Below are 129,605 nucleotides of genomic sequence, written 5' to 3' on the forward strand. Positions count from 1 at the left end.
CCTAAAAAACAAATAACCCTAGATAATTTTTCCTAAAAAAACTAGATTAATTAGGTCGTTTTCAACATGTTAGCTGAAGAAAAACCAAATATAACACTGTCGTTTATTGATGTGGTTAATTAACTACTTATAACGTAAAATTAATCACTATTATAGACATTTTAATAATTTTATGGAATTATTAATCACTTACAAAGTAAAGTTAACCATTATTGGACACTTTAATAACCTTATGTCACAATTAATCCATGTTAATAATTGTATATATAATCACATTTATTTACTATTAAACATTTGTGATGCAAAATTAACCAGTTTTACACATATAACATTTAAGACTTCATAGCATTAATTATATTAACATTACTTTTTTGATAACATTATAATTATATTAACGACTTGTGAATCGAAGTTAACCTATATTTGACATTTTAATAACTTAATGACACTATTAATCACGTATTAATTTTTATATATAATTATTTTCATTTATTTTAACTATATATAAAAAATAAAATTAACCATATTTGCTAGATGAATGTGGGTCTACAAAAATGGGATGCAGATAGTTTTTTCCTTTTATTGAGAGAGTAAAAGAAGGAAATAAATGAAGAGAACAAAAGGAAAATCGAGGATATCTAAATTCAGGTTGGTTTAGCCAGGCTAACACTTTTGTGGTGTAATGATATGGCATATGTAGTTGTCCCTCTACAAGACAAACTAATGGTTTGTGTCCTAATTCTTACATCATATCCTTCAATTTAAAGCTCCTACATACAGGAATTGTTCGAAACTGGTCTAGTCCTTCACCTTGTAATATAAAATCTATAAATTTCAAAACGTAGAAATATAATAAGGACCAAACAGAAATTTTAAAATTTTTTAAAGCTGCACATAAGTTTCTGAACTTGAAACACATATGCAAGAGAAAGCTAAAAGAAGTTGGAATTTGTACAAAACTCAAATGTATATATAATTGCACACCAGTAGGTACGATTATAAATTTTTCATATTTCTTTCGTACTGTCTTTCACTGTGATTAAGAACTATTTTGATCTAAGAGATTAAATTAAAATTGTTGATTTATATATGATTAGTTATATCCTAACAAAAACCACATGCTAATACCTGTATATAATGGTACTGACAGATCTCTACCTTTTTTTTTTTAGTACTTTGATTCTTATGAATAGAGCTAGCTGCAAATGTGATTTGCATATGATTCGGAACACATTATTGTCTAAAAGTTGGGATAAAAATTAACACAAAAGTGAGGGAGAAGGTATCGAAATTTGGCATAGAGCCAAAATCATAGTTTACCGGGGCCGGGGAAGGGACTATACATATTTGAAGTCAATTCGTATAAAATTAAAATATTTTGTTGTGTGGCAACTACCGAATACCATTTAATGAAAAAAAAATCACTTTTCATCATATAATTTCGTAATTGTGCAATTTTAATTTTCTAAAAATTTTATTAAATTTTTGTTTTTCATAATTTTCAAAATGGTTCACCCATTAAATAATATTGTTTTTTTAATAAAAATTAAGAGACTAAATTTACAATTAAAAAAATTTAGGAATGAAAGTTACACATTTACAAAATAATATAATAGAACGTGGAATTAAGAACAAAATTAATTAGAATAATATGTCTCATAATAGATGAATTAATCGGTTGTGTTATCAGAACAATTTAAAACACTGGTCTCTAATTGATCCAAAACTGATAATAATAGAATAAAACCCTTCAAATTGTCATGTTGTTTCACGTACATGTCCATGTTTTGTAATCTCAGATTTATTGTTAATTGTCACAACTGCAACCAAATAAGCTAGTGGACTTGTGTACAAAGTGAAAGGACGCCATCTCACAAATCAGAGAGATTAACGTATCGTTTTTACCATACTCGTTAGTTGGGATAATGATATTCACTAGTTAATTATATACAATACAAATTTAAGTTTTATTTATTTTTGATGATTTTTATTTTTATATCTAAGAACTAATCATCCAATATATCAAGATTTATTTAAGGGATTAATCTCTTTCAACAAATATTTCTCTAAACACACTGATCAGAGATGAAATTCCTTACCTCATATTTAAGAGGTAAATTATCTATCAACTATATTATACTTTATTTATTATACTACAACAAATGAACTTTTAATAGTATTTAATATTATTTTTAATGATAACAAAAATAGCTGCAAAATATCTTATTAATATTTGTACATTAATTATTATATGTGGTGTCGATAAAATATTTATTGTTAATTATTTTTTGCATGTTGGTAAAAAATCATTATAATAATTCAGAAAAATATATAAATTATTGTAACATTTTTTTACTGGTATTTTATATTTTTTACTATTATCTAAAAATTTAAGAAATAATATAATTTATATACTTTTTAATTATTTTATCTTTAGTTGATGTAAGATCTGAAATTTTTCTAATATTTAGCTTGATATGTGAATAAATGGTGGGTGTTGTGATACTATCTTAAAATAGTGAGTTATCAGTCTAATTCATTCTTACAAAATCAACTTATAATGTAAGAGTTGTCCTTCATTTATATATTTTTTTATTATTTTATCTTTGGTTGACGTAAGATTTAAAATTTTTTCAATAAAATGAATTAAAAGCTATTCTTACTTTTTATCGACTATTTTTGATAATTATTTTTATAAATATATTTTTAATAATTATTATAAATCTATTACGGTCAAATAATTTTTACTAGTGTTATTATAAATTCTTTTTTTAATGTAGGATAATTTAACATTAATTTCATTTGATTAATTTAATATTGAACTACTTTTTAATAAACTATACACTCTACCACATCTTCAGAACCTGCAGACACTTTGCACAACTTAGTCTTACTCATTTAATAGTAGAAACAATATAAGAAAAAAATGTTATTCTCTTCTTTAATTGGTACACATACTACCTTTTTTCACTAGTATATATTATATATACAAGTATTTAATTTATTCTAATAATAATTTTAAAACGTAAATAAAGGAAGTATAGGTTTAATAAATTTGGGCTTTTTTCATTAGAAAAATATGAATTTTTTTTTTTTCTTTATGTCATTTAATTAGTTTGATTGATCTTTAATTTTTTCATTCGAACTTCAAGTTTTTTCTTCATTAATCAAATAGACATATAACTAATCATTTTTTTAATACATGTCCTCTGTCATTTTCAACTTAAATAAGATTGTCTTCAATTATTAAAAAAAAACTTTTTTTTACAAGGACTTGTTGCATATGACTTTCTTCTCTCTCTTTTTTCGCCTTGTTATCCTTTTCACTTTCATACACCCTAAATTAAGTAATACTTTTTTCATTTTTCATAATTATGATAGAAACCTAAATTGGGTAATACCTTTCTCAGTTTTCATCATTATGATAGATAGAAGAACTATAAAGGAGAACGTGGTCCTGACTTCAAGAAATACATAAGTTAAAAGAAAACTATTTTTTTCGAAAAGACAACAATATTGCCACCTACCGCTAATTTATTATCATCTTTATTAATGTTACACACCATCTTGTGGAAGCAGTTTTATTTTCTTGAAATAGCTTAGCTTCACAAGCTATTTTTTTATTAATTTTAAACTGAAAACATTATTTTCTTACACTCATTAAACAATTAAAAATACTAAATTAGTAAATTTAAAAAAGTTTTTTTTGTTAAGGTTGAGCAGATGTTTTATTTCTTGTTAGTTACTGCTACATTAATTATTACGTTCAATGTCTTTTTTTATTAATTTCATTATTTTTATCTCTTTTTTATACATATTTTTTAATCTTTGACTTTCTCTCACTGCACAGCTAGAAGAAAAAAAGGGTATAGAATTATAATTTTCCTTTACGACTAATAATATACGTAATTGCATATGTAATATGTAACATGTCGTGAAACAAAGAGAAAGAGGGGTCCCCAATAGATTTTTGTTTTGATGGCGATGTTTTGATTCAGATGCAAAGGCTTAAAATTTGTTTTAGTAACTAAAAAGAGAAAAGAGAAGTGTGAGGGCGGCGGCATCAGCTTGCTCCTAATTCCTAAATTCTAATTGCTCTAGTCTACCCTCTTAACTGGAATCTAGCTAAACTAGGTATGCAATGCAATTCTTTTCTGTCATCCACATGTGCATGAGGTGTGACATTTCCTCGGAAATTCTCGGTAAGTGATTTACCAGAAACTAACAGATGGGAGCAAAAGGTAATTAATTAAAGTAATATACAAACACAAGTGCCCGTCACCTATTTCTATTACTATTACTAATATCATTTGTGACATCAAGCAGGCACATATTAAGTCTCTTTTATCTCATTATTTTGGGTATGAAATATATTTCCTAGCCTCCATTACTTTCTCTTTCTTATTGAATGGGTTCCGACTAGCTAGTGAATTACCTAGGGTTTCAATCGCTTTCCATTGCATGCCTACTTCTCCGTCAATTAATGAATGAAGGAAATGAGACCCGTCCTTCACGTTGCTCTTTCAATTGCAATATTATTACATTCTCTCTGTTATCTAACAAATCCCATTTGTGGAAATTAAAGATGGGATTCCAATGTTATTTCCGGAACAAGAACGCTAACTAATTAATTAATGTTTTTATGTTTTGTTTGGTTCGAAGGTTAGAAGAAGATCAAAGAGATTAAATTAATGGAAGAAACAAGTTACAAATTTTGTTTAGTTGAAAAAAAAAATGGATGTAACTCTCTCTCTCTCTTTATAAAGTGTTTTAAAATTCCTTTCATCTCTTGCAAAGTTTCAAATATTGGAGTGGAACTAAAATTTAGATAAGGTTGGATTTTGCTTGGGTGATCTCTTTCATTCCCCTCCCATTCTCTCTTATAAATTAAATCAAACAAAAAAAAATTATATAAACTTCTCCTTCCTCCATTTTCCTACAACTAAACATGGTTAACATTAAAGAAATCCGTTAAGTTATTTTAATATATATATATATATATATATATATATATATATATATATATATATATTACTTTTACATGAAATTAAACAGTGTAAAAGTGAGTTATATAACTAACAAAAAGATTGATATATTAAATTTCTTATTTTTTTAGTTAGTGAATTTCACTTTTATGTGATTTTCATTATATATTTATGACTTTTTGTTTGTTTGAACATTAATTGAGTTTCAAGTGAATATAATGAAAGAAGTTTCATATCTTAAATTTGTTTAAAAACAATATTCCTTAGAATTGAAAATGATCACAATATTGAAAGAACAATATTAACTCGAATTTATGAATTAAAAATTAAATTAAATATTTTAAAGGATAAAAAATTAAAAAAAAAATAGTAAAAAGATAATGGATATATATATTTTAGCGTACATTTATATAATAATTACTAATGAAATAATTTGTTTTTTAATTTATTAATCAAGGGCTTTCATCAGGCAACTTATTAATTAAAGAACAATGATAAATATACAATCCAAAATGGGGTTTATATTTTTTTTAGAGACCACCCATCCTTCTTCGGAGGTAATTTATTGAGTTAAGTTGAATTACTATGAGGAATTTTTTAAAAAAATATTTAATATGCAGTTGCATTCTCTAATTAAGCTGAAAATAACAATATACCAGTTGATCCATGTACTTTATTGGTAAAAAAAAATGACGTGTATGAAAAGAATTTGATAAATAGAAAATTAAATAAAAGATAGGAAGAGAAATTGACAAATGTCGCTACAAGAAAAATGAGACATATACCTACAAATATTTTGCCCTTACATACATGATGACTATTGGTAAAACAAAAATTTATTTATACCTATAAATAATGAATGTAAATTAAAGTCAAATATTTGTATTTGTAAATATTTGTTGTAAATAAAACTTAAAAAAGTTGTTGTTATACAAAAAGCATAATAAATACTCAGATTGCTTATGAATCAATGTTAGAAAACATTTACCTATAATTGTGTTTAGTGACAATTTTATTTATTGTTATTAAACAGCTCGATATCATGATTTATTAAACAGCCCTCTGACATACTAAAAGCTCTTTAATATAATTCTGCACTCTCTCTCTCTCTCTCTTTAACCTAGAGTATTTCCTTCTAAAATTGTATGACTTGAAGTACTAAAATTTGTTTAAGAGTCCTTCAAAAACAAAAATTGTTATTTAAGAGATTGAGGTTTTTTAATAGATATTTATTCATACGTACTCATAAATTATGAGTATAGATAAAAGAGAAAAAATAAACACGCATAAACAATATAAAACAATCATTTGAGAGATTAATAATTTATTATATAACCATCTTATATATTGGTTCTTAACGTCGCATCATTTTCACTTGCTATTATTTAAGTAAACAAGCTTTTTTATTCTAACTTTAAAAGCCTATTGAATGAAACTTCTGAATTACTCTATACTAATTATACAATTATTAAAAAGAATATTATATATAATGACATATAAAGAATATTACTATAATATTAATATATATATATATATATATAAATCTAATATACAATTATATATAATTTAATATTAATTTTGAATGAGATTCAATAATATATATTATACATGTTATAATTTATATTTATATTTATATTTTTTAATAATATATTTTATAATATAGATAAAAATAAATTTAATGATAAATATTGTATCATTTTTAGTAAATAATTAAAAATTGGTGTAACAAGAAAAAAAGAGAGTAGAGTTATTAGTTTTCATGCAATTAATCTTGGGTAGGAAAATAAAAGACGTAATTGTCTCTCTTTAATTACCTTGAGAGTTCCAAAAGAGACAATAAAGGTAGTCACAGTTATATATATGAGCTGCCACCTGCCAGTGCATAAGAATTGTAATTGGAATGTGACTAGACAGCATTCCTCTTGCTAAGGCCAAGGCAACTTGTTTGATCCTCTTTTGCTTCTACAACTTGAGTATGACAATGTTAATCTTTTCGCTTGTCTATATCATAGATGCAAATAAGAAATTTATGGTGTTTGGAGGCTCCATCCAACCCAAGAAAATATAGGCACACTGGACCACTTCATTCTATTGGCTGCTCATAATTTAAACATAGCCAACTATCATGTGCACGTAGAGCTACATTATTTATATCAGCAATTTCTCGTACGGTGACCAACTATATGCAAGCAACCATCAAAGACACATGAATATTTTTTATTTTTTATTTTTTATTTTCAGAACCTTAACGATTCAAATTAAGGGTTAATTTGTTTCACTAGCTGTTACTTCTCTGCATAATGAAATGCTAAATAATAATATTATATACATATACATATACATAATTTCTCTCTGCTGTACATATTATATACATATACATAATTAATCATTTCAAACACGTCTCCCGAATAATGTATTTATGACGCTATGTTTTTCTTGATTGTTATATGTTGTATAGTATGTTTTTTCACCTGGTCGTGTCTCTATATGTAAGAGGACAACCGACTGTATATTAATTGTGCTCAATAATGTGCTTGACTGATAACCTCTTTGCCTGACCACGCTCACAGTTGACTAAATACGCAGTCCATATCATGATTATAACCTAAGGAATTGAAATTACTGTTAGTAATTATAAATAGGCCAACAAACAACCTGTCAATGCCGCTGCAACGTATTTATAAAATGACTATTACTTAACATGGCCGTAGATATACACCCTAATCTTAATATATATTCATAAAAATATATTATACCATAAATTTAAATTTATGTAATAAAATATATATTTTTTGTTCTAAATTATAAATAAATATATTATTTATAAATTTAATTATATTATTTTTATTATAAAAATAAATTTAAATATATATTATTTTTATTAATTATAAAAATAATAATAATCAAATTTAAAATTATTCAGGAATAAATTCTTTTAAAATTTTAATTTATTGTTAACTTTAATTTTTCATAAGTTCACTTATTTCCTATACAATATATGCCTAGTAATTGAATAATGATATTTTTGGAATAAAATTTCAACTTATGGTAGAAATAACTACAATTAATTAATTAATTTTTATATTGATGATTTATTTTATGTTACTTATAATTAAAAGCAAAAGTAATATTAAATTATCAAATTTTTTCAAAAATTTATAAACTTAATCTATCTATCCAATAAAAAAATTTAATTTAGCAATTGAATCATTTAAATTTAATATATATTATACACTATTATATACATATAAATTAACGTGCTTAGAGAGGGTTTATCAATCAATTTAGAGATTTTCATCAATTGAATTTTAAACAAGAATATTGAAGAATTTATAAAACTATTCATAGTCTTGATGACTATTACTTGCAGCTAGAGACCAAAGTTCAATGTGTACGGGAGCAATCTTCCAATATAACTATGCTTAAATGTGTTGAAGGTATACTGTTCTTTCTTAATGATTTAAACACGATCTACATGATCAAAGAGAAAAATGTTGGCCATGCATGTAATATCTGACATAAGTGTGTCTGTGTCAAGCTAGGTGAATGAGTTAATTCTACATTAAATATCTGGCTTGTATCATATAACATCAAACACGCACGCTATAATAGTAAATAGATCATACATAGTACCTGGCGAAAAACCACGTGAAGAGCTTAATGATTAGTAGTTTATATATAACGGATATACCCTCTTACTAAATTTATAATAGTAGTAAATAGATCATACATAGTACCTGGCGAAAAACCACGTGAAGAGCTTAATGATTAGTTTATATATAACGGATATATCCTCTTACTAATTTTTTTTAAGTAGATAATAATTTATATTTTATATTAAATTTTAAGAAATCTATCATTAAATAAATTTTTTTAATACATAATTAAATCTGTAATTTTTCATAAAAATTTACGGTTTTTTTGAATATTTCATTTCATTAATATATAAAGTAATATTTTTGATAGTACTAGCTTATTCTCTTTTCTATGTGTAATTAATCCAATAAAGTGTAATGATTATTTATTGTCTATTTACATGATATTGTGTGATATTATATTTAAGATCATGTATATCAAATTTAACATAATTTTAAAATTATATAATAATTTATTATATTATTTTAACATATAATATGATATTTAAAATGTATATAAATACCAATTTTTGAGTAATATATTTAGAAAAGTTTAAATAATGTGAAATTTGATATACATAATCTTAAGTATAATATTACATAATTCAACCGTTGAATTAATTCAATTTGGATCATTCAAAAAGTTATTGATGATATAACATTTGCTGTAAATTTTTAGACTTACACCTAGTGTTAACTTATTCTAACTCTTTATATATAATAGAAATGGGATCTGATGACATCATATATGGTATTGAATTAAAAATAATACTTTCAATAATTTTCTATACAACGCATTCAATTAATAACTAATATTTTACATTGAATTTTAACGATCTAACCGTTAAATTAGAAGTTCTTAGTATATAGATCAAATATGTAAAATTTTGTAAAGTTTATAAATCATATGATATTTCACAATATAAATTCAAATTAATGTAAAAAATATTTTTATAATATTTGCCAATTTGAATTAATAAAACAAAATATCAAATAATTTTCAATTTTGTTAAAAAAAATTATAAACTTAATTTATATATATATTAAAAAAAATTTAATTTAACAGTTAAATAATTGAAATTTAGTTTAAACTGTATTATTGTGTGAAATAACTTTTCTAAGAGTTACTCTTAAAATAAGTCAATCCTTTCTCAAATACACACACATATGTGCGTGTGTGAATTAAATTACACTAATATCATTACTACTAACTATTACACAATTCAATAATTTTTAATTGATTGATTATTTTTCAAAATTCACAATTAGATTAAAAGTTCTTTTCACCTAAATCATATATATAAAATTTTATATTAATTTAAAATTATTTTATATCTCATTTATATATGTCAAAATTGACATAATGTGGCTATTTATGAATATAGTAAAATTTGAATAATTTATTTTATTATTCAATTTTAACAAAATTTGATATAAATACTAACTTCCCCTGCCATTCTTAAGTCAAATGTTCATTATGTGTTTGGGGGTAATGCATAGAACATATTCAAAGCTTAATTGTCTAATTAAACCGACTAAATCCAATGTTGATTGGTTTGGGTATTAAATTTATGCATTTAAAATTCGAATCAACCTGAATCAAAATAATTAATGAATATATTATTTATATTTAGTTAAGAATTAACATGTATATGTCATTTTTGATTATTTTGAATTTTATGTTACAATATATTTTTTTTTTCCTTCCATTTTTCAAATACTTAAAGAAACCAAGAAGAATATTATTGCAAAATATTGAGTGTTATTTTAAAATATTATAGTGCATTTAAAATCTTTAAGTAAATAAAAAAATCAAGAGAAACTATATTGTGAATCTATCAATTTAGTTATTTTTTAAAAATATATCAATTTAGTTAATATTAGAAAATTTATTTATTTTGAAAAAAAAAATTTTTAATTTGTGTTTTTTAAACAAATTCATTAAATATTCGATGATTTGAAGCGAATCAATCCAATTAACATTAGATTAGTTCGACTTGAAATAAAAAAAATTCTAAAATCTGAACCAATCAAAATCAATTAAATTTAATTGGTTTAGATTGAATTTTCATTCAAACCTATATCAATCCAACCTGTGAAGATCCTACTTAAATTCTTGGTCCGGAAACTTTTGCAATATTAATTTGAAGCTTCAAAAGTTGCTTAAAATATTTACGAAGGAAGAATAATCTCAATATTCTAATTATTAATGATTAATACAAAACGTGCAAAATTAACCAACAAAATTTAGCATGGTTATTGGAAAATAGTTTTGTCTTTAATTATGTGAAACCAATCATCATTACTGATTTTTATATATGAAAATGTTTTACTTTTTAATAAAACAATTATGTTAGTGAAATATGGAATAAAATGGATTTTCTAACCCAAATACATTTTACGGAATATTGAACTACATCATTGAGATATTGCAACTCAAATACATGAATTAAGTACATGTTGCTGTCCCAAGTGCATCAATGAATTAACTAGTCATTATTTGAGGATGATGATATCCAAATTTATACTTGTTTAAACTTAAAAGGTATTATAGGCAAATGTTACGGTGATAAGTTTTTCATATTAACAGATGATCATTTTGAAGATGATGAGATCCAAATTTATATTTATCTAAATCAATGAGTTTGGATGATAAATTTAAATGAAATAATTTATATTTTTAGGAATTTAAAATGTCTTGAGATAAAATATTTTGTTTGGATGAAGAATTTACAAAGAATTTAAAATTCAAACACTTGTAAAATTCTTTAAAATAATAAAATTTTAAATTCTTTAAAAAAAAGTAAGAATTTGAAATCCTTCATATTTTTTCTTATTTCACTTATATATCTTTTATCTCTCTCCTATTTCTTAATTATTAAATATTTAAAATATGTTTAAATTATTAAATATTATCTAATATTAATTTTTAAAACTATTAAATATTTTAAAATTTTAATAATATTTATTCTTATAATATTTAATCTTAATATATATATATATATATATATATATATATATATATATTCAATTTTACCCATAATAAAAATCAAAAAGTAAGAATTTAAAATCAAAATAATTCAAGTTTTAAAAATTTTAAATTCCTTAAATTTTTAAAATTTTTGGTCCAAACACACGAAAGTATTTTAGGGTAATGTTATGGTGGAGAAGTTTTTCATATGATCTAGTGATCAAACTTAAAATATCCAATAAAAATTCAATATTTAATTATTCTTTTTTAATTTAACAAAATTATAATTAAGTCCCTATTATATTTTTTGCCCCTTTCAAATAATGAGCATTGTTTCACACAATATTCTACCCTTCATCCTATGCTCAAACCTTTGACCATTTATTTTTCCCCCCCTTTTCTGTTCTATTTTTAAAATACTTTTCTATCTATCTGTTTCACGCAATACCCTTTGAGGCCATGATGGATATATAGCAGTCAAATTCTATCTTATCCATGTAAATTTGATGGGTTTTGAAATTGTGAATTTTTAAATTAATAGTCATTAATTTTTATTTAATTTTTTGTCATGATATAATTTTGTACTTGCGTTAAATAGTTGATTAGAGGTGTTATGACATTTAAAATCGGTGAACAAACAAAATAAAAGTTAGACCTCTCACCTTTTATTGGATCAAACTAGTATTATGAATATTTTTTTACTCCACAACTAGTATTATGAATATTTTTTTACTACACATTTCATAGGTCTTTAAATTTGTATTTCTACACTTCTATTGAATAACTAATATGACATAAAAAGTGGTTAAAATATGAAGAGAAAACCTATATAAATGTGAAGCATGTAACTTAATGACTAAAATAATATACCAAAACACCTCAATTCATGAGGATACTGTAGTAATATTGAGATGAAGATATATGATTAGCTAAATTATAGGTTTGCATATTTGTACAAAATATTTTATAATTAGGACTTTCTTAATTTTGTTCGTGATTGGTAAACCTCCTTATTTATCCCTTGATTTGTAGGAGTAAAATATTATAAGAATAGAGTATTTTTATACCAAAAGTATGAATAAAAGTCATTAAATTTATTATTTTCTAATTTGGTATCAGAGTTTAGGCTCTTTTTTTTCCTAAATCCTTGAAGATCTTCATTTGAGAGATGGTAGAAAAAATACCAATTCTGGTGGCAGTTCAATCTAAAGCTATCTTCAACGCAGGCATCATCCTAAACGAGTCCAACTATGATGTGTGGTCACAACTAATGGAGATGCACATTGTAGAAAGAGGAAAAAAATTTCCAACATCCACAAGAAAGTGAAGCCTCCAACAAAAAAATGAGGGTATGAAAAATGGTATGTTGAAAACTAAAAGGTGAAAAAATGACTATTGATGTCCATGAAGTAAAAAATAAGGTTTCATTGATTACCCACTGCCCTTGATATTTGAAATACTTTGTCAAAGATATTTTATGATGGAAGTAACTGTTTGTCCTAAATCAAAGGACATTCACTGTAAAACAAAATAATAAAATACTAACAAAATATTATGGGGAATTGGTTGAGATTTTTACGGAATTAGATCATCGTGACAAAATAGTCATGGATGATCTTGATGATGTGAAATTATATTAAAAGTCAATTGAGTGATTGATGGTACATATATTCCTTATTGGACTAGATGATGATTTTGAGTAAGTTTGTGGAGAAATCTTATGCAAGGAAGTAACACTAGATATGAAACAAATATAATTTCTAGCAATGTACTCACATAATAAACTAGAAAAAAATTTAAAAATTTCTTTATATTTTCTAATGAGGATTGTCCTTAAGTTTGAGTGAAAATGTGTTTACCCATCACATGACATTGTGGATATTTGTCTCCATCAACCTATATGAAACATTATACGTTAAATAATTTAAGTCTTAATTTAACCCTTAACCATTCATCCTTTTGGTTTGCATGCTTGCATCCTATTTTACCTAAGCAAATTTTTTCTCGACCCTCACCCTACTAATTTTAAAAGAAATCTCATTGAATCTGTTTGAAGGAAAAAGATAAAAAAAAATTCTAGAGCTTTGTAAAAAGAGAGGAGGTACACCAATAAGTTAGAGAAGACAAAGTTAAGCAAAAGGATATGCTTACCAAATGAGATGTGCTTACTCTTCCATGTAGATAATCAAACTTGCATTTATCTATTAACAATTTCCAAGAGCTTTCATTTTTTTTTTCTGGGCAAACCAAGGCATCCCCTAATCAAGAACGAACTACTAATTCAAAAACTTTCATACATGCTATTAATAACAATAGGAATAATAACAAGGTGTGATTTAAAGGTAATCATCAATTTTCAATTGAAATAATTTGAATAAAAATCAGAGCAATATTTTGATTCTTTGTTATTAAAAAATAATATGTACATATTATATTTTTCTCTTGTATAAATTTTTATTGATATATTTTTCTCTTGTATAAATTTTGATAATAAGTATAAATTAAAATATTAATAATTTCGAATTATATAAACTTAGTCGTGTTAATTAAATTGTCATTTTTAAAATAAAACTACATGTACATTTTCTTTACTTATTTAATATATTATATATCTATTATTCGAATTTAGTAATATCGGTAATTTTAGTTTAACAATAATCAAATGTTTTTACTCAAACAACTAAATATATTATATGGATAAGATTAGTTGATACTAGATATCAAATGTAGTAAAATAATATTTAAAAATCATTAAACTTTATGAATTTAATTATTAAATTATCTGATTTTATTCTTATATTTATGTATATCAAAATTTTAGTTAATTCAAGCATTAAATATATAAATTAACGATATAAGTTTATTAATATTTTAAATAATATATTATGCATTAAACTAAAGTGATGTAATATGTCCTCCAACACAGTGTTATAGCTAGGGGACATATGGTTTCAAGCACAGAAAAATACCTCTGCACCCCTATCGTCCCCAACCCTTTTTCTCCTCCCTTAACCAACAGAAAATAAAAATAAAGTAGTCATTAATTTTATAATTATATTAAATTTTGTAAACTTAATCAATTTCATGAGAATTATAATATTATTGATTGAATTAATAAAATTTAACATTTATATAAAGTTATTAAAAGTGTCATTTTTTTAAATTTAACATTTAATATTAATTGATTATATCCTGTGCAAAAAAGATTTTAGTCCATGTATATTGATGTTGCCATCAAATTTAAAGTTGTAAAACAATTAATAACCATTTTATTATTCAATATTTTTTTATATATCAAAAATAAACATTTCTTTGAGAAATAAGTAATGAGTCTATGTATATATTACGTACTAAGTATTAATTAACAGCTTAATTACAATGTTTAACCAATAAAAATCAGATTAATTTTTAATTATGAGTTTTTAAATATTGGATGAATCATATTCATAAAAGAAAAACAATTATTAACCTACAATGGTTAGGCTTATCCCATATCTATATTTGTAGATGTTATTAATGGAAATAAATTTGGTCGAACAAGACATAGCGCTTGATCAATTTATAAAACTAAAAATTTAAGCTTGACATGTGGTCTAATATCATAGGTTTTTTGTTTAGGTGTAACCTAACCTTTTCAAAGTCTAACTTGGTTTGCTAACCTACTTAAATGCTCATTTCATACAGATTTTTATATAGGCATGACATTCCTAAATAAGCTAAAATTCATTTAATATATTAATGTGAATAAATTCTATGAAAAAATATAAATTATGAAAAATAAAGCGACCTCTATTCAAGGTATAGACAAGAATAGAAACATGTTGGCTGAATTTATAAAAAAAAAAAAATGAGTCTAAGTTATATATTTATAGGAAATAAACATATTTTTAAAGTATAATTAAACATTTATGATAATTTATTTTAAAATGTACTTTACAATATACACTTGACTCATATATGAGATAACATGTTTAATATATAAAAGGTAACTTAATAGATAATTTAATATTTATAAAAGTTGATGTAGTAATACAAAAAATTTATTATTATATTTATTTTAATAGCTCGGCTTGTAATTGAAGCCTATTTATATTAATGACTAAAAGTGTGACATTTCTAATTAAATATATATTAAAATTTGACTTAACCTATCTTAAAAAAGTCTTTTTTGATTAACTTGGATTTGTTGTCGGACAATCTAGTCCGTTTTCACCCAATATAGTTGGAAAAAAAAAAATACAAATGCCTAAAAATTTCATTATCTCATCAATCATTTGTTTTAATATATATAAATATCCATATATAACTTAACAAATTATATATGCATATAAAGTTAAGAAAGTGAAAATAAATGCCGTAATAAGTAAACAAAAGAAAGTGAGTAATATGATTATTAAATTATGAATATATGTCTTTTTTACGCATTATAAGAATATTTAAATTTGTGTCCCATTAAATTTTTTAATTCAAAATAGTGGTATTTTTATTTTAAGACAAGATTTAAATCATTTTTTTTTTATATTTACTTCCAATGGGAAACTTTCTCATTAGATTTACCTCAAAGTTATTGAACCTAACTAATATTCAATAGGGCAAAAAGAAAATTTTTAAAAAAAGCGTGTGCACTGGTGAGTAGGAAGTTGAAAGCTAGGGCAAAAAGGTGACAATTAGTTTAGAGTTATAGGAAGGGTTGGATGAGTGAGAATTAATATTGATAATGGATAGAAATGAAAGAGGAAAAGATAGGTTATATTATATAGGGAGAAGCAGTGGCAGGAGAGAGGGTGCAGGGCAGGGTGGTCTGTGTCCATTTTCTCTTAGTTTAGCCATTGGCTTTTCCTTTTCTTACCTTACGCCCGGGGACCATCCACAACACAATCAATCGCACTAAAAGTCAAAACTCTACTATGCCATTGCCATTTCCTACCTAGAGCTAAGAGTAAGAGCTATAAAATTAAATTAATGAATATGTATGGTTTTATGCCAAGGGTGCAAGGTAAATTTAAGAGGGTTAGTTAAGTTAATAAGCTCCTTGTTTCTGGAACAACTGGGCCTTTAGCCTCAACCCGGAAGCATATGTACTGTACAGATTATACCAAATATGATGAAAACGACAAGTTGCTCACATGACCACAATAGGCACATTATTCATGGCCCCCACGTAAGTGTAGTAATCCTCTCTATCTACCTTTCTCTCTCTCCCACGAATAAAACCCGATGGCTTGCAACAATTTTTTTTTTGCTTCTTTTCCTACTTGTAAAGAACCTTCCAGTGAGCGAGGTAACTATACTTATAGCTAAACTCCACACTCCACACCACTTCTCCCTCTCGCCATCTAAATTCTCCTATATTATGCTTTCTAGGTCAACAATAACAATAACATCCACACACTCGCTCGCTTCATGCCTTGTCTTTCTTTAGGGTTTGGAGTTATGTGGTCAAATACGAAGCTACCCACTGTTATAATGTTTGTGTACTAAGAACCTGTTTTTGTTTTTCTCTAGCAATCTGGGTAAAATATCTTCCTCGCGCTATAGCTATGTGTTGTGTTGGCAACAACGTTTAAATTATTTGACCTTGTAATCTAATTAATTCTTTTTAATTCACACCCACTTTTCCTCACGCTTTTCCATTTCTTGTCAAATTTCATTTTATTATTTATTTTTCACTTTCCTGCCCTCTTCCTCCCTTGGATCGCTTTATTCTAATCATTTCATTTTATTTTTTTAATTCTTTATGTCTTTCCCATTGTTTTTGCTGAGATCCAGAGGTTATTATTGACAGAATTGAAGGTAGGTCAGCCATAACTCCATGGAGTTGATACAACAAGTTAAAGGCAATTATTCTGATAGCAGGGAGGAAGAGGAGGAAGAGGAAGCCACAAGAGAAGCTGAAAGCAGCAGCAGTAAGCTCGCTCTTTCTCTTACCCCTTTTAATTTCTAATTCTTCTCCATCCACGATCAATTAATTATCACATCATCATCATCATCTTCTTGTTCAATTCTTCCCCACGCCGTTGGGGACATGCATGATGAATCTGTAGATGTGACTAACAATTGAGGCACTGGGCATGTGGTTAGGGTTACACCAGCACAAATTCGGAAAGCAGCTAGAGTTGATGGAGCTGAGACTTGGGAGCAACAAAGAAGAGGGAGAAGAAGGGAATTCGCAACAAGGAGAAGGAGGAAGTTGTTCGAAGACAAAGGAAGGGGTGGTGGTGGAGAAAGAGCACATGTTTGACAAAGTGGTGACACCGAGCGATGTGGGGAAGCTGAACAGGCTGGTGATACCGAAGCAGCACGCGGAGAAGTACTTCCCTCTCGACTCTTCATCCAACGAGAAGGGGCTTCTCCTCAACTTCGAGGACCGGAACGGGAAGCTGTGGAGGTTCAGGTATTCGTACTGGAACAGCAGCCAGAGCTATGTGATGACAAAGGGGTGGAGCCGTTTTGTGAAGGAGAAGAAGCTCGACGCCGGCGACATTGTCTCCTTCCAGCGTGGCCTCGGAGACTTGAATAGACAAAGGTTGTACATAGATTGGAAGAGGAGGACTGATCACCCTCATCCTCATGCCCCTGACCCTTCGGCCTCCCCTTTCTTCCTTCCCAATAATATCAGATGGTACTCTCTCCCTCACACCATGCCACCACCTCGCTACAACGATCATCACTTTCACCACAACAACTTCGCTTTTCACCACCCCTACCTTTCTTCCGCCGGTAGGGGTGCCACTGCCACTGCCACTGCCACTGCCACTGCCACTTCCACTGCCACTTCCGGTCTTCACGGCAACTACTTTGAGCAGAATTCCGGATCTGGGTCACTCTATTACCTCAGGAACTCCATGGCAATGGGCGGTGATATTCAAAACTTGCAAGGGAGAGGCTTGATCATTGATTCTGTGCCGGTTAACGTTGCTCATCATTGCCATGGCTTTGCACAAGGAAGCATTGTCAGGAGTGGAGCAGGTGGTGGTGATGCTAATACTAGTAGCGGAAAACGGCTGAGGCTATTTGGGGTGAACATGGAATGTGCCTCTTCGGCCGAAGATTCCAAAGCCTTGTCCTCGGGTTCGGCAGCAGCACATGTGACAACAGTAGTGAGTAATTCACTTCTTCCTCCTCCTCCTCCTCCTCCTTCTTCTCTTCAGCGCTTGAGGATGCCACTGCCACCACATGAAGACCCGCTTTCCTTGTCAGCTGCAAGGTTTGGAGATCATCATAAAAGGGGGACTTCCGTGCTCTTTGATTTGGAACCCTCTTTCCAGTTTCGCAAGTGATCCATCCAATAAACCCACTCGATCAACCACAACCACAAATAATGAATGAATGAATGGAGAAGATTTAGTTTCAGAGATAGTTGGGCTAGCTACCTTCTCCTTTGCACCATTTTCAAACATTTACTTTTTCTTTCTCTTACCACCTGCAAAGGAATACGGAGCTCCCAGACTTTCTTTCTAATCTTCTTCTTCTTCTTCTAATCCGCAATTAGTATAAGTTAGCATTTCTACTTACGTTAATTTGCTGGGGATTCGAGTCTTGAAGAAATGAAAAATAAATCCTTTGATGACCACGAGACCATTAGTTCTTTCAATTGTGTATAATAGTAGTACAATACATATATATTATTATGTTATATCATAATTAAATATATGGTATATGGTTTGTGTCCCCTTTTCTTATTGCATTGGTATATACTGTAAACTGTACTCTCTCTTTCCGTTCACTGCATTAAATGATACACAGAAAAGCTTGTTGCTTTCTTCTATCCTCAAATGTTTCTGTTAGCGTTGTTGGGTTGATGTTGTTCGCAACGCTACTGCTGCTTAGTTAGGCATTTTCGCTTTGCAGAGATAAGGAGCAGAAAGTTGTACAGCTGGAAAATGGTGAATATTTTCTATTCTTGTTCAATCTCCATCCATTTCTATTATTTATTAACTAATTGCTATTATATTACATAGTAGTAATGAGTAGTTACCCCTTCCGACTATTCATCCTCTTCATATATTTTCTCTTCTTTCTTATTCACCAGTCGCATTCTTCTCTGGATCAGCACCGCTTACCAACGCGTTTTGGATAAATAGAAGTGCATATCTCGGGACATTTCCTTCTCTCCAGGGTTAAAAGAGTAAGTATCCCGATCTTCTGAAACTATATTTTCACGGTAATTATTACTTGCAGGGATTCAATGACTTGTTTCTGATCTCTGATGCTTTATCATAATTGTAGAGATGTAATTTATTTGTCCGAGAGACTTCGGTTATATATTACTCTCTCTGCTTTCTTATTCTTCTTTGGATATTTAATTGGCTACTCTTCGGCACTGACAGATTATTTGTATTTTGTTTAGTAATTGGCAATATATTGTTGTCACTTTTGGATAGACATGCATGAAAACTTTCTTTAGAGAATTCATCTTATGTTAATAGTGAAAATATGATAATAATAAAAATATAGTAATTTTTTCCCTTCTGTGAAACCTGTGATTATATATGTTATATACATATCTTTAAAAATTTTATGTGAATTAGTAATCTGGTTAGAAATTGTTGTTTGCCTAGTTGAAATAGTAAATTGATGCATTTTTCTTTTAAGTCATTGGTAAGATATATATACATATATGTCTTTCATGATTTGTATATATGTGATTCATTCATTTATGTGTATATGTTTTTTAAGGGTTTAAAAGATTCTTGGATATTAGTAAAAGTCATATAGGTGTGAATTCTAATCTATTGATCATTTATTACAAATAGACTGTTCTTGGCATAAAAAGGAGAGATTAAACGGAATGTTAGGTTTCACAGTGTGAAAATTGAAAGCAAAAGCAGTATAGAAGAATGTAAGGATTAAGACTTTTCTTTTGCTACACAATTAAATTTGTGCTAATTTTCTGTACAAATTGTAAGAGTATCTCAGATTTTCAGTAGTGTAAATATCCATGGATTCATCAAAACAGCTAGAAAATAAAGTTTAAAAGAGATTAAAAATTTATACTTTTTGGAATAATCGAATTTAACGTGCTTCAACTCTATTGAACAATAAAAATCAGATAAAAGATCATCATATATGAAAAGATCTGATCCTTTCATTCCATTTATTTATTTTACGTACTTTTCTATTGTCCTATAGTATGCAATATATATCTGTAATTAGATTAAGAAATTCAAAATGAAATTCAAGAACAATGACAAACTGATTTTTTCAAGTCAAACCATATATAATTTATGAAGACATTGAATAAGGTGAATATACATAATTTATTGTTCATGTAGCCTATTTTCAAATGGATTTGTTAGTTATTGTCTTTAAAATAATATATAGTTAAATAATCAACAAATATTTTATTATTATTAAAAGTTAAGATGAAAATGCATTAATAAAATTAATTATTTCCTTTATCAAAACTTTAATTTTAACTTCATAACCATTATTATTATGATGGTGGTTAACATAACTGCCTTTTGAAATATAATTAAGGTTGTTGTTAACTATAAACTTGTAAAAACATAAATGGATAGGAAGTGATAATAATATCTTCATAATTCATTAAAAAGTTGTTAGTATACCCTTATGTTTTTTAATTAAGGACTGAACTGTTTTTGATAACTTTTTTATTTATTGAAAATAACGAATTATTTTAATAAAAAGTTTCAAAAATATTTTGAAGTTTATATTTAAGTAAACTCTTAAACAAAGAGTCATAATTAGAGATACATTATATTTCTATAATTAGTTAATCCAGTAAAACAAAGTTAAACCAAAAAGAAAATATTCACATTACATAATTAAGTAATATAATTTTTTTTGTCAAACATTAAGCAAGGAATAACAAATTTATTCCGTTAATCATGATTTAAGAGTATATACAGTGAGACTCGTTAATCTATTAAAAAAATAAATTTGATTAATGAATAAGGTTAATACCAAAATAACATTAATTTGAATACAATAACATAGTTTAAATCTTTTAAGTAAGATTTTAAGTTTGAAGATTGTATAGATAAAAAAAATATAATTAGAGAAAAGATATACTAAGGATGATTCAACAAAATTCTCTAATAAATTTTATAAACAAATTAAAAAATACTTTGGGCATATAACATGATAAAAAAAAACTGTAAGTATTATGCTTCCCCTCTGCATTGTTGATTATAAAAAAATGGGATTTTGTATGCATATATAGAATTAATGGTGTATATTAAAATTATTTGCTAGCAATGAAGGTTGTGGTTGCCTTTTACCGAGATTCTGTGCATGAATGGAAGCAATGTTTGAAACATATATATACCATGTTACACCTATGTTAATTAGGTCCATCTACCTATTAATGTTTCATAGCTGTGGCTGTGGATGATTTATGCAGAAGCTAACGGAAAAAATAAAAGCACCATCCAACCACACCTGCTTAACCCATGATAAATTAAAGATCTGTCGCTCCTCATTTCATCAGTGCGATTTAGGAATATTTAGCCAAACAGGTATGATTTTTAAATCTGTATGTAAAGTCTATAAAAACTTTAAAAAACCTCTCTATTTGAAATAAAGGGTATATTTTTTAATAAAAAAATTCTTTTAAATTTATATTTAAATATATTTATTTTAGTATTGTGCTCGGTCTAAAATCCGGTATAGCAAAATGGATATTGACTCCCTTATATCTATATATCTATCACTACCCGGGAGTTCGAATTCATTTTCTGAATAGGTTAATATTGAAAGTTGGTGATTGATAACAGTAATATTTTTTTATGAATACTTGCCATGCTCATGTATATTGAGCATTATGTGTTGGTGTTGTACTTACACATGAATCTTATATGTCCTAGTTTGAAAGTGCATTCCAAGATAGTTGGTTTACATTATGAATAAAAGATCTTATCATGAATTTTTTTCACTTGCTAATCCAATTTTTATTAGTTAATTAGGCTCTATATAATGGCAGAATTGGTGCCTTTCAAAAGCTACAATTAGTTACTAGATTCGTAACCCCCATCCCCAATCATGTTTCGTTTTTCTTTTCTTATATATACAAAATGACATTTTTAAATGTAAACTATGTTTTTCATTTTCAAAGAGAGAATATTAAAGCAAAAAATTTTAGATAGTAAGAGCATATATGTAAATAAATACCATTTTAACATATTTATTTAGTATGAGCATATTTATTTTAGTGAACTTCATTAAATTTTGTCACCACTATTACTAACTTTTGGAAACTGACTTTTTGGTAAAGTCCAAGCAATACGAAATTGAAACTTAATAAACTGTTAAAGCTTACCTACAATTTATTATAGAGATTGATCCTTGAAGTTTAAAATTTAATGAATGGATCACAATTCAAATTAATACAAGACTGATATATTTAATTTGCCTTTGAATAATATTTACTTACGTGTATAAACAAGTTGATTGAAGATAAACATGGTGAAAGTAAAATATTAACATTACTATAACTAGTGGGTATCTCTAAATACATACACATTGTTGGAGGTAGTAATAGTGGATAATTATCAAGAAATTCAAATAAAAAACTTATTTATTAAAAAGCTTTTAATATCTTTTTTAATTATTATCATGCAGTTTTTTAAATGGTTAAAATTATCAAAATAATGTAGATACAAAAATAAAGAATTATCTTTATATATAAGTATAGATACACACTCTCTCACTTTCTCTATAGAGAATGAGAGAGTATTTTTTGAAGTAACACTTTTTTAAATAATTTTCTTTCTTAACGTCATATATAATTTTTTAATTATTTATAGATGTCATTTTATAATTTTAATGTTTTAGTTGAATTTATATAATTTTATCTAAAATAATTATATATACTAGGGTGAGAGTGACACTTTGTATATATGACTGTGTAGCTATATATTTGTTTAAAATTAAAAAAATAATATGTTATAAAACGGTGAGTAATAAAACATGGAAGTTAATGAGCCGGCCATTAGTTTTGCAACAATATATAACTGTAATTGTCTCTGGCAACAATAATGGCTATAGTCATAGTTAACCATACAAATTGTTGTGGCTCAATAGGATTAAATAAACAGATAACATAATTACATTAATACTATCTTATTTCATATTTTAATTTCAGAATTTTTTATTAAAATTAATCCACCATCATAACACATTTCAAATTAATTTGTCCTATAAAAGAAAAACCATTTCAAATCCGAGCAGATACAACTTTATTACTTTATAAATTTTCTCAAATTCGATAAAAAAAAATTGACTGGAAAACAGTGAATTTGCCAGAAAACATGCCCAAGAAGCAAATAAAAAAATAACTTAAACGTGTTTTATCTTTTTTCTCTCGCGCAATTTATGCTGAAAATCTTCGGTATTGAAGTTTCCGATACTTTTATATCATATCTGTCTATTTCGTCAATAAAATATATATAGCTACACTTCGTTTTTAGTGACTGAATAGGTTATTTAGGTTCAATGTTCACCTGTAACTTGTCACTGTAAATTTATTCTAATTCATACTTTGTACCCTCTGTTAACAATGTTCAATTAATTTCACATGTTTTGTTATATATATACTTTTAACCCGACTTTGTTGATTAAGTGCGGTACAAATATTAATAAATATGATGATTGTAAAAGAAAATTGTTTTTTTTACTCTCTCTCTTGTTTATAATATATACCCTTATTATAAATCAATATTTTAGTGAATAGAAGAGTATGATATACGAGTATTTCGCCCTTGCCCTCTTTTCATGGCCGGATAGAAATCATTTTTCAACTCTCCAGTTTAATATTTTCATGTTCGCTAATCTTTATGAAACAATTGGAAATAAATGATAATTGAACTCGCAATTTCATTGAATCTCAAATTCATAATTGTTTCAAACTTCTTAACTAGTTTCTGTCACCTCCCATTACATGTAAGAGTCATTGTAAGAGTCAGAACTATACATAGTTAATTATATGCTCGGAGGAGGGGCTGGGGGGATAGAGGAGAGAACATTACTATATATTTTTTTATACTATATATATATCCCCATTCAATTCATTTCAAAATAAAATTAAATTGCATTCAGAAGTCAAACAAATAAGTTAAGGAGTGATTTTATAAGTAGTATATGCAAATTAGGATACCGATATAGTTTTCATTCCTGACATTGTGTATGTATATAACAAATTATCAAACTGTTTGAGAAGTCACCATTAGATCATGCATGGATCGTTTACCGACGAAATTAAATGTTTCCTATGAAGATGCGAGTTTTTTAGGTGGAAGAAGAATGAAATATATAGGAAAAAAAAGAGAAAAAGAGAAACATATGACAAGCAATATGATTGAAATAGAAAGAGAAAAAAAAAAGACGTGTATATATTACAAACATATATAGTTAATAAGCATATGTGGGGGGAGACATATATAGTTATATACTCATATTGCTCCAAAAATTTAAAATATTTAACGTGATTAAATGATTCAGAAATATTTTTTTTCATGATTTCATGCCAGTGAGTTGTTCAATATTTTTTATTTAATATTTATAATAACTAATAGGCATAAATATACAAATGCATGAACTAATTATTTTGTACTATAAGGTTATACTTTCGGTCAATGGTCGTAAAAATTACGCGCAAAAATTAATTTATAATTGATATATATGTTTAAAAGAGTTAATTACCTATACCTCAGACCTCAGTGTATCACTGTAACTTAAGCTTAACACTTAATACTATAAGGTGTATTAATTAATTGTATAAAAAATTGCCGGTTACCGCATCTCAGTGTAGCTAAAGCGTAATTATTAGCTGTTTTCCTGTGTGTCTCACTATCTCAATACAGTAGTTATTTGGGTTTTGTTGCCTTTCCTTTTTTGTTTTTAGAAAAAGAAATAAAACATTGTGACGCGGTTCTATTTATTGATCTTTTTCTTAAAAGAAAAAAAAAAAGAATGTTGGATATGATCATGAAGAGGTAAATTAATTACTGTATTTTGTAGTTGTTTATGAGGGATTACATATATAACATATTTTAATGAACTAGAGTAGGTAGCACATCGATGGGTAGCTAGGTAACATTCTTCCTTTCTAAAACTTTCTCTTATTCCGACTGGTAAGCCATAATTCATCAGATGAGAGATTCGATGATGTCCTCACATGCCATTTTTCCTTCCCTTTAAATATATATCAACAAGACTTTTTTTTTTTATAACATAAAAACAATCTTATAAGGAAGATATTAATATATGAAAATTCTCGTACCTGTATAGTTAAAAAAGAATTATGAATCTGATGAATTAAAATGTTGAGAGACATTTGCAACGAAATTAAAAAATAATCGAAATAAAAGAATTGTTATATAATTAGGCTAATGGATATATATATGGGTAAGATGAGGTAGTAGTGGTAGATCTAGAATTGCTTTCCAATTTCCATGAAGGGTCCCCCACCCTATAAAAGTAGACGTTAGCTAGGGCTAATTAAGAGGAGGAGGGGGGTTGCATTATTATTTTTATTTACGATGAACATAAAGCAGATCATTGTACCGTAAAGGCCTCCCCTTTACTTCTCATGTGAGCCTTCCATTAATTAACCGGAAATTTTATCATTGGACGCATGCTGTGTCCATCAGTGATCAATCCAAATCATTGTATAATTGTACTAAAACTCAATATGGACCACTTCCCATTTCACCATATATCATACATTAACTTTTATTTAGTTTCTTTGTCACCATAACCCTACTTAAATGGAAATTTTTTGAATGAGAAACCACTATTGGAGGACTTGCCAATATGAGCTGTTCGTGATAATCATCACCTCCCATCCTATTATTAAAACCTTTTCTTTTTTATTTCCTGCTAGTTTTACATTTATTTATTTATAGTATTTCTTACATGGATTCACTGCGCTAAAGTCATTATTTATTATTATGATGGTGAAAATTTTGATACAAGTTCGAGGACTTCTATTCTTAACCTCTGAAATTAATTGACATATAATATAATAAGTCTCCTATCTATATATCTATATCTACATACAGGTAATTGAAAACTGAGTCATCTTATAAAATCAAACTGAATTAAAATAGGAGTTTTAAATTTTACATGCTCTTTAATCTTAAAATGAGATAACATACTCAGAAAATCTTATATTAAAAAAAGAGACAAATCTATAAAGGTTGAAATCTACCTCCTTTAAATACTAAACACTGTTTTTGAGACTAATATACGATGAACTCGTCAGACTGAGATTTTAAGGGATGTTAAAAGTTTACAGAAAAAGTAAAATTTTAAGCGACCAAACATAACAGTATTTGATGAACAATATTTAACATAACTATATCATTTATACATATTTACATGAAAAAAAAGCACGCATCGTGGACCATCTCAAGTTGAAGAAGGGGAGAGTTACAGAAGTAATCCCAAAAATGACAGATCTTCTCTGTAAGTTTTTCTGGTTTTCTATGTTTTTTAAAATGATGAGATAACGATGAGGTGCATGCACATTAATTGCAGTTGAGGACCATGCATGAGGAGGACCATGCATGATGCAGCCTGAAAGTCATTTGTGATATGGTGGCCCCGGTAATAATAAGTGACCACTAACATAAATACACATAAATAGATAAGAGAGATGTAAAACTTTTGTATATTGGTTGGTTGGCTAACATTCCTAGTGAAGAAACTACCTAGGTGCTGCCCTCCCAAATGCCAAACTCAAACTAGTTTCAAAGTTACATGAAGATTTGTCTATCTAGTTACCTATCTTCTACACCATCCACATGTCTTGTATATATCTTCCTCTTCTTTTGTCTGTTTTGGATTTATTGTAACAAATTTGAAAGGAACAAGAGAATGTAATCTGTACGAAGCTTCTCTAGTGGTACCCATGTCGTTACTTTGGGACGTACATGGAACGTGGTGGTCCGTGTCCACGTGAGTTAACTTGTCATGATTTTGGCTTCAAATTTAATGACAACTACACTGTTTATGTATGTAACACATGGAAATTTTACTGCTAGCTGTAAATTCATTTCTGATACTGCAAACAGATTCATTGCGGTGTAGATAAGCCCTAATAAGAATACAAAATGTTAATGAAGGACTAGTTTGTCTTTAAAAATAGGAAAAAGAAAAAGTACTTGCTTTACTCTAACAAACTATAATTTCTGTTTTTATTTCTAAACTATGTCATAAAGATTTTAAAATAGAAAGTGCACCCGCGTTTGCTTCTACTAAAAAAAGTTTTAATTTCTGATTTTATTTCTAAATTATTTTCTATAGCATACTTATCATTAAAATTTCAATAAAAATAAGGTATATGACGATTTGAATAAAAAACACTTTAATAAATTAAATTCTACTTTAATTTGAGAACACTTTTTATTGTAAAAAAAATGAAAACAATAAATATAATTTTGATTAAGAAACAAACATGAACACAAATTTTTTTTAAGTGATCGTGTCATTATTAACTCATTTTCAATTTTAATCATTAAATCATACATTAAATTATATATTTATATACATGTGTCATATATAATTATATATTAGTAACTATTAATTCAAGTATTAAAATATATATAGTCTTGAATCCGTATCATTTGTTGTTATTTAATAATAATAATAATAATAATAATGAGTTGTCACTTTTTAAAATTTTAGTAATCACATGATTACTTTAAATTACATTACATATAATTAATAAAATTTACTATTTTTTTTAAATAATAACAATGATAGTTGTAATAGTTTATTTAAAAAATAAGATCATCAAGTTACTGTATCTCAAGACAAATTATTGAGTTAATATGCTTATTATAAGTGTCACTATTTTGTTATTTAATTTTAAATAAGTAATATTACTAGCCAAGACAAAAAAAATGTTAAAGAATAGTAATAATAATTATAAGAGAAAGAGTAAATAAAACATACAGAGAATTTTTTTAAAAAAACCATATATCCATAAATAAATAAATAAATATGATATTTACGTGTTATATAAAAAGAATGAAAAAAAATTAACCTATATCACAAATCATATGTTTTGTATAGTAGGCCCACATGATTCATTCATCAGACCTCCGTGTGATCTACCCCTGTAGTGTTTGATAGTCTTCTTTTTATATAGGTAAATGAAATAATGTAATAGAATAGTTTATCTAAGATGGGACTTCCCAGGTGAAATTAAGAGAGAACTTCTCAAACTTACAACTTCTTAAGCCTCATAACGTAACCTGCAGATACTCAACTTATAACAAACCTATGACCCAAAGTGATATTAGATAACTTCTAAAGCCCGTAATTTATCTCTTTTCTTAATATATATATATATATATATATATATATATATATAATATTTTAAGTTTACCCTCATATACTAATAACTAGGTTTGTACGTGCATTACGTAATGTGGGTATGTCTGCCTCTAATTTGATGATAAAGCCATACAAAGTATCTTAGAGCATTTTAATAGCACTTATTATGTGACTCACTAAAGTCACACAGAACATATTCTATACATGTGTGTTTTGAAATAAATTTAGAAGGACTCCTGATTTTTTATTTTTTTTCTAAAAATAAAATGTTTTCATTAATAATAATAATAAAAAAAAGTCTCGAACTATTTTAAATTGTATTCAAACAAACTAATTAGTTTCTACTTTCACACGATAATAAATTGTGATTTTTTGGACAAGCAAAACTCAGATTACCAATTACGAAGGCACTTGTTCTTCTATACTATTACTTGCCAATATAAAGCGCAAGTCTATAAAGCCCCAACCTTGGTTTCATTACAAACTCAAAATACAACCCAAGAAAAGAGAAATGTGCCCACTCATATACCAGACAAAGTAATCGATATTAACAGCTAGCTCTAAGCTATTAATCGTTTTTGCAATATGCAGAAACCATGACAAATCGATACTTGTTATTTAACAGCTTCTCATGCACCTGTATTTAACCAAAAATAATGTTGTAGTAGAATTGCTTTCCACTATTAACCATAATCAGAAGGAGTAGCATTCCATTATATATGAACCGGAATCAAGATTGACAATCATACGAGTTTAGAACGAGATAATGTTCTAAACCTTATTTTTCTCTTTTTCCCCTCGCCGTATACCAGAATGTAACATGATATGTTTTTTCTGTAGGACCACTGAGGACCCCAGTCAGGAATAGCAGCTTAGCCAAATTTCATATGCTAAATTACATGAGAACAAGATATGATTCAGTGATCTACAGATTCGCCCAATATGTTAAAAAATACCAGGTTGTCATATTTACAATTAAGAACACTCCTTTCTAAACATGCTTTTCATGTAAATGGCACCATTTTTGGTGGAGCCTTGGGATTCTTTATTTAAGATTTTTCCCATTCGAAAGGAGCTCTCCGCCACCTAAAATTCCATCTAAATATTCCTTGATGCCATTCTCCAAACTACTCGACTTTTCCTTCTTTTCCCGCGGATAGAAGATAAAGCCTATTGGAATAAAAATAAAATCTCACATTATTAAAATAAATGAATTTACAAACACACATGTTTGTTAAATATGAACATAGGTTTATAAGTATAAATAATAAGTTGTTTAAATGATGATTAAAAATAAATTTACGATAATTTAAGTATAAAATAGATAATATTATATTAATATCAAGATTTGAACAATATCATATATCACGAAAGATATCATGATCCTTAAAATATATATATATATATATTAAAAAAACACAAAACAACCAAAAACTTGTTTCCTTTCTATTCCCTACTTTTTTCCTAATCCCCCTTTTTGAACCCACCGTCTCTCCTCACCTTACAATTTTCCAAGACCCTCAAGTTTTTCCACCCTTTGGACACTTTATTGGAAGTATCTCCTATATCTTCCAATTATCCCAGCCCCATATATTGAAAGCACCTGATACCATAATGATTTTTGTTTTTCCCTTTTATTTAACATTCTCAATGGTACCATAACGCCAACTTAAAACCATTTTTCTCTTTAATAGATTCGCATACTGTTTCTCATTTAACCCAAGGAATTTCTTTATATTACCAGTATTCAAAGCCTACCCATAAAAAAATATGTCTGAATTTCTGAGACTAGCAATCACTTTCTTTGGTGCTTTATAGAAAGAAAGAAGATACAAACGCTAATTTTTGCCATATATTGGGTATGCCAATCAGTATTAAAAGGGATTATTCTCCAACCTTGCAATTTAAGAACTCAAATATCCACTCTTAATTTCTTATTATTCAAAGGTTCATGCCAATAATCTTACACTTGTATGGAAAATTCACTTTTAGTCGAGAAGATACTCTTGATAGATTTCATGTTATTTTTACGAGCTCTCCAATTCACTTTTTTTAATATGGATCAAATCAATTATGGATATATTTGAATTTTTTTACACACCCGTAAATAGGAAAAACAATAAAAAATGATGGAAGAAAAATACAATTATTATTTCAACATGAAAAATAGTACTCATCGTGAAATTATATTAATTTAAATAAAAATAATAATATTAATTGCATATTCTTTAACCTCGTTTGAACAGAACAAAATTTATTAAAATTAGATAAATTTAAGGTCTTATTACTTCTTTTTTAAATAAGTTATGTTTAAGGATTTTATAAATTTTATCCGATAATAAAAAATGTGATAGTCAACATATTGTCTAACAAATTTTTTATTAACTAAAGTTTATTAAAAATCACTTAAACTTTGTATGTCTTGTTTTATTTAATGAGTTTCATTTGAGATTTTATAAGTTTTAATAAATTTTGACCAATAATAAAAAGTATGTCAGCAAAAATGTATTATGATAAAATTTGTCTTTACCCATAATCAGCACTCTTTTTACTTAGAGGAATACATTGGATTATGATTTTAAAATATTTAAAAGACTTTTTTGTTATAAAATTTTTCTTGTATATGTTAAAAAATTTAAAATTTTCTTTTCAAAAGGTGTGTATGATGTATATTTTTTTTTACGAGTTAAATGCATGATAATAAAAAAAAAAAATTATGCTTGGAATTCAAACTTATTTAGAAGTCATTCAAGTAAGCCAAGAAACTAAAAAACAAGAAGTAATTCGAGTTGATAAATTTTTTTAGAAGTATATACTGTTATATATCAATTCATTTAGCCTAATAATAACTACAGACAAAGTGACAGATGGTTACAATTCATCTGTGTTGCTAGATAACGATATCAATTCAAGGAGTGCTGAATTGAGGCTTGTACATTGCTTATTTTAGATTGTAGCAATAATAATGAGAGAAAAAAAATGATAAATGCTTGTGTCTGAATTTCTTGTACTGTTACACAGGTTGTATTGATAGGATATTTCTTGTAACTTTTATCTTTGTTCTTAATAATATTATATTTTGCTAATAAAAAAAAAAAAAGAAAAGTGACAGACCTTTTTCTTATTAGCAGATAAAATGCCTTTTCGTTGTTTAGTATAAGTAATACTGCTTAAAATTTTAAGTCCTTATTGTTAATCTGATGCGATTTCCATCGTGATCGACACTTACCAAAACACAACCTTAATACTGAATATATTTAGCAAGTCAATGATGAACGTTAGAGAGTTAAATCATAATTTTTATTAGTAGCCTTTAATGTAAAAGAAAAGTATAAATAATAAAGAAATTAAACATGACCATTTTTGTGAGATTATGCCGTGAAAGATGAAATATACTCGACGTCATCCACAAACGTGATTATTACCTGAACTTACATTCATGGCACATCTAAAACTTAATTAGGTGTCGGCAAGTTGGATTATGGTTCTGTGCATATATGACATAGAAGTAATAATAAGCATGCATAATACAAGATTTCTAGAGACATAAAGACATTTGAGCTGATCTATTACTTGGGTCAAATTAAACATGTTCTCCCACGCAGGCAAGGTCACTTGGGGGTGAAGGCCTGTAAAATAAAGATAAAGTGAGGAAAAAGAAATTCATAATAAATGAAGTGACAGTGAGAGTGTTGAACTTACAGCAAAAATGGTAGCATGGCCAGGATCAGCAAGGTGGGCAAAGAGGTTGTCAATAGGACCAGTGCCGGTGTATATGTGCTGGAACCAAGCACCCATCACAGCCAACATGGCCAATCTCCCATTCTTTATCTCCTTAGTTCTCAACTCCTTTATCTTCTCGGGAGAACCACTTCCCCATCCGAGTGGGTCAAACCAAAGCCCACCTGGGTACCCAACATCGGTTCCTGTGAGCTTGTTGTTGGGAAAGATGGGGTCAGTGTTCACACACCCGGGCTTTATTATGTCGGCCCATCTTCTGCCCTCGGCCCACCCAATGAAAAAGAGCTCAACTACGAAGAGGGTTGTGGTGTCTGTGAAGTACTCAAGTTCTCCAGCTGTGTACCATGAGGGGGTGTTCAAGATGCCTATCTTTGTTAGGAATTCTGGAATGAAAATCCCTGCAGCCCCCAACATTGCCCATCTGCAGTGCACTAGCTCTGCTTGAACATTCCATCTCAGACTCTCCGGATCAGATCCTATCAATCAAAATCCACTTTTTCATGTCTCATTTGTGCAATTCCAAACATGTTATTCTTCCTAAATGAAACTCACTTCTTATGCGATCTAATAACAGAGAATGTGTTAAACAAATGGATGATTGAAAATACTGAGCACTTACCAAGGCCAAGAGGGTCAAAGCCAAAGTCTCCAGGGAGAGTGCCATCAAGCCATGGAGGAGGGGTGCTGCCTGGGAACCAGAGAGGCCTGTCAGGGTCAGCTACTGCACACACTGTAGTGCTGGATCGTCCTCCAACTGCTGTTGTGTATTTGTTCATCCTCAATTTCCTCCCACTAAGAAAAGAAGCTTTTGGGGTTCCCAAGCTTGATCCATTCTTCTGGGAGCTGTACACATTCATTAATTTAATTTCATCAATTAATGCTTGAATCAAGTTTCATTAATGTACTATTTACATTACTTAGAGACACAGATATTAAATAAATTTGCAAATAATGGGATATACAGTCGATCGACAAACTTGCCTTGGTGTAGAGATGGCAGCAGATGCAATGGCGGAGGAAGCACAGGCGGAAGCCATGGGAGGCTGCTCTCTCTGATTTGATGATTAGTTGGTAAGAAATGAAAATAAGTTGATGTATTGAGGATCTTCTTATCTTGAAAGGATAGAGTGTGAATGGTGGGTTGCCATGTGGCATGCGGAATCTAATTGGATAGCTTTACCTCAAAAAAATCAAAATCTGGTGGCTCACAACAACAAGGGGACATACATGCAGATTCTTATATTTTATGATCAATCAAACATTTTGCGGGACCTATTCATCTTAGCTGGATATAAACAAATAAAACCATTTACATTTACTTCAATTTCTCACCCAAAACTACAGTATGCTCCCAATCAAATTCACATTTTGGTGGGATATGTTTCACAGGAATCTTTTATTCACAATAAAACGATTTATATAAGAATAAGATTTTTAAGAATATTTTTAAATATAAAATTTATTTTCTATCATTTAATTATTATAAAAAAATAGTTTAATAGTTTTATATTTAATTACTATAAGAAAGTTTTATTTTCGTGTATTCAGTTAAAAATGTTTCATTATTTATTAATAAATTAACATTTAAAAGATTCCCTCAATTTATTTTTATTCTCTTCTATTAAATATGAAAACACTTTATCCTCATTTTACTTCGATCAGAATTAGGAAAAGTTTTTTTTTTTTTTAAAGATTAGTCTGCACATGAACTAAATCTGCCTACATTCTAATACATCTCCTTGATAGTAATTACCCTAAACTAATGGTGAATATTTACATGAACCTTTTTAAAAATAATAAAATTATATGAAAAGAGACATATTATAAAATATAATTTTGTAGTTATATTTTGTTGCTTAAATTTTAATTTTTAAAAAATTAAAATAATTATTTAAAAAATCCATAAGTGCACAAAGAGTCAAATTAGCTCAGGGTTACTTAATAATCCTCAATGATACAAGTGATAATGCAGACAATTGTTATTAGTCATCTTAAACAAATTATTACAAGAAAAATCAATAAATCGTTTTTTAAACCAAATTCCTGTTCCTTGATATCGATGCTGCTCAATTTTTTATTTTTAAATAACTCATCTTCGATAAAATTCAAAAAAAAATTGTAACAAAAAAACTTCAAATAATTTAACCTTATCATTCCATATTCATTGGCACCTTCAAATGTAAATTTGTGGCATAAATAAGATACCTCATCAGTCATCTTTCCATCAATTTTGTTCCCTATTTTTTTTTATGTCTTCCATTTCCTTTTTATTTATTTATATATATATATATATATATATATATATATATATATATATATATATTTATTTTATTTTTTTCTTCCCGTTTTTGTTATTATTTCAGTCAAAATGGAAAATTCAAAATAGGCCAAGTTTTGTGAGTGTGATCTTCGCTTACAGGATAGGTGTGTGAACTTTGCTTAAACTATCCCGCTAGAAGCACCTTGCGACTTGTTCCATATTTTTAACTAAGCACCTTAGTCAAGCTGACTGAGGTCATACAACAACAACAAAAAATTCTAGAGTTGTGTTTCCATGCAAAACCTTGTTCTAAGTTTTTAGTGATAGAAAATGGAATGTGTTTCAAGACACCACTCATTAATCCTAAATATTTTCTGTAAACAACAGTAGTATAGCATACTAATAATATAAAATGGATGGAAAAAAAAGATAGAGATGGAAAGAGACGAGAAAAGGGAGCAAAAGTAAAAGATGCAATAAAAAGGAAAAGAGATATAATAAGAAAAACAAGATGTAAAATGAATATAAGAGGGTGCGAAAAAAATTAAATCCATTGCATAAATACCTTAAATCTTTACAAGACAACTAAGAACACGAGCTTTTTTTTAATGAAATGTCATGATTTTTTTCCTCAACAAGATTAATTTCATATTTAAAATGTTTAGGATACTTGAAATTTCTAAATTATCTAACTAAATAATGTATTTTCACCATGCGCTTGATGTATTGTGTTTTGTTCACTATTACACAAATATGGTTCAATAGTTGTAAGTTGCAGCAACTTTGCACCACTGTTGATCATACTTGACCACCAGTAACTAAGTTCACGTTGAACAACTTTAAGCACTAAACCTACCAAGATCATGCTAAGCAACAACTCAGATAGCAAACCAGATTCCAATTTCAGGGGAGGCAGCAAAGTCATCATTACCTGGAGTTACCAGTTGCAGTTCACTCTCCTTGCAGAACCCTTGATTTACTCCAACTTGATGCTGTCGATCTAATTTATAACATCATCAAACATTGGTAGAAAAGGATGTTTCTCTTCTGATTCAACCAATGTCAAGCTTGGCAAGAAACGGTGAAGAATTGTATTTTAGTAAATAGTGATTGCCATTGTGCAGTAACTTTGTGAATTTATTGCAAAAGTATTATCCCTATAAGGTGGCATAAATGTCCATACAATACAAGTAGAAATCTACTCTCAATTTATGGTGCATTACATCAACAATCTTCTAGAATAAAACTTTCAGGTTGAGGTCACACGTAAGAACAAATTAATGGCATAGACATCATGATTCTACATGTGTACGAACAGTTGCAATTGCATAGTATACAATCATTGCACCACGTTAATGAACTTCCATCCCTTTTATTTTTTCTTTTTGCCCAAACCACCTTGTATTGCTACATCCTGGTTAAAGAACGTGTAATAAACAAGTTACAATGATAAAAAAATATATATGGGTAAAACCTACTAAGATATTCCAAAAAATAACCTTCATGATACTAACATTTGTCTACATCACTGTAAATTCTAAGAGCCACCATCTTGTTTTTTCCTGCGGTTTCCTGTTAGATAAAAACAAGAACAAACAACAAAAGAATGAAGTTGTTTTTGGCATACAAAGTCAACGCAACAATTACTTATAATACAACATCAATGATCTATTTAATCAAAATCGTTTTCCATGAGGAGTTATTATTTGATATTTCCAAGTTTTACAATAGTGTGCAAGTGTGTCTGTTAAGAAGTGAACAATAAGGTGCCTGTATCAGCAATAAGTAAGAACCAAAGCTTCTTGCTTTAAACATTGTCGATTAGTCAGGCAAAGTTAACCTATTGATCAAAAAGTCGGGCAAAGTTAATCAGCAAACAGTATGGCATAATATAATGGATTAGTAACTAGTACTAATTTGTCTTTTCTCAAGACAAGTATGATTGAAATTTGTTAGACTGACACCCATCTTTATGTGTGCGTTCATGAGATAAAAGGGGGCAAGGATAGGAGGAGAATGATAGTTGATGTTCACACCAATGTACATGAGCTGCTAATCATTGAGACTCTTTAATCCACTTTGATTATAAACTGTCCAATTATAGTTCAACGTGTTTATCTCTCTATATGACATTAACTGATGTGACATATCTTGTAATGCCAACACATTCAATATGTGTAACTGAACTTTGAAGTAGATTATACTTGATACGATCAAGGGAAATCAAGTAATAGTAATTAGAAAGCTAATTTGATTGCAAAACAAGAAGCTAAAGATATTTGATTCCGTGTATCTTTTTATCAACTCAGATATGAAAACAATTAAGCATAAACAGAAGTTCATTTTCTGTCTCTTGTAGGCATCCGCTAAGTGTAATTCTAAAGATAGATTTTATTAATCAGTCTGTAGCACAAGTTTAAAAACGAGGAAGTAGAGTATTCCTAGTATTCCAGAATCCGGAGATATCTTACCACCAAAACTCTTGCTCCATAAGACCTGACCATCAATACCAGTTAGATTTTGATCATCAAGGCGTTTCCATGTTTTAATTGACTTGACATCTTCCCAACGACCATTCACTGTTTTCTCTAAGCTAACTACCACCACTCTTGCTCTCCTTGACCATCCAGCTTTTCCATAAGCATGATACCCAAATCCGCCAGCATAACAAAGATGTATACCTGTTAACTTTCCACAGAAGTCATTGACATGATCGTGACCAGTGAAAACTGCCTTCACATCTCTTGCTTCAACCAATGTTGTGAAGAAGCCAGAATTTACAGAAGCAGAACTTATGCCTTCTTGTTTCACACCTGTGAAGTTTGATGAGTCAAAACTAGCATATTCAGGTAATGGGATGTGAAAGTATGCAAGACCAGGAGCAGATTCTTTCTGAGGCACCGGTCCATTCATGTACGCTTTCTGCAGAACAAAGAGTAAATAGGTAATCCAAAGTTTATCCAGGGAAAGAACTAAAAATCAGCTGCGTCTAATGAAGATCCACGAATCTTCCACCCATAACCAGCTTTTAAACAAAAAGAGAAAGAGAAAAAGGATTAACGGTTTCGTGGATCTTAAGATACAATGTACAGTAGCCAAAATATAGCTAGTCAATGGAACAGGTAAAAAAACAGTACCCTAAGCTTTTCAGATGTCCGTTGGAACCAAAGTTGCTGAGATGGTTTGATCCAACCATAGCCAGGAATGAAGGGAACCTTGGAGTAATCTCCACTATCAAGAAAATACAGATTGAGAACTGATTTATTTTCAAAATCAGTTCCTTCAACTCCTCCAACCTCTAAGTTATAGTTCCCAAAACCATCAATTATGTGAACTTCCGGAGGATTGACTATAGATAAAGTGTTTTTCATCCCAGCAATATGTTTCATCACCCCTTCCCTGGAGAGAGATCCTTCCTGGTCATGGTTGCCCAAAACAGCTACCCAAGGAATGTTTGAAGCAATTGCAGGTGCAAATGCCGCATCCATTGATTTAGCTGGATCCGAGGCATCATATCCAAATATATTATCCCCTGTCACACGCAAAAATCTTATCAACACAACAGTCAAGGAAATTTGGAACTTGTTTAATAAAGTAAAAATTCAAACTCCAACAGTCAAGGAAATTAGAATAAAGTCATGATCTTTGATAAGTAGGAGTGGCTATAATGGAAAGTTTCAGTTTCAGTTCAAAAAGCTAATGAGAATTTGAGATGTGCCATTCCATACAGTTAATTATCAATTGTGAATTGATTCCAAGATTGCTTCAAATTCAGTTGACAATTGCCCCATTACCAAAGCGTGTAGCAGTGCACTGAAATAGAAAGAAAGGTAAATAAAGTAAAAAATAGCAATAGATAGCATACCAGTGAAGACAATAAGGTTGGGTTTCTCAGCAAGGATGATCCTTTGGATGAAGGCGGTGGTGTTGTGGTCAGAGCAAGAAGCATACTGAGAAGGAAGCACATCCAAGCAATGAGTAGTCTTCCCATTAGCATAGTGCAAGTCAGCAATCTGTAAGATCTTAAATTCTCCATTTTTTCCAAACCGCAGCTTCTCCTTCGCCGCCGATAAGCAAATCGGAAAGAGGCAGAACCAACAGAGTGGAATCAAAACCCATTTTCCTCTGAGTGCCATACCCACCCCCAAAATCATATCTTCATGCCTATTCTAACCATATGCTTGTTTATCATCAAATCAAGTTTCACTGTTATGACAAAGACAAACCAGAAGTAAACGCGGTCAACATGGGAGCAAAAACCAAGTTGTGATAGAAGAAACTAGACTTGCTAAACATATATTTTTATTTCGTAAAAAATTTTACTTTAACTTTTAATTTTTATAATTTAAAATGAATTATTTTACTCTTTATCTTTGTTTTTACAATCTTTTTAAGTTCTTATGCAAATATTTTTTTAATTTTTTATTATTAATTTTTTTAACATCGTCTATTTTATATTGATATAATAGTAAAAAAATTTAACATTGTGAGTGAGAAAATGTGTCTCAACAATAAGCATTAGAAGTGAGAGTACAAAATGTTAATAGACATAATTTAAAACAACTCTACTAAATAAATTTGATAATAAATTATGGATAACAAGTAAATCCATACTTGTAAGTAAATTCATACTTGTATATAATGTCTAAACCCTAAATCCTAAACGCGCTTCAAGTTTGACAAAAAAAATACTCAATTTGACCAAATATAGATACGAATACAAATAATACTCAATTTATTAAATTGGAGACAAGGATGGACATACTGTCTCATACTTGTATTCACTTTGAAATTTCTGGAAACTCAATCTATTTTATTTGATATTTACGTATTTTTATTTTTTTAAATAAAATTTAACTAATGTGATTTTTTAATTACTACTCTATGTTGAAAAAAAATTAATATTTTTTTGTAAAAAAAATGAGTTGATTTTTATCAGGTACAAATATATCCTATACTTGACAGAGATAGAAATGGGAAGATAGAAATGGGAATGCAAATTTCATACCTAACAGATATTGAAATGAGAATGAATATATGGTATGAGAAAGGGAACGAGGACATGGATATTGAAACATGTACTCACTCCACCGTATTGTCATTTCTACATTAAACACAAAAATTTGAATTTATCCCTAAATTCATATCTCTATTACATTAACACAAAAGAGACAAGTTACAAAAAGAAAATAATAATGTTAGGAATTAAAAGATTAAAAAATTACAAGTATAGAAATTAAAAAGATATATATTAAACTATAATGATTAAAAAAGATTTTAAAAAAATAAGTATAGAAACTTAAGTTGTTTATTTTAAATTATGGGGATTAAAAGGTAAAGTGAATAAAATTATAAAGACTATAAAAAGTATTTTAACATTCTTATTTTTATAATATTAAAATTATTTTTCATAATTTATACGTTATCAAATATATTGATACTCATTAGGAGTGTGTAAAAAATATAAACGAATCTGAACTGATCCGATTTGTATTGAAAAATCTGATCCATTTTGAAAAAAAAATTCAAATCGAACTACTTTACAAAATCAATTCAATTATCTAATCCATTTTTATAAAGTAGATCGGTTCTGTCAGTTCAATTTTTGAAAAAAAAAACTAATCTATATATAAGAAAAAATGAATAATTATGCCGTACCAAACTGATTTAATTTCAAAAGAATTGATCTATATTTAAAAAAAATGAAATCAATCCATTTTATAAAATATGAATTAGTTAACCGATCTACTTTTATACATTGAATTGGTTCGATTCGATTTAAATTTTTTTTAAAACTGATGTTAATACTGTTATGTTTAATTTTGATATGTGTTAAAATAATGCTGACATAAGTCACTTTCCACTTCCATATCCAATGTTGGTATGTGTTAAAATAATGTTGTTTCGGTTGAAGTCATTTTTCACGAGAACATATTAATTCTTAATTATTAATTTTAAAAAAACATATAAATCATGTTTATGGACTAATTTTTTAAAAAACAAAACACATGAATACACCATGCGTCTGTCACATTTGTTTTCTTTCTAATTTATACGTATACTTTATTAGCATTTTTATATTTTCTTTATCATTATTTTAGTAATAACTTATTATTTATTGTTTTTACATTTTATTACTATTATTTATATTATCCCTGTTATTATTTTAATATTATATTAATTATTAATTTTTGAAGAATATTAAATATTTTTATTGTTTAATTACATAGATAGAAAGAAATACAATGTGACAATGCCATATTAATAATATATACTAATTTAAGGAATACTACTGGAGAATACGAGTGGTAGAAATTTGTATTTTTTAATTAAATTATCCAAAATTTAAATCGTAACTTTGATTATGAAATAAATCATACGGGGAGGGAAGTATCCAACAAAGAAAAGAGTGAGAATACTAAAAAAAATCTTATTTAAAGAACATGAAAAATGAGAATCTCATATTTGGAATTTATAGTGTAAGAATAGATTTATGGTTTCATTTGGGACTACATTTACTATACGTTTAGGTTACTTTTTTAAATAATAATGATAAATAAGTCGATTGAAAGTTACCAAATTAGTTAAAAATTAAAGATTTAATTTGAATTAAAATTGTTAATTTAGTTTATTAAATGTTAGTCAAATTATTTAATTAATTAATAAATATAAAATTACATAAAATATGTTTATGTATTTTATAGATAAAAATATTTTAATTGAGGATTTTGAAAACACATTAGTGGTCATAGTTGTAGTTGAATTGTGGGTGGAAGACTTGAGTTTGATTCTTTGTAAAACACAATCTTAAAAAGAGATAAAAAAAGAAATTAAGTGTAAACAAAATCCCAAACCAAAAAATAATCCAAGTACAACCTACTTAAATGACCAAAATTTGTAAAGATATATTATTGTATACAGGGAAAAACCTTGTGATTTAAAAGATAAAGTAAGATAATATATGCAATGAAGAGCTAGGATTAGATTACTGATAAATATTATACAAAAATGAGTGAGTACAGAAGCTTGATCCAACTGATGGGCCTCTCACATAATGAGCAAACGAGGCAAAATAAAGTAGAAGTTGGTGATGAGAGTAGAATGAACTAAGCAAGAAACAGAGAGTAGAGTACTAAGAAAGAAGATGAATTAGGCATCCTTAGATTTGAGTTCTAAAGGAGAGTACTTGAAGCAAGGTAGCCAGACGGAAGTTGTCTTCTGATAGAGGGTATACGCTTCTGCTCTGTTATCTTGTTTCAACATTCGGTCCTCCACAAGTTTGGTCACATAAGCCAAACACTTGGTATTAGCCAATGCCCCTATGAAAGTCCATCCATGTCCCAGGTTCCAAGCAAACACAACCAGTCCCCACCACCACACTTGTTCTCCAAAGTAATTGGGATGCCGAGAGTAATACCACAACCCTTTCTCAAGAATAGGGACCCCTACTCCTTCCTCCTCCTTTCTACTCACAAAGTTGTAAAGCTGAGTATCAGCCGTGTACGCTATGACAACGCCACAGATACACACAACTGTGCCTACCAAGTCCCACATGCTCAAAGGCTCATTCACCGAGTGGATTACATGCAACGGAAGTGATAATCCAATCAGAAGCACCTGCAAATTTAGCACATGTTCATGTTCATGCCTATGCCTCATGCGTGTAATAAAAGCAAGAAATGCTAACTAATTAAGTAACCTGGTGAGGGACGTAGATGGCGAAGAAGGAAGCCCACCACCAATGCCTTCCATACTGTTGACTCAAATCAGTGAAACGCCAATCCTCCCTGGCACCCCACTGCCACTTTTCTCGCCTGAAGTAGTTGTGGATCAGCCTAATGCTCCACACCCAAGTCAGCAATATCACCACCCTCGACCTCAACCAGTTATACTCACCCAAAGGGTGACTTGCATAGTAATGAACAAGCATCACAGGTATCACTGTCCAATACGGGTCAATCATCTGCACCAACACCAAAAGCTGCATGTCAATATATATATATATATGAGTGAACTGTGAAGTGAAGGCAAGGGAAGAGGAAAGTGTACCCAGTGGGTGGATTGGATTAGGCCGATGAGCCAGAAGAGGAAATTCACATTGAAGAAGAAAAGGACGTTGGCTAATAGCAAAGGGTGGTGATAGCACCATGTCCACAGAGCTGACCAAGAAGATGGAGATTGTGAGTAGGCTGATTTGAATGAGAGGAAGAATAGAATGGAGGGTAGAGGGACCAAGAATGCTATGATAGCGTTCTTCAGATTGCTATGACTCACACTGCTACAACCCATTATTGTAGGCTCTGCTCTGCTTCTTCGTTGAGGCTTCCACTTTTATAGCTCCAAAATATTGGAAAGCTTAACCTTCAAATAATGCGTGCCCATACAAAGTTCAGCATAATTCCCTTTAGTGGCTCCCCACGCTCACCTGCTTACTATCAATTAGCCTTAGCCTCATCCGTTTTCCCACACAATGATTACGTGATTCTATCATCCCACGCTCGTTTCTTTTAACTTTTATGTCTCTCTTTCAAATTAAAACCCACCAATATCATATCCTCTATTCACACACCTATATTACATATGAAAATTGGAAAGTGGAATAGATTATAGGTGATTGCTCAAACTCTCGGTTAAAGTTGTGTAATCCTTCTCACTTCTCACTTTAAGTGTTAAATATTTCTCAGCATTATTGATTTTCAGGAAAATTAAATTAATGTTCATATTTTTCTTACAATTTAATCCTGTAATGACTTGTGACTATCTTACATTTCTTTCATTCTTGAAAGCGTCATTCAATATTGCCAACTATCTACATATAGTACTATTATGATATTAATAATAAAACAGATTTGTTTTTTCTGTACAAATAATATTACTATCATTAATTATGAGGATTTGGCTAGAAATAAATACTACACCTCTATTTTTATTTATAAAATTTAACTAAAAATAATTACTTGTTATATTGTATAAGATCTAATTTATATTATTTCATATGTTAATTTTTTTTAGATTAAAATATTTTTAATTGCTAAAATACATTAATTATAATGTCTTTAAATTGTTATTCGTTCTTTAGAAGAAAATTCTTCTAACAGGGCTTATAATTTTATTTTTTTTATCGATTCGTCGCTCGTCTTTTAAATGATACCAGCCAAGCAGCTACAAAATTTAGCTTGAGCAAATTTAGTTCATATTTAAATTTAACGAATTATATATTTATATATCTCATCTCCCTGAAGCCTAATAATGATGTGGAAGAAATTCACTTTATCCTAAAGTCCAAGATCACCCGTGCTCTTAATTATATATGAGTTGAAGCCAGCTGCAATTTGCTTTTGAAAATTATAGCTATTTAGATTCTATCATAGTGGTGAAGTGTTCGCACATAAGAACTAAATATTTTTAACACCAGAATGGAACACGGCAACAAAATAGATACTGTGAAGGCATTCCTTTGCTTGAAGTCTCGTACTGCATAATATAATACGATGCAATGCAAGAGTATACAAGTAGTGTCATTAACCTCAGTAATTTTGGTGTCACAGTTAGTTGGGAGAGACAAGTAGATCGTAAACGGGACTGTCACATCAAAGAGGTTAGAATGGCACGAATCCAAAACAGCGTAAATCATTAAAGTGAAACTATATGATTACCTTAGCAGTGTAGCAATGATGTTTGCATCCTATAGACTATATATAGTGGTGTCCCTAATGATATATATATTAGAATCCATCCGCATGACAACTTAATCACACAAACAAACAGAATCTCAACTTCCCTCTACAAACCCCGCAATCAACGCAGAAACAAGGAAAGAGTAAAGGATTATATATGTGTCATCAAACATCAATAATGGCCTCTCAAATCTCAATGCTTGCTCCATTCACAACACGGCCACGACAGTATTCCTTATTCCTCACCATGCGTAATATGTTGGTTTTCTGCATTTAGCATGCAAAAGTTTGACGTTCATGAAAGCCTAATTCATTTAGCTTTTTCATATTTTTATTATAGGTTTGCGGTGCAGACCAAAACATTATATACTAATTTAATTTGCAAGCCTATAAAGACTAAGCTAACTGCTTGTATATCAAACGTAAGTAATCAACAAATGCTTTCAAGATGTTGCTAGCTAAATCAAACGTTTTGCCATGCCTTGTATTTCAACAACGTATGTTGTGTGTCCGAAATTAGCTAGCCATGGCTACACTTGTTACAGCAAGCAATGCTACTTACAACCCCTCTCATTAGCAGCTACAAATGATAATGGCTCCCTCACTCAAGATATATATCCATCGCCAATAACCAAATCTAAAATACATTTAAGCCATCATCCGTTTCTGAAAATAATGAAGCTCAAATGCCACAAAATGGCGAGTGCAGGGTGTGACATATTATTGGTCTTTGGCTTTTAATTTGTAGAGAAAAATATCATTGGTCCTATAGGAGTTCAGTTGACATCCTGAGAGATAAGATAAGCCTGTCTAACTTGGCCTTTTAGCCCCTTTATATCATCATAAAAAAAATGATAAGTCCAACTGACCAAATCTTGTAAACTTTTATTCCTAATCAAGATTAAGACAATTCGCTTATCGATTGAGCCAACACGTGCTCGATAGTTTGTCTGATGTTCAACTTCAATGTCTAGTTTAACTGGAAAACCTCTCCATGCTAAAATTACATAATATATGGGCTTAGCCTGTGTTATGTACGAGCCCAACAATGTATAGGCTTTATCAATTATTGCATGATTTGCATCTTCAAATTTCTTTTTCTTAACTGGGATGAATTATGAATACAGAGTAGACTAATCTTTATCAAATTCATGCACTTAGAAATTTCAGTATCTATGTGTCCACAATTGATAATTAAATTTATTCTCCTTTTTTTCATATATAATCCTTGTTTTATTTAAATGAAGTATATTTTCTTAAAAGATAATAAGGAAAGAATATTATTTTAATATATTGAAATTAGATATGTAAAATTGGATCATAAAATTAGATGTATAAAATTATAAAATAAAACACATTAATTAACTTGATGGAAAAATATTCAGAAATCTTTTAAATCTTAATTATAAAATATAAACTTATCTAATGAATAAAAACTTTACTTATTAGGAATGATATTTGTAACTATCCATTAAATTTAAGTTAAATTGTCATCTTAAATCCCATCTTTTAAGCAAGGATCCATAAACATGTTTGGGAATATAAAATGTTTTTTATTTCTAGTTTTCATTTTAATAAATAATTATAAAATTATCTTTTTTATACACTTAGTATTTTAAAATTATTTTTCTATATACTTTTTTAAATTAAAAGAATTAATATATAATTATATATATAGAAAGGAGGGATCTATTTACTTTAAAAATAAGCCTACTTAGGCTTATTTTATTTAATAATCATGTTTTACATCAAATTTTAATAATTTAATCGTTAAATTAAAAAATCTTAATACATAGATCAAGTTTGAAAACAATTTTAAAAATTAAAAACTATTTGATACATCATTTAACTATTTAAAATAGACAAATAATCATAAAAATATTTTTTTATATTGATTTGAATTAATGAAATGAAATATCAAATAATTTTAAATTTTTTTAAAACTTTGCAGACTTGTTCTTTACATTAAAAAAAATTAATTCAACGGTTAGACTATTGAAATTTGATGTAAAACATAAATTATCAAGTGAAATAAGTCTAATTAAATTTACTTTTAAAGCAAGTGAATCTCTTCTTATATATATATATATATAAATAAAATTTATGATGAAGAAACAAATTTTGGCACTAAATTGTACCACCGATTCTTTGATTTTGTGGTTTATTTTATAATTATATAAATGTCAGAAATAAAATAAAATATTTTCTCAATTCTATTTTTTTTTTCCATACCGCTCTTGCTGCCACTCAAAATGACCCAAAACTGGGCCTCGTTTTTTTTTTTTTTTTTTTTTTTTTTAATTTCTATCCCAAACTTAATTTTCTTTATATCATTTATTATCTTTATTGATATTATTTTCTATTTCTCTTCAAGGGAGGGAAAATGTGTGTTCATGCATAGTTGCATACTGATACAGAATTTTCTACTTCTCTTTTGATAATTTTCCTATCCTCACATGTGATTCTAGAGTTTTTTTTTTTAAATAATAATAATAATTATAATATATACAATAATAAATTATTATAAGTCATCATTCAATTATATAAATTATTATTATTGTAAGTTTATTAACATTTTACAATAATTATCTTAAGACTGATATAAAGAATCATTTCTAAATAATTAAGAATATGTTACAAATTTTGCAACGAAAATATATGTATAAGGAATTCTTAAAAAAAATAAATTAATATGGTACAAAAAGTTTCACATTCTTATTAACTAAGATATTGACGTAATTAAATGCATGTGATGTCAAATATTATTAAATTATATAATAATAGTTATCGACTAGCATCGCAAAAAAAAAATAATTATACATTAAAAAATAAGTAAATAAATACATGCACCGATGATATGAAAAATATTTACATTATCTTTTTTAATTATAAACTTAAGGTGTTTCTTTAGTCAAAAATCCCAATCTCAATATACTAAAATTCATTTAAGATACTAATTACATGCTTAAAAACATATGATTATTTATCAATTATACTACAGTATGTCGATAGATTTATTATCATCTCATAGTCACCATATAATACTATGTATAATAAATTTATTAATTTTTATATTAATCATTTTAAAAGTTATATCAATAATAAATTCTAATTAGTTGACTTTAAAATAATTTACATTAAGAATATATATGTTTCTTAAACTCTTAAAAAAATCAAATTTAGACGTATTTTTAGATTAATTAATTTTATGCGAATAGATATTAAATATTGCTTTTTAAACTTTCAAAGACATGTTAACCTAAGGTTGTAAAATATTTTTTTCATTATGAATTTTTTGTCCAAATTTTTTTCTTATAAATATTAGCATACACAATAGAAACTTATATAATTAAACTAATGCACAAATTATTATTTTTTAATTGTCCTAATTAGAGTTTTTATTTCCTTGTAAAATCTCAAGTTTTGATTTTTACGGAACTAATTCTCAATTGAAAGCTTAGAGATAATTTGAGTCTGAAATTAAAAAAAAAATCACCGGTCATCATTCAGAAAATTTTAATTTATAAAAAAAAAAATTGATAACAAAATATAAGAAGTCAATAATATATATAACCATGATTAAAAATTAAGAACTATAATTTTAAAAATTAAAAACGAATTCTATATAATTTGCAAAATTATGATTAAAAATTATTATATAAATATTAACAATAAAATTATTCAAGATTTACTATTTTAGAGAGAAGAAAGTTACAATTTTTTTATGATAGGAGAATTGAATTTTGGGAGAAGAGAAAAAAAACTTAGAGAAGAAAAAAAATAAAGAGAAATAAAAACTTCTTTAAAAATGATAAACTTTGAAAGGAGTAATGAAAAAAAAAATATAAATTTAGTTTATAGTGAAAGAATGAAAAAAAAATATTTTCATCAATAACAAAATTTAAGTTTAAATATTTTTTAATAAGCTTTTATATAAACTAAATAAAAAATTATATTAGCTTATCAAAATAAACTTAAAATATGTTGTGAGATATTTTATAAATTTGTTAAAATATTTTTATAAATATTTATAAAATAAAATAAATATAAAAAAATTATTCTTAAACTATTTAAAAGGTGCGTGCATATCAATTTATCAATATGAGTAATATATATCCTTAAGTAACATAAATGTATAGAATTCTTCGCATTTAAAATGTGAAATAGGACAGAGTAAGTAACGAAGTGGTCAACACGGCTTTTAGAAACAGAAATTTAAAGCAATAGTCTTCACCGCTCCTTCCCACGTCAATGCATCCAAACTTTCAAACTGTTCAAATTATGATATCCAATGCAAATTAATGATTTTTTTTAATGATCAAATAGTGACAAATATATTAGATTTTTCACATTTATTAAAAAAATTTAACAATAACATATAAAGTCTATAATATTTATATTTGATATCTTTAATAATAAAAATTATAGCATAGGAATAACAATTATTAGATAAAGATATACCTGAAAAAAATAATTAATATCACTTAAAATGTGTAAAATATAAAAAAAAATGAAAAAAAGTTTAAAACATTAAAAAAAAATTATGGACTAGAGAGAGTCGTATTTTTTGAAATGGTAAGTAAATAAACAAAGTCATTAGCATAAATAATTAGGTACTCATGTTCTTTAATTAAGGTTCGGTTTCTAACTGAGATAAAAAATAGCAACCGAGTGAATTAATATTCTCTGGGCGTCTTTCAAGACAAAAATTGAGGCTTTCAAAATTAGAATGAAACTACAAATATAAGCATAATTTTAAAAGCATAACAATTATTCTTAATTTTTTAAATTAGTTTTTAGTACAAAAAATCAAGAAGTCTTGTAAAAAATTTCAAAGATTGTAAAGTAAGCTTCATTTTAGACGATTGTTAAATAATTAAGGTAGAAAATATTTTTTAAAAATTTTAACAGTTTCAAAATTTTCAATATTCTATACCAATTTTAAATAGGGTTTGTTTAGATAGATTTCTTTAAAAATACTTTTATAAGAGAAAAATAAGAAGGAAAATCAAAATAAGTTTTTCCATAAGTTAAAATTAGTTTATGCATGAATTAAAAATAAAATCTTGAAAAAACTAAATGGAGAGAACTCCTATAAATTAGTTTATATATAAATTAATTTTAGTTTATGAAAAAAATTATTTTATTTTACTTTATTTTTCTATTTTCTTTTTCTAGAAATACTTATGAAGAAATTTATTAAAATAAATTCATAATTGATATAAAGTACAAACAATCTAGAAACGTGTTCTTAAAGTGATTTTTAGCAACTAATATATAATTTTTCCCCCTAATGTTACAAAAAAGAAATGATATTGTTTCATACCCTGCATCAAATTTTTTTTTTAAATTTAAATATATTTTTAGTCTCTATATAATAAATAAATTTTAATTTTAATTCTTGTAAATTTTTTATTATTTTTCATCTTTCAAAAATTTAGAAATATTATTTTTAGTTTATATTATTAGGTGATCATTTTTAACTACTTATTTATTTATTAAAAAATTAAGTGATCATCTTAGGTATTACTTACAACTATTAGTGATATTATATTAATGTAAGACACCTCTAAATTTTTTTTACAAGTTCTTAAAATAAATATTATTTATCTATCTTAAAATTATTATTAGGAATAAAAAATAATGATTTTAAAATTTTAGAAAGATGAACATAAATAAAAAAAATATTTTACATAGACTAAAACCAATATTTACTTATTTTACAAGGATGAAAGATATTTTACAAAGATAAAAAATAATATTTACAAATTTTAGAATTTTGATTTACAAATCTCTCTTTGGTTCACAATTTATATTTTTTTTTGTGAATTTCACCTTAAATTTTTGAGAATATTGTGAATTATAATCCTCACCTCTTATCGGACTAAACTTGACATGATTATAAAGGATCATTTTGAATTTATATTAATTTTCATATAAGATAAGTCAAAATGTTAGACAATTCAATATAAATATCACATATATTATGTATATTACATAGATGATTTTAATTTTTGTGAAAAAAAAAGATGATTTTAATTTTTAACTGTATTAATGTATTGACTTTTTTATTTTAATATTATTGAATTGTTTGATATCTATGTTGACTAAGAATGAATGTAGACTAGACTACATGAGTCTGAGTTAGACTATATTAAGCCCAAGTTAGGATAAATAATTTTAGAAAAAAATTAGGTGAAGACTTTTAGTAAACTATTTAGTTTTAAAAAATTAGGCTTTGGGTCATTTATGCTTAACAAACTAACCTATTATTAAATAAAAAAAATTCATGATTATTATTACATATAGAGGGTTACAATTTTCAATATTCTTAACATTTTGGGGGAGGAGCGAGGGGTATAAAATGATTTGAGAGTAAATTTATGACAAAATGCAATTAAGTTTATTTTAAAAGCATATTATGTGTTAATTACTAAAAGGTCTTAATCTAATTTTTGTTCAAAGTCTTAAATATCCCTAAGTCGACCTGCATTACTATGACAATAATATTTTATACGATACTGCCTTGCGTGCTATTTTGGTGTATGTAGTTAAATATGTTCTCAACTTGGTTCACCAGTCATAGAATTTCGTTGATCAACATGCACGTACATTGAACATTGTAGTAACATGAATATATTCACATGGTTGTTATATATATTATTTATCTACATAGATCATCCGAATTCTAAACTACTCTTGGCCTATTTTCTAATTCACATCGTAAAAACTAGTTTTGAATTGCGTAGACATCGAAAAGTACCCTAAATTTATAATAACAATTTGCTTTCTCATCTGAAATCCCCCACCCTACTTATTCTTTCCTTTAAGCATATAAAATGTGCACCTAACAAGTCAAAACAAGTTTTCAAACCTCATACTTTAATTTCATGATTAAATAATTACCTGATTACATCATTTGCACATACATCACATATATTTTTCATTGGTAATCTACAGTAATATTTATTATATAAATTTGTCTACAATAATTTCCTTTCTCGTTTAATTAAATTGGTAGGCCTTTATTACATTAATTCATCTCCCCACAATATCGTCAAGTATATTTTGAATTACAAGAAGACACAATAAAGAATGAATTTTAATATTTAAATAATAAAATAATGATGATATTTTATATTTTAGTGTTTTATTTTTATATTGTAATAATATTTTAAAGTAATTATTGTAATAACCAACAATATTATATATATATATATATGTGTGAAAATTCATATTAGATAATAACATTTTTTTTCTATTATCAGTGCAATCTAATTCAATTATATATATTAAAAATAAAACTTTGGAATATTTTAGAAATCTATAATACTTATATACTACTATAATTGAAGAGTATCAGAAATAATATTATAAACTAAATTGATTGTAACTAGATGACACTATAAAATTACTTTACATTATAAGTGTATAGTCTAATTTTTTCATAAAATAAAAGAATTGTCAATTTACCTGCTTGAGTTAAAGTCTTTTCTGCACTATTCATCAACATTCATTAAATAAATTTGCAAAATCTACCTTAAAATTGACAATTCTCGTGACATAAATTGTATTTATAATTTTTCATAAATCCAATATTATTTAGTAATTTATCAATATATAATAGATTAACGATATATAAAGAGAAGATATCAATTTACTAAAACTGTAACTTTAAAAGAATTATTCTTCATTTTCATCTTTTATTTTCCTTCGATTAAAAGAATGAAGGGTATTTTTCATCCTTTATTTTATTTTAAAAGAAAATGAAAGTTAATTCTTTTTACATGGATCATACTTACAAAATTTTATATTAATCTAAAATTATTTATCTTCTTATTTATATGCATCAAAATTGACATAATACATTCTTTTAAAATATATACAAATATGTGTGTGAAATATATGAAAAATAAGAATTATTTGATTATCACCATAGAATAATAGTTTTATTTTTCCTTTTACACATGATAATTTGATTATCGCCATGAAATCATATATTGATTTTATTTTTGTAAATTTATGTGGGGCATTGCTCCTAACTTGACATTTGCGTGTTGTAATCCAAAGTATTTTTGTTAAAGTCAAGGTACTATATACATAATATTATTTCAGTATTATAATTTGCATGCCTTTAAGCGCATATAATGTAACGCCTGATTGTAACGCCTAATTTATATAATAATAATTATATATATTCTTATATAATATTTTTGCAATTAAATCATTAACAAAATTTTTTTTTAATAAAGATAAAGATAAAGAAAAAGAATATTTTGTGAATTTAAAACATGATATATCGTTCTAAAATATTTACAATAACGTACTATTTTACACAATATTCCTTTCTTTCACTTCTATTATAATATTTACATTAATAGTGGAAAAAAAATTACAATTGAAATAATATGGTTGACAAATAAAATTATAACAGATCCATCAAATAGCCTCCATATTCCAAGTTCTTCCAAGTAGGACAGCAGTAACAACAACTGCAAAATGATCTGGAATCTCAAGTAGATCCATCTATTTTATAATATATTTAATTTTAAAAACAAAGAAAAGAAAGGAGTAAGAACAATATCCAATAAATATAATAACTCAAAAGAATATACAGAATTATTTATAATCAATATTAAACATATATATATATATATATATATATATATATATATACAGATCATATATTAAATTTTCATGATACAATAAAATTTGAATTATACTTGTAGTGACTAGTCAGGATAAATGAGCATCATCATAATATCAACCAATAAAAGGATATTTTACCTTAACCAACAATAGGATATTTCACCTTCATTTCTTACTCATTTAAATCCCCAAGGTCAAACCTCCAACTACAAATAATTCAAACTTTATCTTCTATGGTCATAGAACAATATTTATCTTTATAAATCCATGAAAAATAATAACAAGACGAGTCCAAGATATCACAATTATATCATAGTTGATTATAAATATATTTATAATATATTTACGTAACAAGAATATATTAATAGTACCAATAACATAAATAAAAATGACGATCATTATAAAATAATAAAACAATATAAAATATGAACACCTTAATAATTATTATAGACAAAAATAATCAAAGGTTAAGCAAATAAATGAGGTCAGGGACACCCCACTAAATAAATGTATCAAGAAAATAACATAAATAAATAACATAGTAGTATATAAAATTTTAAAGAGATAAGGTTCTCTTTCTTTCCCTCTATTTCCCTCTTTCTTTCTCTTTCTCTTTCTCTCTCTCTCTCTCTCTCTCTCTTTCTCTCTCTAAATTTCCACTTCTGGCTGTATGATTTTTCACAGCCCCCTGCCTCCTATTTATAGGCAATCTGACGCACCCGGAACGGCCCGTACTGATTTTGGAACGGCCCGTTCCGGAACGTTCAAATATGCGTAAAATTCTCAACTGGAACGGCCCGTTCTAATATCGGAATGACCCGTTTTCAAAAAGCAGAACGGTCCATTCTGAAACCAGAACGGCCCGTTCTCAATCTCAGCAGAACGACCCGTTCTCCCTCCGGAACGGCCCGTTCTCCTTGTTGGAACGGCCCGTTCTGGGCCCGTTCTCAATTTGAAATTTCAGTATATTTTTATTGCTTGGAACGGCCCGTTCCAATTTTGGAACAGCCCGTTCCAAGTTATCCTTTTACCCCTCAAACTTTAATAAAATTGCGAAAATGCCATTAATAATAAAATTATAAAAATACCCTTATTCCTTTATTAAAATTACAAAATGTCATTAATTACAAAAATACCTTTTAAAAAAAATTGGAGTGTTACATATAACATTGTACACTCGTACATATTATGTATAAATCCAACCAAATTATTTAATTTTTTGATTTATATTTTTATGCAGGGGATTATCTGGGGGAAGAGTTTCGTGCTTGAAACCATTGAACTTTGACTACTTTGAAAGTGATATGGAAATGAGGTAGTGGAATTTAGTTTTATTTTATTAGTATGATTATCTTGTTTCACGCCCGCACAAATGTGAAAGTAACATAATTGCTAAATATTTTTGAGTAGATTAAAGGCACAATGTTATAAAATTTGTAGTGGAACAAGAAAACGAGTTAGGAGAGAGTGGAAAGTAAGTAAGGTTTGAAAATGCATCTTGAGACAGATATAGAATATCCCCTTATGAGGACGCAGCATAGTTAATAAATATTGAGCTCCACTTGCAGACGATATGTATGGCATACTAGTCAATCATAGACAAATTCCACTCAGCCACTACCGGCCGCCCCTTCCAACAGAATACAAATACAAATAATGGCATTAGCATATTGTCCTTATACTTGTCATTTGTCAACATCTCGCCACTTTCTCGCTTCTTACTTTGGCTTTCCTGGGACATGGTCAATGGATGGCATTGCCAAGGATCCTAAAGACTCCATTTTTACCTTCTCATGACACAGGAAAGACCATCATCTTCCATCTACATGGTTTCCAAGTTCACAGTACTGTTGCTTCTGTCTGGGTTCCTTTTTCTTGTTCAAGCCTCCTCGTGCAACCAACTGGACAGAGAATCGCTCTTGGCCTTCTCCAGGAACATATCCACGCCCTCCCCTCTCAACTGGTCTGCTTCTGTTGATTGCTGTTTGTGGGAAGGCATTCAGTGTGATGGGGATCTCAGAGTCATACATCTTTTGCTACCATCCAGGGGTCTCACTGGTTTCATCTCCCCATCTCTCACAAACCTCACTGCTCTCTCCCACCTCAATCTCTCACATAACCGATTATCTTCTAATCTCCCAAACCAATTTTTCTCACTTCTCAATCACCTGCAGGTTCTTGATTTAAGCCACAATCGTCTCTCTGGTGAATTGCCACCCTTTGTAGCTGATATCAGTGGCAATAATACTATCCGGGAGCTGGATTTGTCTAGTAACTTATTCCACGGAACACTCGCACCTTCTCTCATACAGCACCTGGCAGGAGGGAGTTTGACATCTTTTAATGTTAGTAACAATAGCTTCACAGGTCAAATTCCCACTTCTCTCCTCTGTAGTAACCTCAGTAGCTCGTCCTCTCTCAGATTCCTGGATTATTCCTCCAACGATTTCGTTGGCGTGATCCAGCCTGGATTAGGAGCGTGTTCCAAGCTCGAGAAGTTTCGAGCAGGTTCCAATTTTCTGTCGGGATCCCTTCCCGGTGATATTTTTGATGTTGTTGCTCTCACAGAAATCTCGTTGCCCCTCAATAAACTCAGTGGAACCATTGGTGCGGGCATTGTTAACCTTACCAACCTCACAGTTTTGGAGCTCTATTCCAATAATTTTACGGGGCCCATTCCCAAGGATATTGGTAAGCTCTCCCAATTGGAACGCCTACTCCTTCACGCCAATAATCTAACTGGTACTCTGCCCACATCTCTGATGGACTGTGTCAATCTTGTCATGTTGGATATAAGGCTCAACTCCTTGGAGGGAGACCTCTCAGCATTGAATTTCTCCGGACTCCTCAAACTCACAGCACTTGACCTCGGCAACAATAGCTTTACCGGTATTTTACCACCATCCCTTTATGCCTGTAAGTCACTTAAAGCATTAAGGCTAGCATCTAATAAGTTTGAGGGACAGATCTCACCTGACATACTTGGACTTCAGTCTTTGGCTTTCCTATCTATTTCTACCAACAACCTCAGTAATGTCACTGAGTCTCTCAAGTTACTCATGGAACTCAAGAACCTTAGTACCCTTATGCTCTCCCAGAATTTTTTCAATGAAATGATGCCAAATGATGCCAACATAACAAATCCAGATGGATTCCAAAAGATCCAAGTTCTAGGCTTGGGTGGTTGTAAATTCACCGGCCAAATACCACGCTGGCTTGTTAATCTGAAGAAGCTTGAGGTCTTGGATTTGTCCTATAATCAAATTAGTGGTTCAATTCCTCCTTGGTTGTACACACTTCCTGAGCTTTTCTACATAGACTTGTCTTTTAACCGCCTCACAGGAATATTTCCAACTGAGCTCACAAGGCTTCCAGCACTTACATCACAAAAGGCATATGATAAAGTAGAAAGGACTTACCTGGAGTTACCCGTATTTGCTAATGCCAACAATGTTTCTCAGATGCAATATAATCAGATTTCCAACCTACCACCAGCAATATATCTGGGAAACAATAGTCTCAATGGCAGTATCCCTACAGAGATTGGCCAACTTAAAGTCCTTCATCAGCTGGACCTTAGCTACAACAAATTCTCTGGCAACATACCATCAGAAATTTCTAACTTGATTAATTTAGAGAAGCTATACCTCTCAGGAAACCAACTTTCCGGTGAAATTCCCATTTCACTCAAAAGCTTGCATTTTTTGTCTGCTTTCAGTGTGGCATACAATGATCTTCAAGGAAAGATACCAACTGGTGGTCAATTTGATACTTTCCCCTCTTCCAGTTTTGAAGGAAACCCTCAGTTGTGTGGTTCGGTTGTTCAGCGCTCTTGTGTCCCTCAACAGGCTACTACTGCACGTGATCACAGCTCAAGCAAAAAGTTGATAATTGGATTTATCATTGCAGCCTGTTTTGGCACTGTTTCCTTCATTTCAGTGTTGATAGTGTGGATAATATCCAAGAGGAGGATCAATCCAGGTGGAGACTCTGACAAGATTGAACTAGAATCAATTTCTGCCAACTCTTACAGTGGGGTTCATCCTGAAGTTGACAAAGAGGCCAGCCGAGTGGTTCTGTTCCCTAATAAAACAAATGAAATCAGGGAACTTACCATATTTGAAATATTAAAAGCCACTGAAAATTTCAGTCAGGCAAACATAGTAGGATGTGGGGGGTTTGGTTTGGTTTATAAAGCAACGTTGCCAAATGGAACTACTCTGGCCATCAAGAAACTTTCAGGAGATTTGGGTCTTATGGAAAGGGAATTTAAAGCAGAGGTAGAAGCTTTGTCGACAGCACAACATGAAAATCTGGTTGCATTGCAAGGCTATTGTGTGCACGAGGGCTTTCGGCTTCTCATATATACTTACATGGAAAATGGAAGTCTGGATTACTGGCTGCATGAAAAGGCTGATGGTCCATCTCAACTTGATTGGCCTACTCGACTGAAGATTGCACAAGGTGCAAGTTGTGGATTGGCTTACATGCATCAGATATGTGAACCACATATAGTGCATCGTGATATAAAGTCGAGCAATATACTCCTTGATGAAAAGTTTGAGGCGCGTGTTGCTGATTTTGGGTTGGCCCGGTTGATTCTTCCTTATCATACTCATGTTACAACTGAACTTGTAGGTACATTAGGTTACATACCCCCAGAGTACGGACAAGCATGGGTCGCAACTTTGAGAGGAGATGTCTACAGCTTTGGGGTTGTGATGCTTGAGCTGCTCACTGGGAGGAGGCCTGTAGATTTAAGCAAGTCTAAAATGTCAGGGGAGTTGGTTGCCTGGGTTCAACAAATGAGAAGTGAAGGAAAACAAGATCAAGTCTTTGATCCTCTTCTGAGAGGGAAGGACTTTGAAGAGGAGATGCAGCAGGTTCTTGATGTAGCCTGCATGTGTGTCAACGAGAATCCTTTCAAGAGACCAAGCATCAGAGAAGTTGTTGAATGGCTGAAGAATGTAGGATCATCCAACCAGCAAATGAATAAAGACTAGAGATAAATGTTTGTCCTTGACAAATATTGACAATAGATATGTATACTTGCAAAAAATTTGCATTTCAATATACATAGAATCACTTTTACCACTGTAAATGATGACTCTACCTACCAGACTTATTTAGTAATTAGATTTTGATAATTATTTTACGTGATTGTCTATATTACACAGAAAAACTTTCTACACGAAGAATTAGCATCATTTCTTATGCATAGAGTATATAGTATACCTCATGCGACTAACTCTTTCTCTTAACTCAATACAACATCCGAACTCCACAAGCCTTTGTTATGTGACTTATGACATATTTTACATTTCAATCTTAATGTTGCGGCACTGCAACTTACTGAATTTAGTTGTTATCGTTCACTTTATTAAGGTCAGACCCTTTTTATTTGACAGAATAGTGTAGTTTAAGTTAATGAGGAAAACCATGCCAATATAAAGTTATATTTCAGGCCATTCAGTACAAGAGCATTTGTTTGATTCTTTTGGACAAATTATATTGTTGACACTTGAAACTATGCATTCAAGAGTAATTGAACTGAATGATAACTGATGTAACAAATTTCATGTCCTATATATCTTGTAAAACAGAAAAATGCATTTGCATGCTATTAACTAACATGAATATATACTAAACTTGACTTATCAAACTGAAGCAAATTTCACATTCCATTTGGTTACTTTTGTTACAAAATGAAATGCCACAAATCCTCAGACAAAAAATCAACAATGAAATTGATGATTAAAACAAATGACAGTTTATAAACCCTTTGCCAGTTTTATCTCACCTGCCTGCAGTGTTTCTGTAATAATATATGCCAATGGTGTTGGTTATGCGCTCAGTCATATATCCTTGCTTAATATGGTCACACTAGGACAGGTTCCTTCCAAGTTTCAGCATACGTCCTTTCAATTTAAAACAATCAATAAGATTTTCCTTTTACTTTTTTTTGCTGTCTAATAATAATAAAAGTACGCAAAAAGACTTAAGAGATGAACGACTCAATGGTGGATAAAAACGACATTTTTATGGGTTTTTTTTTAAAACTTAAAAATGTTTAGGGTATAATTTTGAGAAAATGCGAGGGGTATGATGCAACAGAAAAACATAGTGGAAGTTAATTGAAGATACAGCAAGAATCAAAGACGTGCATGATTAGTTATTGACTATTGAGTATATGTATGTTTTTTGACCCATGAGTGGAAACAAGGAAGCTGGTTGTCAAATAGTTCCATTGAATTTGAAAATCATATGAAATTAACCAATAATCAAATAACATTGTGCCATAAATATTGGAATGATGCGTTGCATTTTTTGTATACGAAAGAAAAAAAGCAGAGTGAAGATACGAACCGCATTGAGTAGATGTAGAACCCCACAAGCTCAGACTCAGGGGCAAACCAACAAGACAATAACAGAAAAATGATATATTTTTAAAATGAATTTCCTGAAATAAACTAACTGGAAAAATACTACTATCAAGAGCCATGGCTTCTGGGTTAATAAAATTAACATTTTTTTTTAATCTAATTTACTTTTCGTAAAATGTCATTAAAAATGTTATTTTAATAATTTAACCTGTTTTTATGTATTTCCTTAAAATAAAAGCATCAATTATCATTTATATTTTTTTAAAACTAAAATTATTAATTTGTATATTTTTTTTTAACATTATAACTTTCTCAAATATTTTAAAAAGTTAAGTTTAAGTTTATTACTTTCGGTCCATTTAATTTATTTAAGATCTTATTTAAGAAGCTCTTATATAATAAGAACATGTATTATAGATGTTTAAAATTTAATAATTTATTACATTTGGATATAAATATTAAATATGTATTTGTATTCTTTTAATTATAAGAAAAATTATTTTGACCGAAATTAGATTTGGTCTATTATAGTATTATAGATGTAAAAAAATGTGGTTGAAAAAGAAGTTCCACTAAAAGATAGTTAAACTAGTTAAAATTCTTAAATACTTTGCATCAGTTTAAAAAAAAAGGTTCATTTTAATTATTTGTTCACTTTATTTTCTATTTCTATTTTGTATATAAAAAAAAACATTGAATTAAATGTCATTTCGTATATCTTGGGCTTAGTATTTTCTTTTATCAACAAGTTTTATTTAATATGTTGATTATTTTATATTTTGAAAAATTAAAATATAAAAACACTTTTTAATTATATATTTTTTTAGTTTCAATATTTAATGATTTTCGGTTTTTAAATTTGAATACGAAATCTTAAATCTTTAAAACTGTATTCTTCTTGATACAATCTCGTTTGGTATTCACATGTTTGATTGGAAACTTTTGTAAGCCATTCATTCTAAAATGTAAAATTCTCATTAACAGGAAGAAGCGATACAATCACTGTATAACCAAAACAAATTGATACGTAGAGAGAGATGGAGTATGGAGTTTCCCTAAATCTTCACACACACATCTGATGAACACTCACGATTAAAAGTTTACAAGTTGTTTGGCATAACATACAACATTCAAACATTTGCACAGGGATTGTCCAAGAGGAAAAAGGGTTTGAGGAGAAGAGTAGTGTGAATGTAACATAAGAAGTTTCCTTTCCCTGTGAGACCCATCCCATTGGGTCAAAAAGAGAAAAACAGGGAAAGAGAATGATAGGCAGAGGAAAGCAACCCAGGGTTGGAGGATTGAAAAGGGGAAGAGTTTAAGCATAACAAGATACATATATTGTAAGAGTAAGAGAAGGTGAAATCAAAAAATGGGTTTAACATTAGTTTGAGTCATCTCCTTGGATATACCAACAGAGAAGCATGGTGGCACAGCGGCGCAGGATGTAGAGACGAGCACGCTGCTCCTTAACCAAAGAAGCACACTTGTTGCTAAAACCATGTCGCTTTCTCTTTCCACGGGTCTTAGCTCCTTGCTTCTTGTACTCTTCAACCTCACCCATGTACGTCTTAAGATATCACTATCAGTGTTTTTCACACTCAAAAAAAAAAAGCTCGCAACAGAGCTTGAGGGAGTAGGTGGAGGAAACAGAGGAACCTATTATTTATATATGTATGTATCATGTAGTGTTGACTAAATGGAAGAGTATAAAGGAAGTGAACGTGGGGAGGATTGCATTGCAGCATTCAGAGGATGTAGGGAGGGGGAATGAATGTGGTTTTCCTCATGCAATAAAATACTTACTTAATTCCCTTGCTTGTGTTACCAATACCAATGTAAATTAAACTAATGAGTTCATGATTAAAAAAGTGGCAAAGGTGAGCATGAAAATAGGGTCACTGCGGAGTGTGTTAGCCTTAGCCATGGGAACATGGGCCCTCAGATGGATTCTACCTTCTCTCACGTCACCTACTTTTAACAACCTCTTTTTATTTATTTATTTTTCGCTTCTAATTATTTACCCAAATGTATTTGCTAAGAAATTTGTCTATTAATTAATGACAGGTTGTTAGTTCAAGAACAAGAAATGTCACCACTCACGACCCGATATCTTTAGGATGAATCTTGTTTAGTTGGTAGATAGAATATGTTCCTTTGTGAGAAGTACTTATTCAATTCTTGGAGGTTAATATTGGACCTGATCTAGTCCAAGATCTTTTCATTCTTTTGGTGAGTGACAAACATAAATCAGGGTTCTGCTTAACCTGGTACCTGCTAGAATATATACGTAGTTACTTATGCTTGGAACTTGTTACAGTGTCAAGAATATAACATTTACAAGAAACTTTTATATGGTACGTGCGATCATCAGGTGTTCATAGCTTGTCAATTTCATCAAATATGTGATAAAAAAAAATAAAAATAAAAAGATGATAAAACTTGGCTACGTGTTACATGAAAATTGACCAAATTAAAGCCTGAACTTGGGGTTGTTCGTATCATGCAATAATTTCTTGACGTTTACATGTAGAAAGTGAGGGGTGAAGGATATGCAAAACGATTGGTAGATGCCAAGTACTTGGGCTCATTGATAAATTCTCAAATCTTATTCTTCAGTTTTAATTGGTGGAGGTTTCCATTCCAGCTTTTGATGACAATACAAAAGTTTGGATTCTAAGCATAATATTGAGTAGGATCTTTCTAGGATATCATTTTTTACCTTGAATAGATATATTTGATTTGGTGCTGAGATCAAGATTTATTTTTTTTCTAATTTAGCATTAATTTTTGCTGGGTCAAATGCAGATGGCAAATGTGATCTCGATGTATAGAAGATATGGTTCCATTTCTGCATGCATAGTGGTACCCTTGAACGTAAGGAAGCTTTTATATAATTCAGGTCCCAGTTTTTATTTTCAACGGCATGTAAACTATTATATTATCTGCTTATTAAGTAACTAATTAGTAGTATTAATTTTCATTAGTTTCACCATTTTGCCCTTTATTTCTAAAAAGTACACTCAGTAGTACAGATCCTTTTTGGTGGTGATTCGTGAAAATTCAAGTGAAAAGCTTAGTTGTCTTTGGTGGCCTCCCACTGCTGCTGAATACGAGGAGAAAATAAGGACTAACATGCCTTTCGTCTGTTACAAGGACTGAATTCTTAATTAATCCTTTATGGCATATGCATCTCCATTCAGTGTACTTCCAGTAGTGTGTCACAAGCTTCCCAATAGTTTTCAACTAGAGTAAATTTCAAGCAGTACGGATGTTCATTGAGTTTTGAGTTTTCTGTTTCTAATATCTAGAGATAAGAGTGCCTCGAGTTCGTTCCTAAACAAATGCTTATACATGAAAATGAGAGAGAAAGAGGGATCTTTCTTCAATGATTCAAGCATTTGTATTTGTGTTGTGTCCATCTAATGCTCTCTACTGATCGACTTCTGGAGTAGTAATTTTCTATGAAACATTATTTGCAGTTTTTCCCATTAAATATTTAATAATTTTGAGTGAGCCGATACAATTGAGACGTAAAGCATTGGATTACAATCTGTCACTATTTTGTATTTTGAGAAGATATGTCAATCCATCCAAGTTCTAAATTACTTTGAAATGAAAATTAGTGTTAATATTAGATTAAAAGACAATTTTAGTATTTTTTAGAGTATAAGTTTTAATGATAATAAATTAAAATATTTTTCAAAGAGAAAAATCTTTCAAATCATACTATTAATAGATTATAGTAATTGATTGGTTATATTGACATTAAGTTTCTTAGAAAAACTACTTTATCTATAAGACAAAAATATTTAATATATGTCATTTATGATACTTGTAACCAAATCATATTTATCTATATTATTTATTAACGGATCAAAAGAACTAAAAAGTATTTTTGAAACTTGCACTACAAAAAAGAATATATAGACATGTTTTGTGTCGAAGAAATGACAAACAAATCTTTGGAAATATGTGAATTATAAAAAAGAAAGTAATTTCTGAGTGTCACAAACAATCGTTCCTTTCGTTTCATACTTTAAAGGTGATAAGTAACTTTCTTAATTAGACAAAAAATGATAATTTGATAAAACACATTTAATGCTCATAATTAATGCATCATGAATACTTCTTTCCATAAGAAATGAAGATAAAGACAAACGAAACAAATTTATGAAAGATGTGCAAAGATTTGTAACGGTCATCTTCATTAAATACTTAGATAAAAAAGCTTGAAGATTTAGAAAGGAGTATGAGACAACATTAATTGTAAAAATTCTTATTCACTCTTTTTGTAGAAAGATTTGTAATCAAATTGGTTGAATTATGTCTTAATAGTAAGACAAAACAACAAAATGATTTCTCATCTTTAATTTTGTATTATTATTTTGAGGGGAAGATTGTTGAGATGCAAACATAGTCCCACATCGTTCAAACAAGAGTGGACATGAGTTTACATATACACAGTTGTCTCCATTGGTAGAGAGACCTTTTGGGTGATGTCCAAAAGCAAAACCGTGAGGACTTGAGCTCAAAGCGGACAATATTTTACCAATGTGGAGACATGTGTATATGTGTGGTAAACCCCGGTGCACAATAAGTGGTATCAGAGCCGATGGTGCAAGCACTTAGAGTTCTCGTGCTCTGAGGACCACCATCAGATAATACTCATAGTTTCTGCTGCAGGGGAGGGTGTTGAATATGGTGTGGCAAATTTAGTCCCACATCGAATAAGTTTTTTTTGATGTGGCCAAATTAGTCCCACATTGGATAGGTTTGGGAATGTGTAGTGCCTTAGGTTCTATATATAGAAACCCTTCCCTTCACTTTGAAATCATCCCAACTACAAGTTCATTTGTAACTTCTAAGGCTTGTAGTTTTCTCTTCTCTCTCTATTGTAATATTTCTTAGTGAAATATATTTGGTAGTGTCCGAGGAAGTAGGCATAATTGGCTGAACCTCGTTAAATTCTTGGTGTTCTTTCTTTCTTGTTTTGCTTTTGGTTTAAAATTTGCTAGACGTTTCCGCAACAATTGGTATCAAGAGCCAGGTTATTTTAAGGAAAAAACACTATGCTCTGTGCGCTGTAGGTATTCTATAGTCGGCACATCAGAAAATTTTTCCTTAATCCTGGATTTTTTATTATTTGACATTTAGCAAATTTTAAACCTCTGTTCAAATTGAGCTGAGATGGCAAACGAAGAAAATCCACTTAGAATTACATCATCAACTTTGAATGCTTCTTCAAGCATTTTGCAAAGAGCTGTTGGTGGGAATCCAAGGTTGATGGTAGAGATTTTCGATGGCAGCGGTCATTTCGGCATGTGGCAAAGTGAGGTTCTAGATGCTCTTTTTCAGCAAGGTCTAGACATTACAATTGAAGGAAAGAAACCAGAAAGTATGGGAGAGGAAGATTGGAAGACCCTCAATCGATTGGCATGTGGTACAATAAGGTCATGCTTATCAAGAGAGCAGAAGTATGCATTCTGCAAAGAGACCTCTGCTAGTAAGTTGATGACGGAGTTGGAGGAAAAGTTCTTGAAGAAAAGCAGTCAGAATAAACTTCACATGAAGAAAAGGCTGTTTCGGTTCACTTACATTCCTGGTGCCACAATGAATGATCACATCACTAGTTTTAATCAGCTTGTTGCTGATTTGTTAAACCTGGACGTGACTTTTGAAGATGAGGATCTTGCCCTAATGTTGTTGGGATCACTTCCTGAAGAGTTTGAGTTTCTGGAAACAACTCTACTCCATGGGAAGGTTGCTGTGTCTCTAAATGAAGTTTGTGGAGCCCTATACAGCTATGAACTGAGGAGAAAAGACAAAAAAAGATAGCTCAGAGAAGGCTAATGAAGCTTTGGTTGCAAGAGGACGTCCGGTGATCCAGGCGAAAGGAAAGAAGAAGCGATCGAAGTCGAGGCCTTTTGGGAAGGAGCCCAAAAACAAAACCGTGCGGGCTTGGGCCCAAAGCGGACAATATCATACTATGGTGGAGGAACGGGTGGACTAGCGGGCCCTACAAGTGGTATCAGAGCCAACGGTTCGTCTGGGTTTGATGCGGGAAGACCCTCAGTGTTGTGCCTCGCGATGGAGATTCGAACTTGGTGCCTTGTGTCGAAAGTCTTCCTGATATTGTGGTGTTCAGGCGGCGTGTCCCGTAGAGTTAACGGCGGTACAAGATGGTGACGGATTATCGCTTGAGGGGAGGAGATCACGAGACATGTGGTCCTTGGTCTGAGGGGAGGTTTGTTGGGATTCATCCCAAGTCCCACATCGGTAAAATGAAGGAACATTGGCTAGTTTATAAGTGTCCACCATTCCACATAGTATGAGGCCTTTTGGGAAGGAGCCCAAAAACAAAACCGTGCGGGCTTGGGCCCAAAGCGGACAATATCATACTATGGTGGTGCAAAAGGTGGACAATCGGGCCCTACAGAGGGTATATGTGTGGTAACCCCCTTATTCACAACAGGTTTGGTATCCAAATAATATTCAGGTAATAATTTGAAAAAATAAGTCAAAGAACATTTAAGTTAAGTCAAAAGTGACTTACGAAAAAATATTTGTATCCTTATAAAAGATAATGAAACTTGATCAAGTCGATCAAGAATTGAACATAATTTTTTATGATTAAGATAAACTAATATAAAAATATTGTGTTCTTTTCTCTTAAACTCTCTATTTACACTTTTAAGATTTTAGGACATTCCTTAATTATTTTGAAAAAGTGTTAATTTTTTTTATTCAAACCTCATTCTTATGTCTTTCTTTTCTTTATAGTCTATATTCAACAACTTTATAAGATTAAATATGCTTTTAATTTAGGTTAAATTAAATTTTATTTTTATTTCTTTTTATTATTTTGAATTCTTATAAAAATTTTAATTTTAAATTTTTTTGTTGTGGAATATTTTGAAAAAGAGAATAGCGGCTTAATTCAAGATCGCAAAACTTGTAAAAACTTCATTTATCTCACAAAAAAAAAAAAGTAGCAATTCAAATTTGAAAAATAATAATTCAAAAGAAAAAATCTATATATGAATTCATAACATATGAAATTTCAAGTAGCATGAATTTAGTTGGAGTCCTAACAACATGTTGAAACCAACTATGAAAGTTTACTCACATAATAAATTACAAGTAATTTTATCTAATCATAACTATTCAACCCGTCTTTAAACATTAAAAAAAAAAAAAGCTGAAGCAAAATTTTAGTAGTGTCAAAAAATTTCAAACTACATCCATGAAGAGGATAGAATCTAACTTTAATCATTGACTACTTTTGTTAATCCATCTCGGATAAATTTTAAGTTTTGGGATGAAAACTCATATTTTTATATATATATATATTTTATAACCTTTATCCTCTAAGACATCATTTGCAAAGTAAAATATACCAAATAGAATTTAATTTATCAACATAGTCACATCTTAGCATTTAAATAAATAATTGGTTATTGAAAATTTACGTAATTTAATATTTTAATTGATAATTTTAAAGTTTTGCGATAATTATTCATAATTGCGCTGAAATTAAGGGGCGTGTATTTATTTTATTTTAAAAAAGCACTCTTAGGCTTTGTTTGGATTTGAGGATGGAAAAGGGGGAGTGAAAAAGGAGGGATTTGAAGGGAAAGTGAGTGGAAAGTGAGGTTGTTTGGATTAAGGGAAAGTGAGTGGAAAGTGTAGAGAAAGTTTGTGAAAGTTTGTGAGTGAATTGATTGATATGATAGATAAAAATGAATTTTTAATTGATAATTTTGTAAGAGTTAAAAAAAAGTTTATAATTATTATAATTAAAAGATAAATATAAAAATTTTAACTAAAAAAATAAATATAAAATCTTAATTTAAAAATAATTTAATTTAAATATTTGCTTTAAATTTAATGATAAATAAAAATTAAAAATTTAATAGATGAATATGTAATTTACATTTTTACTCTTAGATTAAAAATGAGTATAATATTATTTATTGTAAATAATAATAATTACAATAAAATTATATTAATAGGTATAATTTATTAAAAAAATAAATAATAATAAATAATAATAAATATTAGAAAAATAATAAGAATCAAAATAAATAATGATACTAATTATCATAAATAATAATGTTAATAATAATGATAATAATAATAATTATAATAATAAATAATAATAACAAAATATATTGTGATAATTATATTTGTTAACATTATTTTATATCTAGAATGGCCCGTTCTCAGGCCAGAACGGCCCGTTCTGGATTATAAATTAACTCACAAGGGCCATGTGTAGAACAGCCCGTTCCCAAAGTGGAACGGCTCGTTCTGAGTTCGCATATTGCTCATAAAATTTAGTTTTGGAACGGACCGTTCTAATTTTGTCTGAAAGCGAATAATCGATTATGCTTCATTCCTACATGAGGCATAATCGATTATGCCAGCCCATAATCGATTATGCTAGCCCATAATCGATTGTGCCATGCATAATCGATTATGCTTCATTCCTACCCTCCCTTAGGCATAAAAAAATGAAGCTTACCTACAATGGCACAGTCTCTGCATGCATGAGACAGGGGTATTATCGGGTTTTCTCAAATCTTACGTGGCTTTCATATCTTTTCTTCGCAAAAGCGCGAGGACGGCAACGGAGCTTCTCCCGCTTTTTTTCGCCTTTCTTTCCTCGCAAATCAGCAGAAACAAACATCCATTTTCTTCGTCTTTCGTTCATCGTGAACAGTAAATCAGCAGAAATAAACACTACCTTATTGACAAAATTTAGAAGTGGAAATGAAAGGAGGGTGGATGAATAGTTAGGTAAGTGAAAATAAAATTAAAGATATGGAAGGTATGGTAAGAAGAATATGTTGTGGTGGTGGGTTCGGATGGTACAAGAGCAAAGGACAAAGCACGTAAATATTTGAGTGGTTAAAGGAAATGTTTGGGGTGCGATGATGGCTAATGCTTAAGAGCATCTGCAATAAGCAACCTCATGTGTCACATCACTGCTACATCAGTTCTGACCCATTTTATGAGTTGCTTAAATTTTAGCAAAGTTACTTCAACAAGTAACTTTGCTAAAATTTAAGCAACTCATAAAGTAGGCCAGAACTGATATAGCAGTGATGTGGCACAGGAGATTGCTTATAAGCAACTTTCATTGCAGATGCTCTAATGTGATATGCATTATCTGAATGGAAAGATAAAGAGATAGTGAGATCAGATAAGAGATGATGAGGCAAGGCAAATGAAGAATAACAAGTTTGAGGAAGCTCTTTGTGGGATCAATGCTTCAAACACAACAATATGTCTATCTCCCATCACTCTATACTCTTAAACTTTCATTTTATTTTATCTTTTAACTCACAAAAATACTACTATACTGTGTATGAAAAATTATCCCACACAGTCATTCCATACTCAACATTTTTTATTCAAAGATATCATACCATGGGCAAACACAATGAGCAAACAATTTAAGACGTTGTGTTATTTCTACAATTTTTTCCAATGACAATTATCCTAACATAGACAAAACATATATTTTTGGAAGGTATGTGTACGTTACGGTGCCATGCCATCAATCAATGATTAACTTCAGAAGAAAAAAAATGCAAGTGAACATTTTTATATATGGTAGTGAAAATACTCCGGTAAAAATAATATCAATAAGTTTATGAAATTATAAAATAATGATTGTATTAGTTCAAAATTAAAAAAGAAATTGTGTAAGTTTATTTATATATATTTTAATTATTTTATTTTTAATCAATGTGAGATTTAAATTTTTTTAATAAGTATATTTAAAGACTAAAATAATAATGAATAATTAAATTTAGAAATTTATTTAATATTTTAGGAATTTATTGACATTTTTAATTTTAAAAAAAATCTCAAACTTGGTGCATATTGTTCAAAGAAACTAGGTTTGCTGCAAATGGACATTTAGGGAAAGAAAAACGGAAAAAAGATGAGTGTGACGTGGACGATTCGGTATCAATAAATACATAACACGTGTACACCTTTGATATGTATGTTTTAATTAGGGATGCAAAAATTCTCGCCGCAATTTGCAAATCGTAATCCGATGAATCATGAATGGAAGGTATTCCTACCCTCCCATTCCATTTTATGGATATCTACAAATAGCTATATCAACATTTTTAGATATCATTTTATTTTTATTTTTAAATTAAATTTTAATATTTTAAAGAAATTATTGATAATTTAAAATAAATTCTTCATTATAAATGGTACAAATTTTAAGTTATAATGATAATAAAAATTGTTGGACAAAATGAGAATATGAAAGATCAGTCCTTTTTAATCTTTTATGCCACGTTTTTAAATACTCACAAGTCACAAATAGTCATAACTAAACTTTTATTTTTTTATCCGCAAAAAGAATGTAATTTGAAGTACAGAGAAGAGGGGTTATGAATTTGGTCAGAATTGAATGAATTTATGTAGATGGCACCAAGGTTTAGCGATAGTAGAAGGTTAGGTTGAAGAGGGAAGTTATGAAAGGTGGTTGAAGGCAACGGTGATTGTTTGTTGGAAGGTGGCACCACCTATTACCCAAATATTTAGGCATGCATGGATGTTGTAATTAAATCAACCACTCTTCTGAGACATGGCAACAAACAGTCAGCATGGAATGGAACTAACATAGCATTGTTACTTTATATTATATTATTAATTAAATGTACCTCAATCTTACTTCCACTCACCTTCTCACTACCTAGCTACTTGTTGGAAAGAGGTGAAGCACCTCGTCTTTCACTTTTCCTCCAAGTAAGTATCTAATTTCATGCTAGCTAGTTCTAATGTGTGAGGTTACTATATCATGCCATTTTCACATATATAGTTTAATGGTGTATATGTTTCTCAGTGATATATAATTGTGATTTAGACAACTTGTTGCAATTACACCTTGTTAACTGATGTAGCAATAGCATGGCTGAGGAACTGGATAAACCTTTGCTTGATCCTGAGAATTTCAACCGAGATGGCATTGATTTGGTAAGTCCTCCAAAGACTCGGCTCAATATAAATAAGTGAAGATTAAGTTGCTAACTATTTGAGAATTTTTAATTAAGTCTTAAAATCAATAAAAATAATAATAATAATTGAGTTCTTGTTCATGTTCATGTATTCTTTTTAAAAAAAATTAAATTAAATTGAGTCTTTTGTATTTTAAAACCTCCACAAAGTGTCATTTTCTGAAAGTTCCTTTAGGGATCTATTTTATTTTTAGTTTAGACACCAATTAAAAAAAAATAGTTCAGGACCTATTTATAAATTTCGAATAATTCAGGACCTACTTAAAAATTTAACCATAAATAAATGAAAATCATCTACTTGTTAGCTTTTTTTTATTTTTTTATTTCCCATACAAATAATTGAAATTAAAAAACTGCATTTTATAATTAAAGTAAAGATAGATTTTTTTTTCAAATAAAATGAACCCTTGTTATTTTAAGATGAACTTCAATATGTATTGTAAATAACACTGTTATTTTGTTCAGGAGCGTATACCATTAGAAGAAGTATTTGAACAGTTGAGAACATCGCGAAGAGGACTTTCATCTGATGATGCTGAAGCCCGAATAGAGATATTTGGCCCAAACAAGCTTGAAGAAAAGAAAGTAATAACACATTTCTTATAAATATCTAATTTTCATTAGTTCATCATATAGATTATAGAATACGTGAACCAAGATAGATTTGGCCATTCAGTAAGATGTTAAAGTACCTTGTTCACTGAGTTACAATATAACCACTTTGGAGCTCATTTGGGCTTACGAACTATAAGCTCTTTATATCTTATCTCACCACTCTTCTTGGTAAAACTCGTCAAAATAAGCTCTTCTTAGTTTATTTCAATTAGTTTTTTTTAACTAAAAATTTGTAACAGAAACTCTTATGTGATAAAAGAACTTATTGAAAAAACACTAAAGTAAGTTGTTTACCTAACAAATTCCAAGTCAATCAATTAAAAGTAGAAGAGTTAGGGAAGCTGGAGTTGGGATATTTATGGTTATACAAGAACAGTAGTGATTTATCTATGTAGTACTTCTGAACCAAGAACAAAAATAACAGTATTTTGTGGTTCATTTTGATCGTAATGTCTTGAGCCCATTTTCAGTATTTTGAGAACTTTCACTTACCAAAATGTCTAAAATGCTGAATATCATGAAGGAAATGACTTATGTTTTGACACTAATCCACTCCTGTCACATTTATGTAGATACTGCCTCCCTGCACATCTCAAATAACATATGATTTACACAATCAGTTATTAGGATGCTGTTTCAGTTCTCCATTGAAATTTGTTTATAAGTCTTTTCATCTGTTCTGGATTGCAATATGGTTAGTTATTATGAAGGGCAAAGAGGCATAGGATTTTGTTGTGAGGCTCTTGTCCATGGTTAACACGTTGCATCTAACTAAAGAAATTCTAACCATAACTCCGTCCTAAAATGTTGATGCAGGAGAATAAAATATTGAAATTTCTAAGTTTTATGTGGAATCCTCTGTCATGGGTTATGGAAGCAGCAGCATTGATGGCTATTATCCTTGCTAATGGAGGAGTGAGTGGAGAACACAATCATCGTTATTCAAATATGTTATATGCTCTTCTGTGTTTCCATTCAACGTTTACTTTTTAGTTTGTATTTCTTGATTCCTTATTTTGAGAGAAATTTTCAGGGGGAAGGTCCTGATTGGCAAGACTTTATAGGGATCATATGCCTACTCGTAATAAACTCAACTATTAGTTTCATAGAAGAAAATAATGCAGGTAATGCTGCAGCAGCACTAATGGCTCGTTTAGCTCCTAAAACAAGGGTATGTTTCTTTGTTGATGACATCCATCATCCATCTTAGGAATTCGTCACCTATGCTTCACAGAGTGAACTATATTACAATATTGCCTAACGCTTGTTATGCTAAAATACCATGTGTTTTGGGCTTTTTGTTTCGCCTCTTTTCTTGAATTGTAAAACAAAATTTTCCCTAGTTCGAAACATTTGAAAGCTTGAGAGTTATTGGGAGATATATGAACTATATTCTTTATGAATTAAGATTCCTTACTTACATACCATAAATGAGTGAAGTTCTCTCATGTTTGTTCAGGTTCTCAGAGATGGGCAGTGGCAAGAGCAAGATGCAGCTATTTTAGTTCCTGGAGATATAATTAGCATAAAGTTGGGAGATATAATTCCAGCTGATGCTCGCTTGCTAGAAGGGGACCCTCTAAAAATTGACCAGGCAAGTCTTTGTTCTGAAATAAAGAAATATGTTAACACTGCTATCATTGTTTTTGCTTAAGTGGTTTTACTATATATTTTCTCATGACAAACTGCTAAGATGGAGTTCATGCGTTGCCATGATTTTGTTGTATGCAGTCAGCCCTCACTGGAGAATCTTTACCTGTCACAAAGAGAACTGGTGACGAAGTCTTTTCAGGTTCAACATGTAAACATGGAGAGATTGAAGCTGTGGTAATAGCAACTGGAGTTCACTCCTTTTTTGGAAAGGCAGCATACCTGGTTGACAATACCGAAGTTGTTGGACATTTTCAGAAGGTAACATAGGAAAACATTCAACATCTATTGACATGGTTGCATTAATAAGAAAGATAACCAAGCCATGATGTTTACAAAAAGCTAGAAATTTGAATGATTACATAAAGAGTTCAGTGTTTTTAAGAATTGCCACGGTGCTTTACTTGGGATAAAACTAGCACAAACGAGTGAAGAAATGTACACTTCGTCCTCACATTGAAAGGAAGATTAAAGCATTTGTTTTATATAGAAACTCATTTCAATGCAGAATAACTTTGCAAGTTTTTTTTTATCAATCCCCCAAATTTCATACCGTGATATAATGTTGCTTACTTTTTTTTTTTTTTCCAGGTCCTTACTGCAATTGGTAACTTCTGCATTTGCTCTATAGCTATAGGAATGGTTTTTGAAATAATTATAATGTTCCCAGTGGAGCATCGATCATACAGGGATGGAATCAACAACCTTCTTGTTCTTCTAATTGGTGGAATACCTATCGCTATGCCAACAGTATTATCTGTAACACTTGCAATTGGCTCTCATCGTCTTTCTCAGCAGGTTCAACTTTTTAGCCATTAGCATACAATACAATAGAACAAGGATCAAATTTCCTCTCCTTATACTTAATGTTGGAACCTGGATTCAAAGGAATTAAGCTTTAGTCTGCATCATTGTTAACCGTAATTTAAACTTTTAAGTTTGGCAAATCCAAAAGTATCAATCACTCAGGGGTAACGATACCCCCCGCGTACTTTATATATCACATCACTTGAATAGTTATCACGTAGGGGCACTATAGTGTTACCCTTTAAAGTTTACAGCGTTGTAATCTTTGTGCTGCTGCTGACTATGCATTTTCTGCATTTTTACTTAATTCCTAAGGGAGCTATCACAAAAAGAATGACAGCAATTGAAGAAATGGCGGGCATGGATGTCCTATGCAGTGACAAAACTGGAACTCTTACACTGAATCGCCTGACTGTCGATCGAAACCTTATTGAGGTAGGTACTTAAAAGCCACATATAAAACTATATTATCTATATTGTTAATTTTTAATACATAAAAGTGTATTTTTTGTATGATTACGGGGATTTAATGTCTAAATGTGAATCACTAGGGTCCGTTTAGTAGTGAGAGTTGAAAACTTGAAATAGTATGCACAGAGTCTTAAGATCGATCTTTTGCGTAATCATTATAATGGATAAAAAATATGTCTAGAGGCATTTCAATTTTTTAAGCTTCATGATCTAACACATTTTAATTGCTACTCTAATTTTCCCTTCATTTTGTTGGAGAGTTCAACACCACAACATAACACAAAACCTTAAATATTAGATAGGTGGTTCAACATGTCCAACTTTAACTGATGTGGGACTCACTTCACACTTGAGCTCTAATATATTTCACATTTTTTTTTGGTAGTTACCAGAGAAAAATCTCTTACTTACCATTAGGCACTGCTTCAATTGAACATATTATTTGAGCCACACGTTGACAAATTCAGGAGAATAGACATTCTTCCCCCAGCCCCAATTAGAAATTAAAAGAGCGCTATCTTTTCATGTAGACTAGAAAAATTGAGATGCAAAGAATTATGAACAGTTGAGAATTTTTAGTACTTACTGTTTGTCATGAACAAACTTTCCTATTATGGATTGTTCACAGAGGACTGTCAGCAGGTATTGTCCTTACTTAGAGTTTCACCACACATGTTGAACAGGTCTTTAACAGAAATATGGACAAGGATACGGTTATTCTACTAGCAGCCAGAGCAGCTAGACTGGAAAACCAGGATGCCATTGACACCGCCATAGTTAATATGCTAGCTGATCCAAAAGAGGTAAAGATACCCATGTTACTTTGATAATGAAGTTCTTCAAATGTTCATTATGATATGGAAGCAACAGCGTACTAAAAAAAGAGAAATAATTCTTCCTTTTTCTCTACAGGCACGTGCAAACATCACTGAAGTTCATTTTTTACCATTCAATCCTGTAGATAAACGTACAGCTATAACATATATTGATTCTGATGGAAATTTTCATAGGGCTAGTAAAGGAGCTCCAGAACAGGTATCAAAATTCATGAAAGATGTCAACTATATAGCATTTTCTAATTGCCTAATGAGTCTTAGTTTTACTTCAAATCTAATCCAAAGTTTTTCTCTATGAATTGAACCCTCGTCCAAAAGAGAGTGCACACTATAATAGACAAATTTATATAAGAACTTCACACTGTTGTTTACATTGTATGCTGAATCCCAGATTCTAGATTTGTGTCAAGAGAAAGACCAGATTGCCAAGAAAGTGCACACTATAATAGACAAATTTGCTGAAAGGGGATTGCGATCTCTTGCAGTTGCTTATCAGGTATAGCAGCCCATTATCCTTCTGTCTTTCCCTTTACAGATAGAAATTTTCAAAACTAGAAGGCATGATCATGAGTTGAACTATTTTAGAATGTCAATTATTATTTTTCCTTAGTTAGTTAAGTTACAACTGTTTCAGGAAGTTCCTGAAAAATCCAAGGATGGCCCTGGAGGTCCTTGGACATTTTGTGGTTTGTTGCCTTTGTTTGACCCGCCAAGACATGATAGCGCCGAGACCATCCGAAGAGCGCTTAACCTTGGAGTCTGTGTTAAGATGATTACAGGTAAACGGCCAATTCCAATTATATCATATAATGGAATAGAACAAAAGACTATAGTTTAATTTGGTGGTAGTTTGTTCCTGATAATGCTTAAAATGTTTTATTTCTTTTATTTCATTATATTTTTTTTCTGTAACACACCCAAAGTAGCATATCTTACTCCACGCAAAATGTTTTTCCCAATGGTCAAATTTAAATATCTTCCAATAAAAGTGATTGAATATGTCATCAAGTTTTGTGTATATGCACATTTGAAATGTTGAAGTCAGATGAGCGAGTTTACATGTCAATGCAGGTGATCAATTAGCAATTGCAAAGGAGACAGGCCGAAGACTTGGTATGGGAACAAACATGTACCCTTCTTCATCTTTGTTGGGTCGAGACAAAGATGAGAATGAACCTCTCCCTGTAGACGAGCTCGTTGAAATGGCAGATGGCTTTGCTGGAGTATATCCTGGTATATAGATTTGATATTTAAGAGAATTAGTTGTTTCTCTCATATCATATATTTCATTCTCTTCTTTCCTTTCATTTCCTTTCTGAAATAATTACAAATAGAAAAATATGCTTTGAGGTATCTCACTATCTCAGCCAAGCCAACAAATAAAGAGACTGATGCAATATTGTTATAAATTAATAAATGGTAAACATGACATGATGTTCACTTGGTGCAAAATCTTACACAATTGATCACTTTTATAACACCTTCCATGGATAATTTTATAATCTTACAAGTTATGCAAATTAATCCATCTATTGTTCTATTTCATTTTTTTCATCCAAATGAGTGATTTAAGCATGAAAATAATTCCTAGTCTGAAGTGCTTTATACAAGTTATGTAATGTTGTCCTATTCAAAAAATTTGGATGAATTTCTCCTATATGTGGTTACCTATCATTTTTGTAGATGCTGCTATTTCACCTAATATGTTTAACGATTATTTATCAATGCATACTTCCAGAACACAAGTATGAAATAGTGAAAATTTTACAAGAAAAGGAGCATGTTGTCGGAATGACTGGGGATGGAGTAAATGATGCCCCGGCACTGAAAAAAGCAGATATCGGAATAGCTGTTTCCGATGCTACAGATGCTGCAAGAAGTGCTGCTGATCTGGTCTTAACTGAACCTGGCTTGAGTGTGATTATTAGTGCTGTGTTAACTAGCAGAGCTATATTCCAGAGAATGAAAAATTATACAGTTGAGTCAGCAATCTTCCTCTTCTCTGTATTATCATAGAAAACTTCGCCTTTTCCACCTATAGACATTATATAGCCTCAATGTGAGACCAAGACTCCTAGAACATAGTAAATGTTTCAGACTGAAAACAGCGTCAGATAAATCTAGATTGTTCAAACCACCAGTCATCATAGATGTATTAGCCAGTAATAACTCAAATAATGTCTTTCATGATACTTAATATTTATTTGATTGCTTTCTTTAATGCAGATATATGCAGTCTCCATCACCATAAGGATAGTGGTAAGAGAAGTTCCTACCAAAGTCATTTAAACATTGAAGTCTCTTGGGACTTGCATCTAACTTGTCAAACCAAACACTTTTGCAGCTTGGCTTCACTCTCCTAGCATTGATTTGGGAGTATGATTTTCCTCCCTTCATGGTCCTGATCATTGCAATACTAAATGATGGTAATACATGAGATAATTTTTCCATCCCAAGGACTATGGACACGAACCAATTAGACCACCAAAAAAGAGATATAGCGGTATGTAAGATTTATACTAAATACTCATTAATTGTTTTTAATTAGGTACCATCATGACCATATCTAAAGACAGAGTCAAGCCATCTCCCACACCTGACAGTTGGAAGCTGCCTGAGATATTTGCAACAGGAATCGTCATTGGCACTTATCTTGCTTTGGTTACTGTTCTGTTCTACTGGGCAATAGTTGAGACCACTTTCTTTGAGGTACAAACGTCTTTGTTTCTCCAATTGCTTTTGTTTTTAGCCCTCAAATGAAAATTCAATTTCACTCAATAAGCTGAAAGTAGTGTTGTTATCATGCTGCAGACCCACTTCCATGTAACTTCCTTATCTAGTGACAGCGAGAAAGTTTCATCTGCTGTATATCTGCAAGTCAGCATAATTAGCCAGGCTTTAATTTTTGTTACTCGTAGCCGTGGTTGGTCATTTCTAGAGAGACCTGGAGTTCTACTGATGTGTGCCTTTGTAATAGCTCAACTGGTAATGTGACACCCGCAAGGAGCTTTATTATTCTGAATGCATAAAGCTGATTAGGAAAATGAAATCAATAATAAATTGTTGTTGTTGAATAATGTGTTGGTTTTTATGGTTAGGTGGCAACCTTAATTGCTGTGTATGCATCAATCAGTTTTGCTAAAATTAGCGGAATTGGATGGCGATGGGCTGGTGTGATATGGTTATACAGTTTAGTCTTCTATGTACCTTTGGACATCATTAAGTTCACAGTGCGCTATGCCTTGACTGGAGATGCATGGAAACTCATATTTGAGAGAAAGGTTAGTGCACACACAAGTCACAATTACAATACTTGTATAAACTTACATTACATTACTTGTGTGATGTGTGATGTGTGATGTGTGACGTGTGTGTTCAATGAACAGACTGCTTTTACATCTAAGAAAGACTATGGAAAGGAAGATAGGGCTGCAAAGTGGGTTCTCTCTCAGAGGACTCTGCAAGGACTCAATCTCATGACAGCAACCTCGGAGGTTAATGGAAGGCGATCTTCTATGATAGCTGAACAGGCCAGACGACGTGCTGAAATAGCCAGGTACTTGTTAACACTTCAACTGTTAAAGAGGTATTGTCGTATGAAATTTCAATTTTCAAAATGCATGAAACTTTGCAGGCTGGGGGAGTTACACACTCTCAGAGGACATGTTGAGTCTGTAGTGAGACTCAAAAATTTGGACCGGAATGTCATCCAAGCGGCTCATACAGTCTAATGCAACTGTATATGGAAGATTGAAGTAATTAGTCATTATGTCCATTTTTGTATGATGCCAATAGTAAGAGATTTCACCACACAGAGCAGTTGAATTAGTTTCTGTACCATTCTCGTGCTTTGCCTCTTTCTTTGCACATTTTGATAAACAGGATTACCACTTGAGATTTAGAATCAGAAATTCTTCTTGTTGGGACTCGAGAGTCTTGGGTTATGGGCTAATAAAGCACGTTTGAGAGCGTGCAATATTTTTCCTTTGGGAAATTTGTACTTAAAAATTGAATGTCACTTGAAAGAACATGTTACGTGCCACAACTATGATCAAAACTTGTTGTATTTTAATTGTAGTTTAAATGTTGATTGTTGACCATGGAAATATTTCCTAATAATTATCGCTATTACATTTTTATTTTGTTGGTCCGAATATGCATCTTCAATTCTTCATCTAACTGATTGCTTTAAACAAAATGTCCCAACGAGTACATTTATTTCAAATTTTAACCTGGTGATAGGTTCTTCCCCAGGATTCGGGAACAAACAAAAAATCCTTGCAAATGAAAAGAATCACAATCATTCTTAAGCAATACTGTAGTAAACAAGACAAGCATAATATATGAGAGAACATCTAGGACTTCGTCAGATAGAAGACATCTGAATGGAACTTTCCTTTCCAAGATCAACCACAGTGGTTTTAGCTCCACTGAATTAAAAGTTGTGTTGTAAATTATTGTAACATCAACATGCAAAGCTTCTTACCAGTGTGCAGTGAATGGTTTTGTCATATATGCAAAAAGGGTAAGGGGCATGTGAATTGGAGATCGTGCAGCATGTGAATGGTTATGTTTATGCTAGATAACCAATAATTTTGACCCATTCGTTTCTCTTCATTGAATGTTGGTTTTTTTTTTTCCACCGAAAGATATCTGCCATGATACTCGAAGTCGAAGACTAATTTTTTTTTTTGTTTGTTTGTTTGTTTTACAAGACCAACTTAACAATTTTGTTGTTCAATTTTTACTTGTTTATTTTTAGTAGAATATGATATTTAATAATTAATATATGCATGTCATTATTAATCTCAAAATACTTTTTAAATGATGGGAAAATTAATTTGAAGTTTTAAAAAATAATTTTAAAATTTGTTATTCCTACACATAAAATATAAATACATATTAAAAAAAATAAACCCTCACTAATTTAATTAGTATATTAAATTTTAATTAGTGTGGTTTAGGTTCTAATGCGTGTTTACACTTATATGTAGCTATATGGATTTAAGCTTAGAAATTGATATTTTTTTTCATATTTTCAAAATATTTGTGTGAAGTTAATATGATGTATGAGCACTCAATCTCCATATCAACATTATCAATGGTGGTTATGTCAAACATTGAATATCAAGTTGATAAATAATGAAAATTCTAAAATTTAAAAAACATAGAGACCAAAATGGGGCAATTAAGAATATGAAAATTAAAATCGCTCAAACATTAAAATCGAGCTTGTAATGTATACAAGACAAGAAAAGAAAGTTATAATTAACCTAAAAATTTATTAACTTCTATAACCGAATTCAAAGTGTTTTTATGATTCAGATCATTCCAAAGAGAGATAAAGGCAATAAAAGAACATACCTTATACGTGTAAGGATAATTAGATCCCATACTTAAAACCAACAACTTCCTTTCATTATCATCTAAATTATTAGAGATATAAATATAATTGTATAATAAAGGAACTAATACTTCTGCCAATAAATCCTGTACAATTATATCTCTATTATAAATCATCATAATCTTAAGATTGTTAAATTCCTTTATGTTTGGTGGAACAGTAGAGGCCATAGAATGCGACACTAAGGCATTTTTGTTTGACGCTAATGTCCTTTTAACATTATATTGTTATAGCCGTTAACCAAGTTGGAAACAGACTTCTTTTTCTTTTGTTTTCTTCTGACCAGTGCAATTCATCTGCTATAACCCGTGACACACACATTCACAATCTGCGATGCGTGCATTGTTGGATACACAAAACTATTCAAAGTGTTTGCTTTCAAAATAAATTATAATTGTCTTCATTCTTTTATGGGAATAATAATAGAAAAGTATGAAATTATCAATGAAGACACTTTCTCATGTCTAGCAGATCCTTTTAAATTTTGTAAAATTGGAGGGTTATTTTCGGTGGAATTCATGTGTGGAACTATAGTATATTTTACTATACTATAATTTAGCACTCACCGTCTTAATAAATTCGTAGTTTGTTTTCACCTAACTCATCTGATTCTGAGGTACGTAGTTTTTGGTTGGCAATGGCATACTACACTACCACACTTCTCGCAACTTGTCTATTAATCATGTCATTTGACGTGCACAGCCCTGGTCACTGTAACCGACAAATTATTAGATTTTTTTTTAACTTTTATGTTTAACACCAACAATCAAATTACTATAATTTAATTCATATTCTTATTTAATAATTTAATTTAAATTAATTATTACCAAATCAATTTGCAAATAAGTCATATGTTTATCATCGATTCAAATAAAATATAATTTGCTTCATATTTTGGTACGTATATTTATTTCTACTTTAAAAGAAAGAGAAATTACCATCTGTTCAGATCTATTTCTTCTTTAAAAAGATTTTTCTGATAATTTTATAATTACTAAAAAGAATTTAACGAACTTATACTTCTAAAAAAATTGTAATAGTATTAATACCGACATCATTAGTCACATTAATAACAATGTTAATGCGGTGAGAATCAAAAAACCTATATAAACATATAAAGACAAAAGTTTACCATTTCTTGATATAGAAAAACATAAAGCAAAAATTAGTGTAGGGACTATAATCTAAATTAAATCTAAAAACATAATTCTATAACAGCCAACATAACGCTCTAGTGGTATTTAATAATTTCATAAATAAGATTCTTTTGTTCCGACTTCCAATTAAATAATTAATTAATGGCACACGAGACATGGTGCATATTCTAATTTAATAGTTTATTTAACTTTTGTTGTTCTTGTCAATAGTCCAAACAATATCGCTATATGTTAGTTAAGGAAAAGATTCATATATATAGAAAAACTATTTTAATTATGGGCTTAATTAAAGGTTCTTAATGTTTTGTTTCCAAACTTCGTTTTCTGACATAGTTTTTTCTCCTTTTGATAAATGTGTTTTAGATTTGTGTCAGAGAAAACATCATACTTTAATTTTACATAGTATTTTTCTTTATTTTTTTTCCATTATCGTTTAAGAATATATTATAGATTAAAAACATTAATTAGTTTTATTTGTATTATTTATAATTTCTCAATATGTCATTTATGTTTTTATTTATTATTTTAACATTTTATAAACTTCTTTTTCTTTTTTCCATGAGATCTACTTGGCAAAGTAAAAATTAATATTATCTTAAAATTTAGAATAATAGATAAACAAACCGATAAAGAAAATTAAAGAAAATATTTTACATCTTGTATGGTGGATGATGCTCTAAAATGACACCGTCATTTAGGTTACTTTGTCAAAAGGTTTCAAGTAGTCTATGCCATTAACGTCAACCCTAATAATTAAACCATGTGTGCTTGGAAAAGTAATTCTACTGAGTGATAATTTCACAGTTCAAAGACATATTTTCAAATTTTGATAAATAAAATTTTTCTTAAATAAAAGGGTATATGTTGATTTTTTCAAATATATGAGGACAAATTTAACAAATATATAAGACTTTTTTTTTTATAATACAAGTGACTTGTTTACTTTATAAAAAAAAAAACTTATTTTTTTATGACTAAAGTATAAACTCTTACAATTTTATTTTTGGATCAACAAGGCTTGCAACAACAATTGACACCCAAATCATAAAATACTTTCTAGTCACATATGTCCTTTAAGTTATGAGAGAAATTATTTTTTATAGACACTAATAAGTGTTTAGACATTAAAAGAGATAAATAATTAATTTAATTGATGACATATGTAATAAAAAGAAACAAAAAAGAATAATCAAACAAATTAGAAATATCAATGGAATGCTCTATATATTTGAGTGTTCAAAACAAGAATATATAATTGTCTCATGATCTCAAACAAGAATATTTTTAACCCTTTCTTCTTTTCCTACATTCTCAAGGATTTCCCAAAACTCGAGTGCCAATTTTTAATACGAGAAATAGGAGAAACAATGGCTTGGAAACTTAAAATAAAACTTTAATGTTTTTAGTCATTTTGTCTAAATTTTTTAATTTTAACTACGTTTTTTATCTTTTTTCTTTTCTCCCTTAACATACATTAGTCTTGAGTCACACATTTTTTATTTTTAAATCTTGAACTAATGTTTCGAGTGATTAGATTTTCATAAGCTTGTTTAAATCTTCGAAGATAACTGTTATAACGTTATACATCTCCTAAAAAATGACCAACGGTAAACCAGTTGCTTTGATGTTTGTTGTTTGACCACTGACTCAAATTGATTCCTCCTTTTCCTCTACAAAACTAGTTCCTTACACAATACACATATATCATCTCTCTATACTCTATTATTATCATCCTAGAATCTAAACCCCAACAACTTTGAAATTATTGAACCCTCATTATAACTACAAGAGAAGGCCACTATAAAGTTGGCATTAGTTTAAATGTCCTTTTCCAATATTCTTTCGCAATTAATTCCATCGTTAATAAAGCCACGTGTTCCAGTTTTTGCTAATAATTTTTTTTTATAAACATGATTCTAAAACTGAAAATTAATTTACCTTTGTGGATTGCGACTTTCGTTGATCAAACTGATCAAATATTATTAATTATATTCGTTCTCACTTATTTACCAATACATACATAAATTTTAGAAACGTGTCTTTCGTTCATGTCCGTTTATGGTGAAAGCTACTTAAATTGGCTTATTCAATTGGCAAAAGAAAAATCCAACAGAATTATGATGATGCACCGTGGGGGCACACCATGCTTCACAAAATATTTCTTTCTCGCTTAACAGAACTCGAAAGGGAAATCATTATTATTTATATTAAAGTAATTAAATTTCTTTTTTTGTACATAGACATAGTGAGTGTGAGAGAGACAATGAGACAGTGATAAAGTAAATAAAATTTCTGTGGCTTTGGATTCTTTTGGCAATTCGTGCTGGCCAGCTTTACTTGGCTATGGGGGAATGGCAGCATAGACCCATAAAATAATTACTAAAAAAGATTAGAACTTGGCAAAAAGGGCTGACTGCAAAACCCTTTCTGCTTTCTGGGTTGTGCCATGGTGGAGCTTCGAAGGTTGTTGCTGTTGTTGTGCATCACCACCACCTGCATTCTTTCTTCGATGCCCAATGATGCCACTGCCGTCACAGATCCAAATGACGGTTAGTGTCTTCTTTCACTTCACTTCACTCTCTCTCTCTGCTTGTTGCTTTTTGCAAAATCTTGCCCTCTTCCCATTTCAACCGCCTTTGTTTGGTTTTCTATTTCATTTATCTGCTTTGGACCCTTCTGACAATTTGTTTGCAGTTTTTTATTTTTCTTGTAGTCTGAAACAATGAGTAGCTTTGTAGCTGATCTATTCACATAGTTCTATTACCCTGATTGTTACTGTTTTGAGTTTAGACAGTTTGTTGGGTTTCTCGGTGGTTTTCCTCTTGCTTTGCATGCCAATGATATCAACAAATTCCTTTCCAGATTGAGCTATATGTTCTGTGTATTTCAGTGTCGGTTCTACTATTTTAGGATTTTTTACCTTCCTATGCATCATTTTAAGGTATATGTTATGCTAAGTGTTAAATAAATTGTAGTCAATCCTTATCTCAGAATTCTCTCATTAAGTCTTATGCATTGTTCGGTTGTTGATGGGCAGGCCTTCATCTGGTTTTCTAACCATGGATGGAGGTCTCACTTCTTTCCTCCTCCCTCAACTTTTTGACCAAGGAAATGTTCAACACCTCTTCCTCCTCCTCTCTGTTCTATTCATCATCAACTATGGATCAAATGTCAAGAATTTCATGTGATAGCGCACACATTCAGAGTCGGAGAAAAAGAAGATGTCTGTTTCAATAATTTATATCTTATATGTTAATGCTGTTTTTTTTTGTTAGTTATAGACTTGTTTTACCGACACTCTTTGTCTTTCTCCTTCACCCCCTTCCGTTGACTTCTTATCTTCAATATTTTGTGTTGTGTTTGATGTGCTAGTAAATCCTTTGTGTTATGTTATGCAATTAAATAAAACTATATATTCTATAAGATAAGCAGGGAAAATGCACTTCAACACTGCGTCTTGTTTTCCAGAGGGATTAAATAATAATCTTAACAAAACACTAGAGCATGTGGGATTGGCATTTTGGGGTTGTTGCAAGCACTCTATGCTGCAGGTGCCCTCCTGGACTCTGGAACCATTCTTTATAGTAGCTCTCAGTATGCCCTTGTCTCGTGAGGTTAAATGTTTTAATATCATGAACTGTAACCTAGAGATGTGTTAGCTTCACTTCTGCTTAATTCCAAAATTCTAGTTAATGTTATTCATGGACTTTTTTAATCTCATCTCATAAATAGCACATTTTAGAGCTGCTATATTTCAAATACGGGATTTGAAGTAGTTCATACAAAATGATTAAAATAACTCAACTAATGTACCAGGCTGCCAGGCCATTCTAACTTCCAATTTGCAAATCACAAACATGAAATCTTGTAGGCGTTAGCTGTCTTTTAACTTTTTAAGGTGTGAGTATGCTTGCAGGGATTAAATAAGCTTCTTTTTTTCATTTTTGTATCATATAATTCATGCCAAATCTTGTACGCATCCTTACTCTTCTCGAGTTATTCACACTTTAAAATCCTCTACCAGCAACCTGCACTGCTTTTGTGATCTTTGAAAAGTCTTAAGTTATTTGCTTGGTGAACATCAGACGATATTAAATTTCCCATGAACATCCCCAAAGATGAACTCATATGTGGTGCATCATGATCATTGAAATTTCTCTGTTTTGCTACTGGCTAGGTGATATAATTTTGAATGGCTTTTCTTCATGTTCCTTGGTATTCATTAATGTTATTTTTTGCTAACATCAATGCACACAAAAGCTATTAATAATCTCCGATCCATACTACTTCCACCCTAGACATTACGATGTACCATTTTGAGAATCCATGGTCAAAGTTGGGTTTCATTTTTCTTTTTTCTTTTCACCCTTTGATGTTTATAAATGTGCAACTGATATAGTCAATAAATCAAATAACCAATTCAATATCAGCGAACATTTTCTTAATTTGCAAAGCTCCAATTTGTTAATTTCTGCTTAAAAGTAATATATTCAGTGATGCTATCATAATGGATTAATTTTACCTGTGGAGTAATTATTATACCTTGGAAGTTGAAATATGTAAAATGGATGATGAGGCCATAACCTATTAGATAATGAATTTCCATAATACATGTCTTGGATTTGCTGAATATCATTTTTCTGAGGGTTTGATGCAGTTATTGCTGTGAAAACTTTGCTTCAAAGCTTGAACTCAGCCTCCCAGCTAGGTTGGCCTGCTAATGGTGATGATCCATGTGGACAATCTTGGAAAGGCATTACTTGCTCAGGCAACCGTGTTACAGAGATGTATAGTCTCACTCCTCTTCATTTTATATTACTTGATCAATATTACTTTTGATGCTGATTTCTGATAAATACTGTTTTGTTACATCTCAGTAAGTTATCTAATCTTGGACTAACTGGAACATTGCCTTACGGATTACAAGTCCTGTCATCTTTGACCGACCTGTAAGATTAATGGTCTCATTCGTTACATATATGCATTGCCACTATTGTTGTGACATTGAAAATTTTACAGAGATATGAGTAGCAACAATCTTGGAGGCACCATACCATACCAACTTCCTCCTTATGTGCAACGCTTGTATGCTTCTCTATATATGTGGTTGTTACACTTCAGTGTATTTTATTTATGATATTATGATTCTTAACATCCTTAGTTCTTTGCATGCAGAAATCTTGCTTACAATAACATCACAGGGACAGTCCCTTACTCTATTTCTAACTTGACCGCTCTTACAGACCTGTGTGTAATTTTCTTCTTTTAAATATGTCATATTCAGATCAACCACCAATACAAGCACCTTGAGAGTAATTTTTGAATTTGTTTTTATGCAGGAATCTTGGTCACAATCAACTCCAGCAAGGACTGGGTGTTGACTTTCTTAACCTCTCTACCCTCTTCAAATTGTGAGATTTCCTCCTACCCTTTGGCTGCATAAAAAAGTGGTTTAAAATCTATATGGCTGTCAAATTATTGTTACCTTTAGGTCCTTTACCATGAAGTATTGATCCTTTTCATCTTGTATATGTTTTAATGATGTTTTTCTGGATGAATTACTATTTCGTGTGTGCAGTGTAATAATTTCACAATATTAGTTCTGATTGCATGTTAAGACATTTTGCATGGGAAAAAAGTCCATATACATATCCTGTTGCATTGTCTCTCATGTCATGTTTTTTTTGGTAATTTCATAATTTACATGCTCTTCACAACTGTGGCTATTTTTGGTTCTTGGTAACAAACGATTCAGGGCCAAGTGGGCTAACATCTTTTTCTTGTTGCAGGGATCTCTCCTTCAATTCTCTAACAGGTGATCTCCCTCAGACTGTGACCTCACTTTCACGCATAACCACCATGTAAATATACCAACTATTGATGTTTCCTGCTAATACTTTACATGTTATTGATTGCATTCTAAGTTGATTTCTTACATTTGTGCAGGTATCTACAAAATAACCAGTTCACAGGCACTTTAGATGTCCTTGCTAATCTGCCGCTGGATAATCTGTGCGTATCTGTTGTATCATATGACATAGCTGGAATATCCTTTCCTAAATTTCCAAAAAGAAAAAAAAAAAATTAAAGCCCATTGTATTTATCATCTTAAATTATTCTCAGGAATGTGGAAAACAATAATTTTACAGGATGGATACCAGAACAGTTGAAGAACATAAACATACAGTAAGCATTTCCTGTTATCAGCAAGTTGATAACTAGGTATCAGATTTTCATCATAAACTTCTGTAAAACTCTAATATTGGACAAATATAATGATAGGACTGGTGGTAATGCATGGAGCTCAGGACCTGCACCCCCACCTCCCCCTGGGATACCTCTAGCACCTAAAAGCAACCGGCACCACAAGTCTAGTGGTGGAAGCACCACCTCCTCAAATGTAGGCAGTGACAGCAGCTCAACTGATGAGGGCAAAAAATCTGGTATAGGGGGTGGTGGCATAGCTGGAATTGCGATCTCCGTCATTGTTGTAGGGGCAATAGTAGCATTCTTTTTGGTGAAGAAAAAATCCAAGAAGTCATCTTCAGATTTAGAAAAGCTGGGCAATCAGTCTTTTACTCCACATCCTTCAAAGGAAGTGCATGGTCTGCATCCTGCATACTATTTAAAGAATTTTATTTTTCAATGTTGAGGCCATCATTATTTTTATGTTGCTTATATTTGTTATGTTAAAAGCATTTTTCATTTTTTATTCTATTAGTTTTGCACTTTATAATTCATCATTGGCAACTATATTATTTTGTTTTTCTACTTCACTATCCAAATTGACATATGAGCCTCAATGCAGAAGAAAAGTCTGTGCAAACTTCCTCAGTAACTGACTTGAAGACTTTTGATACTTCTGCCTCAATAAATCTTAAACCCCCTCCTATTGATCGTCATAAATCATTTGATGATGAAGAATTCTCCAAGAAGCCCACAATTGTGAAGAAGACTGTAACAGCTCCTGCAAATGTGAAATCATATTCTATTGCTGAATTACAGATTGCTACTGGCAGCTTCAGTGTGGATCACCTTGTTGGTGAGGGGTCTTTTGGGCGTGTGTTTTGCGCTCAATTTGATGATGGACAGGTATTTCTAAACCACTATTCCTGTAATTTCACTCTGTCTGATTCCAATGACAAGCACATGGATGCATGCGTTGATGTAAAATAAGGTTGTGTTAGTTTTAGTATTTTCAGTGTCTTCATCTCCAGCATTCCTCCCGTAACCAAAAAAGAAAAAGAAGCACAAGTGTCTGGAAAATCATGTGCATGTACAATGGGCCCAAAGTTATTGATGATTTTGACTGTTTTTTTATTTCTAAAATGTTGTAGGTTCTTGCGGTGAAGAAGATAGATTCATCTGTCCTTCCCAATGATTTGTCAGATGATTTTATAGAAATAATTTCAAACATCTCCAATTTACATCATCCAAATGTGACAGAGCTTGTAGGTTATTGCTCAGAGTATGGACAACACCTCTTGGTCTATGAATTTCATAAAAATGGATCACTCCATGACTTTCTTCATCTATCAGATGAATATAGTAAACCATTGATATGGAATTCCCGTGTCAAGATTGCTTTGGGGACTGCTCGTGCTTTAGAGTAAGTTGTGGACTAAATGATTTAGAAGATCCATATACCGCACCTTGTGAGGAATTTTTGCATCAATTCATGATCAATATTTTAATCTTACAGTTATTCCCTCAGTTTTTTTATTAGCTCCTCCTTCCTTTCCTATTGTTTTTTTTCATTGGTTTCCTGCCTAACTTGCATGCCAACATACATGTATGGGCTTGACTGATTTAAAATTAAGGTTATCCCTCTTTACAATGCTCTTTTTTTCCTGATAAAAATACAATGTATGGACCCAGGATTTTTACTTTATCTAATGTTCAGATTTTGGAAATATTAAAATACGAAGAAATAGTTTGGACTATAAAATAGGAATTGAGTTTAAATTTGACTCACTATCACCTTGAGAATCAATACATTATCAGTAAACAGGATAGTGCCACTTTAGCTTTACGGAAGTAATTAACCATTGTAGTTACAATAAAAGTTTTTGTTTTCCTGTTTTTTAATGTGGCAACATGTGTTTGGACATCAAGCATATATCTACATGTTATCCTTGAGACTCAATGACCAGACTTTATCCACAATTATTTTTTCTAGGTACCTACATGAAGTTAGTTCTCCATCAGTTGTTCATAAGAATATTAAGTCAGCCAACATATTACTTGATGCAGAGCTTAATCCTCACCTTTCAGATAGTGGATTGGCAAGTTATATTCCAAATGCAGACCAGGTGATTACTTATTTTATAAAGCTTTGGAACTTAATGTTTTGAATGTTTGTTTTTATAATTGAACGTGATTGTGTTTGGCCAACATGCTTTTACTGTTTCTGTTGCTAGTTTTCTACATATTTTTAGGCTATGTTGATCATTATCAATTTGAATTTCCCTTTATCGAGGTAAACTGTGTGCCACCAAGGGCTTGAACCCACAATATACTGTGTAATTTACCAATATGGAAAAGAAAATCTGCATGCTGCCTGACATATTGCATTGGATTTGGAAGTATACTGTAGTTATTTTACTCTTCTCTAGGAATATGGATCATGTTCTTAAAAACAAATGCGGCATTTCCTTTTACCTGGTAAACAGTAAACCCAATAAATTATTGTTCTAACTTCTAACTGTGGGTCTCGCATTCAGGTATTGAACCTTAATGTTGGATCTGGATACGATGCACCTGAAGTTGCCCTGTCTGGTCAGTATACTTTGAAAAGTGATGTCTACAGTTTTGGAGTTGTCATGTTGGAACTTCTCAGCGGACGGAAACCATTTGATAGGTGAATGATTGCCACACCTTTGACATAAGTATTTCTACATTTGATGGATATATATTGTTATAAAGTAAAACAATTGAAATATTTAACATGATCTCAGAATTTTTTCTTTTTCTGATTGTGATTTGTGAAAACATTGTGTAACAGCTCAAGGCCAAGATCTGAGCAGTCTCTGGTTCGATGGGCAACACCTCAACTCCATGATATTGATGCATTGGGTAAAATGGTTGATCCTGCACTGAAAGGGCTATATCCTGTTAAGTCGCTTTCTCGATTTGCTGATGTTATTGCACTTTGCGTTCAGGTAATATCAGCCGTCGTTTTGATTCACCCAAAATTTATTTTGTAAATGCGTTTTAATTTTGTTATTGTTGGGGCAGCCGGAACCTGAATTCCGACCACCTATGTCAGAAGTGGTTCAAGCACTGGTGCGATTAGTGCAGCGAGCTAACATGAGCAAGCGAACATTTAGTAGTAGTGATCATGGAGGGTCCCAACGAGGGAGTGATGAACCAGTTCTACGGGACCTCTAAATCCTTGTTTTTCTGCAAAGCAAATGTAGCTATATTTTTCTCCCTTTTTTTAACCCCTCACTCTATACGACTGAGTTAGATATTGATTGCACCTTTGGTCAACCAAGTTAGACATGGGTGATGTATGTTATTTATGTTCGCTTATTTGTAATATAATTTCCAATTCCAATGGTTGCAAATTTAAGTCTGTTTAGATTGATTGCGCTTTATTCTGTTGATAATAGCTGGCAATGATGAAAGACTTTCCAAGTTTGTGCAATCTTAACTTTTCTCTAAACGTGTCCCAATCTGCGTTACTGCAATAATGGTTAATTAACTTGCACAAAAAATAGCAAACGTCCACTTCATAACTCCACTGATCCGACTGATATGTCTCGACTTTGAAAGTTACTCGTGTTAGCTATTTGTCGGCTACTAGTGTCAACAGAACCCAACTACTTAAACTATAGAAACACGTTCGGTTATTCAGAGACCTCGCTGCAAGTTGATAATTATTCTTGGTGTTAATAAATGCAACGAGACAGCAATTTGGATGTGTCATAATTTGAAAGCGTTTGGTAAGATTTTGGAGTCAACATTCATACATACGAATTTCACCAACTGCCAATGAAACGCCTTAAAATTTTCACAGGCGAAAATATTGAAAGTGCCGCCAACGTAGTTGCTGTGAAGTAGAGGAAAGAATAATTCAGTTGTAGACCATATACTTGGGAGTTGCGCTGAACTTCTGGTATCCTTTGATGACTTTATTAACTGCATCAAGGAAGTCTTTCTCTGTCACAGTCTTCCTTCGGGCTCGAATAGCATACATACCAGCTTCAGTGCAAACACTCCTTATATCAGCTCCTGAAGATAACCAAAAGTATCTTGGTCAAAATACAAATCTCGGTAAATTACCCAAGCCTGAAGCACAATGTTCAACCGTGTGGCATTGGGAAGAAAGGAGGTGGCAGAAATCCCTCAAGAACAAGTTTTCGGTAAAAAGCTTACTACACCAAATTCTAAAAGAAACTAAAAAACTAATGTTCATAAAGTAACATACAAAATACCATTATACCAAAGAAAAGTATAAAATGCCAAGTTTTAAAGGTGTTCTTACCAGTTGAATTTGGGCAAAGCCGAGCTAAAAGTTCAAAGCGGATATCCCTTTCACAGTTCATGGTTCTAGTGTGTATCTTGAATATTTGAGTCCTACTCTCTAAATCAGGAAGGCCAAAATTCAACTTTACGGTCCAGTCGTCCAGGTCGTAGTAGTGCTGGATCTAGAGTGTCAGGCCTGCAAATTGTTAAAAATACTACAGATGATCAGCCCCTACAGCATCAGTAAATTCCAAAGGAGCAAAAAGCTTAGCCATGAAATAAAATGCAACAAAGGTCGCATTGCAACCTTGATTTGTAATATACTTTCATTACAAGGGGGCAACATGGGTAACCCTAGTTTACAAGATATGCTGGAGCATAAAATAGATCATTATTATGCTTTATACTTCATCAGTTCAACAAATGGGAACATAATACATCCTATAGACCTTACATGAAAGGCATCCATGATATCATGCAGCATCAAAGGATCTGTAAGTCAAAGAATTACTTGAAAACAAAATGGTAATCCTTAGCATCAATTCTTGCTTGCTTCTTTAGAGTTTACCAAATACAAATGCCAAGGGAACCCCCCCTCCCCCCAAAAAGCCACTAGTAGTTCAAAACATCCTTTCTAGAGGCTGTTAAAGGAGCAACCAAAGCATGAGTTACTGATGAACCCAAGATAAGCTAACAAAGTCAAACAAACAGTACATACAAGAGTTTTTTTTTAGTAAAATTTCAAAACTAAAACTTGCTATATAAAGCATTACTCCCCAAAGTAAACAAACTATAGCACCTAATGTGAATGTCATAAATGGTGTCTGCAACAACGTTTTAACAGCATTCTAATTATGACAATAATGGCACAGTGCACACTTGCAGACACTTTCCTGTCTTAAAATATGTAGTAAAACTGAGTACGAAATAAAATAGAAATCATATAATAGCCAACTCAGAAAACCTGTTAGTTGCCATCAAGACTTTGATGTTTCCACGGGCATCAAACCCATCAAGCTGATTCACAATTTCAAGCATAGTGCGCTGAACCTCATTGTCACCACCAACACCATCATCAAACCGTGCACCCCCAATTGCATCAACTTCATCAAAAAACACAATGCATGCCTTTTTGGAACGGGCCATCTAGAGGTCAATATTTTAGTCAGATGAAATCATGTCCTCGAAATAATGAAAATAAAATAAAATAAATATAAGTGCATCTTAGCCATTCACCTGAAATAGTTCTCGAACCATTCGAGCACCCTCACCAACATATTTCTGAACAAGCTCACTTCCAATAACCCTTATAAAACAAGCATCAGTCCTGTTAGCCACAGCCCTAGCTAAAAGTGTTTTGCCAGTCCCTGGTGGACCATAGCAAAGAACACCCTTTGGAGGATCAATTCCAAGCTTAACGAATTTCTCTGGGTGGAGCATGGGAAGCTCAACAACCTAGTAGATTAAAATTAAAAAATATAAAATTAGTGCCATGTAACGTATATCCTAATTCCTAAATTAAAGCAGTGACTAAAAATCAAGGCAACTTCCAATAACTTACTTCTCGCATCTTTTCAATCTGCTCCTTACAGCCACCAACATCATTATATGTCACATCAGGCTTCTCTTCAACTGTCATCATGGTAACACTTGGGTCAATTTTTGGAGGCAGTGGAATTTGAATCTGATATTTGTTTCTATCAACCCTGAAATGATGGAAAGAAGTTCAGTCAAACAAGCAGACAGCATAACACTAGAATGCCCCTTCTCTCAACATGAGCTATTTTAACATCAAAAGTTGCTGATTGGAACATACCCAACACGCATTCCTTCCTCTATGTCAGTGGGTGAAACTTTGTCACCCAGCCCAACGACAAACTGTCAATTAAAAAAAAAATAAGCAAAAGGAACGTCAGTCCCATTACATAAAGAAAAGAATCAACAGTTTTGCCAACCCATTGGCATTTACACAGCACTGTTCAGAAATTGATAATCTTATAATAGTAAGTGGACTCTAACATCCTAAAACAAAAAACACAGGATAGATGTGGTGAGAAACATTGGGACAGTTGTTCAAAATATAGGTTACCTTTGCAATCTGCTTCACATTGATAACATATTTGGCATCTTCTGAGTTTGGATTTATGATCTTTGTGCACCTTGCTACCTGTTAAATAAACAGTTATTGTTAGCAACACCCATAAATATTAAAAGCACTTCAAACAAAACCTAAAAAAAATTACTTGAAGAGGCTGCTCCTCCTGCATCATTTGTTTATCAGAAACAAGATCCCACTGGCTTGGTGCAGCCAAACCAGTATCAGACTCCTTGATACCTACAGCAACAAAAGAAATCTAACATTAGCAAAAGTACAGAAGTTAAACTGTAAGCAGCTTATGCAATTAAGAAATCAGTAACACTGTAACAATGCAATTAAAACAGCAAATCCCCAAAATATCAATTATCAACTCATTTGATCATTTTTCATGGTTGATGATTGATGACAACAAAGCTTATCAAGAATAAATCTACCACAGCAAAGGAATATATGGAGAATTGTCAATATCATTTAACAATATCAGTAAATGATTCATGTTGTAAAAATCAAGATCTTACACAAGACGGTGAGGGAATGAAGGATCGTAAAGTGAAGGATCATAACATGGATTGTAAGACCCTACCAAAAACGCAAAATTATATATAAAGATATACATGTGATAAATATGTCAGATAAGGAAAATATCTTGTAAATGATAACATTGAACTAAAATTAAATTGAAAATTTCTATTCAGATTTATATGGGTGACTTTCCTTGTACTCATTAACCTACATAATATAATATATGCTAATACCAAATCTTTTGTCTAGAGTATGGAAACACAAGGTACCGCCAACTGTGGGCATTTTTGTATGGAGGGCACTCAAAAATAGGTTACCAACAAAGGTAAACCTTGCCAACAGAAACATTTTGCAACAAGGAGTTTCAAAAGCTTGGGTAATGCATTGTGATCCTATGGCCAACTTGGAGCATCGCAATTGCCACTGGTTGGGCAAAGTCCCTAGTAAGGCTTGGAAAACTGTTTGGTGATCAGATATATGGTCCCTATGGAAACTTAGGAATGATATTATTTTCAAAAGAGGGCAAATAGATTTTGATAGCACGGTTGAAAAAGTCAGGCACAGAGCGTGGGCTTGAATCTCTTCTATATGGAAATGAGCTGCGTTTTCCTTTTACGAGTGGTACTCAAATCCTCATTTGTGTGTCAAATTGCTCCACTAACATGGTGGGATGGAAGTATTGCAATTATAAGTGCTTGGCTTGTTGGAATTTACTACTGAACTGATTTTTTGTTGGTGTTTTTCTATTTGGGGAAGGGAATGTATCTATGATTATTGATTGGGAGGAGGGCTTGAATGTAGGTACTATAGGCAGGTGGAAGGCTTTCAATTTGTTGATAGTGTTTGGTTGGGATGATACAGTGGTGGTTATTGGATATGTATACAACTTTGATGTATGATAGCAATGAGGGAGAAGAAAGTTGCAATTTTTTAGGCTGTGTAAAATGGGCCAGGTCAGCAAATGTGTTTAGTTTTAAAAACCCAACCCAGAGGAAGAATGAGATGGTGCGTGCCATGCTATCTTGTTGGAGGTTTTGATCCGAACGATCTTACAGTGAACAATCCCACAACCAATTGTGCACAGGAATTGGATGGAAAACCGTGGGATTAGGCGGTCCAGTGATCTTCAAAGTGATTTTGAGTTTTTGACAACTTTAATAATGGCTGCTCTTCAAAGACAAAGTGTCTTGATTTGGTCCAAATATGCAAGAAGATGCAGTAAAACAGGATTTCAACAAATGAATACATTCTGTATCATCAGCATGTTCTATTAATGAATACGATGATTCACATGCTACTATCTGTATTAGTGACATACAAGATGGCAATCGCACACATACCACATAAATCATTGACTTTCTTTGCCATGTCTTTTATTCCCTTCTCCACTTCTTTTATTCTTGTGGAATAAGGCCCCAAACCCTGCATAAACCAAAAAAAAAAAATTGTAAATTAAACACACTACAGATGAGAAGAGGAGCAGTCATAAAAAAATAAAAAATAAAAAACAAGCATTTTTCATCCAACAAGTACAAGTCTTGGGAGAAGAACGCGTATGAATAATAGATATCAGTCCGCTTCGGCATGACAGAGAGAAGAAACACCATGCAATGACTACTGTAGACATGCCCAGTTACACTAAAATTTATTGACTGAAATGGTTGGAATTTTACACCTCATTCATATCAAGAATAAGGTTAAAACCTTGGAGCATGTGCATCAAGACAGAGAATTCATAAAGAGCAATTAATTACACACAGGTGAAAAAGAAACCCTAATTTGGTAACAGTATTAGTTAGAAGTAGCAAAAGAGAAGTGTGATCTGGAAAGGAAAGTTACATACATAGGTTTTGAGAAGGGCGATATCATCCTCGTCGAGGGGGCGGGGATTCTTCTCATCCTTCAGATCGTCTTCGTGCTCATTTCCCATTGATAGATATACCTTTCTGTTTCTGCTTCTGCGCTTTTCTTCCTATCAAAGCCAAATCAATACGCTATGCGTTATATATATAAGACGCACAACACGATGCTCCAACCTTGAAGTTGAAGCCAAGTCCTTCACAACCAAATCAAAATCTTTTCTCCTCTTTCATTTTTTCTTTCTCCTTCTTTAGTCAATTCTTTTTCAGATTGCTGCTGTCAATGTAAAATCAAAATTAAAAATTATCTTACGGTATATAAAAGTTAATAAATTTATAATGTCATATAGCAGTCTATAATTATACTATAACTAGTATTTTAAATGTTTATTATATATACTAGAATCTAAAATAAACTATTATATATAAATACTATGTTTAAATACATAAATTATATTCAATTTTAAATAAATATTTTTAAATATATAAAATATATTTTAAACTTATGATAAATAACTTATAATATAACAAAAAAATATTTATTAAAAATTTATTTCAAAAATATAAATTGTAATTCATAAATAATTATAATAAAAAAAAAATTAAATTAGATATGAAGTTAAAAGAATTAAAAATTCTCTCATTAAAAAAAAAGTTCTTAAAATGCCCTTATCAAAATAGTTATTCATATTCTATATATATAAATTAATATAAAACTATTTATACTATTAGTTTATTTTAATTAATTTTTATTATTAAAAATACACCTAAAATTTTCTCCCAGGATATATGGGGTAATTAAATGAAATATTTTAATAAATTGCTTAGAAAAAATATTTTATTTCACATAGTATATTGACTTACTTAGGTATTTGTGAATTGGTTTATTTCAATTTTTTAATAAAACAAAATAAATTAATCAAATTAATTTTTTTTTTCTATAAAAAAGATTATATAGACACCACAAAAATCAAACCTAAATCCTTTCACTTTTATCCCAACCATTAAGTTAATCCTGGTGGTCTCTAATCAAATTAATTTAGTTCAATTTTACAATTTGTATTAGATACGTCTTAAAATTGATATATCATTAGTCACGATTATATAGTGTTTTAATGAATTAAAAAGTGTTTGACCTAATTGAATACTTAAATCATGACAAAAAAATAATGTCCAATCATTGCAAAATAACAAAGACTTTTAAATATTCCTAAATTGCCAGATTTTGATCAATAACATTCCTTTACATATAAATATACCTACAATTCACCTTTATAAGGCATGTAACTTTAATAAAATACAAAAATACTTTAAATATTTGTTAACTTTAACAAAATCTCTTTTGCAGTTAGAATCCACACCTAAATTAATATATTTTGATTGATTAAATAACGTTAAATGTATTTTTATTAGGAGTATACAAGAGTTGTATCGAATTGATCGAACAGATTAAAATACTATAGGTTGAATTGAGTTTGTATGTTTTTCTAATCAAATCTGAAACAAATCAATCAATGATAGAATGAATTGGGTTTATTAGGTGAAAAAATTTAAATATTATTTAAATTTTAAAGTTAAATAATTAAAATATATAAGAGAAAAAAAAATATAAATAGTAAAAAAGACGGATTAGGTCATCATATATGTGAGTTTAAAACTAAAGAACTCGTTACTCAATTAAAGTCATCGATTTAGAATGGATTTTGTCAGCTTCATCTTGAACAACAGCAGTATCCAAACAAATGTGTTTGGATCGATCAAGTTTACATGTTACTCGAACTTAAGAACACCCTTATCTCTAAACAATATTTAATTTTTATTTAGTTTGCTCCCAATTCAAAATAAATATTGATTTTTGTCTCCACATATCTGAATTTAATTTGTTAACTTAAGTGTTTGCATGTTTAATGAAATTGCACATTAACATTATATTTATAGACTTCACTTAGCATTCACATATTAGTCCCATTACAATTTGTGTGACACAATGAAATGTGCCAATATGGTTACCAAGAAAAAGCCATATTTGAAAAAAATGAAATGACATTAATTTGGTTTGGGATAGGGGGAGGAGGTAGGGTAGAAGAGTTAAGCTATGGGAAGAAATTGAAAAGAAACTGTACTTATTGTGGTAGAATATATATAACAAGAAGAAGCAATTCTATTATGATACATGACTCGTGAGAATACATACAAAATGTTTGCAAGACAAAGATGAGCCCTCCCTCCCCAAAAGTCATTCACTGTCGGCTACAAAATTTGGCTCCTCACCTTGGCAAAGGTACTCATCGCACAATGATGCGGATCCCCAGTCCTTTCTCAGCCGTCGGATGTCTCGGGTGAAACTTGAACCGGAGGCTCCAATGAACACACTTGACATAGCACATATACTCCTGTCCAACATAGCTTCCACCTTAAGAATCACAATGTCAGTAAAGACTTTGATATAATAAAAAAAACGTGGAGTGCCTCATTTGGCAAATGTTGAGCTTGCAGATATGGATGCAATTGCAAAGTAAACAAATAAGAGACAATGGCATGATGGTCATCAACATCAAATTTATGTAATAATGTTTGGGAGGAATGGAAATTGAGGTGAATGAATGGTATTCTGACCTGAGGGTCTCCCTCCATATGATGCCTGTACAAGAAAGCATCCCATTTTTCTGCTGAATTACGAGGAGGGCGTTTGACAAGTGGAACAGGCCTCCCATCTAGCACAAGCAGTGACTGAAGCAGACCAATTTCAGTCTCTGCGGCGTCCGTAGAGAGATAAATGAGGGGTGCATTGGCCCTTTCAACCACACGCAAGATGCACTCTGCCGCTTGAGGAATGGGATAAAAGCAACTTGGCTTTTTGGCATTACTGTAAAGACGAAGCAATTAGGCAATTAGGCAATTAGGCAATTAGGCAATTAGGCAGAACAGAGAGAAGAAGAAGGAAGAGTGATACTGATACCAGAAGTTCAAGAAGTCGTGTCTTCGAAAATGCAAGGCAACGAAGTTTCTTCCAAGGAAGGTTTGAATAAAACGCTGCGCAGTGAGGAGAATTAGACGGCGGGGTTCAATAAGAGTCTTGCAGTGGTGAGCGAGTGGGCCACCCGGTTGCATCACCCAGTCCGGCTCCACCTCCGCGTAAAAGACATCCCCAATGGCCACAACATCCTCGTCCCGCCAAAACATTTTCACAACATCTTGCGCGCTCCTCTTGTTGGGCTTCCGTGCATCCTCCTCCCAAACGCCCGTGGGCCTACTCATGGACAGGCCCAACGACTTCAACTTCCTCAAATGCTCCTCGTCTAGATGGCACGGTTCAGGCAACGAGAAATAACACAGCAACAGCACGTGCACGTGCACGTGCACGTGCTTCTTCTTCATAATGGAAAACTCATGGAACGATATCACGGCTTTCACGTTTGTTCCGAGGCAATTGTTGATGTGGTCGATATCCAACACTCTGTCGTACTCGTAATCCAGCTTGGAGCTGGGAATGACCAAAACGCGGTTGAGGAGTGCCGCGAACAACATGTGCTTCTCCAAGCAGATCAGACGCTTCGACATCTGCCCCGAAACGCACACCGCAACCAAATATTTATCTCCCTTGGGCTTCCACTCGATGCTTCTTCTTTGCGACACCTTCTGATCCACGGCTCTACACGTGGCGTTACCAGAATGGAGGAAAAGCTGTTGAATCTGTGAGTTGAGGAAAATCTGGTCGGAGAGAAGGGATTTGAGGATGTGCGTTTGGGAAGTGGAATTGAGGGCGCGGAGAAGCCCTAATTGCTGTTGGCGCAAGAGGTAGAGGGCGCGCAATTGGGATCCCGTGGTGCGGTCATGGACGTTGTTGGTGTTTAGGGAGAAGAGAGAGTGGGTATCGGGGGTGATGTAGTAGAGGAGGATTATGAAGAGAGGGAGAATGGCGAAGAGGTACTTCTTGTGGAATTTGGAAGTGAGGTGGAAGGAAGAGGTAGATGCAGGGGCATTCCTCTCATTCTCATGGATGAGCTCGTCTTCCTCGTCGGAAGATGAACCCCTTTCCATTGCTGGCGGAGAACGATGACTGTTCTGGAAAGAAGGAAGGAATAATGTGAGTGAGTGAGAGTAAAGAGACTGGACGAAAACGGCACCTTACCGGCGGCCCATCTAAGCCCATTGCACTTTCCAGTAATTGCCTCTTCAACCGGCCCAACAACCCCAACGCTATTTTATTGTATCTGTTCATGCTTTCTTGCTTTTCTTCTTCATTTTTTCTTTACTAGTAATCACGTCATAATAAGAAAAATATAAACAAGTGCTTTATATTAACATGTCTTTAAATAAACAACCTAATTAAATACATATTAGTTCATAAGTAAAATTTTTATTTTGGTGTATAGGAGGCCAAGATGCCCAGTTAATGTTTTCTTTAAACATTTATTATGTGGTCTAGTAAGACATGTGAATATTAATTTTGCAATATTTTGTGACCTTGCTGCTATAATCTTATAAACTTGGGATTCTTACCACCAAAATTACCGTCTATTAAGGGGAAAAAAATACTTCTCTTTTGAAGAAAGAAAGAAACTACACCTAATTGACCTAAAGCTTCTCTTACATTACACACATTATTTTCCATTTATGTTTTTTCAGTGTCTGACTACGGTTTATATATTTTAAACTTGACAACGAGATTGATGCATATAATAATGCCATTTCGATCTACAATAATAATTAATTTCGTATACAATATATTTTCTTCTGGAATCCTTATCATAGTTTTTTATTTTTTAATGCAGGCAAGTCTCTAGAGTAAACGGCAAGAGATTCGGAAGTTGGAAGTGTAGGAGGTGGCGTTGGGAATATAGGGGGTTCAAGAGTGTTGACGAGACGATGCTTGAGTCATGATTCAACCCATATCCAACACGTAGAAGCGTGGTTATGGTGCCACGTGTTCCAGCAATGCATGGAAGCCTCCAGCATAGACTTAGATAAACCAAAAACATATTATCATTAATATTCTTTTCTAATGATGTATACTAGCTAGGCCAACAAGAAGCTGTGTCGGATAGATTTATATATGAATAGAGGTGAGTAGGTAGTTGTGAAATAAGGGTGTAGATGGAGAAGACAATTATACGCGTATTGTTGATTGACAAGAAGTGGAGTAGTAGCACCTTTCCTGGTTATTGGAAGCCTGTCACATCTAAGGCCGGCAACCGGGCCGCGGTTCATGGCGTCAAGCCTCCTGCTCCGGACGTCCTAGACGTACGTAATCAAACTAACTTCATTCATTTCATTTTCATGCTTCATAATAATATTATCGTTTTCTGTTGTGCTATGTTATTTTGCAGAAAGAGGAACTAGAAAAGGATATTCAAAAAGCCAAAGAAGAGAAGGAAGCCAAGAGGAAACAGGTTGAGAAGACTGTAGAATCCCATATCAACAACTCCAAACCTCATTCCTCTTCTCCTTGAACCTTATGTACCAACCATAAAAACAGGGCAGAAACTCCTTATATATATATATATATATATATATATATATATAGCCCTTTGCCAGTTTAACCCCGCCTAAAAAACACAAGTTAAATGTCCTAGTCCATGTAATTTCAACTTTCAATTGAATAGTTTGCTCTACCACGGTTGAAGAAGATTCTGTTTCAATTTCTAGTATTTGCTACCCAGTCCACTGCTCGATTGATTTATTAGACTCGATTCCGTTATCTGGACCTAAAACCAAAGGCACACCCCTGTAAATATACAATATGATTCTGTAATTTTAACCATTTTTAGTATGGTAAGCTCGTAAGCCTGTTGGCCTATTTATTGATAGTCTTATTAACTTGTAAATCTATCGGTTATTTCGGTAATAACTCCATTAACTTGCAACCTATTTAAGGATAAACTAATCAATCAATTCAAAACCTTAAATGTGCCTTTAGACTTGAAAAAACCTTGATGTGAAATGTCTTTAAACTAAATAAAAACCTTTATGCCTTTCAATAGACCAGGTTACAATACTTACATAGTCTATCCAGTGCATTCAACCAACGATTCATATTTCTCGTTAAAACCATTCATACAACTTATATTTAATTATACTACCACAAAGGAGAAAAGCTAGAAAAGTTTGGTCAATTTTGTCATACAGTATTTGAAGAGCCAATTAAAAAGTATAGATCCAGATATTTGAACAAAAACAAAATGTAAAAGAAAATTTCGTCGACCCTTAACCAACACTATCCTACTCTTTATAATTTGGGTGCGATCCCGAGTGTAACAGAATCTCCCAGCTGAGGGGGAAATGACCACTGCTGGGGCTCAAATCTTTGCAGTGGCTACAAAAATACAACATGAATTACTCATATTATCAACTCATACGCTGCAATGTAACAAAATAATCATATGATTAACTCAGTTTCATGTAACATGATCAAAAGAAGTAGATGTATCCTGTGAACTACCAGAAGTGCACCCTTTCCTAAGTGATAGCTATTTTAATCTCCCTCGATCTGTCTACACGTAGTTGGCTGTTGCGGGGCTGATACAACTCCACTCTTGATTTCAAGGAACGAATGGGTGAGTAAGCAATGTCACACTATTAAAACAGAAAATATTCGCGGTGCTTATGATCTATATAACATGCAATAAACAATATGACATTGCATTGTATTAATGTTTGAAAACTGGGCTAAGCATTACCCATTTTATTGCTTCTCTTCAGCCACCTCAACGAGCCTTCCGCGAACCCACTTTTTAGTTACTAATGGTGATCTAAACACGGTCTCATTTTCAAGGGACTCAATTCCCATCACTGTTGGAGAAGGATCCGTTTCGTATTCACTTCTCTGATCCTGTTCTGCTTCCCTTTGTTGATTTGATGGACGAGATTCGTTAATTTGACTATTCAAACTAAAAGGTAAGGATGCACAGCCATTGGTTAGTTTTAGTTCGGGATCGCCATTAACTGGCTTCTCAAAGGAAAATTTGCCAAAATCTTCAGAGAACTTGTAGTCACTTGATGATAATGTTGTGTGTCCATTTACTTGGGTCATTTGTGATTGGTTTAGAACTTCGAATGCTGATTCTTTTTCGTTATTGACCTCACTCAAACCAAGCGTAGGAACATTGCCATCAGTTATAGCTTGTGTATCAATGGATTCAAGTGATTGAATAGCTTCAGCTATTAGCTTTCTGGTTTCTATCAGAGAAGACTGTGCAATAGGACTCTTTGTTGCAGCAACTTCAAGTGCCTTGGCAGCTTTCTCAGCTTCAGCAATTAATAGTCTGTGCATAACATATCATTTCATGAGTGTATACAGGATAACTACTGAAATATAGATCAAATAAATCAAAACCTGTAATTCAGTGACCATTACCAAATATCCAAAAGCAATGTTTAGTGCATCCAGAATTATAATAGAAACAAAGAGGTCAATAACATCAAAAAAGGAAAAACAAGGGCGGGAGGGGGGTAGGGTATATGCTTATAATTGAAAAAAAATAATATAATATTTTGCGCTGATCCTTGTTGCCTTGTTGGTAAAAAATGAGTTTACCTGGCCCGTTCAATGGCTTGAGTTTGCGTGGTTTCTGCAGCAGCTCTCTGTGCTCTAATATTCTTTATCATTTCAAGCTTAGAATTCACCAAAGGATCCTTATAGGCTGGGGATTTCCTTTTTTTCAACAGAATAAGATTATGGGTTTTTGAGCCATTCATAACATGAGCGCTAGTATCAGTATCTCTTTTTTTAATAGGTTTCTTCTTGTTAGGTTGGGTACCATCACTTGGTCGCCTTCTAGGTTTCCTTTCAGCTCCAATTTCAGTGCCATGATACTTGGCCAATGCAGAACAAACTCTTTCACGGTATTCCTGATATAACATAAAAATAATTTGGTCCTAAAGAGAGAAAAATAGTAACAGAAAGAATTTGCTCCAAAATCTGCTTTGATCCTTAACAGGAGTACTTTGGAAAAACTTTAGTTGTTTGGGTACAATTTTTGACAAAACCTATCTACACCATTTGGTGTAACAAGTTATTTGAACACATGCAAGACTGCAAGTCAAAGTCCACAAACAAGAATGGAGCAAACACATACATATCAACATCCACTTTTGACATAGGGCAAATATAAACAAAAAAAAAAAATGAGTGTCATCATTAGCTAACATGTCCATCTAAAACATGCAAGTATGCAGCAACTTATGATTTCATTTTGGCCATTGACTAATCTGACTGCACTTTCTCCTCCACTTTCTAACTTTTTTATAATAGAGAATTTGCAACATGGGCCTTTGAGCTAACTTTTTATCAATATTCAGCATTTATTGGAATTATGGAGACAATTTGTGAAACATAGAAAGGTTTTACAGGTAGAACAGGTAAAGTTAAAATTTTCAACAGGAGAAGAACACATCTACTACTATTCAGCCTCTTATTCTAATTATTACAGCTAGCATACAGAAATCAGTTACTAGAGCTTTGTTTCACGACATACAACTTCTTAAGAAGCTTAATAAGAAAATATTGGTAATGGTATCAAACTATCAAAATTCATTGAACATACATGCCTAAAAAAATTGATACCAAAAGTAATCAAATTATGCAGGTGAGGGAATTAAAAAAAAAAAAATCCAGTGTTTAACTTCTCTAGAGTCCACCACAAACAACTAATAAGTTCTGATTTTATGAGAAACCACTAGTGAGCTAGCGGAGTTAAAGATCTAGGAAACCTTTAATAGCAGTAAAGACCATAAATCACCCAACTTCAATGTATTTAACATATAGACTTACAGGATCAGCCCATTTGGCAGCGATTGCTTCTGCAATTTTCCTTCTCTGTTCAGGGGACTTGGGTGATCTTTTGTTACCTGGTGTCCTTGTCATTTGTTTCCTTTGTTCAACACTCATCAACCACTCCTGCTTCAGCTGTTCATCCATTGTTTCATAAGAACTCCACTGCAGCTCTTCCTGACCAACATAGCCTTGTCTAGAAGCTTCTGCAATTAAATTCTGCCACTCAGAGCAGCAAGATTCCTGCTCCATCTTCTTTCCACGCCTCTTTTCCCATCGCCTTTTCACTCCATCGCCAATCTTCTTTCTTGTTTCTGTACTGTGCAATCAACAAAGAAGGCTGAACCAAGTAAAATTCTTCGGGTCTAAAAAGCTAAAATCAACAAAGAAGCAGTATTAATTAGTAACAAGAACCAACAAGGAAAGGAAAATACTAACGTTTGTGAATGCCCAAGGTTAATCAGCTTCATTTTGACCTGCATTACAAAATTTTGTTAAAGAAATCTATATAAGCCAAAATTGAAAAACCCAAGAAGCATTCCACGTCCTGATTAACAAAATTACAACACTCTAAGAAAGTGTTACTTGAAGCGGAGAGAGGATAATAAATTTTGAATATCAGATAGTGTGGTTTGAAATACTGAGCCTATCCTGAGGAAGAGAAAGTAGTAAAAGGTGTAAATATATTGAATTAAGAAAGGAAGTAGTGTTGTGTTATTAAGACGAAAATTTTGTTGAACAAAAGACATAAGAATATTCTTACATGACATCACCTTAGGATTCTGCATGGCGAGCCTGGTTCTTTCTTTGATTTTCTGCAAAGTCTCTGGTGACAGAGAAATGGAAAATTAGATTAAAGTGTTGGAAGAGAAGGAAATAAAAATAAAGATGTGAGAATGGATGGTACCAGGAGAGTGCTTTCTTCCTTTGTTCCATGGCGTGTTGCCTTTATTGGCTTTGGAAATCCTCAGTCTCCTCAACTGCTCCCTTTCATCAGGTGGATGCGCTTCATGGTCAGGGAATTGAAGGACAAAGTCCAAGTGAGGCTTTGCAGTTGCAGCGACGGTGTTTGGTTCGAAGGTGGCAACAGCCTTAATGAGAGTCAAGTTATTATACTTTCCATTTCTAAGCTTGTAGAGGGAAATGGAAGAAGACCCTTTAGCCTCATATGGCATTGGGGCTTTGAGTGTGAGCGAATATCGGAAGGACAGTTGCGCATTTGTTATCTCTGCAACACAATCGATTAAGATTGAAATCATTTTGAAGATACGATTAGGAATAGGAATGCCAAGAGAGAAATGCCTAGTTACCAAACAAAGGCATGGGTAAGGGATTCAGAGAAACATAGAGTGCATCTCCTCGAACAAGAACCTTATTCGCACGCACACCACAAATTGAAACGCCCAAGAACCCCAAATAGGATAACGTAACCATGTTAAATGTCAATTACTTTCTCACTCCGCCTTGGGCTTTGCGGCCCAAACCCATTCACAACTTCTTCTTGGGCCTCCAAATTGATATTTAAGTTAACATGAGAATTCAAATTGATATTTCAGTTAACAATATCTTTTTCTTTCTTGATAAAAAGAAAAGAAAAAGAAAGAAATTAAATAATTATTAATTTATATTAAATTAAATTACTCAATTATCTTTTAATAAAATAATTAAATTAAAAAATCAATTTAAAATACAAAACAAATGTAATCAATTATATTCACCTTTGAGTACATAGTCGATTATGTTTCACTCGTAAAAATAATAGGATCAATTATGTCCGTTTTATATGCGTGTTACAAAGTTAAAGAAATAATCAAAGTGAAACATAAAAATAATTTTGTTTCCTTAAATCCTCTCATATTTGTGAAAATTAAAAAATATGTGGGATCAACTAGATATTTGTCACATATTCACTCAGATTCACTATAATTATTAAGAAACTCATTTATTAAATCAGTACAGACACTATTGGTTGTTTGAATATTTGTGGAGAAACTTGAAATAGAAATATGTTTTGTAAAATATACATGTTAAGAAGAAGAAAAAGAATGGTGTGCACAGTGAAGTGTGTCTGATTGAGATTCAATGAACTAAAAAAGAAAATGATATGTTGGTGGGAAATTCAGTGAATGTAAATTTGGAGAGCGTAGAGGGACACTGATGGGTCATGTATATTCATTTCCCCAAAGAGCTGGATTTGGATCCACCAACACCCATGGCTATGAACCAAGACCCGACGTGGACCAAATATTTCTCCCAATTTCTCATTATGCTTTTCTTCCTAACAACTACCATTCATTCCATTCAAATGTCTGCTTAAGGTACTCCATCTGCTCATACACTTTATTTGAATTTCGACATCAAAGATTTTTAGAACGGAGTAAAATAATAAAAGAAAAGAGAGAATGAGTAAAAACTAAATAAATTTTTATATTATTTCAATTATAAGAAATAAAAAATAAATAAAAATGAATGTATATTATATAGATATATTTATTTTTAGTAATATGATATATAATTTAAAAGAGAAAAGATAAATATTTAGTATCATTTAATTTTTAATGAGATAAAATATTTGTTTTTCTCTTCATTTTTCTTGAAATCTCATCAAAAGTGACGAGACTTTTTTATATATATAAAATAAATAGTATTTTAGTTTGTTTAATGCATAAACATGTTTATTATATATAATATGATTAAAATTTATAATATGTTATATATAAATAAATATTAAGTTTAAATATATATATATATAAAGCTAATTGTTTAGGATAACAACTTAAATCGAAATAATATTTATGAAAAATAAGTCGTGTTTATTAATTTGAAAATTTTTTAATTTATAATTTTTTAACAAATTTTTTCTTTCATTTTAAGTTGATTTATTACAAAATTTATTGTATTCAAACGAAATTTAATATTTTTAAATCGTTCAACAAGCTAATTTAAATAAAAAAAATCATTCTAATTATAATCATTAATAATAATAATTTCGATTATTAAGGTAATATTTTTTTTACACTTTTTTCCAAACGCCCCACGAGTGTGTTTAGGGAACATTTTATTCCTAGCTTTTAACTATTTTTATAAATAAAAATTTGTTTGTAAAATAGGCGACTTGTTTTGGTTAATAACTGAAATTAGCAAACAAGTTTTTTCTTCTAAAAATAAATTATTTTCATATATATGAAAACTTGAAATTTATAATTATTTTTTAATAGTTATTCTTTTATCTTAAAATTAATTTACTGCATAAAAGTTAGTTTTTTTTTTATCCAAATGAAAATAAATATTTCAAAACTTCTTTCTAGTAAACTTATTCAGACAAAAAAATCATTGTAATTATAATCCAATGCTGAAATAATTTTATTTTTTTTTACAGTTTTTTCATATACACTAGTTGAAATTTGAATATAAAGTATGAAGATTTTTGAAAATTTTTAAGTCAATTTAATTAATTACATAATCACTTTTTATATAATCAATTACTCAAGAAGAACATAATTGAAAATGTAGGGAGCAGGTATAAATGTAACCACCTAGCAAACTCACGAGTAACACTATTTACTCATTTCTTAACAAAACCAATGACATAGATTGGGAAACAAAAAATTCTCCAATCTTTTACTAAAGCTCATCATCACAAATAGTCAAATACAAAGATTGATACCAGTACAATTTTACTAGTAAAAAAATAATAATAATATCGACGTTACATTTAAATAAACACGGTGCAAGTGGTGTTGACAACTCAACAATATTTCTACTAGGAATAAGGTGGTATGTATGAAGCAGTAACAAATTGGGCTAAAACCCTATTTTGGTCGCTTATAATCTTTTTTGTTTCAATTTAGTCTTTCATTAATTTTTGATCTCAAATTGGTCCCAAATTAATTAATTGGTTTTAATTTAGTCCCAAATTAATTAATTAGTTTCAATGTGGGACTTCCGTCCAAATTATTTAAACGGAGTTAACTTTTGGCCACGTGGATGAGAAAATTCTTTTTAATACACCTGGACCCGGAACGGCCCGTTCTGAAACCAGAACGGGCCGTTCTAGTTGCAAAATTAAAACACCACCAGTGAATTAGAACGGGCCGTTCTGAAATCAGAACGGGCCGTTCTGGTTTCAGAACGGCCCGTTCCAGAACTGTGAATAAAATATTCTTTACTTAATTGTGTTTTTGATATTATAATTATGCAATTTTGATCTCTAAGATTTTAATTGAGTAATTTCAGTCCTTAAAAGATTATAATTGTGTAATTTTAGTCTCACAATTTTTAATTGAACAATTTTAATCTCTCAAATATCATAATTGTGGAATTTTAGTCTTTCTCATTAAAAATTTAATAATTTTAAAATTTTAATATATATATATATAATGTTTTAAAACTATATAATTGTTTGTTTATTTAAATTAACGTATATTTTTTTTTAATGTATCAAATGATATATATTTACTATTACTAAATAAATAAAATTTATATATTATTAGTATTTTAATATTACTGATAAATTAATATCAATAATATTTTTACCCTTTTTATAAATAAACTAATAATTTGATAAATATAAATTAATATATATTAATATACTTTTACAAAAATATAAATATATAAGATCAGATATATATTTCTAATTAATATACTTATATTTTTGTAAAAGTATATTAATATATAACAAGTTATATTTATCAAATTATTAGTTTATCTATAAATATATTAATAATATTATTGATATAATATCGAAAATTATAATATACGTTAATTTGAATAGATAAATAATTATTTAATTTTAAAACATTATATATATATATTAAAATTATTAATTTTTAATGGGAGAAACAAAAATCATACTATTATGATATTTAAGGGACTAAAATTGTTCAATTAAAAATTGAAGGACCAAAATCGCGCAATTGCAATTCTTTAAGGACTAAAATTATGCAATTAAAATCTTGGAGATCACAAAACTGCACAATTGTAATACCTGAGGGATAAAAAATGCAATTAAACCAATATTCTTAATTAAATTTATTAAAAAATATAATAATTAATAAGATAAAAGGAATATCACTTTATAATTTTTTACAACTTATTTAAGATTAAAAGAATAAAATGATAAAAATTAATAAGATAAACATAATAAAATAAAATATAAAAAAAATATTAATATATTTATTTTATTGGATATAATAACATTATTAAAATATAATTAATATTATATATTTTATAAAATTATTAATATTTTATATATAAAAAAATAAAATAAAACCAGAACGACCCGTTCTGAAACTGGAACGGGCCGTTCTGGTGCATTTTGGGTGTGTTAATTTTGCACTTGGAACGGGCCGTTCCGGATGCAAAATTAACACACCAAAAGTGCACCCAGAACGGCCCGTTTCGGTTTTAGAACGGTCCGTTCTGGGTCTAGGTGTTTTCAAAAAAATTCTCATGCACGTGGATGTCACGTATGCATTTACGTGACGTCCACGTGGCCAAAAGTTAACACCGTTAAAGCAATTTGGACGGAAAGTCCCACATTGAAACTAATTAATTAATTTAGGGCTAAATTGAAACCAATTAATTAGTTTGGGACCAAATTGAGACAAAAAATTAATGAAGGACTAAATTGAAACAAAAAAAAATTATAAGAGACTAAAATAGGGTTTTAGCCTAAGAAATTGTATAAATTTTTCTTAATTTGAAAACTAATAAAATGGCATGCATAATTATTAAAGTAATAAATTGTTCATTACTTGCTCTTTCAAAAAAAAAGAAAAAAGAAATTGTTAGTTTATATTTCGTTTTCTAAGATTTTGTGTGGAATTGAATCATGTGAATGGGAGCGTGTTTGTGAATGGTGAAAAGTAAAAGGTTAGAAGAGATGAACAGATACAGAGGCTGCGGCTGAAAGTGAATAGGAAGAAGATAAAGAAGAAAAATCCAATCCTGGAGACGTGGAAGAAAATGCAATACTTTTTTTTTTCCATTTGTGGGTCAACACTTAGACCATTCAATGCCGTCATCTAAGTCCATTCTGGAGGTTCTCCCATACGTTTTCCTCTTCTATTTCTATTTCTATTTCTATTTCTCACTTCTCACTTCATTCATAATTAACACAACCAAACCCTTTCTTTTCAATAATCATGGGTGACTCAAGTGAAAACATGGGAGAATCCCCCGGCGTTGAGTTAACCGGAAAGATAATGGTGGTCATCATTATATTCATGTTCTTCCTTGTCGTAATTGCTCTCTGTCTTCATCTCTTTGCCAGAGGCTTCTGGTGGCGCGACCGCCACATCACCGCCTCTCAATCTCGGAGCCGCCGCCGCTTCGTCTTTACCTCCGGTCAAGACGGTCCTCTCCGATCCGGTCTCGACCCCTCCGTCCTCGCCTCCCTTCCCGTGTCGGTTTTCGAATCCAAAGACTGGAAGGAGGGTTTGGAATGTGCGGTTTGTCTCTCGGAGGTTGTGGAGGGTGAAAAGACTAGACTTTTGCCTCACTGCAATCATGGGTTTCACGTTGATTGCATTGACATGTGGTTCCAATCCCATGCTACTTGCCCTCTTTGCAGGAACCCCGTTGCCTCTGAACCACACAACTTGGAATCAGAATCTCCCACTTTTCCCACCAACGTCTTGGTTTGGGGGGACAACTCTCAAATAAGTTCCACCGGTGGTGCTTCTGTTGAGGAGGTGGAGCCTGCTTCTCAGCCACCTTCTTCTTCCTCGGTTGGCGATGATACTAATAGACGTCATGGAACTTTGGTGATTGATATACCTAGTGACATCACTTCAACCTCTTTGTCTCCTTCTGATGAGCTCAAATCTCCAATGACTGGAAGACTCAGATCATTGAAGAGGCTTTTGAGCAGGGACAGAAGGTTAAATCCTTGGAGTCCTACTTCTCTAGATGTAGAACAAGCAGGGTCAGGGGGAGGAGGACTCAGCTGAACTAGGATTTTATTTCCCAATCTTATTCATTATTTTTTGTTTTTTATGTGCATATTGCGCATTCAGGTAGCAACTTGTGAGTGAAAATTGTATCTAGTGTCTGCCCGTACACCATTGGGGTTCTCGAGATAGATGTGCTATTATTGCCTTTCCAATACTTGTGCATAGAATGGCTGAGGAGAGTAATTGCTTCAAGTGTCTATGTTGTATAAATATAGGTTTCATTCAAGTAATACAGTAGAATGATCCTCTTTCTTTCGTTGGATATATCAGTTTTTTTGCACTGTTTTAACTTGATGTTTATTTGAAATTAGCCTGACCTGACCAAATAATATTGGTCCATTGTGAAGTGAAAAGGATACAATATGGGATCCATTTGCCTCACCATTATTTGCCAGCAAAAGTTTGCATAGAGTAGTTGCATGGAAATTACTCGTTAATTAAGAGGTCTTGTTCTGCTGAATGTTATTGTCAATGAGCTAAGGCATCACGTTGTAATGGATTTATAACAAGATATGAATAGAGCTGATATTGTGTAAATGCTTTATAAGATTGCCAGCGTGCATGGCTTTTGATTCTATGACCAGAGTCCGATTAAAGAAAAAAGATGGTTAATTTTTAAAAAGAGAGGGGAAAAATAAGCTATAGAAGGCTTTCTTACATTACTATTGAGGTCATTGTCTAGGTGACTTCACTGCGCCAACTGAAAAATGTTTTGTAGAATATTCTAGTTTAATTATAAAAAAAACCAATAAACAACTAGGCATTTCACTGTCCACAAGGAATCAATTGGGCAGATAGTCTAACGTTTATGTTAATAGCGCACACTGTTGTATAATTCTTCGGTTCAGTCTCAAAGTAACCCTGGGGGGTCATAAGGGTAACTTGACATGATTTCTATGTCATATAAAGGTGTTGATAGGCTTCACAGCATATTGCAGTCATTCCTTCCTCCAAAATGTTTACATTTTATCAGACATTGCTTATACTTTGACTTTATTGGCTGATGGCATCTTAACTTGTAATAAGGCAACCTCTTTTGCCTTCATGCTATAATTGCTTCCATTTTGAATTTTAGATTTGAAATTGAATCGTATACGACAAGATGTGTACAACATGGTTAATTTATTATTATTCCGGTAGGCCGAATTTACTAATAGTTTTGGGTATAACAATGATAATTAGGTTTGAATTCATCATCTGGTATAAACTTTTCAAGTTTTTCGCCGCTAGTCTAATCCTAGTGGCTAAAACATGGAACCCAAAAATGAGTATACAGCAAGCAACTAAGGGTACTATTGTGATTTGAACATTTGTAGGAGTAATCAAGTGTTGAAAAATAATTTGAAAAAAGGTGCCAAGGCTTCAATTTGAGTAAGAAAGAGTAATTGGGCAATAAGTGTAAGCAACAAAGGAGGAGCTATTCCCAAATTTTGTATTTGAAAATAAAAGGCAAGTACATGCTCATAGAGCTCAAAGTGAATTGTTTCATCTGATGAGCAGAAAATGAAGAAGGCATTGAATTCAAGTGACCACATAAAGGGGGCCATAGTTGTGCGAAGCAGCAGGAGGGCAGTTTTGTTGGTGAAGAGACACGTAAGGAATCTGACTCTCCTCTCTCTTTGTGAATTTGAAGAGAGGCCCAGAATTTGGACGCCGATACTTCACATCAGGATCAGGTCCTTTGCCACAGTTGTATATTGTTGGCCCAGAAACATGGCCCATCCTTTTCACATAAACCTTTGATTCACAATTATTGTTGTTGGTGGGTTCCTTTGGATGCTTGCTCCACCATGATGTCAGACAACTTTTCCATGATTTCTTCACTTTCTCCAATCCTGTTTTCCCATATTCTTCTGGGTGCACTGATGAACTTCTCACTTTTGCTTCATTTACATTTTGCTTTGCTTCCTCACAGAACTAATCAAATGCAAGTAGAATCAGAACTCTGGAGCATGCTTGTTGCGATCTTCAACATGCAAAATGACATGTTTCAACGTAATAAGTGGGAAGAAAACCAAGAATGAAACTGTTAGTACCTGGGAAAAGTCCTTGTGCAGATCAAATCCACTGCCTTGGTGCTCTGGAGATTTCTTCATCATAAACTTAAGCAGAAGGGCTCTAGAAAAATTGAAACTTGATTGCTTTGCTGCCAAGTAACGGCCATTTTGCATTTTAATACAAGGTTAAAGTTTGAAAGAGTAAGTAAAGCCTTAAAATGGAAAATCGTGGGTTCTTACCTTTACAGCAAATTATTCCATTTTTGTACTGAATTAAGTGGCTTGGATTCAGTTATAAAAGGTAATGATCAGTAATTGTGCCAGTTATGAAGATAACACGCTCTGGCGGTGGTTGAAATTGCAGTGTAGTTGTAGCCTTTTTCATTCATATTTGCTTATTAAGGAGGAATTGTCCAGCAACGGCACTCAAAGGAGAATTAAGAATTCGGTATTAGGTTCCATTTCATTTTGTAATAAAATAATATTTGATTAGTAAAATTATATTTTAAAATACTCTGTGAATCATTCATATTAATCCTATTCATAGGGAAAAAAAATACATTATTACGTAAACAAACATTATTCCTAGGATTATTTCTTTTCATTGAGCCATATTGAATACACCATCTCATTTAATTAAAAATGTTTATCTTTGCTCGCCAATTTAATTATGCTTTCTAGTGATCTGCAGATCTAGAATCCAAACAAACAGAAAACAGTGATAATTTGTTTAAAAATAAAGAAAATTTTGAAAAGAAGGACGAGACTCTGGCGCATGTGGTGCCACGGAATCCAACGGGACTTCAACCTTGGACGTATATTACTTACTTCAATCTTTTAGAGAGAAGGGGAAGTAAATTTTTTATTTTTAATAAATATTTTTCATTTAATCACTTTTAAAATTAAAGAAATAAAATAATAGATTAAGATAAACTTAATGTCTTAATCTTTTATTTATTTTATAAATAATATATAATGACGTGTTTGAATCTATATTCCTTTGATTTAAAAATTACGCCATTCTTAAATAATACATATAAATAAATACTATATTTAAATATATAAATTATATTTTATATTTATGTATAATAATTTATATTATAATTTTTTTAAAAATATTAATATTTAATTCATAAATAATTATGATACATAAAATTAAAAGATAAAAAAAAATTTAAAAATTACAAAAAAAATTTTCCTAAAAATACTCTAATACAAAATAAAAATTCGTATTTAATGAATATATAGAGGTTGATATCAAACCAAATATGAATTAAATAGATTCTTATATTTGGTTTAATTTTTGAGCTCATACAATTATCTAAACGATGATTACAAGTATTTTTTAAGATTTGATATATGTTTTTTTTTTCTTAACAAATATATTCCGATTAGAATTTTAAATTCAAAGACTTTCATTAATTTTTTTAAATAATAGATTTATGTGTTTTTATATTTTAATCAATATTTTAATATAATATATACGTTGCCACTTGACAATATAATGATATGAACTAAATGAATTCATTTTTATTAATATAGTTCGAAACTATTATTATCCTCAATTCAAATCAATTGGAACTAACCAGCTATTTGTAATTGATTCAAAATTGAAATATATCAACCTTTATACATCTCCATTAAAAATTAAAATCTAACTCTTTAATACACTTCAAAGAAAATTTTCTATTCTCGAGGAAGAATAACGGCAAAGTCGATAATGAATTTTTGATATGACCTATATATTTAAATAATAAATTAAATCAGATTTTTTATATTCTAAAAACATTATAAAACTAAAAGGTACAAAAGAGAATGCTCACTTATTCTTTTTTTCAAGATAATATTCACTTTTAGCTTCGACAAAATAAATCCTCTCTTTAATTGAAAATGTGTATGTAGTCTTTATTTTGATAAATGAGGAATTAAGGAAAATAAATTTTTGTTTTATTTTATAAAAGACAGACAACATCTGATATATTTTCATTAACGAAATACTAAAAAGAGATAATTAATTTTTGTAGACACTAAAAATAAATTTGTTCTTAATTTTGGAGATGGAAAACATATTTAACTATTAAATAATTCATAAAATGAGAATCGATTGAAGATAGAATGTATATTTAATCTAATCTTTATCTTTCTCATGTGTAATGGAATGTATCAAAAGCAATCAAAGCTTATTATTTGGACACTTATATTTGCTATAAAAAAATTATAAAATACATTTTTATTTAACATATCATAGGCCCAAGAAATTACATTAAAAAATTCAAATACCTGGATATGTAGTATTAAAAAAATTGAGTACCTGAGGAGCCCTTCATGCATGATTAAAAAATAATATTAAAGAGCGTGAATGAATCTCACATCAGGTTCTGAAATATGAACTACCGACGAAAGATTTCTTCTTTTAGTGAGATGAACTTGTGTCTTCACTCTGAAATTATTTGAAAGAAATGCCGCGGTGACTAAGCTGGAAAGCTATCTGAAACTTGTGAATAAGGGAGGGAGGGGGTGACACTGAATTGATTAAATTAAGACAATTAAAAATATAGGAAAGATATTCTTTCTACATATGAAAAAGGGAAATGAAGGAAACCCACCAACTTGGCTTCAGCTGATTTCTCAAGTCATCGGTAACATTATTATTTTGTATCAATAATATCTTCTCCAAGAAAGTTAAAGCTCAAAGATATAGTACCATCACGTGGCTTACCACATGATCTCTCTGAAATTTCTGTCTCCATTTTCACCAAATCCAAAGTCGAGACAATGCAAGATGAAGCAGCGGTCAAAAGTTGAGCACATGATCCCACATGAACCCAAAATGGCATCGGATCCCAATATCCTTAGCATTTCAGACAGTAATTAAAAAATGAATCAATACTAATATAATTCAGAATTCACCCTCATAACATCGTAATCATAAGAACCAAGATCCTCCACTACCATGAAGAGTTGGTCCATACTAGCACTGCCTGCGCTTGCTCTTACAATCTCACTGCTACTATTAACATGGTCTACCAGGGCCAAAGCTGAGCTTTTCCCATCAATACAAGTGCACTCTTGGCCACTAAGCAAGACTTCATCTTCTCGTCATCGTCAAGTAGATTTGCGAGCTCATAGGAAGAATCTTTCTAAGCGAGTAGAATCCAGTTTCCGAAGGATACCTCCAAGCAAATCAAATCCCACACAAAACAAGTAACACTTATTTTTAACACTTTCAAGCCTTTCCACTATAAACAGTTATCCTAAGATTGACAGAAAAATCATATTTCTTTCGCAGGTACAATCCTCCAACATATGGCTGACAAACACAACAAACAATACAGCAATATTGGAATCACCAGTCTCTTTTTTTTATCTTATTTCTTTAATTGTCTTAATTGCGCTTTCTAAAACAAACATAACTGTAGTGTATACTGCTATCTTGCCTTCCAACGGCTATGTGCCAATGTTTATATGTATCGCAATTTACATTGAGTTTTACAGTTTTGCTAACCAAGTTTGCTGGGTTCTCTGATATAACCTAATCTACAATATTTGTATTCAAAAACCGGGAAATGAATGATCTCCAGTTTCGTACGGAAGTCATATATATATATATATATATATATATATATATATATATATATATATATATATATATATATATATATATATATCGAGCGAGCAAAACACGGTATATTGGGTTGAGGGGGAAGGAGGCGTCAAGGAATTAAAAAAAAAAATCATATTTTGCAGTAACTACCTTTCTTAATGCAATTGCTCTTTTCTGTTACATAGTCTATGGGACATGGTAAAATGATACAAAATTACTAGCAAAGAGGAAATCATTCAAACCATCATACATTAAATCTTGGGACCCTGCGGACATGCTTAATGTCATCCTCTTCAAAACGATTTCTTCTTTAAGGGGAAAAAAAATGTATTCCACTCTACGCATCTGATGCCTTCACTTTCTTCAGAGAAGCCTTGGAAAGGTCACCATCTCTTTGTCGTTTCTTCGCAGTCTTCCTCGTTGTTGCAGTAGCAGCAATATCAAATCCACTTTCAACCTTGTTAGACCTTTTTTTCGGGTTGCTCTTGAAGTTTTGGATGCTCAGAAATGGTGCAGCAGAACCTAGGGATTGGTCAATTTCTTTCCTCATTTCCTTTACAATTTTTTTATTTGATTTATTATTTGATGTGTCAGCAAGAAAGGCATCATTTTTTGTCAACTTTTTATCACCGGAACCAAACGTTGTATAAAAATCCTTATAAGTGGATTCTTTGGATGCTTGTTTTGACCTCCAATGATCAGGACTCGCAGCAAATCTGTTGTAATAAAGCATGGTATAAATCATGAAGATTAACTTCGATAAACTCATCTGAAACCAAACAACATTCAGTACTACAACTTTCCATCAGATGTCATACTCTAATTCATAAACCGAGTAGACAAGAGGTTAAAAATATTTTCTCAATAGAAAGCAGTAATTTGGAAATTCTATAATACACTAAATAGTCAACAGCATACCCGTCAATATCTAGTTTCCTTATTAGGTAAGGGCCCTGCTTTGTCTTGGAAAGCTCATTTCGCACAGCCAACATCTCAGACACTATAGCTTCTCTTAGTGACAGATTACTGGCAGTAAAGCACTTATCAATGGTAAAAGCACCTGATGAGTGGAGTGCAATCTCTCCATAATGCCCTTGTAGTCTACAAAACAGGTTATGAAAGATGAAGACAATAAAGTAACAATTTTGAAATCCATCAAATACAGATTTATTGATATTTCTAACTAGAAATCTAAAAAAAAATTATTGTTAAAAGGTAAAAGCGTTGGGAGAAAAAAACACATACCCCTCCTAAACTTAGGCTTTGGCAACTAGAGTCATCAACTTTCAATTTTGGAATTAAACACCCACTCAATTTTAAATGTACCTCAATAGATATTTCAATCCGTTTAATGTTAGTCAAAAGAAAGTTATCTAAAGGATCCTAATCCACAAAGGTTCAAACTCTAACATTGAATAAAATAAATTAGATTTCTGCCACATAATTGCTTTCGTTTCATGTGCATGCATCAATGATATAAAACTTGAACACAAATCCCATAAAATACATGATATAATGATGAAAAGTTTTGGAGTTTAATACAGAAATAGAAAACAATCTAAAAATCCTGTTTATGACATTACTCCTCTATCATAAATAAGAATTTCCTAGAGAGCATATATGCAAAATACATAGTTGAAAGACATACTTTTTAACCAATCTGCGCTTCTGTTTCCCAGAAGCTCCTGAACATAGAAAAGCCTCTATAACATGTGATCCCCTTGCATCTCCTACTGCTTCAAGCACATGTGTTGCTTCCATGGAAGTTATACTAGTGATATAAGGTTGTATATATTCCTACGAAAATAAAACACAGGACTACAGAATTTAGCAAATGAATAAAATATTTAGGTTATACACAACATAAAACTATTCTCCCTTTTCTTTAACTTCTCTCCTCTTCATTTTCTTTCTTCTTATCTAAACATACCTTAAGCATAAGAAAAACAATATTATAAAATGTTCACCAAACTATCAAATGTCTGAATGTATATTACTATCTCAGCTAAAATACACATGGAAAGAAAAATTGTCTTAAAACAAGGAGGGCCTTAATCTTTCAGAATTAAACCAGGCTACAACACTTGAAACTCATCATGGTTTTCATTATTTATGACAATGGATGATTTTTTTTCTTTAAGAACAATGAATGCCAGATATTCACCTAAGGAATAAGTTCGACAGCAATGTTATAACTCGTGAAACATTATGCTATATTGCTAAGTGACATTAAAGGATTTCAACAGAATGGAAAAGTCTAACATTCTAACTCTGTTTTGTTGAAGAGTTTAATTTTCATGTTCGGTCAGTGTAAAGAGTTTTTTATATTGTAAACCAAAAAAAGATACTTCCGGGAAAGACTTTTAAAGTAGTTAATTAGTTATTACAAAAGTAAATGAACTTGCCATACATGACAATATGTTACTAGATACTGGTGTAAACAACCTTTGATTGCCGATATAAAGTTTTCTTTTATATTGTCACCCAATAAAAAGCCATTCTAAGTATGACTTTTAAAGTAGTTATCTTTAAAGTCAATAAATTTACCATAGATAACAATTTGTAATTAGTTGACAGTGCAAAAAAACTTTTACACTGTCAATGTATTCTAAATAAATTCTTTGTTAAAAGAACAGGAATTAAATTCCACTGACTGTTCACATTGATACCAATACAAGAAGTAGAGACAATTCATCTTCTAGTAAAAATACTTATTTTCCAGTAGTTCAGTGGGCAGGACTCGTGTGTCCAAAATTATAGGATGGTGGTTGGGGATGTAAGTGATATAAATAGTCTTAGAAGTTAGAAAAACTTCAAGACCAGCCTTGTTTCTCCTTTAAAGCTTCCATATATAACCTCATGAAAGATCTCTAGGAAAAGAATTAATCTAGTGATGAAAAACCTATTCTATAAAATGATACCCTGACCCGAGACTATAAACACCCTTCTACAAGACTCACAGATGGCCAAGATAACTAACTTATGCCCAAATACAGGTTACCCTTTTTCCTCGGCTCATACACCCTCAACCCCTTAGTCATATTTGGACCTGCCACAACATAAGAAGGTCCACCTAGTTCAGGCTGACAACTGCATCTAATGTTTTTGGACTAGCAAGATCTCAAAGAAAGAAGCCAAAACATCAAATATTCAAGAAAGTCACTTACATTTCTAAACCGGAATACTATCTGCAAGATCAGAGAACCCATGACATGCATTTTAGCACCACTTTGCCAGCTCCAATTGGACTTATCCTCCCATGTGAAACAACTATCAAGAAATAACAGTCGTGGAACAATCCATTTTGGAGACTCATCCACTGGACACACTGCTTCAGCAAGGACCTGACAGCACTGCCCCAAATTTACAAAAAGGTCAATGAAGTTTTCACAAGGATGAAGAACAAAATTAGGAAAATAAGATAACTTGAGCATGTAATGCAAGTAACACTGTTTACTTTTCAATTTAGAAGCATTCATTGTAGACTTCTAGTTAGGTTTAAGAAGCAATAAATTAGTTTAGAATCTCAAATACAAAAGTACATAGGAATACACATCATAGACAACGCAGATAAAATGCAAACCTTGTGTTCATTAACATGAAGCCTTTCACTGGCAGCTACAAGTGAAGCAACAACTCCCGACCTTCCCATTTTGAAAAGACCCTCCATGTTTGGCCCAAGTTCTTCCCAAATCAACTCCATCTACCAAATAATCAAAAATCTTAAAAACAAACATCGGAAAAAAATCTGCAAAGAAAAAATTAAAGCACAAATAGGCATTGTGAAAAGAATATGAATAGGCAAATGGTGTACATGCAATATTATGCAACCAGTCCTATATAAAATTAAATGGTGGCCACCCTTGACAAGATGAGGAAAATGTTCAGGATTAAAAAGAAAAATGGCATGAAGGCATAATACCAGATCTTGATTGCTTGCATAAGAAATTAATGCTTGAACAACAAAGTTGCCATGCTGATGAGATGATAAATCAAACAAGGAATTTCTGAATACTTTAGTGAATAATTCATTGAACAAGGCCTCGGGAGATACTTCCAAAACAACCTGCAAAAGATTTAAAAATTTCATTAACTCAGAATCTCTTTAGAAAAAAGAATTTCATTGAGGCCTCCATAAAGAAATGCACAAGCATAAAATTGTTAAGTATATAATGGCACATGAAAATATACATCATATTGATGAATCACAAAAACAATTTACAACCAAAACATGACATCTAGCGTTCAGATCACTGTCCACCGAGAGATATTATTTAGGGACTAACAAAAGTTCTTGAGATTATACCTGTGGAAAGGTTACTGTGAAGGAACATATATAATTCTTGTTTTCTTCTACACTTAAACATCATAACAAAAATTCACATTTACTATAGACGGTACAAAAGGAACATATGAAACTTCTCTTCGAAAAAATCATTAAAATAAGAATTAGCAGATAATATGTAGTTTCTGTTGAGCTTCTCTTTGTGTTATTAACAAATTCTTCCACTACACTAGCTAATTATACAGTTTTCCCTCATTAATATGTTACTCACCTCCATTAGATGGCTAAATTTAGATTCTTTTAACAAATTCTTGAGTTCTGTTACTACTGTAGTTTCTATAAAATTGTCCTCTGCTTTTTTATTATCCTTGCAGCCAAGAAGGACAGGAATCACATGTAACAATGCTTCATCATCGCCTGCCAGCACCCTTAGCATTGTCTGCCATTAATTAAAGAAAATACAGTGAGATCGGAGGAATCAAAGAGAAAAGCTAATACTAACAGTAAGCACATAATGGCAGCATATAAAATGTTTTAAACATAGGAGGCAAGATAACAAAGTTAAGAATGAATTTCAGAATCTCTTTACAGTATGATAAAGTTCTAAAGCAAGAAGATCCTAACAAAATACCCAAACGAAGGCAAAACCCCACAGAAGCTCCATCATAATATCAACCCCACATATGGAATTACCAGACTTTAGACGCTAAGACGGTATAAAACAGCCACATGCACTCCACCACCACCCAATACTAAATACCAAGCCTGATAGAATATAAGTATTCATTTAAAGCACAGTATATAGAGGGAGATGGAAATGATACCTGAAAAACCAAACTGCTAAATTGGTCAACTTGTAGTGTCTTAATACATTTCTTAGCATGCTCTAACATCTCTGTCACAAGTAGTTTCAGTAAATTTGGGAATCCAGGTTGAAAATTTGCTGTGTCATCTTTCTTTGAAGGAAAGTTCTTCGAATTCAACCGCTCTGCTAATCCTGTAGTTGATTTTGATAAAAAGTATCCGCACCTATCTAATGGTACTCCTCTACAAAGGCAAAGAAGAGTCCGGAGCACGTGAGAGGCATAGCAGTTACACATTACATCAACAGAATTTGCTGCAATCACCTGCAAAATTACATATATATGTAAAAGAATTGACATTTAAAGCAGAAGTCTAGTTTGATTTGTTAACAGTCAAGCCTACAGACGCCCATACTTTGAAAACGAAATAAATGCTTTAAACTAACATGAAAGACTTTCCACCTTGCATATGATGGTTAAAGCCTCCTCAACGAGAGGGCGAACACTGTCGTCCTGGAGATGAGCAGATAAAGATTTGATTGCGGTCTCAGCCACATGAGAGCCGGATCTATCCATAGCAATGAAGGGGAAAACGTTAGCAGAAGTGCGAAGGAAATGACAAAGGTGGTCTACATGAGAACCCTGGAGAATGGTCTCCAAAGTGTGGCTAAGAATATAATCGGTTGCAATTTCGAATTCTTTCCCCTTGGTTTCTTCGAGAGCATTAGCACATATAAGAGATCGTTCCTCGAATTCCACGGTGTCAGTTTCAAATAGATTGGCAATTTCTGAGAAGTATGTGGTGGTTTCAGGGTCAAGCTGTTTCCTAGAAACGTAATGTAAATGGAGTTGAATTAATGAGTGAAAGGCAGAAAGAGAAAGTTGAAGGGAGAATAGGTACCTAAGACGAGGTAGTGAAGTGGAATGGAATGCATGAGAGGCTCCACCTTCTCCTTTGTTTTGCTTCCGCTTCTCCTCCTCCATTGACGCTAATGCTTTTGAACATAACACCTTACCATGCCACTCTCACCCGTAGCCTGCTTCTCGCTTCTCGCTTCTCGCTTCTCGCCACTCACCACCGCCTTTCCCTTTCCCAAACCTACGCCAAACCCTATTCGCCTTAAACCCTATTCACTCACTCATCTTCACATCTCGTGTTTATTCATTAATTTTCATTTTAAATTCTTTTTTATTTTTAATTATTACAACTACGTTTTTCTATTATGTATTTTTTTGCAAAATTTTCAAACGTTTATTTTCTTAATCAAACAATTAAAAGTTTGGGATTATTTTAAATACATTTTTTTTAAGATTTAGAAGTAAAAAAGTTTATTGAATTTAAAACTATTTTATAGGATATTTAAGATTTAAAAGTTTTTTTTTTTTTTGCTAAAACCCTATTTTAGTCTCATATAATTTTTTTTAGTCCCTCATTAATTTTTTGTCTCAATTTGGTCCCAAACTAATTAATTGGTTTCAATTTAGTCCTAAATTAATTAATTGGTTTCAATGTGGGACTTTCCGTCCAAATTGCTTTAACGGTGTTAACTTTTGGCCTCGTGGACGCCACGTAGATGCATACGTGGCATCCACGTGGATGAGAATTTTTTTGAAAACACCTGGACCCAGAACGGCCCGTTCTGAAACCGGAACGGGACGTTCTGGGTGCACTTTTGGTGTGTTAATTTTGCATCCAGAATGGCCCGTTCCAAGTGCAAAATTAACACACCCAAAATGCACCAGAACGGCTCGTTCCAGTTTCAGAACACGCCGTTCCGGTTTTATTTTATTTTTTTATATATAAAATATTAATAATTTTATAAAATATATATTATTAATTATATTTTAATTATGTTATTATATCCAATAAAATAAATATATTAATAATTTTTTTTATATTTTATTTTATTATGTTTATCTTATTAATTTTTATCATTTTATTCCTTTAATCTTAAATAAGTTGCAAAAAATTATAAAGTGATATTCTTTTTATCTTATTAATTATTATATTTTTTAATAAAATTAATTAAGAATATTAGTTTAATTGCATTTTTTATCCCTCAAGTATTACAATTGTGCAGTTTTGTGATCTCCAAGATTTTAATTGCATAATTTTAATCCTTAAAGAATTGTAATTGCGCAATTTTGGTCCTTCAATTTTTAATTGAACAATTTTAGTCCCTCAAATATCATAATAGTATGATTTTTGTTTCTCCCATTAAAAATTAATAATTTTAATATATATATATAATGTTTTAAAATTAAATAATTATTTATCTATTCAAATTAACGTATATTATAATTTTCGATATTATATCAATAATATTATTAATATATTTATAGATAAACTAATAATTTGATAAATATAACTTGTTATATATTAATATACTTTTACAAAAATATAAGTATATTAATTAGAAATATATATCTGATCTTATATATTTATATTTTTGTAAAAGTATATTAATATATATTAAGTTATATTTATATAATTTTTATTTATAGAAAGGGTAAAAATATTATTGATATTAATTTATCAGTAATATTAAAATACTAATAATATATAAATTTTATTTATTTAATAATAGTAAATATATATCATTTGATACATTAAAAAAATATATACGTTAATTTAAATAAACAAACAATTATATAGTTTTAAAACATTATATATATATATATATATTAAAATTTTAAAATTATTAAATTTTTAATGAGAAAGACTAAAATTCCACAATTATGATATTTGAGAGATTAAAATTGTTCAATTAAAAATTGTGAGACTAAAATTACACAATTATAATCTTTTAAGGACTGAAATTACTCAATTAAAACCTTAGAGATCAAAATTGCATAATTATAATATCAAAAACACAATTAAGTAAAGAATATTTTATTCACAGTTCTGGAACGGGCCGTTCTGAAACCAGAACGGCCCGTTCTGATTTCAGAACGTCCCGTTCTGCTTCACTGGTGGTGTTTTAATTTTGCAACCAGAACGGTCCGTTCCGGTTTCAGAACGGGCCGTTCCGGGTCCAGGTGTATTAAAAAGAATTTTCTCATCCACGTGGATGCCACGTATGCATCTACGTGGCATCCACGTGGCCAAAAGTTAACTCCGTTTAAATAATTTGGACGGAAATCCCACATTGAAACTAATTAATTAATTTGGGACTAAATTGAAACCAATTAATTAATTTGGGACCAATTTGAGACCAAAAATTAATGAAAGACTAAATTGAAACAAAAAAGATTATAAGGGACAAAACAGGATTTTAGCCTTTTTTTTTTTCAATTTTGGGTGAAATAGAATATTACTTGTAAGTTTATTTCTAGCAGAAAGTGGTAACCTAGACTTGGATCAGTAAATTGAAGGTTAAAATTTCATTAAATCGTGTTTTTTTTTCTAATATTAAATGACTTGTGTTCAAAATTCAAATAATCATTTATAAGCATACAAGCTCAAACATGATCTGATATAAAATTTCATTCCATTTTTTTTACTTTCATTTGATAATTATTTATATTGTAAAATATATGCATTTAATTTACTGATTTGATAATTATTCATATTTTTTTATTATAATAAACATTAATTGAATAAATTTAAAATATTACTTAAAAGAGTTGAATATCTTTTATAATAAGATAACTAACTAAAAAAATATTTAATTTAAACAGAGTATTGTAACACAACATATATTAAATAAATATGAGCATGATAAAAATTATAGAATAATTCTTTTTAAAAAAAACAAACTATTCAAAAGACTAATATATATCTACCAGACGATTCTCTCCCTCACCCGCTTACACATTAAGACACATACTCTAAGTTGTTTATGCTTCTTGTACTCTTATTTTTTTCGTAGTTATAAGTAGAAATTACAATGACAAAAACAACGTTAAAATTTTAAATTTTGTGCATATTATTTAAATTTTGTAAATCAAATCTAAGTAGTTTGAAAAACAATAAAGCTTTACAACAATGTTAGCTATATCTTTGCAATAATGTTAAGCTTATATATATAAGGAAGGATCATTTTATTTAAGGAGTAAGTTTATCTACACTTACTCTGTTCAATAACTCATATTCTATATTAAATTTTAACGATCAAACCGTTTAATTTAAAGTTCTTAATGCATAAATCAAATTTGTAAATTTTTAGAAATTTTGAAAATCATTTGATACTTCATTTCATTAATTCAAAATTGACGGATAATCATAAAATTATTTTATACATTGATTCGAATTAATGAAACGAAGTATTAAATAATTTTAAATTTTTAAAAATTTGCAGATTTGATCTATGCATTAAGAACTTTAAATTAAACGATTAGATCGTTGAAATTAAACGATTATATATATATAGAGTTAATCACTTATACATTGCAGTGCAAACCAATTATATCTTTTAATTGTGTCATGTCACTGTAAACACATTTACTTTTAACAGTGACATGACACAATTAAAAAATATAATTGGTTATCGGTGTAAAAAAATTTTACACTGACAGTATATAAGTGATTAACTCATATATATATATATATATATATATCAGAAGGAATTTGCTTATTTCATAAGTAAGTTTATCTACATTTATTCTGTTTAATAATTAATATTCTACATCAAATTTCAACGATCCAATCATTGAATTTAAAATTCTTAATACAAAGATTAAGTTTACAAATTTTTATAAAAATTGAAAACCATTTAATACTTCATCTCGTTAATTTAAATCAACATATAAAATATTTTTATAATTATCCATCAATTTGAATTAATAAAATGAAGTGTCGAATAATTTTTTAAAACTTTCATACTTTATCTATGTATTAAAATTTTTTAATTTAATAATTAAATCATTAAAATTTAATATAAAATATGAATTATTGAATAAAGTAAGTTTAGATTGACTTATTCTGAAAGTAAACACATATTATCTTATGGTGTGTGTGAAAATATACAACAATATATATTATTTTATTTTATAGTATATAACAATAATATTATACCAAAAGTTATCAACTCAAGTTATTCGACACTTATCCTTCTTAATTAAGATACAGGATTTGATCTCTAACATACGGATAAAGATGCAATTGGACTTAGGGGTACCTCTTACTCATAGAAAGTGAGAAAAAGTTGCAATTTCTTAATAAAACAAAAATATATATAACAATAATATTATGACAAACACATGCCTTGTTACAACATTCTTGGATCCCATTAAACTTTGTATTTATACTCTATTTTTTGTTATAATTTTTTTTTAATAATTTTCATATATTATTGTTACAAGTTATTTATACAATTACTCACATAACAATTGAATTATAACTTCTTAATAATTCATCTCTATAAAACAATTAATTATTGTATAGTTATTCATATTTGTTAAAGATATGTCTAGATGAATTGAAATCTATCTTTCAAAAAGGGGTAGTCTTAAGAGATTTTATATCCACCAACACCTCAACTATGAATGTACATATTCTATCACAACTTAATTTATTTCTTCAATTTTTTTAGAATTGTGGTTAATTTACTTCCACTTTTCTATTTTAACCCAAACAATATTATTATAATATATTTTTCAGAAACACTATGCTTAGATTACAAAGGTTGTCCTAATCATTGTTGTGCATAATTTGGGATTGCTAGCAATTTTCTACCTATTATTATGCTAAGTCAAATATGAATGTTATATTTTTTTTTAATCTATGGTTTGTTATACTTTACTTCACAAAGTATTATTTTAACCTAATAATTTTATTCAAATGGACATGTAGTTCAATGATTAATGCTTGACACTTGTAGTGGAGGCATGATGTGAATACGATGATGACTTTAATTTGTTACTTTTATGTTTTTTTATTTAGTATTGTAAAATAATTATAATAGGTTTGGAGTTTCTATTAATGGATATGTTGCACATCTTTGATTTTTGTTGTTGATGCACAAAAAAAAATATATTTGAGGGTGTAGTTTATAATTTTTTTTATATCATGTATTAAAAAATTATAATATTTAAATAATTTAAAATTTGAATAATTTTATTCATGTTTAAGTCTAAACGGACAAAATAAAATTTGAATAACCAAATATATAAAAAGAGATATAAAAAATAAAAAATTTAAAATTTAGATAAATTAAATTATTCAAGACCTAATATATAAGAAAATCATTCGCATTAATTGAGATTGTCCAAATCAAGATTCATCTAAACCAATAGACTATTTGGTTGAAATCAATTATAAATAATATGCATTTCATAAGTTACATTGGTTTACTGTAACAGCTTGAAACTGGTACCTGATCAACATAATTTATAAGATAAATTAATTGATTTTTATAATAAATATTTTTAAAATTACGTGAATAATTGCATTTAATCAGTTGATATATTTTGAAGTTATTAGAGTATAAGACAAATCACGGGAGTATAGAATGAATATATTCTATTCCATTATATCTAGGGTCCCGAATACTTTTGTAATTTGCTTTGGAGGACGAATTTTAGCAAATGGTGGAAGTTGTTAGTATTCTGGTATCATTTTCGTATGTCACACTCTTAGCAGATAGCAATTCTGGGAATTGGATGGCGACAAATACACGTGGGTGGTCCTAACGAATAGGCTCT

The 129,605-nt window shown here is 30.7% G+C and overlaps 13 protein-coding genes and 2 long non-coding RNA genes across 26 annotated transcripts; 6 read left to right on the plus strand and 9 right to left on the minus strand.

Annotated features, from left to right (window-relative positions):
• Positions 1–16,758: 16,758 nt before the first annotated feature.
• Positions 16,759–19,273, plus strand: NGA1 (AP2/B3-like transcriptional factor family protein). 3 transcript variants are annotated; one of them, XM_020357608.3, is made up of 3 exons: positions 16,759–16,872; positions 17,377–17,497; positions 17,673–19,273. In XM_020357608.3, the coding sequence occupies exons 2-3, from the start codon at positions 17,404–17,406 to the stop codon at positions 18,869–18,871; spliced, it is 1,293 nt and encodes a 430-aa protein (XP_020213197.1). In that variant the 5' UTR covers positions 16,759–16,872; positions 17,377–17,403; the 3' UTR covers positions 18,872–19,273. The 3 variants fall into 3 exon arrangements, with proteins under 3 accessions (XP_020213197.1, XP_020213195.1, XP_029126997.1); XM_020357606.3 differs by lacking the exon at positions 16,759–16,872 and adding an exon at positions 16,901–17,104 and having other exon boundaries at positions 17,361–17,497; XM_029271164.2 differs by lacking the exon at positions 16,759–16,872 and adding an exon at positions 16,901–17,104.
• A 13,001-nt stretch (positions 19,274–32,274) lies between these two features.
• On the minus strand, positions 32,275–33,778 carry LOC109796971 (chlorophyll a-b binding protein 7, chloroplastic). The gene is made up of 4 exons (XM_020356848.3): positions 33,618–33,778; positions 33,256–33,479; positions 32,598–33,112; positions 32,275–32,524 (listed from the first exon to the last, which is right to left on the minus strand). Exons 1-4 carry the CDS (start codon positions 33,671–33,673, stop codon positions 32,507–32,509), a joined length of 813 nt encoding a protein of 270 aa, XP_020212437.1. The 5' UTR covers positions 33,674–33,778; the 3' UTR covers positions 32,275–32,506.
• Positions 33,779–36,012: 2,234 nt separating this feature from the next.
• On the minus strand, positions 36,013–39,155 carry LOC109797608 (putative inactive purple acid phosphatase 29). Its single transcript, XM_020357701.2, has 5 exons — positions 38,762–39,155; positions 38,034–38,428; positions 37,368–37,818; positions 36,411–36,468; positions 36,013–36,310 (listed from the first exon to the last, which is right to left on the minus strand). The coding sequence occupies exons 1-4, from the start codon at positions 39,048–39,050 to the stop codon at positions 36,434–36,436; spliced, it is 1,170 nt and encodes a 389-aa protein (XP_020213290.1). The 5' UTR covers positions 39,051–39,155; the 3' UTR covers positions 36,013–36,310; positions 36,411–36,433.
• Positions 39,156–41,858: 2,703 nt separating this feature from the next.
• On the minus strand, positions 41,859–43,229 carry LOC109797734 (uncharacterized protein C594.04c). Its single transcript, XM_020357857.3, has 3 exons — positions 42,946–43,229; positions 42,596–42,859; positions 41,859–42,513 (listed from the first exon to the last, which is right to left on the minus strand). The coding sequence occupies exons 1-3, from the start codon at positions 43,183–43,185 to the stop codon at positions 42,046–42,048; spliced, it is 972 nt and encodes a 323-aa protein (XP_020213446.2). The 5' UTR covers positions 43,186–43,229; the 3' UTR covers positions 41,859–42,045.
• Positions 43,230–52,831: 9,602 nt separating this feature from the next.
• Positions 52,832–59,713, minus strand: LOC145953035 (uncharacterized). The gene is made up of 3 exons (XR_014430571.1): positions 59,589–59,713; positions 59,023–59,140; positions 52,832–53,099 (listed from the first exon to the last, which is right to left on the minus strand). It is a non-coding gene; the product is annotated as an uncharacterized LOC145953035 (long non-coding RNA).
• Positions 54,695–58,377, plus strand: PSY1R (Leucine-rich receptor-like protein kinase family protein). Its single transcript, XM_020357925.3, has one exon. It carries the CDS (start codon positions 55,016–55,018, stop codon positions 58,223–58,225), a length of 3,210 nt encoding a protein of 1,069 aa, XP_020213514.1. The 5' UTR covers positions 54,695–55,015; the 3' UTR covers positions 58,226–58,377.
• Positions 59,714–70,223: 10,510 nt separating the features above from the next.
• On the plus strand, positions 70,224–79,171 carry LOC109795857 (ATPase 10, plasma membrane-type). Its single transcript, XM_083066660.1, has 22 exons — positions 70,224–70,384; positions 70,540–70,612; positions 71,119–71,238; positions 72,085–72,183; positions 72,302–72,439; positions 72,728–72,866; positions 73,004–73,179; positions 73,510–73,716; positions 74,041–74,160; positions 74,880–74,999; positions 75,109–75,231; positions 75,424–75,528; positions 75,667–75,811; positions 76,104–76,265; positions 76,771–77,009; positions 77,259–77,291; positions 77,377–77,458; positions 77,581–77,741; positions 77,844–78,017; positions 78,131–78,313; positions 78,419–78,588; positions 78,667–79,171. The coding sequence occupies exons 2-22, from the start codon at positions 70,547–70,549 to the stop codon at positions 78,761–78,763; spliced, it is 2,859 nt and encodes a 952-aa protein (XP_082922786.1). The 5' UTR covers positions 70,224–70,384; positions 70,540–70,546; the 3' UTR covers positions 78,764–79,171.
• A 4,649-nt stretch (positions 79,172–83,820) lies between these two features.
• LOC109795858 (protein STRUBBELIG-RECEPTOR FAMILY 6) lies at positions 83,821–91,162 on the plus strand. Of its 2 annotated transcripts, XM_083066661.1 has the most exons (17): positions 83,821–84,142; positions 84,631–84,816; positions 86,251–86,380; positions 86,471–86,542; positions 86,613–86,678; positions 86,769–86,840; positions 86,933–87,004; positions 87,383–87,454; positions 87,540–87,605; positions 87,717–87,779; positions 87,876–88,198; positions 88,402–88,685; positions 88,931–89,202; positions 89,773–89,905; positions 90,317–90,453; positions 90,598–90,754; positions 90,831–91,162. In XM_083066661.1, the coding sequence occupies exons 2-17, from the start codon at positions 84,657–84,659 to the stop codon at positions 90,981–90,983; spliced, it is 2,232 nt and encodes a 743-aa protein (XP_082922787.1). In that variant the 5' UTR covers positions 83,821–84,142; positions 84,631–84,656; the 3' UTR covers positions 90,984–91,162. The 2 variants fall into 2 exon arrangements, with proteins under 2 accessions (XP_082922787.1, XP_020211007.2); XM_020355418.3 differs by lacking the exon at positions 84,631–84,816 and having other exon boundaries at positions 83,827–84,142.
• A 282-nt stretch (positions 91,163–91,444) lies between these two features.
• LOC109795859 (26S proteasome regulatory subunit 7) lies at positions 91,445–96,826 on the minus strand. Its single transcript, XM_020355419.3, is given in 11 exon segments — positions 91,445–91,829; positions 92,083–92,200; positions 92,202–92,259; positions 93,028–93,209; positions 93,300–93,518; positions 93,625–93,769; positions 93,880–93,941; positions 94,153–94,230; positions 94,307–94,398; positions 96,024–96,105; positions 96,527–96,826. Coding segments are annotated over 11 exon segments (1,281 nt in total). The 5' UTR covers positions 96,614–96,826; the 3' UTR covers positions 91,445–91,671.
• Positions 96,827–98,648: 1,822 nt separating this feature from the next.
• LOC109797701 (O-fucosyltransferase 36) lies at positions 98,649–100,583 on the minus strand. Of its 3 annotated transcripts, none has more exons than XM_020357820.3 (3): positions 99,502–100,583; positions 99,159–99,408; positions 98,649–98,935 (listed from the first exon to the last, which is right to left on the minus strand). In XM_020357820.3, the coding sequence occupies exons 1-3, from the start codon at positions 100,581–100,583 to the stop codon at positions 98,828–98,830; spliced, it is 1,440 nt and encodes a 479-aa protein (XP_020213409.1). In that variant the 3' UTR covers positions 98,649–98,827. The 3 variants fall into 3 exon arrangements, with proteins under 3 accessions (XP_020213409.1, XP_029126998.1, XP_020213408.1); XM_029271165.2 differs by having other exon boundaries at positions 98,649–98,948; XM_020357819.3 differs by having other exon boundaries at positions 98,649–98,955.
• On the plus strand, positions 100,567–102,358 carry LOC145953065 (uncharacterized). Of its 2 annotated transcripts, none has more exons than XR_014430624.1 (3): positions 100,567–100,706; positions 101,318–101,786; positions 101,873–102,358. It is a non-coding gene; the product is annotated as an uncharacterized LOC145953065 (long non-coding RNA). The 2 variants fall into 2 exon arrangements; XR_014430625.1 differs by having other exon boundaries at positions 100,613–100,752.
• Positions 102,359–102,558: 200 nt separating this feature from the next.
• LOC109797700 (muscle M-line assembly protein) lies at positions 102,559–106,764 on the minus strand. 5 transcript variants are annotated; one of them, XR_003804047.2, is made up of 9 exons: positions 106,626–106,764; positions 106,223–106,543; positions 106,089–106,141; positions 105,754–105,791; positions 105,316–105,634; positions 104,080–104,393; positions 103,223–103,807; positions 102,985–103,077; positions 102,559–102,858 (listed from the first exon to the last, which is right to left on the minus strand). XR_003804047.2 is itself a non-coding variant. In XM_020357818.3 (8 exons), the coding sequence occupies exons 1-7, from the start codon at positions 106,747–106,749 to the stop codon at positions 103,228–103,230; spliced, it is 1,749 nt and encodes a 582-aa protein (XP_020213407.2). In that variant the 5' UTR covers positions 106,750–106,764; the 3' UTR covers positions 102,559–102,858; positions 103,223–103,227. The 5 variants fall into 5 exon arrangements, 3 of the variants coding, with proteins under 3 accessions (XP_020213407.2, XP_020213406.2, XP_082922789.1); XR_002239718.3 differs by having other exon boundaries at positions 102,985–103,807; XM_020357818.3 differs by lacking the exon at positions 102,985–103,077.
• Positions 106,765–111,199: 4,435 nt separating this feature from the next.
• Positions 111,200–112,535, plus strand: LOC109796557 (RING-H2 finger protein ATL60). Its single transcript, XM_020356222.2, has one exon. It carries the CDS (start codon positions 111,462–111,464, stop codon positions 112,266–112,268), a length of 807 nt encoding a protein of 268 aa, XP_020211811.2. The 5' UTR covers positions 111,200–111,461; the 3' UTR covers positions 112,269–112,535.
• Positions 112,536–113,670: 1,135 nt separating this feature from the next.
• Positions 113,671–115,292, minus strand: LOC109795756 (uncharacterized). 2 transcript variants are annotated; one of them, XR_014430603.1, is made up of 3 exons: positions 114,509–115,292; positions 114,308–114,417; positions 113,671–114,188 (listed from the first exon to the last, which is right to left on the minus strand). XR_014430603.1 is itself a non-coding variant. In XM_029271166.2 (2 exons), the coding sequence occupies exons 1-2, from the start codon at positions 114,440–114,442 to the stop codon at positions 113,793–113,795; spliced, it is 531 nt and encodes a 176-aa protein (XP_029126999.1). In that variant the 5' UTR covers positions 114,443–115,270; the 3' UTR covers positions 113,671–113,792. The 2 variants fall into 2 exon arrangements, 1 of the variants encoding a protein (XP_029126999.1); XM_029271166.2 differs by having other exon boundaries at positions 114,308–115,270.
• A 2,697-nt stretch (positions 115,293–117,989) lies between these two features.
• PUM23 (pumilio 23) lies at positions 117,990–124,102 on the minus strand. Its single transcript, XM_020356647.3, has 10 exons — positions 123,862–124,102; positions 123,423–123,786; positions 122,982–123,284; positions 122,429–122,596; positions 121,795–121,938; positions 121,456–121,575; positions 121,040–121,225; positions 119,521–119,669; positions 118,791–118,973; positions 117,990–118,588 (listed from the first exon to the last, which is right to left on the minus strand). Exons 1-10 carry the CDS (start codon positions 123,942–123,944, stop codon positions 118,210–118,212), a joined length of 2,079 nt encoding a protein of 692 aa, XP_020212236.1. The 5' UTR covers positions 123,945–124,102; the 3' UTR covers positions 117,990–118,209.
• Positions 124,103–129,605: the final 5,503 nt, after the last annotated feature.

The sequence above is a fragment of the Cajanus cajan genome, chromosome 11, assembly GCF_000230855.2.
Source record: "Cajanus cajan strain Asha chromosome 11, NIPB_CcT2T_4, whole genome shotgun sequence".
In the NCBI taxonomy this organism is placed as follows: domain Eukaryota; kingdom Viridiplantae; phylum Streptophyta; class Magnoliopsida; order Fabales; family Fabaceae; genus Cajanus; species Cajanus cajan.

Coding starts and splice junctions, on each gene's coding strand:
- NGA1 (XM_020357608.3), top strand. CDS start 17,404: ATGGAGTTGATACAACAAGTTAAAGGCAATTATTCTGATAGCAGGGAG. Junction 17,498..17,672: donor AGAAGCTGAAAGCAGCAGCA/GTAAGCTCGCTC, acceptor GCATGTGGTTAG/GGTTACACCAGCACAAATTC.
- LOC109796971 (XM_020356848.3), bottom strand. CDS start 33,673: ATGGCTTCCGCCTGTGCTTCCTCCGCCATTGCATCTGCTGCCATCTCT. Junction 33,480..33,617: donor GCTGCCATCTCTACACCAAG/GCAAGTTTGTCG, acceptor GAATGTGTACAG/CTCCCAGAAGAATGGATCAA. Junction 33,113..33,255: donor CTTTGACCCTCTTGGCCTTG/GTAAGTGCTCAG, acceptor TTTGATTGATAG/GATCTGATCCGGAGAGTCTG.
- LOC109797608 (XM_020357701.2), bottom strand. CDS start 39,050: ATGATTTTGGGGGTGGGTATGGCACTCAGAGGAAAATGGGTTTTGATT. Junction 38,429..38,761: donor CAACCTTATTGTCTTCACTG/GTATGCTATCTA, acceptor TGCGTGTGACAG/GGGATAATATATTTGGATAT. Junction 36,469..37,367: donor ATGGAGCAAGAGTTTTGGTG/GTAAGATATCTC, acceptor TTTATCTAACAG/GAAACCGCAGGAAAAAACAA.
- LOC109797734 (XM_020357857.3), bottom strand. CDS start 43,185: ATGGGTTGTAGCAGTGTGAGTCATAGCAATCTGAAGAACGCTATCATA. Junction 42,860..42,945: donor TAATCCAATCCACCCACTGG/GTACACTTTCCT, acceptor GTGTTGGTGCAG/ATGATTGACCCGTATTGGAC. Junction 42,514..42,595: donor CCATCTACGTCCCTCACCAG/GTTACTTAATTA, acceptor CTAAATTTGCAG/GTGCTTCTGATTGGATTATC.
- PSY1R (XM_020357925.3), top strand. CDS start 55,016: ATGACACAGGAAAGACCATCATCTTCCATCTACATGGTTTCCAAGTTC.
- LOC109795857 (XM_083066660.1), top strand. CDS start 70,547: ATGGCTGAGGAACTGGATAAACCTTTGCTTGATCCTGAGAATTTCAAC. Junction 75,529..75,666: donor CTCTTGCAGTTGCTTATCAG/GTATAGCAGCCC, acceptor CAACTGTTTCAG/GAAGTTCCTGAAAAATCCAA. Junction 75,812..76,103: donor CTGTGTTAAGATGATTACAG/GTAAACGGCCAA, acceptor ATGTCAATGCAG/GTGATCAATTAGCAATTGCA.
- LOC109795858 (XM_083066661.1), top strand. CDS start 84,657: ATGGAGGTCTCACTTCTTTCCTCCTCCCTCAACTTTTTGACCAAGGAA. Junction 84,817..86,250: donor GAGTCGGAGAAAAAGAAGAT/GTCTGTTTCAAT, acceptor GGTTTGATGCAG/TTATTGCTGTGAAAACTTTG. Junction 86,543..86,612: donor CTGTCATCTTTGACCGACCT/GTAAGATTAATG, acceptor AAAATTTTACAG/AGATATGAGTAGCAACAATC.
- LOC109797701 (XM_020357819.3), bottom strand. CDS start 100,583: ATGGAAAGGGGTTCATCTTCCGACGAGGAAGACGAGCTCATCCATGAG. Junction 99,409..99,501: donor CACGACTTCTTGAACTTCTG/GTATCAGTATCA, acceptor TCGTCTTTACAG/TAATGCCAAAAAGCCAAGTT. Junction 98,956..99,158: donor ATATGGAGGGAGACCCTCAG/GTCAGAATACCA, acceptor GTGATTCTTAAG/GTGGAAGCTATGTTGGACAG.
- LOC109797700 (XM_020357818.3), bottom strand. CDS start 106,749: ATGGTTACGTTATCCTATTTGGGGTTCTTGGGCGTTTCAATTTGTGGT. Junction 105,635..105,753: donor AACCTTGGGCATTCACAAAC/GTTAGTATTTTC, acceptor TTGATTGCACAG/TACAGAAACAAGAAAGAAGA. Junction 103,808..104,079: donor CAAGCCATTGAACGGGCCAG/GTAAACTCATTT, acceptor TGTTATGCACAG/ACTATTAATTGCTGAAGCTG.
- LOC109796557 (XM_020356222.2), top strand. CDS start 111,462: ATGGGTGACTCAAGTGAAAACATGGGAGAATCCCCCGGCGTTGAGTTA.
- LOC109795756 (XM_029271166.2), bottom strand. CDS start 114,442: ATGCAAAATGGCCGTTACTTGGCAGCAAAGCAATCAAGTTTCAATTTT. Junction 114,189..114,307: donor TGCACAAGGACTTTTCCCAG/GTACTAACAGTT, acceptor GCATTTGATTAG/TTCTGTGAGGAAGCAAAGCA.
- PUM23 (XM_020356647.3), bottom strand. CDS start 123,944: ATGGAGGAGGAGAAGCGGAAGCAAAACAAAGGAGAAGGTGGAGCCTCT. Junction 122,597..122,981: donor TTAGCAGTTTGGTTTTTCAG/GTATCATTTCCA, acceptor AATTAATGGCAG/ACAATGCTAAGGGTGCTGGC. Junction 119,670..121,039: donor TAGTATTCCGGTTTAGAAAT/GTAAGTGACTTT, acceptor TTATTTTCGTAG/GAATATATACAACCTTATAT.